Source organism: Cygnus atratus, chromosome 10 (genome assembly GCF_013377495.2).
Source record: "Cygnus atratus isolate AKBS03 ecotype Queensland, Australia chromosome 10, CAtr_DNAZoo_HiC_assembly, whole genome shotgun sequence".
Lineage (NCBI taxonomy): Eukaryota > Metazoa > Chordata > Aves > Anseriformes > Anatidae > Cygnus > Cygnus atratus.
Genome location: NC_066371.1, coordinates 12864587 through 13008765, shown reverse-complemented (window position 1 = coordinate 13008765; position 144179 = coordinate 12864587). Strand labels below are relative to the sequence as shown.

At 38.7% G+C, this 144179-nt stretch overlaps 5 protein-coding genes across 6 annotated transcripts; 2 read left to right on the top strand and 3 right to left on the bottom strand.

The window, feature by feature from the left end:
• Nucleotides 1-4692: 4692 nt before the first annotated feature.
• ALAS1 (5'-aminolevulinate synthase 1) lies at nucleotides 4693-12015 on the bottom strand. 2 transcript variants are annotated; one of them, XM_035547006.2, is made up of 10 exons: nucleotides 11699-12015; nucleotides 10869-11075; nucleotides 9769-9924; nucleotides 9462-9684; nucleotides 8815-8999; nucleotides 8023-8202; nucleotides 7685-7849; nucleotides 6316-6584; nucleotides 5648-5810; nucleotides 4693-5081 (listed from the first exon to the last, which is right to left on the bottom strand). In XM_035547006.2, exons 1-10 carry the CDS (start codon nucleotides 11895-11897, stop codon nucleotides 4921-4923), a joined length of 1908 nt encoding a protein of 635 aa, XP_035402899.1. In that variant the 5' UTR covers nucleotides 11898-12015; the 3' UTR covers nucleotides 4693-4920. The 2 variants fall into 2 exon arrangements, with proteins under 2 accessions (XP_035402899.1, XP_035402900.1); XM_035547007.2 differs by lacking the exon at nucleotides 9769-9924 and having other exon boundaries at nucleotides 9462-9699; nucleotides 11699-11969.
• A 31715-nt stretch (nucleotides 12016-43730) lies between these two features.
• On the top strand, nucleotides 43731-51627 carry LOC118248220 (DCC-interacting protein 13-alpha-like). Its single transcript, XM_050712806.1, has 6 exons — nucleotides 43731-43764; nucleotides 45558-45607; nucleotides 47781-47927; nucleotides 48163-48213; nucleotides 48563-48652; nucleotides 49306-51627. The coding sequence occupies exons 1-6, from the start codon at nucleotides 43731-43733 to the stop codon at nucleotides 49453-49455; spliced, it is 522 nt and encodes a 173-aa protein (XP_050568763.1). The 3' UTR covers nucleotides 49456-51627.
• Nucleotides 51628-55536: 3909 nt separating this feature from the next.
• On the bottom strand, nucleotides 55537-64307 carry LOC118248259 (dynein axonemal heavy chain 12-like). The gene is made up of 9 exons (XM_035547008.1): nucleotides 64180-64307; nucleotides 63689-63739; nucleotides 63289-63425; nucleotides 63034-63192; nucleotides 60857-61102; nucleotides 59221-59392; nucleotides 57816-58359; nucleotides 56487-56640; nucleotides 55537-55731 (listed from the first exon to the last, which is right to left on the bottom strand). The coding sequence occupies exons 1-9, from the start codon at nucleotides 64305-64307 to the stop codon at nucleotides 55538-55540; spliced, it is 1785 nt and encodes a 594-aa protein (XP_035402901.1). The 3' UTR covers nucleotide 55537.
• A 3114-nt stretch (nucleotides 64308-67421) lies between these two features.
• Nucleotides 67422-136231, bottom strand: DNAH12 (dynein axonemal heavy chain 12). The gene is made up of 74 exons (XM_035546969.2): nucleotides 135953-136231; nucleotides 133649-133812; nucleotides 132117-132207; nucleotides 131801-131827; nucleotides 130638-130827; nucleotides 129428-129503; nucleotides 128486-128644; nucleotides 127635-127830; nucleotides 126816-127004; nucleotides 125569-125719; nucleotides 125377-125468; nucleotides 124937-125115; nucleotides 123919-124054; nucleotides 122885-123010; nucleotides 120782-120916; nucleotides 120039-120232; nucleotides 119009-119249; nucleotides 117830-118015; nucleotides 117272-117472; nucleotides 115901-116095; nucleotides 115572-115693; nucleotides 115122-115404; nucleotides 113704-113823; nucleotides 113132-113288; nucleotides 112709-112881; nucleotides 111617-111769; nucleotides 110975-111214; nucleotides 109662-109907; nucleotides 109207-109326; nucleotides 108207-108316; nucleotides 107189-107372; nucleotides 105947-106087; nucleotides 104989-105072; nucleotides 104717-104905; nucleotides 103865-103984; nucleotides 102947-103135; nucleotides 102294-102445; nucleotides 101416-101554; nucleotides 101162-101328; nucleotides 99865-100120; nucleotides 97734-98033; nucleotides 96819-96997; nucleotides 95539-95731; nucleotides 95287-95448; nucleotides 93391-93585; nucleotides 92488-92621; nucleotides 91994-92156; nucleotides 91179-91259; nucleotides 89765-89941; nucleotides 88795-88926; nucleotides 88257-88346; nucleotides 86591-86731; nucleotides 86220-86461; nucleotides 85688-85835; nucleotides 85064-85209; nucleotides 83771-83985; nucleotides 83002-83194; nucleotides 81573-81765; nucleotides 80437-80609; nucleotides 79811-79951; nucleotides 78727-78885; nucleotides 78229-78373; nucleotides 77213-77363; nucleotides 76638-76891; nucleotides 75923-76063; nucleotides 73879-74016; nucleotides 72700-72933; nucleotides 72093-72281; nucleotides 71487-71590; nucleotides 70257-70461; nucleotides 69923-70060; nucleotides 69371-69462; nucleotides 68759-68826; nucleotides 67422-67660 (listed from the first exon to the last, which is right to left on the bottom strand). The coding sequence occupies exons 1-74, from the start codon at nucleotides 136229-136231 to the stop codon at nucleotides 67470-67472; spliced, it is 12159 nt and encodes a 4052-aa protein (XP_035402862.2). The 3' UTR covers nucleotides 67422-67469.
• PDE12 (phosphodiesterase 12) lies at nucleotides 136220-140847 on the top strand. Its single transcript, XM_035546958.2, has 3 exons — nucleotides 136220-137501; nucleotides 138548-138626; nucleotides 139325-140847. The coding sequence occupies exons 1-3, from the start codon at nucleotides 136230-136232 to the stop codon at nucleotides 139765-139767; spliced, it is 1794 nt and encodes a 597-aa protein (XP_035402851.1). The 5' UTR covers nucleotides 136220-136229; the 3' UTR covers nucleotides 139768-140847.
• The last annotated feature ends 3332 nt before the right edge of the window (nucleotides 140848-144179 follow it).

Below are 144179 nucleotides of genomic sequence, written 5' to 3'. Positions count from 1 at the left end.
AGTGAAAATTTCCTCCAAACCTCCTGTCACTATCTGAGGAAGCAAAAAGTCACACTCCATCTCTTTTATAAGAAGCCCCCTTGAATTATTTGAAAGCTGCAATGAGGTTTCCACGGAGCCTTCTCTTCTCCAGGCTGAACATCCCCAGCTCTCTCAGCCTTTCTTCATAGGAGAAGTGCTCCAGCCCTCTGAGCATCTTAGTGGCCCTCCTCTGGACCTGTTCCAAGAGCCCCACATCCTTCTAGTGCTGGGGGCCCCAGACCTGGATGCAGCACTCCAGGTGGGGCCTCCCAAGGGCAGAGCAGAGGGGGACAATCACCTCCCTCCCCTGCTGGCCACTCCTTTTGACACAGCCCAGGACGCAGTTGCCCTTCTGGGCTGCAGGCGCGCACTGCTGGCTCATGTCGAGCTTCTCATCCACCAGAACCCCAAGTCCTTCTCTGCAGGGCTGCTCTCAATGAGCTCTTCTCCCAGTCTGGCCTCCTGTCTGGGATTACCCCAGCCCAGGTGCAGCACCTTGCACTTGGACTTGTTGAACCTCATTAGGTTCACATGGGCCTTCACTTCGCCAGCATACCCAGGTCCCTTTGGATGGCATCCCCTCCTTCTGGCGTATCAGCTGTACCGCTCAGCTTGGTGTCATCTGCAAACTTGCTGAGGGTGCACTCAATCCCACTGTCTATGTGACTGATGAAGATATTAAACAGCACTGGACCCAGGACCGACCCCTTACCAACATGTAGCTGAGCGCTGCCCATGTGAATACAGGAGAAGTGGGCTGGTCAGGCCCTCAGGAGCACCCGCTCAGTTCTTTGTGGGCCCGTCTGTGCCGGGAGAGAAGCCTTCTTCATCACCTTGTTCACCACAGCAAGAGATGTGCCCCAAAATATGTGTCTGCAGGGCAGCAGGGATATGAGAGAGGTGTGGATCTGGCGGCATTAATAATGCTATATTATTATTATTGTTGTTGTTATTATTATTATTATTCCTGTCTAGGATGCCTCAATGCCCAGGCAAGGGCTGCTCCTGCTCAGGTGGCCCCAAGCAGCAGCCAGCAGCACAAATGACCACCAGCAGTGACACAAGGACAATGACATGGCTGGAAATCCCTGTGGGGACTCTGCCCCGTGGTGCTTGTGCCTTGTGACAGCAGCTTAGGACCAGCTGTGCTGGCCAGGCAGACTGGTGGCTTGCCTTGCAGGGGGCTGCGGCATTAGGTCTGCACCGAGTATCTCCTCCTCCCCACCAGAAGGACTACCTCCAGGCCTAGAAAGTGCTTTGGGTTTTCATCACGTGGGATTTGAGGGGCTGTTTTTAGTCCAGTTTCCTGAAGGCGTGAGGTTTGTGAGCTTGTGAGGCTGGTTCCCTCCTTCAACGCTGAACTTGCTGGTTATCGTCACCCACAGCGCGCAGCTGGAGGCTGGGCAGGCAGCCAAGGCCCCCGGAGCTTTATGAGCAACGAGAGCTCCATGCTGCATGCTCAGCGAGGGGCTTTGGGGCCAGCCAGAGCAGGGCACAGCAGAGGCTGGGGTGTGGTGGAAGTGCTAGGACTGTGCAGCAGCTCTGGTGGAGGTGGCAGAGGATGTCAGGGCCTGCTGGCCTGACCACTGCCCCAGTGGTGGGTGCGTTTGTTTGCATTCAGGATGCTTTTATGGCATTGCACTGCCTGGAGTTTCTCTGTTATGTAAATAGGTTGAGAAATAGAGGATATGAGATTAAGGCTATGCAACACTCAACTGGATGAATTATTTGCCCCTGTGGGTCCCCAGACAAATCTTAACAGTCTGTACAGCTCCGTTCTTGCTTGCTTACTCTGTCAGTGCTATGGACTATTTGTCCCCAACTTTAAACATCTTTTACCAGTTATTTTCCAGAAGCCAAACTAGTGCTTACGTAACCATCAGTAGTTATGCAACCCCCCATTCAAGCTTTGTTTGCTGGGAAACAATGTGTGTTTGTTTATTCATTCTTTGTCCTTCTCAATGGAGGAAATACACCCTGTGTGCCATTGGCTCTGTCACTTTTTGCAGTTGTGATGAACATCTCTGCCAGTCTCTTACTGCGCTCTGCTTCTACCTTCACACCCTTGCTTACCAGCACTGGAAGATAAGTTATCACATGGGATGTGAATGGGTACAGAGGGACTGACTACCACGTGCTGATGCTCATTGTGCTCCTGCCACTGCAAACAATACTAGTTTTGAACCTTCGGATTCCGCTCTCACCTGCAACTAATTTGGAATTGTTTGAGATTTCTGATAGCTGGAGCCCTCTCTGTCTTATTTCTTCTCCCCTGCACCATGGAGGAGTGCGGAGAACCTGCTATGAGAACTAGAAGAAAAAAAATCGGCTCTATTAGCTGGTATACAAAATGCGTTGGTCCAAGTTTGAATGCTATCAGTGAAGAAACTAGAAATGCAAGTAACCTTATACTTTCGGCTTGTGGCTATAGATTAGTCAACATGTCCCCATCCACATGCACGCATGGATTGCTTACACTCCAAACGTCACCAAAGGTGCATTATGGCATTAGGACACTCATCGAGGAAAGGATGATGAAGGATCTTGAAGGATCTGCAGCTTTATAGCTATGTCTCAAGTTACTAATACAACTTAGTATCTAATGAGAAGAGATGTGCAATGGAGCTGAACATTCATGAAGCCTTAGCCACAAGCTGCTTGTTGCAGTGCAAGGAAACCAGGGTGGGGCATTACATGCTCTGGAACATGCCTTAGTAAGATCAGGTTAATGTCACAGCAAGTGAAAGCTAATCCCTTCGGAGTAGCAAAGAAACTGCTTGCATACACCATAATCTGGGGGTGGGTTTTAGCAAGCTACTTTATCAACTGCCTTGTTTAGCAATAGACCTAAATTGCCATAGTAATCCTAGTGCCTGAGGTCAGGTAGTTCCTGCCCTTCTGCGCAACACTGCGCCAGGCAGAGGCAGTAGGCACTTGCCTGGCTTGCAAATGACTTTTTAAATGGAACTCATTGACTTAGGAAGCTGAGTCTTTTGAAAGGAATTCTTTCAGGAAAAGCAGTGTCCTTCAGTACATACTGAAAGTACTGGTGATTGCCAATGGGTGGAGGTGATGTCTGCAGATTGACTACAGTCTAACTCCCAAAAGTGGCTTTGTAATATTACAGTAATATTACTGCAATATTAACAGCAATAACAACAGCAATAGCCAGTGCCAGGGAAGCTTGTTACCTCCTGAAAGCAAGAGTTGTGCAGTAACTTGTGAAAACTTGGCCTGTAACAGTTAAAGGACATACCGCTCTGCATGAAAAAAGTAGTGTCGTGCTCTGCTCTAGACCTCATGACAACAGTGTCCTCTCAATACATATATTCACCCATACTGCTACATACATACTTGGAACTACTCCCTGATTAAAGTATGCACTTGCTATTCATGAACGCGTTACGTAGGCCTGTTGCCTAATTGACATGCAAATTATCAGAGGTTGCAAAAACTACATTGATACTTTATTACAAGCTACTTCTCTCAAAGACCTGACTTATTAGGAATTGTTCACTGATAAGCAGTTTTTCCACTGAAGGTTAGCGTGGAGCACACATGAAAGTAGAACATGCAACTGGAGTGAACTTGGGCAAGAACTTGGGCAACCACAAGCAACCTTGCACCTCCCATCCATATCATGGTATATAGGCCCTCCCTTCCTAGGACATTACACCCTGACTTCTTTTTTTTTAAAGAAAAAAACAACTGTGTCAAGCAGTCACAAAGTACCACTTATTAAATCCCATGGGCAATTTTCCTCTTGAAACAACAGAATGCTTCTCAGGTACAAAAAAAGGACCCTGTTGAGCACTCAAGTGGAAGCACCTGCGTGAGACTACCGTGCACACAGCTAACCAAGAGTAAAGCAGCAGAGGGCAGCTAGCAGAACCCCTTCTAAATGCTCTCCTGCTCATACTGCAGCGTATCTCAAGTGTAAGAATATACTAAGTTTCTGTGCATGCCTAGTACTACATCAACACATGTGCTAGCTTTAAATTTCTGACTGGAGCTCGGGGGCAACCTCTAGAGACTTGGCTGACTGCAAAACCTAAGCACCTAAAACCTAAACTGCATTAGTTCTTGGGCTATCAACACCTGACAGCTGATTTCTGCTTGCTGGCCGTAGCTGCCTTGGCGAACACTAGACCTGCTTCCATGCCCACATTGCATAGGCTGTTCGGCTCCCTCTGGGCCCTGGGAGAGGCAAGGCCAGTAGCACCCATGTGGTGCCAAAACTGTTGTGAATGTTGCACCCTTCTGTAGCTCATGAGTGGTTAAGAACATTCCCATCTCAGCTTCAGTGTAGCACTATCCTAACCGTTGTTTGTACTGATATGGGTTAGCACCTCCCAACATGTAAGATGCCCTGGGACTGACTAAAAAAATAACAGCCCAGGGATAAGGCATAGTGTTTTACACCCACTCCCAGGTAGAATTAGGATGTACATGGAGTGTACCACAGAGCTAGATGCCCACAAAACCCATGTGAAAGAATGGAGAAGCAGAGGGGAGCCTAGACATAGCCTCAACAAATTTAAGGTAAAGCTCCTCAGGAACTTCTAAGTACCTATAAGCCTTCTTTTAATAGATAAACTCATCCCTCACACTACACAAGGAAATGGTACTGAAAGTTCTGGTTTACACTCATTGAGAAGGCAGTACTTCAGATGAAGGTCAGCAGAGATCACTTTTTATTCCAGGGATGCCCTTTTAACCACTGACAATTCATCTTATGGAAGCTGAATATGAAAAATAAAAATACAACTAAACAGTGGCTCTAGAAATTTATTTTCAGAGCTTAGTGCTTTAACTATGATTAAAATGCTTATAAGCAATTTAAAAATGCTACTGACTGGGTACTAGAACTAGATGAGAGTAAGATTAACACCATTACTTTCATGCACTGACAGATACTAATTTGCTCATTCCACTGAAGTAAGATCTTTCCCGTTCACTCATCGCTTCAAAATGTAGAGGTCTTCTACAGAAGTTACATTCAGCTGATGAGTGTGGTTTCAGCTCCAGACCAACATCCTTCCATGTAGCCAGCAGTTTTTCTGTTATAAACAGAAAAGTTCAAGTCATATAACATCAAATCACTTTAGAGAAGCAGCACAACAGAAGCATCAGCATACCTATTCTCCTAGCAAAGAAAACTATAAGAATTGTCTGACACAATGTGACTGGACTGCAGTAAAGCCTTAACCTTAAAAAGGTATGCTCATACTACCTCTTCTGACAGGATACAAGAGTAACTGCTTCCCCCATAAAGATCAGTGTTTAAGACAGATTAAAAGCTCAGCTGAGCACAGCAGATTTCTCTGGACACCCCTCCCCCTTCTAACAAGTAAAGATTGGTTTGGACAATGCAAACAGATCCCCAGAAATGGCTGGGATAGAACCAGCTGTATGCAGGACTGCACTGGGCTCGCACACTATTCTAGGTCACAGCATGCTGGCTTTCACAGGTCATGCTCAAAGCCAGTTAAGTACAGAAGTGTGCTATGTATGCTGCAGCAGTGGAAAGACATTGCCCAGCTAATACAATTTAAATTTGAACTATTTCCTAGTCTTTAATATTGAGAGTGTATAAACAGCCCAGAGTTTCCACTGCACCACTCACCAAGAAAATAACTCATCATCTGAGGGGTATGGTGAGGTGTAGGGGCAATACGTAGCAGCTCTTCTCCACGGGGGACTGTGGGGTAGTTGATTGCTTGGACATAGATGCTGTGTTGGCTCATTAGCCTGTCACAGATCTCTGTATTTTTAGCAGCATCTGCAACCTGAAATTCAAAATCATAAAGTTTTAAGATTAACAAAAACATGTAAGGTAGCAGAGTTGTCGGCCCAACTTTGCCAGCCACAAGTCAAGCATGACTAGGCTTCCTTGTGCCCACTAAACAGAACATGCATCAGACAAAGACTAAAAGCTTTTACTCTAGTGCCCTCTGGGCCTAAGCAGGTAACTGTTAATACCTGAACTCCTCTTCTTTTTACTGGCTTATTACCACTATCTTTGATTTCTCTATACTGTTAGATGGTAGGTTTTGTACACTACCATTGTGCTTTACAACATTTTTATCAGGCAGAAGTCCGCTTAATCACAGCCTTATTCAGACAAGGAAGGTAAGCCAGACTCCTAGCACATCACTGCTGAACACTATGGCAGGTTTCAACTTTGCGAATGTTTATTAATACCTGAAAACTTCATTAATACCTGGAAACAATGTGATCACAGCCATGAAAACAGGCACCGTGGTCCTGTGTCATAGACATCCTAGTACTCACCCTTACTGGAATGATGTGACTTGGGCAGTGCACCACAGGAAGCCCTGCATCCATCAACATTTGTCTCATAAGCTTCACATTGCGTTGGTGCTGGCGCCTCAGCACTTGCCCCTCCGCACTCTTCAGAGTTCGGACAGATTCTAGGGCACCAGCTAAGAGCATGGGTGGCAGGGATGTTGTGAAGATAAAGCCAGCAGCATATGAACGAACAGTGTCTATCAGGGAACTTGTACTGGAGATGTATCCTCCTACACAACCAAATGCTTTGCCTAAAAAAATAGAAAAGTAAATCATCCCAACTTATTCCTTCCACCCATTAGAACAGCTTGAAGTATCAGGGCCTTACTTCATTTTCACTTATAAGGAGTGAGTTATTTTGACATTAAGTACACAGCAGGCAACAGTTCCAGCCCCCCCCCCACCTTGTATTTACTCAGCACATGTTGCAGTTTTGTTTTTAAAAACTGTCCCAGTAACAATTGAACTAGTTATTACACAGCAAGCACAGCTCAAGATCATCTCAAACATTCAAATTCTGATCTGGGGGAAGAACTTTTAAGTACAATCATCAAGCACAGACTTCTGTCGTGACCCTAGAAGATCAACACTAAGTCTCTCAGATTTAAATTAATCTGTTCCAGAGATGCTAGAAATAGCCTACACTCCTAAGGAACACACATTATTGTTACTGTGGTGAATACAAGTCCCCCTTTTCCAAACAAGGCGGGAACGCTCAGGTACCAGAACAGAGCAACAAATAAAAACATGGTGTCTGGTGAGGAATTCTATTTTTATTAGGCTGTAACAAGTCAGTAAGAGTTTGAGACATTAGCTTTCCTGGTAAGTTGTATGTTTGGGAAGCTGTTTAGAAAAACCTTTCCAATTTGCAGCAGTAAACTTACACCCAAGCCTGCATTCTACTTTGATAATAGCAGTTGCTTCAGTTCTTGCCAAGTCTTTTTATGTAACTCCCCATCTCAGGTTTCTGGATTAGGAGCACTCCATTTCATATAAATGGACCAAGTACTACTAAGTATAGAGTACTACCTTACTATCTTTCTCACCTGAATTTCCTCAGGACTTGTACAATATGTTACAAAAAGGATTTTTTTGCTAGCTTGTTAAAGTAAAAATGCTGCCTTTGCTGATTAGTAAGGCAAGGTAAGTAGCTTAAATACTTTCCAAAATGCAGGACATACTTAAATCCTTTGGGCTTTCTGAAAAACACTAACCTCCCCCCCCCCCCATAAATCCTTAGCAAGTTCATTTCAATAGACTGATTTTGAGTTAACCCACTTAATTTGGCTGCTCAGAAGCTTTACTGCCTTAGAATACATAAGCTGCTGTGAAACCACCAGGCCATGCATACCAAGCGTTCCAGAGATGATGTCCATCTTGTGCATGATTCCATCCCGGTCTCCGATACCGCCACCTCGAGCTCCATACAGCCCCACAGCATGCACTTCATCCACAAAAGTGATTGCTCCATGTTCGTGGGCCACATCACACAGCTCTTCCAGAGGACAGACAGCACCTACAGACCAAAGCACCAATAGGCAGCTTAGGATTCCCTGTATTCAACTTGGATAAACATTGGGCTAAAATGCTGTAAGGGTTTAGATAAAAGAAATCTACTTTTAGACCCAAAACACGGATGATTTGAGCGCTGACTGCACTGGAAGGAGAGAGGAGTTTATGCCACCTTACCATCCATTGAGTGCACAGTTTCAAATGCAACAATTTTAGGGGTAGATGGATCAGACTTCTTCAATAGTTCTCGAAGATGGCTGACATCATTATGGCGAAATATGTGTTTCGGTACCCTGCTGTTCCGAATCCCCTGGATCATGGAGGCATGGTTTCCAGAATCAGAGTAGATCTCACAGCCTGAGGGAGCAACCCAGTTACAAGTCAAGTACAGAAAGCACCAGCTAATTCCCAGCATCATTTCACACATGGTAAGTGCTCAAGCAGCAAGAGAAAGTTCTAGAAAGTTCTCTTGGCCAGAGGAAAAAGAGAAAAATCATAAGGCAAAAATAGTGTTTGAGGCTTATTTTGTGCCTAAACCAATAGAAATTTGAGCCTAAAGAAATGCAGAAGGGTTCTTCCAAGTCCTGAACACTTTATGTAAAAACTTCTGGAGTTAAAGCAAACCTGTCCTGAACTACATCAGAGGGAGACAAATTCACACCCCCAGGTATAAGGACACTACATCCCTGCTGCCTCATTTTCAGGTAGAATTTAAGTAAAAGACCCAGGGCTTTTTGCTCAATTCCTTCTGCAGTTCATAGCAGCGAATTCAGTCTCAGTATGCTACAACTATGACTAGCACGAGCTGCACACAATTTATAGCATTTAAACAAAATATACTCTTCTGGTTGAGTAGGATGAACCCCCCCCCACACACACACTTTGGGTGGACATTTGCAAAACATACTCCCAACTGCTCAGTGCGAGTTTGTTTTTGTGGTAAATACAAGATGCACTTTGAGATCTCACCTGGCAGCATTTTAGCTAGAGTGAAGAGGGTGGAATCATTGGCTACAAAACAGGAGGAGAACAGCAGTGCTGCATCTTTCCCATGAAGATCAGCTAGTTCTTTCTCCAAATCAACATGAAATTTGCTTGTTCCCGAAATATTTCTTGTGCCTCCTGCTCCAGCACCATGCTGTTTCAGTGTATCCCTGCAAAGGGCCCAACGAAAGACAGTGTTACTGAGCACCACAGACAGATAGCAGGATCATTGCTCAAGACATTCTAGTACCTAATCAATATTGTCTTAAAATGGAACTGGCTGTCAAAAGCTGCTGTTAGTTTTAAGGTCTTGAGCAACCAGCACAACTCAGGGGTTCAATAAGCTAAGGAATCAGTACAGCTACAATATACGATCCAGTTTGTCCAGTAGTATTTAGAAGTTTGAGGAAAAAAATCAAATGAGGTCATGGACTGGCGAGTAAATAGTATTTGGTTCTACAGCAGTAATAATTTATCTACTCTAGCTCAAGAGGAGCTTGATTATAACAAGAACAACACTAGAAGCAGGTTATGTAGCATAGTGCAGAGGTCAGTTCTTCAGATGTCTTCCTACAAAAGCTTCTGCAGAGCACCCTAGGCTTGTAAATGACCCTTAATACGGCACTACTCACATAACTGCTCCACACACACGGGGATGACGACTCATGCCCAGGTAATCGTTGCTGCACCAGACAGACACCTCCTTCTTGGTGATCAGAGAATCAGAGTAGTCATCTGCCATGGGAAAGATCTGTGCCTTTCGGTTCACTGTTTTGAATACTCGATAGGTGTGATCTTTCTTCTTTTCATCTATCTTTCTCTCAAAGAACTGATCGTACTGGAAGGTGGATACGGCTGAAATGAGACAGACTTCAGCACACAGGAAAAAAAAAAATCACAAGGGATCAGGTCTGTGAGGGTTTTGCTATATTATCTTACATTTTGGCAAGTTATCCTGAAGCAGATGAGACACGCTCTCAGGTCTTTGCTTCAGCATAATATCGTTAAACCTCTTGAGCAAGCCACTCTGCTCTTCTCCCTCTGTCTCAGTGTTCCTCACTGGGGAAGTAGTTGTTACATTGGCAAATTCTTTACCTACAGACATCAATGAATTATGTCAAGCTGATCAGTTTAAAATAGAGGTTGTTGAGTTGATTGAGTTGAGTTCAGCACTGCAACATTTTAAGTAGCTTAACTCTTCATTCTTTAGAAAGCACATACCTGAATCTAAAGACTCCTGCTGGGATCAGCTACTGCATCTGCTTCTAACTTTGCATTGTATGAGACAAAAGGAAAATCCTTCTAATCAATGACAACATTTGATGTAGTTACCTTATAGCACAATTGATTCATCATGACTCAAAAACCCACCCTATAGAGCTACAGCACTCATCTGAAAGTCAGTACATAGGTAACTGAAGGCAGAATTAAGGTTGGCAGCTTCCTTTCCATTCTAGTACTTTGTTCTGCTAGAAAATAAAAAGAAGACAGGCTTCCTTTCTGAGACAGCCAGCAAGGTTTTACAAATATTGGTGAAAAGTTCCTTCCTTTGAAGGACAGCCCTTCTACATCAGATTGCAAGCCAGCCTGTAACACCCTGTAGTTCTATAAACCAAAAACCAGTTAGTTGCTAACTTGCTTTCCAGCCTGGATTCATTCTGCTATTTGTGTAATACCCTGACAGCGTTTCTTCTGTCTCTGGATATACCACCCTCATTTATACCAGCACCCTGGTAAGGCTCTCTTCAATCCCAAGCACCTGCTTTGGGTGCACAAACAGCTTGATTCACACGTTTAGAACCAGGGCATCAAAATATAGTCTAAAGAATTCCTGCATCAAGATTACCGAGGGCAATCACCGCACAACCCTGCAGGTATGCCATTAACACGTGCATTCCTCAACAAGTTTTTACTGCAATTTACCATAACCCTACCCACACAGGGTAAGCAGCAACTGTCAGACTTGGCACACAACAGAGGAAAGTCAAGCACCAAAGGTTCTAGGAAGGAGCCAACACTTTGGCACACACAATACATACCTTTCCTGTCCGCCTGCATTTCCTTCACATCCTCTTGAAGTTCAATGCTGGCTTTGCAGAAGACGTTGCTGTTCTTGTGGCTCATCTGAGCTGCCAGGAACGGGCATTTCATAGCAGAGCTATGGCCAGCAGCAGCAGGCGGGTGGCCAGCAGGTGGCTGGGATCCATCTGTACTCTGCCGGGCCACATCTTTGGCATTTTTGCCCTCTGAGGAAGGCACAGAAATGAAAGCACTTCAGTTTCATCATTTTAATAGTGACTTGAGCTTTCCTATCCACTATTCTAGCAAATAATTTAGCACAAGCCACTAAGAATTATTTAACTAAGTGCTCACATCTTATTTATACAAGTATGAACACCCAGTGGGCACCTGATTTAAGATCCCTGATGCAGCAACGTACCCTTCTCAGGATAAAAACCTCTCCTTCATCCCAAAAGGGCAGATTTTTATTTCGAAGGCTTCAGTTGTTTCCTGCCACCCCTTCGCTGCCTCAGCTCTTTGTCCTCAGTGCCAGGGCAGGAGCGCCCCAAGGCGCGGTACCAAGTCCAAGGAAAAGCCGCTCGAGCGTGAAGGAGGCCGACGGCCTCGCCGCCACCACGCCAGAGCTGCCCGTCCCTGATCTCCGAGACGGGCTGACAGCACCCGCGTTTAATCACCGCGGGCGCCCGGGGCATTAAGCAGCCCTTATCGAGAAAGCCGGCCCTTCCAGAAGCTTCTCCCGCGACGTGCCACAGCTGCCGTTCAAGGGCAGCTCGGCCTCTCCGCGGCCGCAGGGCCCGATCGCGGCCCCCGGAGGCGCCGCCTGCCCCGGGCGCGGGCCCTTACTCACCCGGCTGGGCCGCGGGGGTCTCCCCCGCCTGCTGCCCCCGGGCGGCGGAGCCGGTTAGGCCTCGGGCGGCGGTCGGGGGTGCCGCCTCCATCATCTTGGGGCAGTGCTGGGCGTAGAGCAGCAGGGAGGGCCCGGCCTTCTGCAGGAAGGCCTGCGAGACGCGGGCCAGGAACGGGCAGCGCCGCACCACCGCCTCCATCGCCTCAGCTTCCTCGTCGCCTACAGCTGACAGCCCGGAAGTGACGCCGCCGCCGCCTACCCGGCACACCGCCCGCTCAAGGGCCGCGCCGCTGCCCCTTATATAGCCCCGCCCGGCGCCACGCAGGCGCGCTGCGGCCAACCCGCCGCCAAGCCCCCAGGGCGCAGGCGCGGGAGCGCGTGGGGCGGGGCGTCCTGAGGGGGGTGGGGGCGGGGCCTGGGGGAGCTCGGCGGGAGGGGGCCGTGAGGGGGCCGTGAGCGGGAAGCGCCCCCGCTTCAGAGAATCGCAGAATCACGGAGTGACAGATTCGCAGAATCACAGAATCATCTAGGTTGGAACAAGACCACCGAGTCCAACCTCTGACCTAACACTAACGAGTCCTCCACTGAACCATATCACTGAGCTCTACATCTAAACGTCTTTTAAAAACCTCCAGGGACGGTGACTGACCCACGTCCCTGGGCAGCCCATTCCAATGCCTCACAACCCTTTCCGTAAAGAAAAAAGCCCAACTTCTGGGCTTGTGCCTGGTGCTCGGGCGCCCTTGGTGGAAACCCAGCGCCTCCGGTGTCCCCTGGTGCCTGTCCCCCCTGCCCCGCAGAGCCCTCGAGCAGGCGGGGGTCTCGCTGGTGGCGGCAGGACCCCGGCCCTCGCCGTTCTGCTGGCAGAGATGCTCAGGCTGCCTCGTTTTTGAGGCACGGTGCCAACGGTCAGGGTTTGGAGGTTAATAATACCCTCGTGAAAATGGCAGTGGCAAAGCGAAGTCGAATCTTGCATCCTCCGATTTGCAGTGAACGTTGAAGTTTATCTTTTTTTTTTTAGAATATTTACAAGCGGGTAGTAATAAAAGGACTTCTCCTGATAAATCTGGCTATCCAAGCTGCCATAGTGCTAATTCCCGTAAGGGATATGCTAACTTCTGAAGTGTGGAAAGAACAGAGAAGGAAGATGATGCATTTCCCTCGCCCCCATCTTGCGAAATAATGATTTTACAGAAGACACGATTTGGGCAGAGTGCTGCCAGGCCCAGCCTCACATACCTCTTACCCAGGCAGGAGCCAGCTCTAGGGCCCTTTGAGGCAATGTACTTTTCGGAACAGGTACAAAGGTTTGAGGAGGGCTCCTAAAGATCACTTTTCCTCACAAGTCACATAGCTGCTAGAAGGCACTCATAGTAGGGTGGTGGGGGAAATACAAAACTGACATAAAACTCACTACTGAACTGAAGTTTGGGTACAAAAGGCACACAGGAAGCACTGGTCAGTATTTACATGCTGCAGATTAATCTTTAGACAGCTCCTGTGTAGGAAGGCAGGGGGAAGACTAGCAGGATATTTGCCTGGCCCTCTTCCCTTTGTTACTGACTTGCTTGAAGGGTGCTGGTCACAATATGTAAACATGATCTAAGTAAGTAGATCCAGAGGAAGGCAAGCGTCACAAATGCTGTTCAATAACAGGCTTGCTGTCAACTTCAGCACGTTGCTAAACTCTGGAAAGAGGACGGAATTCTGCCCTCTTCATGCAGCCCTAAGGAAGTAGACGACTTTACAAGGCAGAGGCATGGGATTTGGGCTTTAATAGGGCTAAATGATTTTTTAAGCACAGTTTGCTTGTTGCTTATTAGGAATCTATGGCATTGTTTAATAAGTCTTGATGAAGACTTAAGAAGTCAAGAAGTCTTGATCTTAAACAACTCATTATTCCAACAACGTAATGCAGAAGTTACTATTAAGCAATAAGCTTTCTTTCATCAGTGACCATCATTAAACTAAACTAAATAAATAAATAAAACAATGTAAAACAGTTTTATTTTGCTCTGTAAATACATGATTGAACTAAAGCTATGGCATTTGACCTCAGCCTGTATAGTAGTTGTGTTAACAGGAGTCTTGGTCACCTGGTAACACAAGGACTAGGCTTCAATTTATTAGTCTAGCCTGCTCATGGAGAGTGCTCTCTTTTTGTCACTGGCTTTCAGTTAGTGTTACGTCCCTTAGCTGTTTGCATTTTGCAAAATACAATAGTTAAGCACTTCAAATTTAAAGATACCTAATCTGTGTTTCAGATTACCACTCTTCAATGTTCAACCATCAACATCTGTCTCCCTACCCCAAATCTTTGAATCACATCGGTTATTTTTAAAAATGAGGAAACATCACAAAATTCTACTGTGCAGATATCTGGTGAGTGTTCCTAGAGCAGAGTTAATGTCTCTGAACCTAAGGGATTATTTCTGTGCAATGGATTAATTTTGGTTTTAACAATGGAAATCAAGTCACATAAGCTTAATTTACAGAATGTTGATGGTATTTTTCTTTCTCCTCCCACTCCTCCCATACTCAGTGACTATGATGCTTGACTTAGGAGGGGCAGAGGGAATACTTGTTTCATTGTAAGATGCACCAGAGAGGTGTTGTGCAAGTACGCTGGCAGAGGACTGCAGCAGAGCACAGAGCTCATTGCTTGTGGACACCTGCCACAGCAGGTTCAATCCCACAAAAATCTGATAATGCTTCTTTATCCTGATTATCTTAACAGCAGCACCTTAGCATGTTGCAAGGTTGAGAGATGAAGTAAATTAGTCTGTTCTGTTGCTGGAATTCAGAAACTTCTGGTTTTGTATTCAGAAGTGTACACGTCAAGTAGGAAGCCTGAAGAACATCTGCTTTTTACTCAAACTTGATTCAAGGTTGGAAGCTGAGACAGTGACCTTGGCTACAATACAGAGATCTCCAAGTGAAACAGAGCTCTCAGCTTTCCTATCAGACTTCCCTGCAATCTGTACTATTAATCAGATGCCATAATAACACTTATTTAGAGCTTGGTTTGGTGAATTTATTTAACCTTGTACGTGACAGGAGTTGCGCTGAGCTAAACAGCAATGGAATGCCATTAACTTGACCCTGATCTTGGAGAGTTGCCGAAGGAACATGTCGTTGTCAGTGCACAGAGAAGATTGTGAGCTCTGCGACCAACAAAACGGGGGAAAATCAGGGGAAAAGGGTGTCTTCTCAACAATCCCCGAGTATTGCCAGAGTTTATATGTTGGAAGTAAAGGAAATACTAACAAAGCTGCCATTAACTAGAATTTCTTAGGGTTTCAGTGGAATAGTTAAATGGTATTTTATTGCTGCAACATATTACTGTCATCCCACAGGGCTAAGGAGAAACTAGCTTGGACTGCCACACAAACACCCTTTGCCATACTCCAATAAAGAGGAGCCACAAAATGGGCAACACCATTTTGGCTGACTGGAGAACAGGGAGCCCATCCTGTGAGAGAGTGGGCCTATGTAGCCTGCTCAGGGGGAGCTAGCAGGTATGGCAGACAGGGGAGATGGAACGGCTGCCTCTGAAGGGGTGGAGCAGCATGTCATAGAGCAGGAAAATTATTTAAGCTGAAGGGATAGCACTGGTGTGAGAACAAACTTAGTCAACTGACCTTCAAAAAGTTTGGGTTGGAAGCTGGGTAGTTCCTAGCCATAAGCATGTTTCAGAGCAGCCTTCTGGGAAGAGTCCCTGAGATGCTGCGTACCAGCTGGCTTCAGCAGAGGAAGATGGATCTGCGGTGTAGGTCAGGGGAAGGGCTCAGCCACCCCGAGAGTCTCTGCTGATTTTATCTTTTTTAAGCCCATTCCATTCTGATGATTTGTCCATTTCTTTGCTAAATAAGTTGCAAAAGGGGAAAAAAAAGGTTAAATTCCAGCAATTTGGGAGATGGATGAGAAGCCATAGAATGTGTTTCCCATATTGAAATTTAAATGGAAAAAAAAATCCCCTACTGCAGGGGTTTTCTGCAGTTGTCCATGAATAGTTGCTGTGGAAGATGGTCTCTTTTCATGCTACTGGTTTATCAGGGAGGCTCAGGTGAAAGGTACGTTCAGTACTTCCTTCCCATTCCTCATCTCTTGGGTAAGTTTTCCAAGTATTCCTGGAAGCAAAATGTGATGCACAGGTGTGTAACCTTCACCCAGTCTCACATCTGTCAGCAGCTAGCTCCTTTCTTGGAATTTTAATGGATTTTATGCTTTTAAGGGAGCATTTAGGTACTTCATGAGAAAAGCAAGAGTCAAAGCCCCTCTATACCCAGCTTGTCCAAATGAAAGCATGTAACATTAGCAACATTTTGCCCACTTCTCAACTCAGATGCACACATTCCTTATTTTTTCCCACCCAGTCAGTGTCATGAGAGGGCAAGACAGAAAAACAATTCTCCCTCCCCACGCACAAGCCACTGTCTATATTGAGAGCTGAATCTTCTAAGGGAGTGGATATGAACTTGACATCTGGATTTAATCCAGACTCAAATTCCAGGCTTAGATCTGAGAATTTTCATCTCCAGTGCTGAGACCAGCATTTCTTAGAACTTACTTTACCTTTTAAGGCAAAACTTTAGAGTTGCAAGAGTAGCATAGTAACAATTCCTCCCATGCTGAATTTCTTTAGCAGATTTTCCTCATTTGAATCCAGTGCCCTCCATGTCTTTTTCACATTACGGAAGAGGAAATCTCATTTCTCTCTAGGACCCTGTGATCACCAGAGAATTCAATCTGTCTGGAGGAGCTATTAAATGCTGAGGCAACCATGATCTGTCGAGTGACTGAGCAGCACCCCTGATTTTTAGGCACAGGTGAGACAAGCTTCTTACCCCATCTCATGCAAACAAGCACCAAGTTGTTTTTCTCCCCAGTGTGCTGGATGTCTTCTAAAATTGATGATCGGCCTGTGAGTCCTCACAGGGTGTTGGGTCAGGGCATTTTTGCCCGTTTGCCAGGCCCCAGGTAGTTCCCGTGAATGTGGAGGGGTTCATTTACTTGGCAAAGTCCCATTACAGGGGCATGACTCACACACACTCAGCTGGGACAGCAGAAGCTGATGCCTCCCTCTTACAGGTACCCTGCCCTTCTGCTGCAGGGCACCACTCCCTCGTGGGGGCTGCTGCAATTTAGAGCCCAGCTGATTTATCTTGATTCCAGAATATCTCCTTGACTTCCCTCAAGTTGCTTCAGATTTGGAAATCTGAGAGTCTTGTTTTTATCTTGCATCCTCAACTTTGTCTAGCTTTGTGCAGTACGCAGCAGGAACTCGTATACAGCTCTTTCCATCTGCTGTGAGCTTTGCCTTACATTTGCCCTCACTCTCGTTTGCTCCTCTCTCACCTACCAGCAAGGTTAGTTATTGAGGTTTCTTTCAGCAAAAGTCTAATCTTTTCTTATGCATCTGGTATTTTAATTTCTTCTGCAAGGATCAACATTTCAGTGAAGTAAAGAGTAGAAGCATAGCAGAACAGGACACCTGCTGATGACATGAGAAAGTGAGGGAAACCCCCTCCTGACTAGACCCAACCCTTGAGTTCCTGAGTGTGGGTTGTCCCATGAACGAGCACACACTGAGGCAACAGGACTCTTCTGTTATCTGCATGGCTTTTCCTCTTATCCAGTGTCGGATATTGCTTGTCTTGAAATTGTCTGAAGAACTGTCTTGGAGAAAGCAAGCAATAAACAAAGGGAAGTGTAAAGCAGTTTCGATCTTTTATTGTTTCCATCTATGGCCAGCAAAACTTTATAATTACAAAATTAGTTGTTATATTTAATTGTTAGTAATATAAGTTGTTATAGTTGTATAATTAATTTGAATTAGCTTCTTGAAAGAAAGAATCCAAAGGGTGATAGAAAGTGGCGAAACAGGAGAGCGGAAGGATGCCTCACTAAGTGGAGATGTTCCAGAGATCAAAAAATAGGGGAGCACAAAACATCACAGGGCCAAACCCACTCCTATGAGTGGGAGAAAAGTCTGTGTAATGCCCTAGCCTGCAGAAATCTGGAAGGATGAGCTTGGTGTCCAGCCCCTTCCTCTGCAAATCTTTTCATCTCCCAGTGTGTTGGTTCCTGCTGCCCATGAGGCTTCTCTGCTGTTTTGCAGTAGCTCTTGTTGCTTAACCTTTGAGGTGCAAGACATATTTTTCCTCCCCATGTTCTAAAGATTACAGATAAGGTTAGAGGACATCAATAAGTTATTAAAATGATAAGAGTGTCAGCAATAGATGAGAAGGAGCCAGTGCTGAATATCAAGGAAGGAAATTAGTATATTATAATTCCAAATTGTGAGCTGCAGACCAGAAAAACTCTACAACGTATTCGGGTTACTGGAGTACAGCCGGCTTCCATTCCTCATTTGGCTTTGTACTGAACTCTTCAAAAAGCTGGCAAACGCTCTGTTTGCACTGTCTCACAAACAACCTAAGTCACGCAAAGCTCTGGGCTCTACTTTCAAGGCTCCTGGGCCAATCTGCCTGCCAAACAGCAGAGGCAGTACCAGGAGGAATACAAGTGAAGATCAGCCAGGAGAGCTGGGGATGGGAGTTTCCTGGGGTACTGTGACCCAGCTGGCAGCCTCTTCTGCATGTGGGTTATTTGACTTGATGTTTTTGCAGCAGATTTGAACACCATTTCAGCTTAGATCTATGACATTAGGTGGCTTAGAGGAACAAACTTTTGAAGTCTCTGACTTGGTGTGCTGAGTCTTGTCAGGTATTGGCCTGGGGTGGTGGTAATGGTTGGAAAAGGTTTAATGTGTTGTTCTTGTATCTCCAGGGGACATGGTAAATAACCTGGAGCCTCCAATGTCTTTCAGGAATTTCTCCACCTAATGGGGTGAGGTTCACCTGGTTTCTCTTATAACTGTGCATTGCCCCAGCCCTTGTCAAGGAAGATAAAAGCTGATTCTAGGAAATGTCCTAGAAAAAGATGGAAATGCAAAAACTGTAAAACAAAGAAGTTAAAAGGGATCAGATATGCAATTAAGACTGAAATGTTGAAAATCAAAACACAGGGTTAAGTAATTTTCTTCACTTCCATGCCCAGTTTCTCATGTTGAATTGAATGCAGGATCAAACCAAGGGAGGGTGGAGAGTTGCTGTGTGTTGCTGGCTTAGCATTAGTGACGGATCATTTGATCGACCTTTGTGCTGTGGTTATATATAGAGCTCTGTTTACCCTAGGGAACTTTAATATACGTTAGAAAATCAGTTCTCTTCAGAGAGAAGAGCCTCTTGCAGGTTACAGCACTTTGCCCAAAGATTCCTGCAGCCATCCCATGAGCTTCTAGGTGAACTGGAGTGTAGCTGTGATGGTTTTTTTTTGTAGTATTTCCAAACTTGACCTCTAGTCTTGGCAAGTCTGTGCTTCAAAGTTGAACTTAAAAAAGCAATTCAGAGTTTACATTCTTAAAATGCAGCATCTTGTTTCCAGTGCGATATTTTATAATGTGTTTGTTTAATTAATTAATTAATTAATTAATGTGTTTTATTTTTAAGATCAATGTTAGTACAGGATATCTCTCCTGAGACACCCCCCTCAGCACTGATAAAGGCTGATTGATCAGTCCAAGTTTATCTCCTGGCTCAAACAGGGAGAAAGTAGCAAGACATGAGAGAATGTGGTGGGGAGGGCTGATGCCTCTACCCAGAGAAGAAATCTGGGGCGAGGGGTAACTGGCTCTCTCCAGCCAACAGCACCACCAGCAAGTTTTCAGACTAAGTTTTCAGACACAATGATAGTGCTGGGATGCTAGTGCTTAAGCGGTGTCTGAACGCTTTCCCCAAAAGCCCCGATGACAATTTTGCATTTCTTTTGCAGCCTCACTTGAAATATTGTGTGCAGTTCCGGGCCCCACAGTTTAAAGGATGGTAAGATACTTGAATGCATCCAGAGGAGGGCAACAAAGCTATTTAGAGGGCTGGTAGGCCTTGGACACCAGGTTCGTTGAGCTTGGAGACAAGGAGGTTGAGGGGTGACCCCACTGCTCTCTACAGCTTCCTGAGGAGGGGAAGTGGAGACAAAGGTGATGGTCTCTTCTCCCTGGTATCTAGTGACAGGATGCACAGGAATGGCTCACAGCTGTGCCAGGGAGGTTCAGCCTGGACTTTAGAAAAAAATTCTTTACCATGAAAGTGGTCAGACACTGGAGCAGGCTTCCTAGAGAGGTGGTTGGTGCCCCATGCCTGTCAGTGCTTAAGAGGCATTTGGATAATGTTCTTAATGATATGTTTTAACTTCAGATCAGCCTCAAAGCAGTCTGACAGTTGGACTCAATGATCTTCGTGGGACCCTACCAACTGAAATCTGTTCTATTCTCTTCTATTGATTCACATTTTGAAGTCTACAAATGCAGCACAGCTGAAGTTCATTGTTTAACAAGTAGGGAGGTGATTACCAAGTTTTTCCCAGGCCACTCACTATTTAGTTCTTACTGGGGTGGTATGAGATAGGGATTCTCCTTGTAAGCTGCATTTTGTGTGGTGATGACACCTTGGTGGAGGCAGTTGTGTTCCCTACCCACCGAGTCAGCAGCTGCCTGACCTCCTGCTGCAGCAGATCTCAGGTGAAGAACTAGGGTGTCTGGTGGGGATGGTGGGGAGAGGAGTCGCTTGGGGCAGCTTAGGCAGTTGTCAACACACCTTTACCAGGCCAGGCTGTAAGATATGAAGCCGGTGTTCATCCTGTCTGACCTGCAGCAGGAATGAGAACCTGTGGTGAAAAGTGGGGTATTTGGGAGGGAAGCAGCCATGGCTTCAGTCATGAAACAGGAGCCCACAGTTCTAACATGCAAAGATGTGCCAGCCCTCCGGATCCTTGTGTGTTGGTATCCAGAAGGTCCTCAGGGCTGGCCTAATGCTTGGAGTTGCACTTTGACTGGAGGTTGGTGCTGGGCACACCAAAGGAGTGTGCTGCTCACCTGCAGGTGAGCAAAGGGGGTGAGCTCTCAGTTTCCTTGTGAGCCTTTGGGATTGCAGCTTGCTCCACACTACCTGGGCTCTCTGTATGACTGCCTCAGAAAGGTGATAACCTTTCATATGTTTGCTTTGGTGTGGTTCCCAAAACTGTGTGTCTCCTTTGTAGCAACCTCCCTGTTAAGATATATTTGCCATGAAGGATGATGAGACCTAAAACTCCAATTACAAGAGGAAATAACTTAGAACTGCTTTCTAAGTGTGCTTTATAATTGGAAGAAGTGATTTCAGTACAACCTTCCTAAGGTCCTTGCACTAGCTCTTGGTCTAGTGTCCCAATGTGACAGTGACCTTGTTTTCATGGATCGACCCCTTAGCAGCGTGGTCCCTCACCAAGCTGCACTTGGATCAGAGGGAACAATGCGCATGTACAGGGATGGTACATATGGCTGGAGCTCAGTTGCTCTGCTATGCAAAGTTTCTTTGGGTAGAAATACAGTTTTATGTTTACGTGGCAACTTTTCTACCTGCTACGTGTTTTGGTTTAATCATATGCAGTTACATCTGATCCCTGGTGTGCTGTCAGATGTGCACGTTGCTGCATGCAGTGCCTTTGAGGGTGGTAGTGAGCACAAGTGACACCTTAATAAGGGTCTCTGGAGACATGGCTTCAGTACTAAGCTGCCCCATCTAACACCTTTTGCTAGTTTACGGCTTATTAGTCACCCATTGCTTCTTTGAAAACATTGTTTTTAATACTCCTGCTCTGGGCTGAGTCCTCAGAAGCCCTGTTGTGTTTTGCTGATGGTGGCTGCTTTTTCATTGCCCAGGTGGGAGAAATGGGATTTGAAAAGCTCAGATAATGCTGATTGAGTTATCTGCTTGTGAAGGGGGGATTTAAGCAGATCAAGACATTAATATTAATCATGTGTAGATGCAAAACACAGGCTCTGGAGGCAGAACAGATCACAGGCACCTGGGCAGTTCTGCCAGGTATCAGCCACCTGTACCTATGTGCACAGCCACCCCACAGGCAGATGGGCTCCGGGAGATGCACAGCACCCAGAGGTGTGGGGTGAGGAGTGGGGTGATGGAGTAAGCGCAGCACAGGGAGCTGGGGCTCGGGACTTGGTAAGGCTCCTTTGTTGGAGCCAACCTCTGCCTGCCCCCGGGCTGGTTTTGATCCAAGCTCTCTCCCTGTTTCATGGCTTATATCAGTGTGGTTTGTGTGGTGGTTGGTGAAGAGGCTGCCTCCCTTTCCTCAGGGGGAATAGGGAGAGCCTGGTGCGTCTGCTGGCTGAGTGCAGGCTGGGCAAAGCAGTCACTGCTGCCAAACGGGATTTTGTCCCCATGCCTCCGGGGGTTAGGCTAGGGTATGACGTTCCCTCTGGCCTGTTTGTGGGCTTAATGAGCTAACTTATCTGTCATCTTCCCCATGGCAGATGGGGGCTCTTCAGGATTAATTAAGGATCATAACTGTGACCTAGTTACCAAGCTGGTGTTACTGTTACCGAAGCTCCAGGAGCCGTCAGGCTGAGAGAGCTTCTAACCCTTCTCTGCTCTGGTTACCCGCTTGCTCTGTCCTTCTGGGACTGTTGCTGAGCCCCAGGTGGGATCGCGTTGCACCCATTTCTGTAACAGATAATCTCCCCCTGACTGGTGGGTAGGGAGCTGCAAGCTTCCTGCCAGCAGTGCACCAGCTCGGAGGGGAGATTAGGGATGCTGGCCTACATCTTGCAGTGTTGTCTCCTGTTTGGGGGGGCTGAAAGTGGGGAGAGATCAGCTCCAAGATTAGGGAGAGCAGTGCTGAAGACAGTGGCTTGGGATGGTCTGGTTCTGTGCTACCAAGCCTTAAACCCTGCTGAAGGGATATTCTAAGGTCTTCCTTCCTCAAGGCTACTCAATTCCTTCTCATTTCCAGTTTACACTTTACTGCAGCAAACCTTTAGGAATACTTTCTGCAAAGGAGCAGAAATGACTAGAGAATGAGAAGCAAATTAAGTTCAGGCTCTTCTAATACTGTTTGTTGCCTGCCAGAATTTCAGCCAAGGCACTGTTCCATCTGGGAATGACTCAGTCCTGTATTCCTGTGGTTTACTGCGATGAGACCCTTCCTCCAGCTGGGGATGGGTTGCACCACGAGGACCACTATGGCGACCTGTCCCCTCCACATCTTCCTGCTCTCTTCTTCCCTCCCTTTGCTGCTTGTTCAATGAGTTTGCCTTGCACAGCGGGTTGAATCTCGAGCAGTAAGGCCGCTGCATAGGCTCGCAGCCATGTGCACAGGGGCTGCACGTGGCGCATTTGCTGCCCACGTGAGGATGGCTAATGTTCCCAAGACTCTTGTCGTCCCCCCCCATGGAGATGGTCCTTCACTAGCCTGTTGTTTTGAGCAGGGTCTGGTGGTCTCCCCAGTGGGATCCCAGCAGCTCCCACTGATTTCGGATGGGAAGAGCTGGCTCTTGAGCTGAATGGGACCCCTGGGAAGCAGCATTTTGCTTTGTCCTTGGAGGCGCACACAGTGGGGGAATTGTGTTTGGCTTTTCTCCTCTGCCTCGGAAAAAATCTTTTATGTTCCAGTGACCTGCTTATTATGTAGGTCATCATCAGCTGAAAGGAAAAAACAATCTCAGAAGTAGGAGAAATCCAGCAGGGCTCCTCCGCTGAGCAGTTCTTTCTGCAAAAGCACGGAGAGTTGTGGTGGCAGGCAGCCTGGCCTCTCCCCTCTCCACCTGCTCTGCTCAGGATGATGGAGGAGGAAAACTGCAGCTGGAGGGATGTGTGATACCCTGAAAGCAGGCAGACTCCCCAGGATCCAGTGTCCCCTGAGACGAATGAACAGTGCATTAAGGCAGACAACAGGGACTTGAGTCCAGCGGTCTGGGATTTTTGTCCTTTAATGTCTTCCTTGGGCTTGGTTTCAGTAATTAGGAGGCCCGTCCTGCCAGTCGTGTGTCTGCACAGCAGAGACTTCTGCCATGTGTGCTGGGGGAGCAGTCCCTGCTGGGAGACAGGACAGTCCCACTATAAAAAGGGGACATGGAATAAGCAGATGCCTCTGGATGCCAATAGTAAAACTGGGACCTGGACCAAAATTCCTCTCTGCGTTGTGCCAGTGCTTTTAGTCTGGGGCTGCTCCGCTTTGCCTGCAGCAGAGCTGACGCTTTGCGATGCTCACTGAGAAGAGAGAAAGCCCTTAGAGGGAACTGGAACCTAGGCAAGGGACAGATTGCTGTGTGGCTGGGAGGAGGTTTGGTGAAGTCCAACTTCACTCATGCTTACCTGTGATGCAATAACTCTTACTACCCCTCACTATCGTCTTTTCCTTCACAAATCCCCCAAATATCAGCTGGAGACACCCTGCGCCCTGGCTACTTCTTCCTTGGGGAAGTGTGTTTGTGTGTTTGCTGGTCAGGCAGGTAGGCAGGCAGCTGCAGCCCTTTCCTGTGCAGGAGCATCGATGTGCCTCCGCATTCTACTTGCTGACCGAGGGATTTCTTCTTTCCTTCAAAATGTGTAGGAATGTGATGTGTTTGAGACAGACTTGATAGGAGAGCCTGAAACCACTAAAAGGCCTCACTAGTAATCAGAAAGGAGGTGAAGAGGAGCATGGGTGTGTGGTGAGTGTGCAGTGAGCAGAAGGCTCTGCCCCCTCTGCCTTGGTGTTGGCCAGGTCCCTTCACTGCGTCTCCATCACAGCCATATCTCACCGTGTCCACCCCTGCAAAGCCTGAGTGTTTGAAGCCTCTCCAGCTGCAGGAGGCTCCTGGCACAGACTTTGAAGGTCCAGCTGATCTTTTCCCAGAACATGGTTTCTTGTGAAGCTGCTTTCTTTCACATGTGCTATCTCCTGCAGCCGTTACACCTCATTTTGTACTGGCATCCGCTGTGATGTCTAGATAAAATGCACTTGTTTGTCTGACTGGACTGTCCTTCCTCTTCAGCATCTTGATTTTTGTGGTCTCTAGCTCATGAAGATCTCTCCCCAGAACTCAGTTCCTCTGCCTTGTTGATCCTTACCCAGGCCGTGGAGGGTTGTCTCTGACTCCTGAGACACCAACCTGGCAATGCGAAGCAGTGAAGAAACCTCCTCCTCCTATTTTCAACTCCTCTAAGGACGGCACCAATGTACTTGTTCATCTGCCAGGTGAATCACACTTTCTCCCGCTATCTGAGCAGGCTCAACTAACATGCAGCATGCTTCCCCTTGGCTCAGGCAGGCAGCTGTGGCTCTAGGAGAAAGTCTTGAGGACTGCTCCTGTTGCTTGTAGCTGTCTCACCCAAGGGTAGGCAGTCCTTGTCTCATCACACCACGGTAGTGTAGAGAAGTCAATGTAGGAAGCAGTAATAGTCTTTCACCCACAGTAAGAAGACATTTCCTGCGCTTTGCATGCCCTCGTGGAGCAGAACATCAGGAAAGCAGAAAGCAAGTGCATGTCCCAGCTCAGGGCACTGACGTGTGATCTGCTGGTGGACCAAAGACGGCTGGGACGTCTTACTCGAGAAGCAGAATTAGGATAAGTTCCTAGCACAAGATCTTCGCAGTTAGGCAGTGATCAGTGCCCTGGAGCTGGGATTGTCACGTCAGCCTGGTGGATCCTTGCGCAATGCAGTGGCTGCGCACAATGCAGACAGCTGGAGCTGTCATGTACTCACAGTGAAAACATGGAGGATAGCTCTTATCTTTGCTTGGAGGAAGGATTTGATTAGAAACTGTCTCATAAATGTGTGGTTATTGAATGCGTTGCTCACTTACTATGTATGAGCCATCTCCATAAATGTGCCAAGAGCATCTGTCCTTGGCTGCCAGGCAGCTGCTCTGAAGGAAGGCAGATGAGCCTCCCTCGTCACAAGCTTTTCCTCATTGAGCTTTTTCTGAATCACTCCCTGCATGGAGCAATTCTGCAACAACATTAAATACCACAGCCAGGGTGAGTCAAGCAGATCTTGTCAAGGCTGCCTTATTTTTTTTCCTCCTTTTGTTTTTATTTTAAAACAAGCTTCAAATCCTCTGTGTCAGTGGGTTCAGTGACGTTTCTAGCACAATTGATGGCAACAAGTAACTACTCAGGAATGGTATGTATTGTATGGCAGCTGGGGAGAACCTCCTGTTCCAACATCTTCAGCCTGTTTGGGGCTCGTTTCCACAAAATTGGATGGTTGGGCTGTGAAATAAATCATTTTAACCATTGATTAACTGAGCTTACTTATGTCTGTCACATTGTGTGCACAAGTTGGTGAGGCCATAAATGCAATGAGATGGAGTGTCTTAACTCAGGTTCGTGAGTGCGAAGTGAGGCAACCTGGTGCTGTAATGAATGGTGATGCTTTCCCAAGGGGTTAACGGGTTCTATGGTCCAGACGTAAACCAGTCCCAAGGTGTTGGAGGGCAGGTTGAGATCTGTGCAAGCAGGCTGGGGTTCTTGCACGTCCTTGGGAAGCATCTGGTGCTGCTCAGGATAAGGGACAAGGCTAGGTGGCCCTTGGACTCAGCTTCTTGTGACGGAGGAGCTGGCAATACTCTGCGTAGCCTGGGGCTCTGTGCAGCTCTCTGTTGCAAGAGCATATCACTTATTTGCTCATCTTCAGTTAGTTCATCTCAAGATAAGCTGTGATGTTTTTTAATGCAGGTTTTCACCCAAACCACAGGATAACAGTTTAACGGTTACCATAGCCCCAAGTGTTGCCAAACTGTAGTGACCGTGCACTGCTCGTTTGTTCACAAAATATTTTCAGATACCTTCAAAGAAAGCAAGCAGGCCACGTTCCCCACCAGGCCTACCTCAAGAAGAATGACATGGCTTAACTAAAACCAGACAAAGCCATAAGGATGGCAGCCCCTCGTTGGCCACTGACTTCTCTGTGAGCTCAGCCCAATGCAGCCACAGCAGCTTGGAGTGGGACCATGCAGGGAAAGTGAAATATGTGTGTGCCTGTGCAGGAGACCCACTTGCAGGCTGTTATCAGAGGCTTTGGTACTTGGTGCTGCTGCTTTCTTTAGGGATGTAAATAAATGCTTGTTAGTCTGCTTAGTCCAGAACTGGCTGTACTGTGGGGAATAATTAACTAAAATAACTGGGAGTAGGTAAGGATGAAATCTGAGGACAAATCTGTGCAAGTTTTGTTTGTTTGTTTGGAACACTGCATCTTAAAGCAGGGAGGGGCTCGTACACAGCTTGCAGCTACACCTCCTTTGTCACCACCTAAAAATCACCACTTTTACTTTGATCTATGCTAGATGAAAACAGTTCAGCAGGGACTGAAAACCTTGATTTATATCAGCCAGTTACCCAAATGTGCCCTCAGATGGCTCTAGGTGAATCCCAGGCTCAAATTCTTCACTGTCCTTTGTGGCATGGCTTGTGTGGGCCTGGGACTCATGGATTTGGTCCCCTGTTATACCACTTCTTGCCTGGGTGGTGTTCTGTGCTGATTTCTGTGCCCCTGTTCCCTCTGACATCCTGACACTGACCTCTGATGTATATGGAAGGGTGCTGTGTGCTATTGCGTGGAGGCTTCTTGTACTCTCCATGTGGTATTAAAAATAGAGGTGGTGGTAATGCCATAACACCAGGTCCAGCATTGGACATGTCCCAAAACCCCAATGGATAGGCTCAAGTTGGCTGATGATGTGGTTTCTCTGCCTGAAATGATAATTTTGGGGTGGCCCAGCTTTAAAAGCATCATAAAAAGCATGTTTCATAAAAACATCTTTCAGCCCACCACCTTCATAGAGGAACAGCCCAGGGCAGAAGAGTCCTGAGGGTGCAGAGAGGATAACGCAGCTCCACAGCTCTTTGTGCTGGGTGACATTATGTATGGGGACAGGAAAATAGACCAGTGTCCCAGCGTGAATCAGCCATCCATTTACATACAACTTGCTCCTCCGGTGGTGCCAGTTAGTCCTGCAGGGTGACGGGCTGAAAGCATAAAGGACCAACTCTCCTCTTGTGACAGGACGTTTCATGCTAGGCAGTTGTGACTGGCTGGTGTTCACAAGAGAAGAACAAGACTCCGGATTTGGACTGAAGAGCTTTGCTACTGTCTAGATTTTCAGAGCTAAAGATCTGGTAGCTAGATCAAGACTGCTCAAGCTGTTTGGTTTGGAGATTCAGGCTGCATCTCTGGAAATTGAGGAGGTGAGATACAAGCAAGGATTTGCTGATGTGATGCCTTTTCAGCTTTGGCCTTGCAATTCTATTGCATGTGAAAGGATTTTTGCTGGCTACTGTATGATTCTCTACTGGCTTCTTTTGGCAGCTGTTTTATGCTGAAATTCATGATGGCATGGTTGTGCTGTGGCTGTGCTGATTGCCTGCAAGCAGCTTTGAATGCAGTGGCAATGTTGCAGTTTGAAAAGCTCAAAGAGCAGTGAAGCTTTTAAAGGTCTCTAAGAGATCTCCAAAACTGCATAGCTAGAGGATAGAGTCCTTACGGTACCCTGACCATGAAAGAGGCTGTAGCAGATTTGAACCATCACAGCCATGAGGAAAAACAAACAACCAACAACAACAACACAAAAACATACAAAAACTAGTTATCCAAATAGCAAATCCATCAGGGACTAGGATTCTTTACTCTTGCTGTTGATGGAGCTCCTTGCATGGCAGAGGAGCCACCATCCTCCAGATTAGAAACCAAGTGAGCTGAAAAGTTTCTGGATTGACTGCAACTATCTGCCAGTAACATTAGGGCAGGGAAAGGTTAAACGTTAATTTCTACATAGTATTTTCTACACTAAGAGATGCAGCTTTCTTTTTTGATTTTTGTTTTTCTTTTTCATTTGCTCCATGCTGATTCAGCATGGCTGTCTGTCTGGAGGGTGGGATGGCATACACAGGGGTCAGGGAAGAAGAGGTGTTTTGGGTGAGGATACAATGTGGATGTCCACCTCTGCAGGATGTCCTGCAGGGCATGCAATTCTGCAGCTGGCCATACCAAACACAACCGAGCTGGGACTCTGTCCCAGGCAAGGCACTCCTTGTGGCAAGCATGGGCCAGGAGGATTTGCTCTTGGTACCCAGGGCTGCTTCTTCTCTGGAGTTACCCTGCTGCAGTCAGTCCCATTACACATGATGGTATTGTCAGACAAATGAGGAGGTGATGACTTCACCTGTGTTATAACCTCTGCCCGGGGTTTCTCTTAGCCCCATCAGTTGTGAGTCACTCTTTATAGACAAATGCATGCAAAAGAGAGGAATACAGGGTAATGCCAGTACTTATATGGGTGTTTGGATAGCAGGCTATGTTTGCAGAGCAGGGACAGAGCAGTTGCACAGTCTGTGTGACTAGTTACTCACTCCTAAGAAAACCAGTCCAATATCTGTTTAGCCACGTGACGTACAGCTGTAGTCCAATGACCTCACTCTCCATAGTTGCTTTTGCTATGTAAATCTTTTGATTTTCTTCTTGTATTTGAACACACATCTTTCCACCTCCTCTACTGCATAAAAAGATTAAATCAAAAGCTGTAAGAGCATCAAAGCTGTACAGCTGTATTTTCTTGGGAAGGGGAGGGATGAATAAAAGATATGTTTAACTTGAAAGAATTTAATGAGGTTACCAGTGAATTTTGTTTAAGACTTCTCCATGCTGTAAACCCAGAGCAAGCAGTGAGTGGTAATATTACTGGCATAGCAGCAACCATGACTCTGCTCGAGGTCCATGTTGGTGCCACACCACCCTGAACAAAGATCTTCACCCATGTAAGATCTTACAGTGTGGTTGGCACCAGGAATTCTACATTATAATTACCTCAACTGAAGGTGAGATGAGGGTATATCTTTACGATAACAAAGAATTGTACCTATAACTGTTGAATAAACATATATAAAGCAGTAAAATCATGCTTTTGCTGTTTGGTTGCAATTGCGATAGTAAGGCAGCCCACTCCAGAGGTGGGGCAGAGATTCTGCCCCAGTGCAGTCCTGAGCTAAGATGGCAGACAAAAGGTAGGTACAGCTGCTTGTTGGGCTAGCACAGGACAGTTGGAAATCTTTGTTTGTAATTCAAGTAATCAGTGATGGAAGTTTTTCAAACTCCTCTTCCTTGGGTTGTTTTTACCCATGATATCAATGATTGCAACATTAGCATGACTAATCCCATGCATGGGATTTATATAAGATGTCTGTTTCGTCCGAGGTTGGACTGTTTGTTTGCACAGTGTGTTGTAATACTTCACAAACAAGAAGCAGAGCAGGCCCAGTGCAGAGGTGTCTGCTCTTGTTGGAGACAGTGGCTTTTCTTCTGCTCAGGCTCACAAGAGACAGAAGGAAGAACTAAATGCATGAGACACCTTGAGAAACAAGTGTGCAAAATCCCACTGCTCCAGGTGAGGACGCTTTACTTTGTGCAAACAAAATTGAGCTTCAAACACTTGGTAAGAAGCGCAGTGTTACATCTTGATTCTCAGCTCACTGTATGCAACAAATGAGTCAGACCAAAGGTTCATCCGTCAGATGCTAAAAGATGTCCTGCTGGTGTGCATTATACTCGTGGCAATCCCCTGATACAGCCCAGGACCTGAGAGTGCTGGTGAGCCAGTTCCCTGTTGATCTGCCTAACCCTTTTATGAACTTGCTTGGGTTGGCTCTAGAACTTGGCATGAAGTTAGTTCTGTATCATCTGAAAAAGTACTTCCTTCAGTAAATTAGTATTGTGTGCTAAATGTCAGCTGCATTTTCCTGCCCTCTAAACTCTAGGCTAGTGTATCACGCTGTGATAAAGCTTGCTGGTCTTTACAGCTCACAGTTTGAAAGGTATAAGGTTTCCTTTTGGCTAAGTATCCAGTCAATAGCTTGCATTTCAGACGTCTTTTGTCATAGCGTAAGTATTTATGGCAACTATGCTTTGCTGGAGAGTTTTTTCCCTGAAGGTCAGGACAGTTGACGATAAAATTGTGTAACCCTCCTTGTGCTTACTGTACATCTGCACTTTCTAATAAATGTTTGCTTACTAGAAAAATACCCTTGGAGTAATTTGACAGAACTAAATGCTGCCAAGCCTAATTGTTCAAGAAGTTGACTTAATCTTTCTGATTATTTGAAGGGTGGTTCAAGTTGGGTCCTTTCCCTCTGCCTTCTGGTTGTGATCCTTTATGGTGTACTCGGGTTTATGACAAGGATCACTCTGCATAACTATGAAAGCAAAAGGCTGGATGTTCTTAGCACAAAGTTCTCCTACACCCTGAAATCAGACACTGGTGATCTTCAGGAGAGTGTAAAATACAGAAGGGTGTGTAATAAAAACAGCAGGAATTGGAAACAACTCCCTGGCACCTTATCTATAATTATTTATAATGGTATTCAGACACTGTCCACACTTGGCATACGTACAGTCTTCTGTGAATGAAGCACCCAATTTGAACCAGTACCCAGGGCAGGCAGCACCGTTCCTGCGTTGATTCTCCATGGAAATACCTCGTATGGGACAAGTTTCTGTGGGTCACTTCCTCATTTTGCTCTTCTGCTTATACTTGCGCAGGTTCAAAGTTACTTTGAGCGTGAAAAACAGGCAGCGGCCACGTAGCTCTTGAACTGGTGTAAATAGGAATGCAGTCATGTTGGAGGCTGTGAAGCCTGATCAGGTTAGCTGAGGTCTGGTCCTTCTGTGCTGGGGTGCTCATTAAAGAAACCAAGCAAACCTGAGGAGCAGTTGAGTTGAACTCTGTGTTCTTCTGGCTGCTTGGAGCATCCCAAAGCCCAGCACATATTTTCCATTTGGAAAAAATCCACAGGCTGTGGTAGCAGGCTGTGTAGATAAATATCTACTTATTTAGCAGGCTAAGCAAGAGTGTTTGTACTTGTCTGCCTTTAGGCTGGCCTGGATTTTGTCACTGTGATCTGCCTTTCCTTCCCAGCTACTTCCTTCTGCACTTCAGTAATGCGGGATATGGCGTCACACTTGTGTTTGTCTTTGGAGGAGTAAACAAAACAAAAGGCCAAGAGGCAGCTACTTAAAACATATTCCTCTGCTGTGACTGGGGAAAAAATTCTCTTCTTTAGATATAGGCATCCACTGTTTGCATTGCTTGCCCTACTGGCAGGGGTTATGGGCTTTGTCTGGTTCACTTAGTTTGAGCCCAGCCTGTCTAATCTTTCTGCTCTCTCTATTTTTGAGATGCTTGATGTGCTGCCCCTTCCTCCCACAGATCATGAGTTCCAGCTGCTTCCCACAGCTCCAGGAGCTGATAAAAAAAAAAAAAAAAAAAAATCTGGTACAATGGATCAAGGTACAGTGATAGACAAGAACGCACTTGGTCTTGATAGGGCTTGCTTTATCTACCAGGTGCATTGCAGACCTGACACTGAGCTGAGAGGCAGTGGCAAAGGAATGTGTCTGCCCTCCAAGAGGGAGGGAACCTGACCAAGAGATGCAGGGCTGCTTGACTTATAGTGGAAAGGAAATTGCTCTGAGGTGCTGCAGGGGATGGTGACTTCTCCTGCACCTTAGGGTGACAAAGCATCACGTCTCAAACTGAAGACAGTCACAGCACTTCTCTTTGTTTGACTTCTCCATCTTCCTGTGACAACCAGCTCCTGTTTTCCTATCTCTGTTTTCCCAGGAGAAAAAGGAACGAGTCAGTTCCTGAAGGCAGAGTTAGGAGAGGTGGCTGCAATCTCTGGGTCCTGGTGCTCCACCCTGAAGGCTTTGTCCTGCTGGCAGCTACTGCACGTTGCTTACTGTTCCTTGGCTTGTGTAAACACTCGGGGAACTTCAACCTTGCAGCAAACTTAGATTGCTGAGGAGTTTCTGGATGTGTAGTGAAAGCCAAAAGTTCAACATAGACCCTTTTCAAGGGTTTGAACATGTAAGAAATGGGCTTGTTGGTTGAATCATTGTTGTGCATTGGAGATTGAAATCAATTGAAGCTCTGCTCCTCTAATTTCCCAGTACTCATCACATTATTAAAGCTCTATTGCAGTGCAGTCCAGTGAGTTTTGAAGGACTCAGGTGTAGAAATAAAGCATTCTGTATGGGGAATATTTGTGCTGCTGCTGGTGAATCTCCCTCTGTTGCCAAGCTCTTCATTTTCTGCCATGATAGTGACAAGTCTGATTTTAGCACTGTTTCCAAGCTGGTGCTTAGGACAGGCTGCTTCTCTGCATCACTCCTGCTGACATGGAGGGTTTATGGTACATAAATGCTTGCTGTGATGTGTTTCAACATGGGAACCTTGCTCATTAGAAGGGATTGCAGCCCTTTTGCAAGGTTAGTTTGTTACTGGGGAGCTTTTTCAGCTGCAGATCTTGGGGCATGTGGAGAGTCCTTGTTCACAGGTCTTTAGATTCTGGCCTGAAAGAATTTTATCAGCATTGTGCCAGTGTCCAGAGCATTGGGTCAATATAGCCTGTGTCAAAGACACAAAGCTGGCTCAGCAAGAGCTGCTGCCAGCTCTTCAAACCCAGGGAGGGTATTCTGGGGCAAGCTTCCTTATGCACCCCCTTTCCCTTCTTGTCCAATATAAGGCCAAACATATTCTTCCTGGTTAAACTCCTCTGAGGCTGGAGAAGTCAAAGCGTGAAGGTCACAACACAGCCAGTCCCCAGGAGAAAGTGCTCTGAAAGGTGGGAGCGCTCCAAAAGGTCGGAGCTTCATCCTGGTGCCGCGTGCCTGCAGCATGCGGGGAACTGCCAGGGTTGGACAGTGCCTGGTGGCTGTGACGACGGTCACTACATGCCATGTCAGTCACAGCTTGCCCCCCCTGGGGTGCTGGGCCATGCTGAGCTGTATGCGGGGCTCCTCTAAAAGACGATCTGCAGCTCAGAGGGGAAGATGTTGATCTTCCACTAGCTCTTAGGCTTCTCCGGCAGCACAAATATAATCAGTGATGGGGAGACTAGAAATTACTGTGCAGTCCTGCAGTGTTCAGAGGTGGGAGAATTTTGCTTGGTTTAAGAAAAAAAAAATGCAGCCGAGGCTTTTAAGATGTTTCTCCAGTGGATCACAAGCTGGCCAACAACTATATGAAAATAATGCTTTCTGTTGCTTGTGCCACCTTCTTGTTGCTGTAGCTTGGTTGTCAGGGAAGGGGGTCCACTGTGCAAATACAACACGAACGTCAAAGGAAGGGAAAACACTGTTCTTATATTGCTGTGACTTTAATGTTCCTACTTTCCCTTTAGTGGTGATAGCAACACATCCCAGCACAAGCATGTGTTGTTATGGTAGTGCTAAGAGAGGGGAAAGAAGCTGCAGGGGAGATGGTTAGGAGGATGCTACAGAGTTAATGCTCATTTGAGACAGGGCTGTCATGACCTCCTGCTAATAGATGTTCTGTTGAATCTTTCCTTTCGGTATGTAAAGGCAGCAAACGCAACAGATGCTTTGTTTTGTTCTGTGGTCTCCCCTGGTTGTGTTGAACTGTTGTTTCCCTCTATGGTGTGCAGAAATGGTGCAGAAAGGAGAGCAAACAGCACCCCTGGGTCCTCTGGAGGTGCAAGACCACTGGTGCATAAAGGTTTACAGCAAGGAGCAGGCTTGTGCTCATCTGTGCTCACCTGATCAAACTCAGTGCTCCCAACAGGAGCTTCTCTGGAAAGCTCAACTCCTCCTACCCTCTGTTAATCTGCATGCTGAGGACTCAGGTGGTGCTGGATGGTGCAGCATTACCCACTCTGACCAGTCCTGTTCCACCATCAGGGTCTCTTCAGTGATGGCCCTGTGAACAGGGAACTCTTTGCCCCAGAGGTCTCTGCTACATTCCTGTGCACATTCAGCACACGTTTGCCTGGTACTGATCTCCGTGCTGTCTGGGTTCATGCATTCGGGAGTCCAGTCAAGTCTGAACTCTGTTCACCCCTTGTGGGAAACAACAAAGTTCAGGGACTGAAAGCAGCTGCATGTCAGTGACATCAGCAGAGAGACTCCGTTTGCTTAGCAAGCACCTAAATTTAAATAAAACAAATGCCTCTGGAGCCAAAGTGTTTGGGGCTAGCCTGTAATGTAGAGAAGAAAGTTCTTATTCATGCTACAGAAGGGGGAAACCTATGGACAAAAGAGGTGTATGTATTCAGAAGGAGCAGCTCCATATCTGGGGTCACCTATATTAGGAAATATTTTTAAGGTGGTTTTGATCTACATTCATGCAACAGATTTGAAGGTCTTACAGTGCCTTAAGATGCTAGAAACAGTGCAAGTGGTCAGGGACAACTTCACAGGTGACCAGAAAGATGCCGATGAGATTCTGCCCAGATTCAGCTTGCCAGGCTTTCTCACTCCTGAATCTTTCTGCCCCTTTAGACCAGTTCTGGAAACAGGTATGTCTGAACTCCCTTCCCTCTACATCTCTTGAACAACTGACTGAAAGCACCGAGACCTTCACAGAAAAAGTGACAGTGTATTCCCCTGGCATTCCAGGGTTAGCTGTACCCCTGTGTCAGTATGTCTCTGTCCCCTTGTCACCCTTCCCTCGCCATTTGAGCTAGATGAATAAGCATGATAAGCTCCCCCAACTCTGTCAACCTTTTCTGGTTATTGCTACGGTCAACTCATATGACCTTCCTCCCTGTTTTCAAGGTTCTGATAACAAGCTTCTAAGGACAGCCTAGTGACCTTTGGCTGAGCTTCCTCTTCTAACTCTGCTGGCTTTTGCTTCATTGCCTAGTTGTAACCCAGCAGCAAAGATCAGTTCTGATACAGACAGAGCCTGTTCCCCTCTCCTTCCCCCATTTAACCTTCACAGGCCAAATCTCTCCCAGTTTGCTTGAGCAAATTTGCATGTGGGACAGTGAGAGACTTACTTGAGGTAAAGGTTTTGTCCCACTGCCATTTTTCTTAATTCCCTAAGAAAGGAAGGTAATCAGAAAGGCAGGTGGGAGGGGAAAAAAACAAACAACAAAAAACCACAACTATGGGCTATGAACAAATGGGTTTGGCACAGATGTGAGGATGAAGTCATAAGGAGGAGAGAAAATCACAAGCAATATCTACCCATGGAAGCAATGGGACCATCACTGTCATCAGATGAGCTTCCCACCTTGGTAGACATAATCTCTTTTGGGGTGTCAAAGCTGTCCGGAGCTGCCTCCTTTCACAACAGCAATGAGGGAAGTATGGACAGCAAGTCTCAACTACATTGATGTTTACCTGTGATTTTTGGTTCCTTGTAGCTGCCTGCTTAGGCTGCTTAAATCTCTGCTGTGGTCTCTGGATGGAAAGTGGCAATAACTGCATCTGTCCCATCCCAGCTGGTTGGGCTGACACCCTCCAAAGTATTGCAGAGTTGGTTGCTTGAGCCCCTGTGTCCATCTTCAAGGTGTATTGGGACGGGACACAAAACAGCCATGGGAGACACATACTGTGGTCAGGAAGACAGGATGACCTTGCTCTGAGAGTGCTGCTAGTGACTGGGTGACCTGGGAGCAGTTGCTGGTTCCACCTTAGATAGTATGCGTTGCCTTGACCAACTCCATTTCTCTTTGTGCCTCTTCTTTACGCTGCAAATATTTCTCCCCATCACTGGTCTCACTGAGAACCTCAGCTTTTGCATTTAAAAAAATGGTTTCACCATAGCTGTCTAAAGGCTAGCACTATCCCCCAGTTGGCATATTCTTAATGATGCAAAAGGATGAACAGAGACTGGCGTGTTCAGTATTTTAAGTATTAATAGGACATGTGAAAAGTGGGGTTTGCAATACTGAAGGTAGACTTTCAGCTTAGTTGCTAAACTTAGACCTACTCTAGGAAGAAGTTCAGTGCTTTCTGAACTGGGCTCGAAGTCAAAGGTTAGCTGTAATTTCAACCCAACGTGGTTGCCTGTTGCCTTGTACACAGCCACTCATAAACTGTGCTGCCAGCATAGGGCTCTTGGTCGTTATGATAGAGGTAGCAGATCCTGGGGCTTCTGGTCTCATCCTGATTCATGGTCACACAAACCACCCCCAGGGAATTACCATATAACGGTGAGAAAGGAAAGTGGAATTGGAAAGGGTCTGTAACTTGTTTCTATCCCTTGTATTTACACCCCTGGCTTCCTCATGTAACCAACAAGCCCAAAAGCTGTTCCTTTCATGAGCAGCTGCAGCTCTGTCCTGATTCTGTCTACCACATGTGGACTGTGAACTGCCAGAGCCTTGTCTCAGGTACATGTTAGAGGTGGAGAGGCTGCAGAAGAGTCAGAAATTGGGTATGTGGGAGTAGGCTTCAGTGCTTCTCTGAGCCACTGTATACTGCAACAAAGACCATGCTTGATTTTTAACACATGCCAAATGGGAAGTCAGCTCAGGAAGAAAATCTTATGCCCACTTTCCTTTGCAACCTCGTGCTTCGGTTTCTTAGCACATCTTAGATTGCCACCCAAGGAAAAGAGGCCTTAAAAGGGGTTTGGGCCTACTTATTGGAGGCAATGATCTGAAAATGGCATTGCTTCCATTTATCTGTTCATACAGCACCTGCATGTCTCTGCCCACAGGAGGACTTTGCTTACTGTAGGCTTCCATTGGCATTACTGCTAATCATCCAAGCACATTTCCCTAGAAAATGCTTCCAGTTTTTTTATATATATATATATATATATATATATATATATATATACACACATATATATATATATATATATAAAACATAAAAAACATAATGTAATATATATATATATGTGATATAATAGTGGGGGAGAAAGGCTCTTTAGCTTCAAGAAAAGCAGAAGGATTTGATTTCTATGGAAGTTGTATTCCTAAATTTCTCCAATGATGGGTTTTGAGTGGCCTTGATGGATTACATGTTCAGCTGTTCCACCTCCATTGCACTACAGACACCATGGGACATGTCCTCATTACAGCATTTGTAGGATTAACGGCCTCGTGGACAGCCCCCTTCAGACAGAAGATCACTGAGGGAGGACAATGCAATCGGGTAATGTGAGATCTTTGTCTGAAACTCAAGACCCAGTCTCGGTCTGATGCCTTCCATGGTAAATATCCACGCCTGCTATCCCAGAAGAGGAGGAAATTACAAGCGGGAAGGCTGAGTTTGTGGGATGTGGTGGTAAGGCAGAGGATGAAGACGTGGACCGCAGTCGCCACCTTGTGACTGCTCGGGCCAGTTCCCAATTGCTGGAGATAACGGGAACGACACTGAGTCTTATTTTTAGAGTTAAAAGCCTCATTTTAGGTTCCAAAGCCCCCAGTTTGAGGGCCTCGATGAGGGACTCATATTTAGGGCCAAAAGCCTTAAACCCTCCTTTTTACTGACCTAAGCCTCATTCTACAGGCCAAGGCCTGAATTTTAGTGTGCAAAGACTGATTTTAGAGTCCAAACACCCATTTTTAGGACTCAAAGCATCATTTTAGGTTCCAACCCCAAAGTCTCCTTATAAAATCCAAACACCCCTTTTTAGTATCCAAAACCTCATTTTTAGGGCTGAAAACCTCAATTTCATGTTCAAAGAATGATTCTTAGAGCTCCAACACCCCATTTTTAGGGCCCAAAGCTTTACTTCAAGTGTCCAGCCCCCTTTTTGACAGTCCAAACCCTCATTTTCAGGGACCAGAACCTCCATTTGGGATACAAAGCCTTCTTTTTATCACCTAAACCCCCGTGTTTTTGGGCCCATGGTCTCATTTTGGGGGCCCAAAGCCTTATTTTTAGGGTCCACAGACTTATCTTAAGGTGCAAATCCTCCTTTTTGGAGTTCAAACCTTATTTGAAAGTACAAACCCTCATTTTTTAGAGCCCCTAGGCGCTCTTTCCCTAGAAGTGACTTCGGGGAGTTGGGCATGTATAGGAACTTGTGAATACCCCACTGTTTCCCATATTTATATTTCAATGATTTGCAGAAATGTGCTATTTCAGATTGGCCATTTGCCCCTTTCACTACAACGTAGTCATTCCCCACTGGTACTAATGCTTTATTTAAAACTGAATATGTTGCACCCGTATCCACCATAAGTTCCACCTCTTTTCCCTCCTTCCCCAGCTTCATTTTTATAACCAGCAGTTGAGGCAGAACTACTAACATTCCTACATCCTCTTTCCCTGCTCATTCAACTTCAAACAGCTCTGTCAAATACTACATGCCACACCTTTAATACCTTCAACAACCCTTTTAACACTTCTTTTATCTTTCTCTAGCCTGTACTTTTCTAATGCCAACACCGAAGGCTCAGTCAGGGGCCAACTTAATTCCATACCTTTTCTCTCTAAGATGCTGAAACAGCATATCAGTATACAACATTTCATCCTATTTTTCTTCTCTCCTCAAAAACAACATTAATTGCAAGATAGTGTTATAGTCGATTGATCCATAAAGTGATCCATAAAGATCCATTGCAGCAATTAATATTGAAGGAGTATCTGACCAAAAAGGAAGGCTAAACCACAAGTGTTAGTGACTTTTTGTTTTGGGTTCCTTTCCTTCCTTCTGGAAGAAAAATTAATTTTTTTTTTTTTTTTAAATGCTCAAAGCAAAACTTTGGGAATCTTACTGAATGATACAAAATACTTGGAAAATTGAGGTATCTTGCATTACATGTCTTATCTAGTGCTTAACACAAAGTTCTCCAACACTTAGTCTTTTTAACAATGTAAGGCTGCGTAGAGTTCAGAGGTCTTAGAAATGATGTTGATAATGTGTATCAGTTGAATATGCATATTTCATTAAGCAACACTGTAAGAACTGATAATGAAAACTAAATAATTTATGCCTTTTTATTCTGAATTAAGTTTCACATAATCTAAGAAAGCAAATCTATGTATACTTTGCCCAGCAGTGGATACAGAATAAAAAAAAAAAGCAACTGATGGAAACAGAATAATTTAGCTGTAAAGTTAACTTAAAGCATGAGGAATATTTTTTTTCTTAAGTGCCCAGATGGCTTGCTCATGAAATTTTTATTTATTTTTTTCTAATTTATATAGCTCAGCTGAACTCCTAACCTACTAAGTAAGGATTTCTTTTCGTGTTTTAGTAAGAAAGGGCTGGTATCTTCCATTTGGGAGAGACAGTTTTCCTTCATTCAAGGTGGAAATTTGATGAGCCAAGCAAGAGGTGATGTAGCTGGAGGACTTGTCATGGATATAGACAATTGCTCAGTAATGGCTGTGGACTGCGCAGACAGACATTATTGTTTTCAGATAACATCTTTTGATGGTAAAAAGTAAGTATTCTTACATTACTGTTATCTATCCGCTAAGTAATAGCGTACTCACAATTGCTGTAGCTGTGTGAATGTGGTAGAAAATACATAAAAAGGTTTGACTACGTTATGTGAGTGCTTATTATATGGGAACAGAATTTTGTTCATTTTCAATTGAATTGAAAACATAAGACTTTTTACCCATTAAATGTTGACTGTGCTCAGCATGTATGCAGAATCTTCAGACTTTATTAATTTGTTGTGCAATGTACGAACATGAAAATGGGGTTTCCTGTCTAAATGGAATTGAGGCATTTTAAGTAGACAAAACTTTCTCTTTCATTCTCCTCTTCCGGGTCTTCAATCTTACAGGCAGAGAGTAAAAAAGACTATGAAGAGGTAAGCTTACAGGAGGTTTGCATGGAGTCCAGTGATTTTCTGTGGCACAGAGGGGAATAAATTAGTAAGAAAAATTGGAGAGCACATTTTGTATGTTTTAGGTAATAAATAGTGAACTTGCTATCCATAATAATAATAGGTTTCAGGGAGTCTGACAAAATATTACTGTATTTAAATACTGGAGGAAAAAAAATCTTGTTCTGATCCTTGTCAATTTGTTTTCAGTATTATGGAATATTAATAAAAAAAAAAGCCCACAAAAAAAAGCCCACGTTAAAAAAAAACCCTGCTTGTCAGGAATGGAAAAATAAAGGAGACCTTAGGTTAGGACACAGGTAATAAATGATACAGGCAGCTGAAAAGTGAGGAAAAACTGTTTTGTGGCCCCCGACGCATAGTCAGGGAAACATACTTAATGAACGATAGTTGAATCAAGAAATGGGGCATAATTTGCTTTTGGGTTGCTTTCAAGACTGCTTGCGAATACAGAATAAGGAAATACAGAAAATATAGTACTTTCAGCCTCGATTTATGTTCCTCTGAGATCTTTAATGGTACATTGATGTAAACCTTTGATGCTATTTCTAAGGTATTTAACTGGGCTGTGTCAGGTTGGCCTTGGTCCATTTGTTCTCTTGAAATTGTATAGCCTAACTGAAACATTTACCCTCAGAAGGCCCACCATACGAAGGGAGCTTGTAGTCAGCCTCAGTGGCTCAGAATTGTGATTTCCTGGGTTGAAGCTGCTGTGCTTTTAGATAGCTCAGGTGACAAGCCTGAAAACAAGCTGCTCTGGTTCAGTGGAACAGCGCTGCTAGCATGCATATATATAATCCAGTTAGTTGAAAATTTGGAGTTATAATCCAAAAATTGAAAAGCAAGAAGCAGGAACAAAGGGGTTTTCATAGTACAGTGAGAAAAGAGGTTTTAGCTTAGAGGTGCAAGAGATGGGCAAATCCCACAGAAGGCAGATGGAATTTTTATAATATTTGGAGGAAACAATGTAATTTGCAGTCAGTAAATACACTGTTCAGAGTTCAGAGAATACACACACAGACACAGAATTACACAGAAAGCTAGGGATTGGAAGGGACCTTGAAAGATCACCTTGTCCAATCCCCCTGCTGGAGCAGGAACAATACTTTTTTTTTTTTTTTTTTTTAAAAATTACATTCTATAGAATCATGATTTAAGCTTGTTTTTGTTTTGGTCTTCAGTGTGACTGAAACAATTCTTTAAGTAAAATCTGATATTGTAAGGTGCAGTATGCAGATAGCAGTGAATTTAATGGCAAACTGTGTGTGCAGAATACTGGTTTGGCTTCCTGAAATTACAAAGGAAGTGAAAGATGAAACTAGTCAACTCAGGTATTTAATCAAGTTTCTTGAAAAGGTTATGAAAAAAATAATGTTTTCTCTCTCTTTTTTTTTTTTCTTTTCCCTCTCTTTTTCAGTGGATATGCACAATAAACAACATATCTAAACAGATATATCTAAGCGAAAACCCTGAGGCAACTTCACTAAAATTGATAGTATCAGTAATCTCTTCAGATATAGATGTACAGAAAATTAAAAAGGGATCAACTGGACCTAATTGGGTAGCATGGGATTAAGTTGAGTACTTCCTACATGTCTAATCTGAAGCTTGTCATTGTATGGGTTGATGGTGCTTCATGAATTAATGAAAGCATACATTCCGTTGTTTCATTCATCTAAATGCTTATGTTGAAAGCATGAAAATGATATGGCTTTTGTTTGGTATAACATTTTGACAGCTGCAAGACCTTTTAGTTGTATTGTGTATATGATACTTTGTCGCAAATTAACATGACAAATATCTGGACAGATACAGATATTTTCCTTCTCTAAAATCCTCTTTACCCAGTGATTTCTTCCACTGGCTTTACCCCATGAAGTGAAGCCATCAATATTAAATACTGATACTTCAGAATTAGTGATTTAATGAAAGATTAAAGTGGAATTCTTCAGCTGTACAAGGTCCATTATTTGCTGAAATAACATTGTTACGTAGTGGTTACTTCATAGTCATTCATGTCTTGGTTTTTCAGAAACCTATAAATGTTCCCTAATTTCAAGCGCAGACTTTTGAATCTCCATGTTTTGTTAGTTAGTAGTTAAAGACAACGTGTCTCAAGTGAGATTTTTATTTTTTCTGCATGGCTACGTTTGCTTATTTTGTCAGACTTACCATTGCAATTTTACTGCTGGCTTTTACTAACATATGTAGTATTATAAAGCACATACAATAGCAGGAAATGTTACAAGTTAAAGAAAATACTACAACTATACTACTGAAAGGGGACAGTTTATAACTTCTGTCAATTGCATGTAAAACTAAAATCTGAAAATGTGCTTTGAGGGCAATGTTTTCAGTTAGTTTTTCCCATCTCTCTATTGCAGGAAATTGCTGCACGTGTAAATCAGTCAGCTTTAGAAGCTATTACTCCATCCCATTCCTTTCAGCAGAGGCACGAGAGCATGCGTCCAATTTTGTAAGTTGTTGAACTATGGGTCATTTGAAGAACACTTATATAAGAAGAATCCTGGATAAAGCTCCAGTAAAATAAATAAATAAAATTGCAAAAATGTTCAGAACTAATGCTTTGATAGGCTAGAGGAACGTGTCCTGAATTCATCTTTTTATCATTGTTTAGCATCCAATAACGTTACAAATGATCCAGATTTCCAGCTAAGCATGGACAGTTTTGTTAGTTTTATCACATCTGGCTTGTTTGTTTTATGTATTGAAGAGATTTTTCTTAATGTGTACAACTCCTGGAAGCAGACCTCAGATTGTAGTATATTTCATATGCGTTAAGACCATCTGATGGCATTATTAATGCAAGTAGTAATTATAAAGTTTTCAGATTTGTTTGGAAGGTAGACTCCGTTGTATTTACTATATCCTAATTCTGTTCAGTTTCTTAGGTTTTGTTTCGGAATACTGTATTGGTCCTCCATACAGTTGAATTTATTATCAACCAACCTGAAATTAACACATCTTCATGTTCATTTTTTGTTTTGTTTCAGGCAATCTCATCCTACTGCAGCTTGTACTAGCAGCACAGGGTCACTGGGATCCGAATCAGCAACTTTATCTGCACTTTCCTTGGATTCACTTGTTGCCCCTGACACTCCTATGCAATTTGACATAACATCTCCAGTTAGTGAAGATCTGCCTGGTCAAGCAAAATCTTCAGGGCAGGCAGGCAGGTAGAAAATGTAGAGAGAAGGAAAAAAAATCCCCAAATAAATATTAATTTAAAAATATAAATATATTATATGTTTAGGCAGCAGCTCCAACACACACATTGCCTCTGTCCCTACTCTCTTTCTTGTCAAAAAATTTACAGTGACCAGCAAAGCAAAACAAGTATTTTTTGGTTAAATTCAGTTGTAAAACATGGCTTATTTACATACATCAGATTCAGAATGTTATTTTCTATTTTGCAGCAGCTCTTCATAACAGCTAATGATTTATTTATTGATTTATTTTAATCATTTGGTTTAACAAAGTATTTTCCTTTCCTATTGCTTGCTTACCCAGCAGCTTGGGTTATTTCCTCTTGGAAATTCAAGAGAAATTTGGTAGCCCTGCTTCCAGGTGATGATGGCATACGATGACACTCTTCTGAACCTGAAAGGTGAGTGAAAACGATCTAGGCTTCTAGAGTAATCTGACATACAGACAAGTTAAAATTGTCTAAGAGCTCATCCCAAAACATAAAAACCCTTTTTCCTGTTTTTATTATTTTTTTAAACCTTCCCATTCAAAAATAATAATAAAACCCTGTAAATCTGCACTGCATTTCTGGAACTGTACATACAGAATTCAGACATTGAGAAAACTTTTGCATATTCAGCTGCTCTTGTAGAAAAAGAAAAATGGCTGAAAACTAATTGATGTGACTCTAGCCACAGTAATGTGTGTTGTATTCCCCTGTCCTCTAGATAAATAACTTTCAGTTGTACCACAGATACATAAGAGTTAAAATGATTTACATTTAACATTTTTTTGACATTTTTGTTGTTGTTGTTTGGTATTACAGGGGATAATCAGTTGGCTAACTAGACCCGTGGGAACATACTGATTTAAAATCAATCTTGAACTGTATTTCAGGAATTGGAAAGCTTAATATTTGAGCTAAATTAAAGTCATCAGTTATTTTAAAAAAATCATATTTTTCATAGCAAAAATGATTCAGAGTTGTGCTCAGTATTTTCAATTAACCATACACGATCAGTAAAGAATAGTGTTGTCATCTGTACCAAACACTGCAACTTTATAACTAATTTTTTTTAAAAAAAGGCTTTCCTTACTTTCTGATACTGATGACATATATTTAATCTTTTTTTTTTAATTTTTTGTGAGATCCTGTGAGGTTTTGCATTTACTGTTCCCATCTAGTCTTAAATGTCCAGAAGAATCTAAGTGATAAAAGATGCTAATAGAAAGAATTTGTCTGTAGTATATTTACAGAGGTCAACATCCACTGGGAGGATTCTTGATTGAGTCCATGTTATTTAAGCGTTGTAGCAATGCAATCTTGACTTCAGAGTTCAATCTAGAACAATTTTATTAAACTGGACATCTCTTAGTTAAGATTTCTGTCATGTAGACATAATTTTTCTCTTTGTTCCGAAATTTGCTTTTAGAATGTTAACCATTGAGAGGTGATAGCTTCATTACTCCCATATTAAAATCTAATTCAAAGTTTACAAACCCTTGACAAGAGTTTTTGAGCTGCCAGTTAGCCAAGGAGAAAGGGTTAAGAAGTTTTAACTAATTTCCCATTCCCTGTATTCTTTTCAGCATTGCTATAGTGTTATTGAAAAATGTAGACTTGGAAGCCTAGCGTATTTTCACTTTTTGTTGTTACTGATAGCACTTCTGTCTTTGAGAGCCAGAAACAGACACATTTCTCTTGACTCTCTAGGAGCAAAACCCCATTGATGTTTTCAGAAAGCTGCATTTGAAATAAAACCAGTGACTTTTTTCAGTAAGTAATTCAACAGCTTGAGACAGTGATAAGAGATGTGGTGCTCCTATGGAATAATGAAAGTACTAGCTTTAGGCTGTAATTCCTGAATTCTATATTTCATTGCCTAAAACTGTACCTTTTCAAATATTAACAAAGCTTTGACTTGGGCTTAATTCGAGTATAAGAAATACCATGTGAGTCAAATTCTCTGTGGTAGCAATAAGACAGTAATACCTGGTACTTTGCCCATAATTTGAGCCCTCAAATATAGCAATTTATGTCTTTCTTCTAATTAAATTGCTTGCTCTTATGATTTATAATACATTATTCCTCCAGAGTATAAATTGTGAAATCATTACATCTTGATCTTATTTGACGCAACATGAGACTGCAACATTATTCATTAGTGGTTCTTGTAATCTGACTCCTGGTTTAATGTTTTCATTTTTTAATAGATGCACAAATTCTTTTGGTGAATCTGGAGGCTCAAAATCTGAAACAGAAGGTAAAAAACAACAACAACAACAACAACAACAAAACTTAAATATAGAGTGAATAATAGAATTTACAAATTAATTTTGTGCTTTCATCTGTACCTTCTTATTTAACACCAGTTTTAGAGTGCTTAGTTATATTACACTAGCAATGTATTATTAGACAAGTTAAATCAGACTGTCTGAAAGTCCTGTTTTGTTTTTTTTTTTTAATCATTGTATTGCGTCTTTTGTATTCATGAAACCAAATGAAAAGATATGTGACTTGCTGTTTAGTAATTGTACCTGTAATTCATAAGTACAAGCAAACTCTTCTCAAGTTATTGGAAGCCTGGAGTTTTCCTGACTGCAGTCCATCTTTGGTCTTGGAAGAAGTAGTTTTGAATGGAAGACCCAAAGTGGAGATCACTTACTCATTACTTCTGTTTCTCTTAGATTCAACTCTTCATCAGTTGTTTATTGTAAGATTTCTTGGCTCTATGGTGGTGAAGTCTGATGAAAGTCCAGACGTTGTTTATGAATGAATGCGTTAAATACTAGCAGCCTGAGCTATCCATAACATTTTCCGGATGACAGAATCACATTTATTAGTCACTTGTGACTGTTTAAAGTAAGTTTGCTTCTGACTTCTACTGATGTTTACTTATAGAGTAATCTTCATTCACTTTGATAAAATTTACTTTCTGATTTGTTCTTAAAAACAATTTTTAGGTTAATCAATCCACAGACACAAGTTACAAGACTATGAGTACGTAACTTTACATTTTGAGATAAATACCCAGTGACATATTTCTCTTACTTTGAAAATATTATGAAATGTTAGCAAAAATCACTGACAGCATGAAATTTCCACAAAAATTTCCATGAAAACTGGGAGACAGATGCAAACATCTAAACATAAACAGAAAAACACTAGAAAATCAGGTTTAAGGGGAATGATCTTAATAGGAGAAATAGGTTTTTGAAACATTTTTTCCATGATTTGATAGGGTAAAATCTTAAGAAAATAAGATTATTTTATTTTAATAATGTGTTTGTTTTGAAATATATATGTGGTAGAGAAGTATCATTAAGATTGGAGCTAAGTAAGTTCAGAAGTCCAATAGGTTTTGGTTGGTGTTTGGTTTTGTGTGTTGTTTTTAATCCATAATTATGTTTAGTGTTGTATATTTTTTGACTGTTTATTTAATTTTTTGCAATAAATATACATGGAAAAAAAGGTGGAATTCTTCATAGCATATGAAATGTGGCAAGCTTAATTCTTCAGTATTAGCAATCTTTATTTTTCGTATTTCGAAACTCTTCCTCCCCTCTCTGCCCTTTGTTTCGGCACAGTTTCAGGTCTGTCATTTAACTTCTTTGGGTCTTTTAAAGATGCTCAACTTGTCAGGAACTCTAAATTATCATTTCCATAAAAAGAAATCCTAAGCATATGAAACCTTTCTAATATTTCAAGCTGTGGTTTTTTTTTCCCTTTTCTTTCTTTACCTTTGTGACACTAAGTTCAAAAGTGCCCCAAAGCTGGGAGCTATTAAAGGTGGGATAAAGCAACGGGGCGAATGTCTAGTATTCTAAATGTGTGCAGTTAAGTCTAGGAAGAACTCTTATCCTGTCAGTTTATAACACTTGCAATAGGGACCTTCAGAATTTAAAAACTTATCCTTTGCTAAGTTTTAAAAAAATTATTTGAACTGTCTAGTCTGACTTCTTTTAGGAATTGAGAAGGCAAAGTATTTTTATTGTGACAAAATAATAAGGCTATATGGATTTTTATATATTTTTTTTTTTGCTTCTTTGTTTTCTTGCTTATATAGTTCAGGTGAGCCGAACTATTTGCAGTTAAAGTTTTAGAGAAGTGCACCAAATACTGAAAGCTTAGTCAAAAATGCAATTTGTATATGTGTCTATTTTTTAAAAATAAAAATAAATAAAATGCTTGTTCGCATTTAGAAAGATGACTGAATCTCATGGCAAATGTAATTCCCTCCTCTCTCGTTTGAATCTTTCAATCTTTCCCTTCTAACTTATTTTTTTGTTTGGCAGTTGCACGTCCAGTCAGATTGTAAATTTCTCTGGTGTGGTTGCATGTTTTTGATAACAAAGTAATGTGCAGTACAGTGAAACTTCATATAGAAAATATCTGAAACCGGTTTTAATATCTCCATATTTGATCCTTTCTGGCAGTTTCCTTTGCCCAACGTAGTCTTGTATGCTACGCACCAGGAGACTAAGCGCCTCTTTGGATTTGTGCTTAAAACTTCAGGAGGGAGAGTTGACAACCGCCAAACTTCCATCTGCTATATATTTGAATCAAATAACGAACGGGAAAAGGTATTGGTGACAGTTATATTTGTATCGGTTTGGAACCTGACATGGATTCCAAGATGTTAGATCCAATCCATTCAAGCTGGCTAAGTATTTTGTTTATGTACTGAAAAAGAGTTAACCTGATATTAAAACATTTTGTGGTACTATACTGTCATATCTGATATGACAATACGGCGTATTTTTAAAGGCATTTTTAATTAGATTTTTACAGATTATTTCAAATCTGATTTGTATTTAGATTTGTGACTCCGTTGGACTGGCAAAACAGATAGCTTTTCATGCAGAACTGGTAAGAATCTTTTTTAGGGGAAGGTACCGTCATGAATGGAATGGAGATGGTATATTTAGTATGTGTAATAGAATATATTCTGCAAGATGCTTCTAGATGCACTGAATGCTGCTGTAGAGTACTCTAAGGGATTTGTTTTATTGAACTTAAACCCGAGATAAAAAGACTTTGAGCCATGTTTCTTTGGAACAATATTCAAGATGACTTAATACCTTTACCAAGCATACCTGTCCATTAAGAGAAGACTAAGTAAGTGTTTAATGGTTTTGAACAAACTTATATAAATCAGTACTGTATCAAACGTGTCAGACTGTTGTCCATTACTTTTGTTTACATTTTTACCCTTCAGGATCAAAAAGCATCAGAAAAGGCAGAAGAAATAGAGAGAGTCAAAGATAAACAACAAAAAGAATTAAGTAAACAAAAACAAATCAAAAAGGTACGTTATTTCTTAATGCTTTTTTTTTTTCCTACTTACTATCTTTATTTTCTAGTTTTTTACTTCCAGCTACTGTCTCACAGTCTTTAGTACAAATTCACAGAACATTGTGGAATGAAGTTAATTGTTGAAAGTATTTCCTGTGCGGATTTTGTATAATTTCACAGTCGTTTTTAAAAAGAGCTCTTCTGAGGAGATAAACCACAGAACACCTTTATAGGTGCACTCAGGAGCAGTGCTTGAAGGACTATCACAGGCCCAAAATAAAAACGCTGTTGTCACATGCATGAACTGCCCCTTTTGTGGCAAGTAACCATCTGCCATGTACCGAGTCGGTTCATTTGCTACATAGTGAGGAAGGGGCTGCAGGCCGTAGGCCAAGCTCTTTGTTCTGATCTGCTTTTTTTTATGGGTTGCTGGTACAGATGCGTTAAATGCATTAGCTGTTCTAATAATGCCAGCTACTGAAACCAAAATATTTTCGTTTCCTGCTTGTTCTTTTAACTCCGTCTCTACAAAACTTGTCCGTTGAAAATATTAAAAGACAGTTTACAAATCAGAATAATGGTATCCTGTTTCCACTTTAGACAACTTTAAAATGAGTATTATTTTGCTGATTTCTTCCCCTTTGCTCCCCCTTCTTCTCAAATTAGGACTTACAGGAGCAAAGCCGATTGATAGCTGCTTCCAGCAGATCAAACCCAAGTGGGGGAGAAGGACAGTTTGTAGTCCTTAGAAGTAGCCAGTCAGAAGACAGCAATTTAGGAGAAGATAGAAAGAAGAAGAGAGAATCTGAAACCTAAGGTTGCCTACGTAATCAAAATTGGAATCATGGATTTAAGTTCTACAAGTAGTGAAATGTAAGTGGAGGGTCTGTTGTATTGTATAAAAGACTTCATGATGCATAGACCCTTATATGCCTTGATTTTTCTTTATCGATTGATTTCCACTTTCATGTCAGTATAATTTCTCTTTTGCATGCCAGATAAAGCATGGTGATGCTACCATGTTTATTACAAAATTGTTTTCTCAAAAAATTCTCTGCAGTATGGAAAAACTCTTATATTTTTTTTCCCTTTTACCTGCCTGTGTAATTGACTGCTTTTGAAACAAGACTTAAACTCTCACTAATCTTAAACAGTACGGTGAAATTTGTTCTTTACACAAGTATGCAGAACACATTGTTGGAAAGAAAAGTGGATGTCCAAATAAGGCAGTGCTAAGCTTTACATAACTTGTTGCACATAACTGTTTTTAGAAAGAAAAATCCCTATTAATATCAATGAGATGTGCAATAGTTCTAAACAGAAAGATCATACTTTTTGTTTCATATTGCATGTCTTGATTTTTTTTCTTTTTTTTTTGTTGAATATAATGCTGGAAGGCTTCTTTGAACAGGAGAGAAAAAAAATACTTTGTCAGACCTATATAAGAGCTGAAAAGATGCAGTTGCACTTCGCTGCGTGAGGAATGTATAAAACATTCCTTATCAAACAGTAAGAATAATGTATATATTCTTGTAGCATAAGTGCCATTTTCTTGGTTTTCCCCACTATATGTGATAAAAAACTGTAAGCCTTTGAGTTCACTTTCTTATTAAAAAAAAAACAACATGCTTAGCGTTGCAGGAACATCTTGAATTTTATCATTTGAAAAAATCTGAATCTATAAATGCCTTGCTACCAGTACACTACGTTTACTGAAAATGAGCTAAGGCTTTTAAAGTCTTTTTATGGAGCTGTATTTTGCAAACAGAAGTAAAAGCCTATGCTAGTCTACATCCTAGAGTCAAATCCCATAACGCGTTTTTCAAAGTAATGTCTCTTTACACCTTGTAAGCCTGAACTCCATGGTCCATACCCTGTGTAATATTTATTTTGTATAATACTAAATGTGTATTCATCTTTTGATCCAGAAGAGAAAACTTGTTTGAAGTAAGAAGAAATATTTATTTTTTGCACTAATTACTGTAAGTACTAAACTCCAATGAAACAGTTGCCTCTCTAATAGGGGCCTGAAAGTAACAGGAAATGTAAAAAGAAAAGAAAATACTTATATTCCAAGTTGTACAAGTTATGACTGTTTTACAGTTTATTGCAGGGTGTTTCTGGTGTTCAGGAATGGAAGCAATTTTCAGAATATTTCCCATCAGCTGGTGATGGCCCAGTCCTTCAGAGCTAGAGTCGGTTGGCACTGATAAAGTAAGTAAGGGAGGAAGCTCAGGACCTCTCTGCTAGACATCTGTAGGTGCACGGAGGGAACGCTATCCTTAACTCTCCTCGCACACAGGAGTTGTGGCTAGTAATGGCAATCGCCTCCTGCTCTTTCTGCTGGAGATGAAAAGTTCTATGCAGAAACTTAACTGCATCTGACTCCTGTTGCGGAAGAGAGAAAGGAGCAGTGCCTGCTGCAGGAATAAGTCTGCTGCGCTGGGGCTGCTACTGCAACAGGAGCTAGAGCAGCTCCTGTGATGCCACAGGCCCCAGAGCATATAGAAGGGACTGAGCAGCCATGGAAGTGGTCACAATATTCCTGCCTTGAAAGAGGAGGTGGCGTGGGAGGCTGAGCAACAAAGAGACTTGAGGCTCTCTTACTGAGGTAGTTAGCAGCTCCAGTTCCAGCATGTTTCATCCCCACTGTAGCCAGTTGCAGAAGTACCTGCTTTTGGTGTTGCCCAGTCAGGCCCAATGGCATCAGTCTGTGGCCAGATTTGGCCAGCACACTGTCACATGGACCATACAAATCGGAGGCTTTAAAAAAAAAAAAAAAACACAACAACAACAACAAACTTAAATGTCATTTTAATTTTATTTATAGTCTTGTATTCTCATCTCATCTGTAAGAGACTGTTTTTATTCTTTCGAAAAAAAAGTACAGAAAGGCAGCAAATGCATCTTTTTTCTCCTTTTTGTGCCTAAATATGGGCTTATAGATAGTTGCATGGCAGTCAGTTTCTCTCTGTAAACTGATCTAGTTTGTGTTTCTTTCTCTTATGGTCTTTGTTTTTTGCACTATTTCTGCTTTCTGTCAATCAAATAACATGCTTACCCAGCTCAAGGTTATTGTGTCTTCCTTAAGTACATGCTGAAGACAAAGTAAGTGTGAAACTGTGAAACAGCTCAGGAAGAATGTGATTAGTGGTATCCAGTTTCTAGAAGCTAGTCACCGAGCTGTCAGAGTAAGATTAGCTGCAATAGCCACCACTCCACAGGGAAGACAGATAATAGATGAGCAATCTCACCAGAAAGCACTGCTGACAGAGAATGGATATATTTTTTCTTGACCCCTACCATTTATGTCTTAGACTTAAGCATGTAACTATGAGGAGGAAATCAGGAATAAAAGATGAGACATGAAATAACTGTTAAGGAATTTTTCAGATTCCATTATGTTTGGAATTACTTCATTTTTAGCTCAGGCTTTCCCATCTATTGCCATTAAATCTAGTTTTCTAAAACAGTGTAGGAGTGAATTGCATTTCACTTGCAGTGGATGATTCTTCTCTCATAACCACTGAAAAGAAGAGAAATTAATGAGGAGAGCAGTGCTTAACAAAAACAACGAGATAACGTGAATGAAATCAGGGTTTTTTTGCTTGTTTAGGAGACTTTTGCTGGTATAAAATGAGTAAAAAGATAGAAATACACCCAGGAGAGTGACACAAGCTGCAGGAGCAAATGGCAAGTCAAGGAAGATCAGGACATTAAAGTAGAACAGAATTCATTAAAAATATTTTTAATTAAAAAACATAAAATGTTTAATATTTACCTTGAGAGTACGATTTTCAACATAAACACCTCAAGTTCTCCTGGAAGCTACTGGGGTAGAATTTCACCGCCTATTATTGTAAGTAAATTACCGATCGGTTTCTGTTCCCATAATTTATTTCTCCTGATTAATATTTCCTGTTACTTTTTAATTAGGGACTGAACTTCCAGGCACTTTCAGCTGAAGCTGTAGTTTGCTTCATGTGAACCTGGTATTATTTCAGAAACTATTTTTTCAAGCACACAACTTTGAAAGGATATTGCATAGGTCAGCAGTGTTTTTTTAGGACTAAGTTATGTTGCTAATTCCAGCCTAATGGTTACTGACTTTTTTTCCTCTTGGGTAAGGGATATTAAGTTTATTACACTATGTAGACCATGCAAGTCTTGCTGTCAGTTGTTTCAAGCTACATACGTTCTTTATGTATACAACGTCATGAATATCAAAACACATAAGAAGCATGGGCAAACTATGGAAATGCATTTTATTGCATTACAGATAATACCTAGCACTCCCTCTATGGCCAGGGATATATTTCTTGAAGTCTAAACTAGAGGACAAGTTAACGGTCATATGCAACTTAGCCACACAGACCTGGTAACAAGTGTGTTGTATTAGCTAACGTGGATTTGATAGTCTATTATTTCCTTAATCTTTTTAGGTTTCAAACTATATCAAGACAACTTACTTACTATCTAACAGTCAGTAATGTTTAAGAGTTCAGAAATATTTCCCTTCTACAATCCAATCAAATTTCATCTTTATATGGATGTGAACCCACAGCTAAAAAACCTAATACTGCTAAACCATTTATAAAGATGTAATTGATGTACATTGATATAAAGAAACAAAACTGACTGTGCATATGTTTAAGGTGAATTCCGATGAATTACAGTTGCACAGAATGTAGGAGAAGCCATTGGAGGAAGTTTTGTTATATAGTCTTTTATTATTTCAGAATTCACAAAGAGAATGAAAATCTGCCTCTGCTTACTGAGTTTAACTGAGATAACATCTAGTCTAACAGCAAGAGCTGATATTTTATATTCTTTCCTTTGCTCTATTTTATAAAATTTCTTGCAAGTCAGTCAGTCTCCAAGGCTTTTTTTTTTTTTTTCACCCAGGCACTAAGTTGTTTTTTGTTGTCCTGCCACAGTGGTATCTAAGTTATTATGACAAGAATAAGTTGTTGTGTCATTGTGAATGCACTTGTATCCCTAATGAAGTCTATATTGCAAGCCAAGGATTTTGTACAATCTTTCAGGTCAATTTTTATAATACAGCGGAGTGGTCAAATTCTTATGATGATGTTCTGGATTGGTCCTGTTCTAGTGAAGTGTAAGTGATTTTTGCAATGTTTGAGACTTACACGTTTTTTCCCTGAATAGCTGTATTAAAACCTCCACTAGTATACTTAATTCAGCTTTGATTGTTGTGTCTTAATCTTGGAAGCATGAATAGTAAATTATATATTTTGCCAGAGCTTCAGTCAGCATTTTGTAGGTTAAATAAAAGCTTAAGTATAGTAACTTCCAGGGGGAAATATGTACTGATGCAAAAGCTACCTACTTCTTAATAATACATAATACTGACTTTGAGGAAGCACCATTATTGGTGATGGGATGCATTTCCTCCCACTAAACGAAGTTTTAATGTGCAGTTGAATCCCTCTGTTGTCAAACTATATCTCAATTCCCTTAAGTTTAATCACATTAGCCAGATATACTCAGAGGAAGTTGCTGTACTTGGGAATGCTATTAACTTCTGCAACAATCAAAGACTGAACATTAGAAGAAAATCCTTACTCTCTTAGCTGGCTGTTTTAGTGCATATGTTGCTCTAGTTACCTGATGATGTGTAGCACTTTGTACAGAGCTGTCATTATGGTAATGATCAGAATTCATGTGTACAGAAGCTAAACCAGCACAACTATTAACATGGGTACTTACATATTTCCACTGGCTTCATTAGTTTTCTTAATTACATGACAGACACCATGTAAAAAGCAAGGGGTCATAACTACATTATGGTTAAATTTGTATTTTAAAAAATTTGTAGATTTTTCTGGATAAAAGCAGACTTTTGAATTCTGTAACTTTAAGTGAATACAGATGCATGTATAATGAGAAAATCTATGCTTACCTGATAATGAAGGAATAAATAAATACTATTAATACCACGTGTTGATTTTTTTTTTTTTAAATACACAGACTGGCAGCAGTACTATTTTTAGAAGGAATAAGCGTGCTGTGGGTCTGTGTGCATCATGTAAGACTTTCTTAAGACAACAGTGGTGATTGCTCTTAGGTAAATGCTTCCTAACTTTAAGCTGCAACTGTTTCAGGAGCAACTCCAAAAAAATGCAAGCATGGCTTGGGACAGTACTGTGAAAGGAAGCTAGTTCTAGAGAGACCAATGCAATACATAGTGGATGAGACATGTCAATACCTGAGACTGAGATGCAGAACTAACCTGTTTCAGAAGTACTGTTGCCTTGTTGAAACACTAGTGTTTCACACTAGCTGCTGTAATAAGCACGCATCTGTAGCTGTTAATCCCAGTTTAATGCTTAGGAAGTGGGATCATCTAACTGGGTGAAAAAAAAAAGAAATCTACTTATGCTGCTTTCTAGAACTTTGCTGTAGGTCTTCATAAATAAAACCTCTACTTCGTGGCAAGAGAAGGGAAGGTACAAGATTTAAAAACAATTGTGTCCTGTCCTGGTTTTAGTTAACTTCATGGCCTTCAACCAAACCCTGAGTTTAACCTTGCAGTTGGAGGTAGCATTATATGTTATGACAGCCTTTAACCTAGCAATAATGCAAGGTTTACAGCCCTACCTGTGATTTTAACAGTTCTTTAAATTTTCACACTAAGCATTTAAAGCAGTATGGCCATAACTTTCAGATATTTTATATTCCACCATATTCATATAGAATGGGATCACCAATACTTACAGTTTGAGATTGTCTCCATTTTCTTCAGGGGTAAGGGGGGGAAATGGTGAAGCTTCATATTCCTTAATATACAAATGAGATAAAAATCCCCAAAGAAAAAAGAGATGCATAAGGTAGTCTTATCCACTTCAACATTCCCTTCAAATTATAGAGCTAATAATTAAGCGCAGTTGAGGTTGGAGGTTCCTAGGAAGCTTTTCTGTCCATAAAGATCATACTCCTTGTATAGTATGTAGTCTTTCAGGCAGTTTGGCAGTGGAAGGAAGGTCATGAAGACAGGACAACGGAGACGCAACCGACCCATGCATTCCCGTATCTTCAGACGACAAAGGTGCTTTAGAGAGCGAGGATTTGCTAGAAATAGGAAGGTGAGATTGATAAGTTATTTATTCATTTCTGTGCAATTATTTGCCTACACCTTTCAAAAACTTTGCTCCAGATTTTGCCATATGTTCTTTCTGTGAATTGATGGATAAAATCAACGTGACTGTCCCTGGATGACCAGACCTGTCAGGATCGAGCATTTTTACCACAGCCCATGCCTCTCTGTTATATTTACAACCATCGTCAGCTAAAGCAACAGACTGTGTTTCTGTCAAGTTAGCTAAATGTATGGTAATGGAGTACAAGTAGTCTAAGTCAAGCAAATGTACTTTAACCCCAAATAGTTGTTCAATTTTCTCTGCCAACCTGAAGAAGCTACTAAAAGTAGAATTTTTACTTACTGCTTTTTAATCTGTGTACAAATGAAAAGGACAGAGTTAGTCTAGACTGGAATTCCAATCACTTAGTTAAAGACAGTAATTTATTAGTTATTCCATCACCTTGAGATGGGGGAAGAACTTTTCTCCCCTTGAAGAGGACTGTGTTGTCTACCTTGTAATTGAAGTTCCCCAGTACTCCACATGAACTGGGCAGTCTGTCAGACTTCTGAAAGAGACTTAGTTTAAACGCTACACAGACTGAGTTTTGTTGCAGAGATACCTTATTGTCAAAACATAACTTTGGCCTTACAAGGGTCAAGAATAAATAAAAATAACGCCAACAATGAAGGTCCTAATCCCAGAACAACTTGCGTGTCATTTCACATCTAAATATCAGATACTTACTTAAAATTGAATTGATGTCTGCCCAGAGTTCCTGTTCTTTGAGAACTGCTTCTAGCTTCCAGCAGATGTTAACGTGATCGACATAATCTAACATTACTCTCACCACTTTCCCAGAAAGATGCTTCAGCCATGACAAGGTTATCACTTCACAGAACTGAGGGAAAAAAAAACGTTTAATAAGAAAACATTCAATACTGTAAATGACTTCCCCCTCTGCAGGACAAGAACAATTATTTAACTTAAGCAGAACGCTAGGAAGAGCAAGTGTTCAGTCTGTTAGAGGAGCTTTAGAGGTCGTCACAGCTTGTGTTAAGCCTCACTAGTACAGTCTGAAAATCTGAGAGACTTATTCTGTACTATATCCAAAAATGAACTTAAACAGCTGCATCACTAAGTGATTAAACAGAAGTACTGCCATTCCCTAAGAGAAATGTCAAACCCTCAGTTGGGAATTTAAACTTATGGACAGTGCTGGTGCTGGAGAACACCTATGTCCCAACATGCTGAAGAGGGAACCTGCCAGCCTGGTGCATGCTGCACCTCTTTATTTTGGGAGCGGAGGGGCAGGCACTGATCTCTTCTCCCTGGTGACCAGAGATAGGACCTGAGGAAAGAGTTTGAGGCACAACAGGGGATGGATTCAGGAAAAGGGTGGTCTGGCACTGGAACAAGCTCCCCAGGGCATGGCCCCAAGCCTGCCAGAGTTCAAGTGACAATGCTCTCAGACACATGGCCTGATTTTTGGTGGTGCTTTAGGGACCCAGGAGCTGGACTCGATGACCCTTGTGGGTCCCTTTCAGCTCGGGGTATTCTATGATTTTATGATCTTCAGGTTAAATAAAGATTTATTACATTCAAATGGACTTTACAAAAAAATACAGTAACTCTGATGGGTGTCTCTAGGAACCTGTTTAGGTCAATCCAGGTTTGTTAATTTTTACTCAGTGTTTATCATGCCAGACTAAGGGGGCTCCTACAACAGGCTTCCACTATTAGTGACGTGATACAAGACAACCCAGCGAGCCAGCCTGCAAGTCCCTGCTTTCACAGCATGGACAAGACTGCCCTGGAGAGCAAATTCTGTACTTATCAACAGCATATCATTAGCTGTATTTTCACAGTTCTATAACATTGTTTATGATAGATGTTGCCATAAGGCCTCATTCATGACAGCAAACTATCTAATTTTAAAACCTTTATGTGTAAACTGTTTTACTGTTCCAACATTTCCTTTTCAGACAGATCACATTTGTAAGTACGTTTTCACACAGTTATATGAAGGGTACTGGCAGTAAAACACCAACATACGAAGCCACCTTATACACTTACCGTTGTATCTTTGATAACAGTAGAAGTCCATCCATCAGTCACGTACTGCGAATGGGAAGTGTTTCCCCAAGGGCAATCAAAGCAGCTGTGCACATCATAGCCATAGTTCATCAGCATTCTCAACATGACTTCATCTTTCAAAGCATACTGTAGAGCTGATGGGAAATGCGTTGTATTCACTCTGCAGAAGTAATTGACATTAGCCCCATGTCGGAGCAGTAGATTCATCAACTCATAGTTGCCCATTCTCAAGGCTATTTGCAGACAGTTGATAGGATCTTGGTTTGGCAAGGCTCCAGCATTCAGCAGCAGCTGTGTTGAACAGATATCCCCATTTGAAACAGCAAAGTATAACGCTGATTTCCGGCGGTCATCGTACCCTTTGCGAATTCTTTGATCCAACATAAAATTGGCATCAAACCCAGATTTCAGAAGAAACTCAAGGCACTGAGGATGAGCTCCTGCTGCTGCTGAGTGAATCGGACTTATTCCACTTTCTTTAATGGCATCAAAATTAGTAACTGGAACTAAATTCTTTAAGGCACTGAAGAAGATAAAAAAAAAGAGAATCTTGGAATCTGAAGCACACTGGCTCACCTACCTCAATCTTTGAATTTCTGTGTTGCTGGGCTTCAAAATTTATCCTGATGGTATTCAATGTCTTAATTAAGAAATCAGTACCATGGCATGCTATACCTCTGCATTAACTTTAATTGCTAAGAATTAAATAGTTAACCAGAAATGGATACTATGACTTTACACCAGCTTCTCATAAAATTGTATACTATTATTCATGGACAGCCCCAGTCCTTGCCAGAGGAATAGTTGTTCCATCTCAAATAAAAACTTTCCGTGAATGTTGAGAGCAACGTGTTGTTGTTTAATCTATGGGAATCAAAGAATTAATACAATATATTCTAATATTAATACCTACATAGTACAACATAATGTTTAAATTAATACATGATATTTAAAAATAGTTTAAATATATGTATTAACAGAGGAATTAAAAATCCTTAGATTCTTAAGCACCATGGAACATTCCCAGTATCGAAGAGTTGTTTTTTACTTATTGGTTGCGATTTTAACATCACTATCTTCCACTAACTTTCATGTCTTTAAAATAGGGATAATCCATATCTCCTAAACCTATTAAAGTATTTAGTATGTTTCTGTTCCTATGATAGGATGGAGATGAGATTTATCCAAAGAGAGTATGTTCATCCTAAAATGGTGAAGCTTTTATCCTGATTGGTCTCTCACGTTCAGACACAGAAAACTATTTACTTGGCTAGAATTTTTTCTACAAAACTACAGATTCACCACCTGCTTCGAATATGGCAGAATTCGCAAAAGTGATATTTTTGATGTCATTTTTAGTTGGTTTTTAAGTATATTAACTTACAGAAAGTGTCCTCTATATGCAGCTCTGTGGATTGGCAAATGACCTGAGTGCTTTGGTACATTGGCATCAGCCCCGTATTGTAGCAAAAGGCTCAGGGAATCGGGATTTCCTCCTCCTGCTGCTTCAAATAATACAGAAGAACAGTCCATTGCCTGTGAAAGAACATCAGCACCTGAAAAGAAGCATCAAGGATGTTCACCGTATTCACTGTAAATTTTCAGCAATTAGTATCTCCAACCCTTCTCCTCCAGTGACAAGATATTGTGAATTCTATTCTTCACCACATAAAACCATTATGTCATAAGCTTTTATGTTGGATCCTTGATTTTAAAAGTGATTACGTAATCTGGAAACAGGAAGGTCCAAATTACTTTGAACTCTATAACACAATAAGACCTGATAGGAGAGCATTAGGCAAGCAAGAGGTTTAGTTCTTATTCATAAAAATAATTGGTTTTTGGCTTACACACAATAAATTTCAGCTCTCCTTTACAAAGGCCTAACAGATACAACAGGAAATGTCAGAGAATCCAGTATCAAAACAGGTCATACAATCTAGTCCAGTGCTGCTGAGCATCACATATAACTTCCCACCTCAGAAGTCTGTCAGGCCTTCCCTCAGGTTAGCTGTCTACCTGAGAAAACAATATTGCATATTAAATAAAAATTACAACTACTCACTAAAACATTAACGTATGGCTTGAATATTACAAAAAGTGTAGCCTTTTTCAGACCTTAACTAAATCACAACAATCCCTGGGGCACAATTAGCATTTTGCTTGCTTTAGTAATGAAAGGTACTTCTGCTGTTAACTCTAAAGGCATGTCTTACAACAACTGGTTATGATCCAATCACAGAGCTTTGCAAAGACCAATAAAATGTGTGTAACTAGGATAACTATTTTAGAGGTAATATATATAGATGTCTTATAACATGAAATTTAGATACTAAGAATTCTTCAGGCATACCTCAATCCATGTGATTTGGGATTTAAAAGTTTCAAATAATGTACGACATAATTTAGTAACCACCCAAAAATGCAAACAAAACTCTCCTGCAATGTATCAGTTTTGCAAAGCACTCACTGCCGACTATAGTTGGCTGTAGAAAAGTAATCTCTCAAAATATATACTGTATGTTTGTTTCTGTTATCATCACAGACTGTGTAATCAATAACATAACAATCCTTTTATTTCCTTTCACTTCTGTAACTGAAAGAGGATTCACTTTGTTCCATTTGGACTTTAAACATTTCATATAACATGTGTAGCTTACAATTTCTACTCACTGGAACAACAGTGAACCTATATGTTACTAAATGAATCTACTGCATTTTAAAACAGGTTCACTGTTCAGCTGAGGTTGGAAAAGACCTCTGGAGGCTGTCCAGTCCAACTCTGCGCTCAAGCCATGTCAGCTACAGCAGACGGTCCAGTTCCATGCTTGGCTTTAAGGATTTCCAAGCACTTCCTAGGTTTCAATTTGTGTCCATTGCCTCCTGCCCTTAATAGGCACCACAGAGAAGAAGCTGGGTCTGTCTTCTTTACAACCTCCCCTCAGATATTTATGACATTGGCAAGATTCCTCTGCCCTGAGCCTTCATTTCCCGTAACATCCTGTATAATCAAGTCTCACCTTTTTGCAATAAGAGTTCTATGATTTCTGTGTGTCCAGCTTGTGCAGCCAGTGCAAGAGGTGTGAGCCCATATCCACTGCGAGGGTCAGGATCTGCTCCAGAACGAAGCAGAAGCTTCACCAGATCCTTTCTGCCTAGTCTGGCTGCTTCATGCAAAGCAGTCCTCTTGTGGACACACTGCAAATTCACTTTTGCACCAGAATTTATCAACAAGGTGGCAATCTCATATGAATTGTATTTAATTGCTGTAAGATAATAATAAAATAAAATAAAAACAAAAAAAATATTAGCCAGACTGTTAGCCCACACTGTTCCGTGCAGCATGGCTTCTGTTAGGTGGCAGCCCAGGAATGCTCAAACTGTTCCCACACTGCTATTTATACAAGAAGCAATGTCACTATTTATACTGCAAGAAATGCCAAGCTACACTGAAAGGTTTAACTTTTCACCACGTTTGTTCTTCGTTTTCAGGATAAAAAACTATACAAAGGAATAATTTTACGGTAACCCTCTTTTCCTCTCTCTACTCATCTGTTGTGTTTGCTCTTGTAACAGAATGCAAGGTTTCCTGCCACTAGATGGAGTTCATATACGTGGGCTTACTCTAGTCAGAAGCCGGCCTGCTATAGTTAAATTTCATAGGCAGTTACCATAATACAAAAAAGTTTACAATGACTGTGCCATATACCTTCTCATCTTAATAAGCCTCAGCTGTCAAGACAGTAAGGATCTTTTAAGAGTGATTTGCGTTGGCTCCAGAAAATGGAATTAATAGGCAACACCTTCCTCTCCTCTCTTTGATCTTCCTGGCTGTGCAGGACTGAATAGTGTGCCACAGCTACCTGAAATAGCATTGACAGCACACTGTAACCCGTGACGTTCCATTATCTGTAACCTGTGTGGCTGCTTTAGGTAAATCTCATACATCCCCTTCTTGGGGGATGATGCACTTTAATATAGCGCACTTAAAAGTATCTAGGAATATTCTGCATCTTTTCTAAATGGGTAGCCCTGAACAGAAACTTTAATCATTTCAAAAGAACAAACAGAGTCCTACAGATGGTTCATAGGATTTTTTCCTCTTTCTTTGACTATTGTTTTGAAAAAAGCCACCCTTCTAATAAGGAAAAACTTACAGGTTTGTTCTGTAAACTTACAGAGCTCCTTCAGAACTCAGATAATGAGAACAGACCTTCCTTTTATTGGCTAGAACTCAGCAATAACAATAGCATAGTAGTCCAAATCAGAGGAGACAATGTACATAGAAGTGTTCTGAAAATCATCTTGGCAAAATACTAGGACTGGTTCTTTACAAATCAAGGCTTATAGTACTTGTACCTGACTAAATTAAAATGGCGTCCACATGCAGAGTGGTATGAGCTATAGGAGTTTCTCCTTAGATTTAAAAAATTCAAACAGAAGTGAATCAAGAATTTAGGCCTGGCTCACCTCATCACTTATATGTGGATTAATTCCAGCAGTGCCTGAACTGCTTTATGGTCGATGTAGTGCTGGTAAATCAGGCTGCTTTGCTACTACTTTTGAAAATCAAAACCAATTACTCTGGTGATTTGTTTGTTTGAGAAAGAGGAATTGATGCAACAAAAGTGGTACCAGGAAGTAGAGAATATGAATGTTTTATGCCCGCAGACATGAAGAATAGTGATAGTATGAAGAAGCAGGAGGACTTGGTTATCTGGCACAACTACGTAAGTGATGCCAAGGAAAGCAGAGGAAGACACTCTAGTACTTTATGAAGAAAGTTATTTGATTCTTTAAGGAAAAAGATGTGTGTTCAACCTGAACCTCAAATTCGTTCCAACTGAGAGATAGAAAATAGGTCACCTGGAGCTCCTTGCACTAGATCAGTTTCTCCTAGCTCTGTGCTTCCCACGCTTCAATAGACCAATAAGGACAATACTTTAATTAATAAATAATGCTAAGAACCTTGTAGTGACAGTTCCTAACTTGGAATGTAAGCTCTGTAAGCTCATTTAAAGCCTTAGATCTTCTAAGAAAAACAAACACATTAAATACTGAGATTAACATTTTTTGCTCCTTCCAGCAAAATATTTTAGATACTGCACAAGTCAAAGAAGTCAAATTGCAACCTAAAACATTTAACTATAATCTCACTTCATTCCCTCATCTCTCCACCCCCAAACAAGATATTCACCTACAACTAAAGGAGAATCTCCCTCTTCATTCTTAACATTGGGATTGCAGCCATTGAACAGGAGAAAGCGGACATGGTCTACAAAGCAATTTCTTACTGCCACCAAGAGAGGTGTTTCCCCTTTAAGTGTGGTCTGTTCCCACGTAATGGCACGGGAGGCTGAAATACAGAAAAGCAGAACACATCTGAAGCCGAATTCTTCAACAGACCTGGCTTTGTAATACTTTTTAGTGGAAAACCAGGAGGACCCCATACCTTTGAACGTTATTTCAAGGATGTTCATATTAAGCTGTGATGCAGCTTCATGCACGGGAAGCCAGCCTTGCTGATCTGCCTCCTCAAAAGCAGAACTGTGCCTCACCAGCTTCTTCAGGACCTCTTCTTGGCCTGTGATATTTTGAGACAGACACATATTTGATTACTCATCATAAAACAAAATTAACACAACTAATATATTGAGTGCTATTTATCCCAGTGTATCAAGAATAAAAAAATTATTTTGAGAAAGCAATTTTTAATCTAGGGGTTGTTTACATGAAAAACTGCACTTAAATCAGCTGATCAAACACACAAAATGTAGGCATTGCTCAACAATGCAGTACCAAAGTGATTCCTAGGGTATAGGTTTAGTGCAGTGTATTTGTACTTAACTGTCCGAATTGCTGCAATTATCATTCCATGTTCTTTACTGGCAACAAACTGGAAACTGCATAAACACAATAAAAATAAAGTGCTATAATTAATGAGAAGTTCAGGATATAATTATACCTTAACTTACATACTCAAGACTAGACCACGTTACATTTCTTTGAGTTATGTAGGTTTTGTCAGACTTTAACACATTAAAATGCATTTTTGTTGGTCTGCCTGTGCCACTAAAATATTGGGTTTCCACCCAAAGACCACACCAACCTATGTCTTATATCACATCCTAATCTACCTCAGTGAAGCCTTGTACTCATCTAGATATTAGATAAAACGTCACCTGACAGCTTCATACATTCCGTATTTTTGAGGAAACACGCATACTTTTCCAGGGAGAACTCAGAACAAGCAAGCTACAAGTGGTTTCTAGTATCCATGACACAAGACCAGACATATAATAACGCCAATAAAACACCCAAAACAGAACTAATAACACCTTACCTTTCATCCTCTGTTGCATTGGCACTTGTTTCATTTTTATGCATATCTTGTAAGCTTTCCTGAATAGCTTGCTGGGTAGGGATTTCATCATCAGAATTATCATCAGATATATATATAGCATTATACATGGCCAATCAGCACAACTTGGATCACCTTTTTGTAGGAAAACACTACTTTTTAATTGGACACAGATGTTAAGTCTTCAGGTTATGTCTGCAGTAATAGAAACAGCAATTGTTTTTTTTAACTATCAAGAGAAACAAAGCATAGCCTAAAATAAATGAACCAGAACTTCTCCTTCTCAAGCTACCATCTTCTCCCAGGTATTTAGTCTGGAACACTGCAAAGAGAGCAGTTCTACTCTAGACCAGAATAAAGGTCTTCTAGTCCAATAGCATGTGCCAGCTTTTATCTCTATTCCACAGACTGAACATACAGAATAGGTACTTCATCTGGCATTACTACTAGAAAGAATAAAAATAAGTAAAATACAATTTTCAGATAGTTTAAATAGTCCTCCCCCCTTAAATCTTTCAGACACTCAAATACCACAATCATGCTCTGATGCTTCCTTAGTAGGAAAGCAGATCTGCAACAAAATTTGGGATGTTTTTTCATTTTGTTCACAGAGGGCCTGGTAGTGAAAAGTAGCTGAAAGATATGAGATTTGTTACTAATACCTTTTGCTCAACGTGTTTCAACAAAGATATCATTGGAGCCCTATCTTGTAGTCAGAAAAAATATTGCAAATTTGTGCTAACATCATGTACTTCAGTCTTTCAACTGAAACAACATCATACTCCATGGCTGAAAAAAGACCAAACCTGCCACCTTATGTACATCATCTGCAGCCATTTGGCAGAGAGAAACCTACAAGTGTGCATTCTTTGTTAATGCATACCTGTACTTGCCTAACAGTTGTAAGGGATATATATAAAAATATTGCAACAATATAAATTCAAATATATGTAGAAATCAAAAAACACTGGTGTAATCACAATGGAGTTAATAATAATAATAAAAAGCTTGAAAAGGTGAAAAGAAAAGAAAAAGAAAATGTTTACCAAATTGAAAGGATTCAATTAAGAATGTTTTTGGAATCTTTTAAGATTATAATACAAGCAATGTAGCACAAAAATCCCATTTATAGTATTCAAGTCTAAATGTTCAAATAAAAAAAGATTAGAAAATCTTTACACTCAAATCGATCATTAAATATTATGCGTGTAGATGTACACTTTTTATATGCATAATCTGTAGCACTATTCCTTTGTATATTTGGCTATGTTACTATAGATTAAAATCAAGTATGTTCTGTTAGACTCAAACCTTTCATCCATTTTACCTCATCAAAACTTGCACTTCTGTCTTTCAAGAGAGTTGACCTGAAAACAAAACAAAACACTAAAAATACAGGGCAAAATGAAATAACATGAACAAATAAAACTGAAGACAAATAAATAAATGAGAAAATGAATAAGCACAGCAAAATGAAGAAATGTCAATACAACACTTGGAATAATCCTAGAAATGTCTTAAAGTTGAGCAGCAGTAATTCATAGCAATCCTGCATCGTTTCATTTGTTATGTGATCCACCTAATGTGTGATTGCAAGGCCTTGCTCTGTAATTGCATATGTATCAAGAAAGAGAAATTTAGTAAGAAAACATACATACAAGTATCTATTAGCATTCAATTATACCTACAGTAGTGCAATGTGTACATAAACACTTTTTTAAAAACTACTAATTTTCCTAGGAATTGAGAAAAAGCAGTTTTTCCTCACCTTGTGGAAGACTTCACACTTTGAAGAAGTGATCATTAAGTTGAAGCAATATTTGCAGGATAGAAAATGATCTCAGTAGAGTTTGTGTCCGTTAATAGCTCACTATAAATAACCTATCATAAGATACTCTGGGACCTTCTCCATGTTTCTTTCATACAGGTTAGCTACATTTCATAATCTGATCTGACAAATGGTACAGCAAAAGAAGGAATGTGAAGTTCTGTTTATTTACCAAATACTCCTGTTTAAGTTTTTGGAATGAGAAGCTGAGAACTGCAAGTGGTACGTATTACCTTACGGAGAAAAAAAATATATTAGTACTTCACAAGAGTTAACTACAGATACTGGCAGGAGCTTGTTTAAAAATGGATAAGGCGACACATAAAGAAAACAATACAACCAATAAAAGTAAGTATAAACTATCAGATAAAATAGAGAGATGACCCTATTAAAATTACTATGCACCTCTGATTGCCTAATCACAATTTACATATAAATATTAGTAGAAATAGAAAAGCAAACAAAAGATAATATAGAGTCTGTAGAGGGAAAAGGAGTTTTTCAAAAAGAAATATCCCAAACCTCTTTATGTGTAACACACAGTAAGCAATGAAATGAAAAACAAAGTTGTCTAATTATAACAGTGAAGGTAGGCTGGAGTGAGACTTTTCTGTGCTTAATTCACTCACTGTATTTTGTGGAGGGATCCTTACAAAGAAATGATGATAGCTGTGTCTGCATGCAAGGTGGAAATAGTTCTTTAGTAGAGGAGAGCTAAGGTAGAATGCTTGACTAATTATTATTATTTTTTTTTTAAGAAAACAAAAGGAATCGAAGGAATTGAAACTGGACTGCCCCTCTGGAGCAACAAAGAAGCAGAAATAACATTTTATGGCAGGCAGTCATAAGGGAGGTTCTGATAATTTCTGCTTAATGGAAACTGTTTAGAAAAGTAAAAAAAAAAATCCAAATTAAATCCTGAAAAGATGAATTTGCTGAGCAAGGAAGAGACTTGGTAGTGCCTAGTACAGATAGTTTAAAAATTTCTCGTACTGCAGTCTTCATTATTGCAGAACAGAACATAGGCTATACATAACACAAGACTGAAATCCCCAAACTTACTATCTATTGGGTTTCCACTCACACAATTAAGCACTCTTAATGCTTCAAGTTCATTAACTGTAATGTTTCTCACAGAAAGTGCAGACGCTTTGCTTTCAGTTAAGATGTATTTAGTGATATTTTAGTAATGCATAAAATTTATGTTTACACATTAATAATGTTTCCAAAGGCTAAAAGCATAACCATACCTTTTACAGATTGTAAAGGTGCTAATAATAACACATACTTTTTTAAGGCAAAATACTGAGGATCAGAAAACACATGCCCTCTTTTAAGATTAAAAAAAAAAACTCTCTAGGTTTCTGTTATACAGCATGCTCCACCTCTGTAAGCAAACAAAAAGAAAGGTATCTTTTGACATTTGTATCTGAACTGTTCAAAGTTAGTCATCCAGCTGGCAGAGCAACGCAACACCTCGCTTGATCCAGTGTTGGACTGGTTTATCCGTGTTAAGCGTCAGAGCAATGACAAAGTTAGTGGAGTGTCCAGTAGTAGATAAGACTCCTTTACGCTCACTTGTCTTGTAGAGAGGGCAAACATACGCGTTAGATTTCTTTATATCCGATTTTGCAGCTTTAAAAAACAAAAGAAACCAAGGTACTACGTATAGCAGATTTATTGATAGGAATATAACCTCCACATGAAGTATTAATCTAAACATTAAATACTTACAGTAACATCTTTAAAGCTAAATAAAAATAGCAATATTGCTTTGCAAGCAACACAATATCTTTTTTTTTTTCCTTTAAAAAAGCCAGAAAACTAGTTTAATTACAATTTGTTTTCAGGAATTTATGCTTTTCTGCAATTCTACAAACTTTGTAATAATTCAAAAACACATTAAAATCTGAATAGTTGCATAATTAAAGCATTTTGCATTCTGCTTTCATGTTAGGATTAACATTTAGACGCAAGCTTTTAGAATCTCCCTAAGAGTTATAGTCCAGCAGCCACAGAGCCTAACTGCAATTCAAATCACTGGAGATTCAACAATCCTCTTATAACCAGACTGTTCACATGCAACTTCCACAGTGTTTAAAATCGTGCAGTTCTGAGAACAGATTCACCCAATGCCAAAAGAAGGCACAGACAGAAAAAGTGGAAACTTTGTGTGACTGCATATTAGATAATTGCATCTAAGTTGCAACAACTGCAATATAAAGTCTTGCTTAAGCAAATAAATGAAAATCAGCTATTTACTGTTCCTAATCAAGGAAAAGTCTCATAGAAAATATTTTATTGGCATCACAGAAAACTAGGAGCAGATAAAAATAATCTGAGCAAACCTTGTTAAATCATGCGAAGTAAAACAGTAAGTCTCTGTAAGTCAATTCTAAGTTCTCCTCAACTTGAGTAAGCCAGGAATTCAAACACCGTGGACTTTTCCTACCAAAATTATCTTTTGATTGAGAAACAGATCAGGTTAATCTAAATAATCCATTTGTCAAATTAATAATTACAAACACCTGTGGAGAGGGGGACAGGCCTATTGCTCAGATGAGATGAGACTGGTTGCCAACTTGACTCATTCAATCCTTTATGTAAAAGTCAAAGGTCAGGTGCACATTTGGGTGCTTTGGTGAGGGTATGAGCATTGGTCTTCTGTAACAAAGGAACTCATTGTTCAAATATCTTGTCAAATAGCACATACTTCAAGGTAATTATACTCACTTGGCTTTATCCAGATGATTGGCATTATATCAAAGAGCAATTTGGGATACTGCTCAGCTAACATTCCCCTGGTGAGAGAAAGCAACAAAGTCATTATTTGCGGCTTGGTATTAAACCAAGAAAAAACAACATTTTAGTGCTCTTTTTTGATATTTGTTTTCCATTTTCCGTGCATGAAAAAGTATTTTTATATATAAAATACTTCTCTCTGGCAATATAACATTTACTTGAAGAACTTGTGAGAAAAGCAAAGAAAGTGCTACAGTCACAACAGTCTTACAGTCTTAAGATGACTCAGGCTAGATACCAATTATTGGTTATTTTAAAAAAAATTTGGAGCATCTGCTTGAAATCCTTCTGCAGCTCATGCTGCCAGACGATTTTTTGAAGGATTTGTATTTTAATGCAGATTAGCACATCCCAACGCTTCCAGCACAATAATATTTAAAAGAGTCACTGTTTTATTTTCTTATCTTGAGACCATGAGAAGAATGAATATATTTTCAAGTGTGTTATTGTAGTAGTATGAAAAGTAACACTTAAAATACGTAAATCTTGTTTGAGGACTTAAGAAAGCTTTCTAAAACTGTACTAAAATAATTTGTTACTGACTTTGTCCTGTCCCAGCGAGCTCCATCTAAAAATAATCCGTGTATATAAACACCATCTGCTGGTGCAGTATCAGCAGTATCCTGAGGAATAACCTACAAGAAATAAGTGATCCGTGTTAATAAACTTTCATAGGTGTTTGCTTTTTCAGGTATTATACCTACTGCCAATTTTCAGAAAATCAATTCAAAATTCAGAATAATGTAGTACCTTCTTTTGGGTACTACTTTTATACAAAACCATAAAGACAGAAGCTTTCTGTGGTTTGTTAGTTGCCCTTACTGTAGGTTATAAAATAAGGCTTTAATCACACAGACAAATACACACTGTGTAGGCTGTTTTTTTCCTCTGAGTGAAGGCCCAGGTCCAATGAGAGAACTACTTTCAAAATTTATTTTACAGAAATGTGCCTACCTTATCACAGAATTAAATGTATGTCTTCAATTGCAGCATGACAATTGCAAAATGAACATTTCAGTCAGGATTTACTTAGTGCATCTCACTGTAACATCAGGACCCAGATTAATAAAATACACACTTATAATTTATCTGTACCTGAAATTCATATCCCAGAAGGTCAATAGGGATTCTGTGCTTCCTAGCATAGTTTTGCATAGCTCCAGTTAAAAATGCTTGAGTAAAATAGAATCCTGACAGCCAAAAAACTGTGGGCTTCCCTAATTCATACCAATCCTGGAAAGAGGAAAATGATACATTCAATAATCAGAAAGAGACAAATCCTATGTTCTTTGATCACTTTCTACATAATTGGATTTAGAAAATCTAGCAAACTCTATCACTTCTTTCCCAATATTCCTTTAACATAAATGGCAAGTTATATGAAAAAAAGTAGATTAAATAATTAGTAGTGCTGCCTCTTGTACATTACCTGTAAAAATTTCAGCCTTTCCAGAAAATCTAGAATATAGCTCCCTAATGGTTTTAGACTAGGATACGAATGCTTAGCCCAATTCTCAGGAACTTTTCCAATAAGTAGACTGCCACACAGAGCCTCCAATTCTGCATCCATAACAACCAATCCTTTAATGGCTTTCTTCAGGTTAATTAGCGTAATACGAATAGTTCGTATTAAACTAGAATTAAAAAATAAGACAGAATTATGATTTGTAAGATACAGAATTATGATTTGCAAGATACTAAATCCTCACTGAAAAAAAAAAGACGACTATGGAATGATCTATGAAACTTGTATAACTGATATATAACTGTAATTGCTTCTTTAAAGACACGCATTTAAAGTTACAAAGTTATGTAAGACTACGAAGAGTTTAATACATTCTTTTTTAATCTTTAATATAATCTATACTGTATGGTGAGAAGACAAATTTGGAACTCCAAATGTATATACACTGTATACTAGATGAAGGAAAAAGTTTTAGATTATAAAATAAGGGGTGGGTAAGGTCTGAAACAAAGGAAAACTCGGAGAATTAAGGCCACAGAGTATTATTAAAATTTTGGGAGAAACTGAAGTAGAAGAGGTGAACAGAGAAATAAAGAAAAAGGAGAACAGAGAAAAATAAGGAAGAAAGAATGGAGGAGCAGGTCTCTCTCTCGCTTTGTTTTCCTAGTTTTCTAAGGACCCTAAGACAAAAATAAAAATGGATAGAGATATGTAATCCCAGAAAAAAAAAATGTTAAAGAGAATTATAGCAAGAAAGGCATCAGGAAAGGGGAAAAAAAGTAAGAATTTAAAAACAAAAACATATGAGATAATATAGAAATAAGCAGACATACTTCCAGCTACAAAGGAAATAAACTGTGTGTATATTACAGTTTCTTACCCGTTTGCCCTGCAGGCCAGAAATGTGAAGGAAGAAAGTAAAATATAATGAAATACATTGAAAAAGTAGTTTTTAAAAAAATAAAAAACATAACAATATTGTTCACATTATTTTAAAATGCTACTTAGACTCTTAAGACTCCCGTCTTCTATCGTGCGTTTTTTCTCTTTCAGTTCATTTTGCCACCAGATCATTTTTCCCAAAATCTATCCTACACTCTGAATTTCCAGTGTTTACAGTATATGAGTGGCAGAAAAACATCCTCTGTTAATGGAGTGGTTTGGGTTACACTTAACAAAATAGAACTCTCTTACTTGTTAAATCTTTCCATTTCTTGCACCAACACAGTGTTCATACTTTCTTCATATCTCACAGGATATTTAGTCAGGCAACTTTCAATGTCAAAATCATTTGGAAGCTGTAAATGTCAACATATTTAGAAATCATTCCACATATTGTTATAAATTGGAGTTATATTAAAAGCATGCAGATATGAAAAACTGCAGAGTAATTAGACACCGTTAAACTTGCTCATGAGTATCTAATCGATACTGTAGTACCATAATCCAAATAAAAGCAATTAAGTTATATTTATCTTTTAAAAACCTTACCATGGTTTTTCCTTACCATGAAAAGTTATAAATACATTTCCATTTTCTTTAATTTTAAACTTGTTCACATAAATGAAACAAGTATTTTTTCAAACTTCATTTGCTGTTTTCTCTGTCCTATCTCCTGTCTACTTTGTAAAAATAGTTTCAAATGAAATACAGCCACACAATTTCCTACTTTCATATTGCACTTAATTCCTTTCAGTAGATTTTTCCTCCAATATGAAATCAATTTTACACTGAAAATTCTGTCTAAAGAATTTCTGCTTTGTAAAAAGATAAATTGGAGTCATTGGTATACTACAATACCTTGCTGAGAATATCATCTGCAATTTCATAAAGAGTGCTGTCACCACCTCCAGAAGAAGTTCCCTGAATGTCTCCTCCTTGTGTTAAAAGCAGAGATTCAAAGAGGATCTTAATTTGCTGAAGATCTTTTGAAATATCCACATTTTCATGCAAACCAAATACCTCTGGTTCCTGACTAAAGGGAAGACTCTAGGACAAAATACAGTAAACATTTGCATGAGATAAAGCAATGGACTGAGAATTAAATCCAAGACTTGTTTAAGAAGCTGAGTGAAAAACTACTACTGACTTCAACAGAAAGTGGATAAGGACCTCAATGATGGGTATTTATAGACAATATTACTGGTGATAGAGCCATCAACTCACACACAGACAGCCATTTCTAAGGAATTCTTGATTATCTGTGCTACATCCTCCTATCTACCTTACTGAGTCCCTCACCCTCGCAGAAACACATACTAGACCATAGCAAGGATCTTACAAGGATGTTAGGCAAGAAGCCAAGCACCCGGTAAAACGTGCTGCAAACCTATTTTTTTTTAATGCAGTGAAGCTTTTAAGGGATGTGTTCTTAGCCCATCTTCATTATGACAGTGTTACTTTTTACCTTAATAAATTCAATGTAGTCCTCATAGGTGCCTTTTGGTGGAGCATAATAGATTCCACTGGGAGAAAAAGTGTAACGAGGATTTTCAATTATTTCAGGATTATAAAAGTCATCCAGCATCGTCAGCAGTAAGCGTCTGTCCCAGTCATCTGTCACACGACCTCCATAATTGCACTCACCAGTTAGGTAAGATACAGCTTCAAACGGAACATGGCTATATTCATTTATGAATAACTGAAACACAAGAGAGACTTGAAATATCTGCAGAGCAACAGTCTGACCTACAAAGTGAAGGCCTGGAAGCTGTAGTGCATGCAAAACTGCCACTTACAGTTTTCTCCCCACTTAAGTGTTAGAATTTCCAAAGTTCTGACACCCCCACCCCCTACCCCCCAACACCCCTCCCGGGTAAAATTACTGTTTAAAATTAACAGGACTTAGTAGTAAAAGCCTCTAATGAACACCAAAATTAATAAATAATTCTTGAATTATTTACAAATGGATAGTTTCTTCAACCTAAACTTTCTAGAAGGACACTTCTCTTTCTTGTGCATGTAGAAATGTGTGTTTCACAGAATTTTTCTTCCAACCTCCAGAACCTTCTGATCTCTTTAATTAACTGCTTGATAACTTAAACAGCTCAACCTTGACTTCTGTAAATCAGTTTTAGCTGTCCTGATTTTGATTTATTAAAGGGCCTGCAGAAGACTCAAGGCCAAGAAGTGTAGAGTACTTTGTTTTAGGGGACAAGAACAGTCTGGGACTCTGTTTAATTAACGTTATATATATAGAAACAAAATTCCTTTTGCTAATCACAAAAGCATGTGAATCACAAAATCACAAATAGGTGACTGTTACTAACATGGTGTTACTTATAGGACAGCGAGCTCTTACATATGACAATTAAAAATTTATTGTACTCATATATACTCATTATATGCCATAAGTCCGTATGCACCAAAATCTCATGCAGAACAATTTTATTTCATTTGTCATTCTGAAAATATTTATATGATTGACGTTCCTTGCCTTTGTGGCTGAAGCGAAGTCATGGAAGTTTGATTAAAACTCTGTGAACATTTGATATAACTGAAGTGGATGCTCCTTTCCGACTATCAGGCTCTTTCCTATGGTTCATAAGATCAGAGATTAAATAAAAGCAGTGATAGATGATTTTACCTGCAGCTGTCTAATACTAATCCTCAAGTCTGATTCATTAAACCCATAGGGTATATTCCAACCAAGAGGCCCAAATTTTCTTCTTTCCTGAACCAGAGCATGGAAAAAACAGACTCCAAAGAGCAGTTTCTCCCATACCTTCAAGAAAAACAAAACAAAACAAAATGAAAAAGTATCATTAACTGACTTACATGTTCATGCTATTCTGGAATTTATACCAAGAACACACCATTTGATTACCACTCTCTGTCTAGTGTACAAATACAGGCAACTATGAAATACGTCGTGATTATTTGACTTGGGAATAGATATGCACACATTTGCCACGTATGCAAACACACTTAGGTGTGCTGTTATCATAAATATCACAGAATGGTTTGAGCTGGAAGGGACTTTTAAATATCCTCTAGTTCCAATACCCATGCCATGGGCAGGGACACATTCCACTAGACCGGTTGCTCCAGGTCCCATCCAACCTGTCCATGAACACCTCCAGGGAGGGGGTCATCCAGAGACTCTCTGGGCAACCTGTTGCAGCATCTAACCATCCTCATAGTAAATAATTTCTTCCTTATATCTAAGTTAAATCTACTCGCTTTTATTTTAAAACCATTTCCCCTTGTCCTGTCACTACACACCCTGATAAAGAGTATCCCCATCTTCCCTGTAGTCCCCTTTTATGTACTTGAAGGTCTCCACAAAACTTCTTTAGGCTAAACAACTCCCAGCTCTCTCAGCCTCTCTTCACAGGAGAATTGTCCCAGCTCTCTGGATCATTTTTGTGTCCTTCCTCTGGACCCACTTTAATAGGTCCACATCTCTCTTGTGCTGGAGGCCCCAGATCTGGATGCAGTACTCCAGGTGATGTCTCATGAGGGGGCAAAGTAGAGGAGAATCACCTCCCTTCACCTGCTTGCCATGCTTCTTTTGACGCAGCCCAGGACACAGTTGGCTTTCTGGGCTGATAATACACATTGCTGGCTCATATTGAGCTTCTCAACCATGAGAACCCCATGTCTTTATCTACAAGGCCGCTCTCAATCTATCCATCACCCAGTCTGGTGATGTTGGGGATTGCTGACCCTGGTGCAGCACCTTGCACTTGGCTTTGTTGAACTGCATGAGCTTTGCTTGTGTCCATCTCTCAAACCTGTCAAGGTCCCTCTGGATGGTATCCCTTCCCTCTAAAGTGTCATCTGCACCACCCAGCTAGATGTCATCTGGAGACTTGCAGAGAGGACATTCAAACCCACTGTCCATGTGACCAATGAAAACGTTAAAGTTTTATACAAGATTTTTCTCTTTTTCCATGTAGAGGGGTGCTGACTTCGTAAGAATTCAAATATCAGATATTTAATTCAAGCCTCAACAGACAAACATATAAAATATAGTTGTACTGTTAAATGTAAATCCTTAGTTGCAACCACTCACAGCTGTATATAATGATTACAATATTCTTTGCTGACTAATCCCACTATTTTTTCACTTCCCTCACAGGTGATGATTACCTAAGGGGCTCCTTACTTATCAGGAAGAGATATGAGCACTACAGTACTAGTCCCTGTGAGCAAGAAAAGGATTTGAGTGCTTACCCTTACCATCTCAATAGTGATAATGCTTATATTATCCTAATTTTATACTTTCAAAAGGAAGTTTGGCTTTGCATGTGCTTCTGTTTGGAATGGCATTACAGCTGAGTTCTGCCCCTCAGTTACACAACTTGGACAGGTATCATCTACTAATGAATGTTCAAAATTTATGCAAACTGTGTAATATGTACATGTAACATTTTAGTTTTGTGTAATTTAATAAAGCCAAAGAAAACATTCTAGCTATTGGCACATGAAATTACCCAGTATAGCAATTCTCAGCTCATCATTTTAATCATTCTAAAACCTAAACTCACAATCACTTCAGTTTATGATATTCATTGGACAGAAATCAGTGTATTTGTGGATCAAAAACAAAGACAGCCAACAACAAAAACACCACCACCACACACAAATAAACAAACTGTCAAGAGACAAAGAGATGAGAAAATTACCAGCTCCTTTTCAGGGCATCCGGAGAAGAATGCAGGATCAGAAAGAGGATCAGAAAGAAATGACTGAAGTAGGTTTAACCGGAGACCAGTAGGAGGTTCATTTGTCATCTTTACTCCGTTTTGCAGAATAGTTACTGGGAACTAGAAATTAAAAAAATAGCAAAACTGCACTCAGAAAGTATGGAATATAAGTTATATTATTAGAACAATATATTATATTGTGTTTGTTATATTATCAGTTATCTGTAAGAAATCACATTTTAAACATCAACAGCTTAAAAAAGTACTCAAAGATAAAGAAAGCTAAGACCATGCTGTAAACTACAAACCTGTATTTTAAAGAGTTTTGTTGGTATTCAATACCTTACAGGTAAAATGTATGCTGCGAAATTAATTTTTTCAATTTATGTGAAAGAAAACCTCACAGAGAACAAAAAAACTCCTTAATTACACATGCTGGCAATATGCAGTTCCATTCACTACTATACAAAATATCACACATCACAATATCAAAGTATTAAAAAAGAAGATTGCTATTGTTATTTTTAGAATTAATTTTCAAATGACCTTTCTTGATTAAATTATCTCTTCAACAGCCTCTAATCATTTTAGAGAAGTTCCACATTATTAGTTCCTTCAGGGATATGAAAATTTTGGTTAAAATTTCACCAGCTTTACCCTTCTATGAATAAATACTGTTTGTCAATACATGTACCTTTGGGGACGGGTAACTAGTAAGCCAAAGTCTGAAGGCTGGATGACATTTTTCACTGCTAAACTCTTCACATATTTTCTCCAGTACCGGCATCCAGGAGACAGCTAAATGACAATTTTGTAAACAAACCCAGGTTCCTTCTTCCATTCCTTCTTGAATCATTTTCGTAGCAATAGGTCCTTGTCCTTGTCCTAATGAGATGGACTGAAACTTATTTCCAACCATTTCTTTGTCATTTGCAAATTTCAGAAGGCCTTGAACAGAAAGCATATGATTTTAGCATTTCTTCATTAAAAAGAAGTTACGTCATAAAAAAATGAAAAAACGTTAATTACTATTTTTTAAAAATGTACATACAACAAGAAGGTATAGCTTTGGTGTAGAGTGTAATTATTCAGTATTAAATACCATTGTCCTTTTTAGGGAGCACATGATTGTATCAGTCTGACATAATGCACTCAAATCTACTTGTGCTAAGGGCAAAATAATCCCCACTGTGTATTGAAGAGGAAGCACAGGTCTCTAATCTGAAAAATTGTTCTTGGCTTTCATTTTCTCTTTGTGTATATACTTACTGGACATGGGATCTGCTCCTGGAGATAGCACAAATATTAGAGGGATTGTAGAATTTGAATCTATGTAACTTTTTGTTATATCAAAAGGTGGTGGCTCTACAAATTTCTTCCCCAGTTTATCTGTTACAAACATTGTTATAGCTGGACCAATCTGGTGAAGTAAATACAGACTATTAACTGAAATCAAACATAAATGATTATTTCACAGCATCTTCAAAGTACACTGTACCCTAACTCAGTTAAATTCCTCAGCAAAACACCTAGACAGAGACCTCTCTAGTTCGCACAGATGTGAGACTAGTTTTGCTGAATGCTTCAGAAGCATAGGTTTCAGCTCATGTTGTCACCCCCTCCCTTTCTTTTCTTTTTTTTTCTTTTCCCCCACAGGTGATAAAAATGTTTTTAGTAAATAGAAGGTAATATGAGCAATACTGAATCACATTAAAACTTTAATTGAGGCCTAGTGTGAAGGACCAGCACGTTTCCCCCTTAGAATTAATTACAAATAATTACACTAATGTTCACTAATAAGCAGTTGCAACACGTACTTTAAATCCTAACATTGGTTGTTACTAAACAGCACACAATACAATTTGCTAAGTGAAATAAGGAAGAATGTGTTAAAAGTTCTATTTGGCTGTTCAACACATTTAATTTCTCTATTGACATTTAACCCTTAGTATGAAAGTACATGGTACTGGACACTCTGTGCATTTCTTCTTGTTAACATGTCCTGCTCTTATGTATATGGGGCGCATCAAAGAACAGGCTGAACACAAATGAGCACTTGAAGAAAACTGTAATGATGAGTATACTCTGAAAAATGCATTAAAATCACATCAAACAGAATATCTCAGATGATGCTTCTGGTGTTTTAACTGCTTAATTGAAAAATAAGAATAGCATTTATTTTCTTAATAACCAATCTGTTCTTCATATTTTCTTTTAACAACTATTGCAAACTATGGTACAAGACCTGCAACAGTCTACAAACACATGATAATGCATCATTTTACCTTGTCTGGCCTTAAGCACCGAAGAATTATCATCTTTTGTAATTCATTTAATGTATTATTCCATTGTTCTGGTAATGGAAAGCTTTGTGGCTCTTTGCTGTCATAAATTTTTTGCCATTCGCCTATATTTTCAGTGACGTTATTCCTAGAGGAAAAAGTGCTTACAATTACTGCAAATACCTGGAGTGTATTTTGATGTTTATCAAAAATACATCTATATCAGAAAATAATCCAACAGCTGAATGAAGCTCTTTTCCCAGCATGCTGTTGCAGAAATACAAGACTTCACCTGAAAGGTTCTGAGTTGACAGTAAGCTCTGCTTCCTCTTCTATCCAGCATTGTGTGGTACTTGAAAGAATCATAGGTGTTGGATGATGGCATGAATTTTTGGCTTCTTGTATTTCAGGAAAAACTCCACTTTAGAACATTTCTTTTCAGCATGTTATGCGTAATTTGGTCAAGAACAATTATGGATAATTCATATCATTTTACTATACCTCAGTCCTTTCAAAGCTGGGATTTCACTTGCACGACATAATTCATCCCAGCTCTTATCTGGTAGCCAAGACGGATCTGGATTCTTGTTTTTATTCTTGAGACCCACACCACCAGTCAGTAAGAACATAAACTCTTGACGTTCAATTTCATTTTTAGCCCTATATTCCAAGCAGGGAAAAAAAAAAAAAAAGAACTGGATAATATTCTGTTATTGAGATATAATTTTGTATAACAAAGAGTTGTTTTAATGAATTATACTTCACTACCATTTAGCAATACTTCTACTGCAGTAAAAGCTGAGATCAGATCACAGTATTCTAGACAATCAAATTGTATGGTAAACAATGACTGATAACAACTACAGTAACGGTTTCAAGATTTAAAAGTATATATCTACATATTTGTTTTTAAAAAGTGCTATTATTCCTAATTTTTAAAGGCTTAATAGAAAAAATAGATTCTGGGAACACAATAAAGCAACAAATTGGGCCAGGAAGAATGGTCCATATACAGGTGTGTACACACTGTTATTAAATAGATATGCACATTATAGTCATGACCATGCAATTTTGAATTTATCTTTCCCTTCAGAATGTATTAGCACAAAATTACAAAAAAAAAAAAAAGCACAGGAAGACAAATAAAAAGACAGTAGAAGAGAGACTACAATTGAGATCTCATGATGGATGCAAAAGGGTATAAGAGGAAGACGAGGGAAAATGGAAAAAAAATAAAAAGACAAAAGCCTAGAAGTTGCTAGAATGGCACAATAGTGGTCAGACTTCTATTTATAAACTTAGTCTTAAGTAATAGCAATAGCTTTTGATACGACGTAGCACTATCCATTTTCTTTAAAGGGATGTATTTTCTTTAAAAGATGTATCAGTGACAAAGCCATTGGTTTAAAGATGAACACAAACATTTTTTCCATAACGTGCCCAAAGGCTATAGTAGTGGTACATGTACCTACATCTTCCACGTATACATATTATGAGTATTAAAACCCCCAAATATTCTTGACTTTTTCCCCAATGAGAAAATCATTGGTTTCTATTATTAAAAACTTCAGAAAAATGAGCTTACATGAGAAGATTACAGCAGAGTAAAAAGGAAAATAGTAGTTTGTCCTTTTCAAACAGTGACCGACATACATTGCAGTACAAATTGTATGTAAAGTGATCAGTTAGGTATCGAAGTCGCTTCTCCAAAATTTTGGATTTGTTACTAAAAAGAAACAAATGATAAGGTGACACTTCAGATTTAATAACTTAAGCAAATCAGTTAAGAATCTAAATCTAACTTTGTGGATGAATCGTATTAAGCCTGCATGCTCCACAAGGGACTTAGATGCCCATTTCCCCCCAAATTCAATTATACTCAATGCTTTACAGCTCTGTTGAGAGTTCCAAGCAAAATAATGAACTGATTTGCTGGAGTTAGGTGGCAGCACTCTTGTAGTGTTCATAGTGAACACCCTTTCTATAAGCAACATTCTTAAAAATACTTAAGTATTAGTCTCCAGTGCATGCTTACAGTTCATGATTTGCTCAAACAGTGACTAAAAAGAACATTTATTTTACTAACAAATTATATTTTGTTTCAAAAGCCTACATTTAAAGAGGGCTGAGAGGTAAATGGTTTAAAAACAGAGGGAACTGTTCAGAAGAGAATGAAAACATCTTATTTTACACCACAAATACTGTATTTACCTATCATGAATAGAGTTGATGAAGAGATTAACAAACCAGCTAAGGGAGTATTGATACATGGGATCTATGTTTGCCAGGTCTGCAATACTGAAGAACAGCACCGATGAATGCTTTGCAATTGGTCGATAGCCTTCTCGAGATTCAGCTATTTTAAGTTCCGTTTTCTCTGCAACCTACATATCAATAGTAATTTCAAGTTTTTTTCCCAAAGACAATCTTTCAATATTCTCTTTGGAACAAAAATGTTCCTATCTAATAACATCATTAAAATATTTCTACACAGCACTTTCTAACACCACAGTAAGACAACTTTAATGTTCCAAAACGCACAATCACAATAGGTGATGCCTACACTAGTAAAATGAGAACTTTAATGCAGTAGTGCCTAATCTATTTATCTATACTGCAGGATGCGGTAGTCAAAACAAAGGACAAACACAGCACAACAGTTCTGATGCATCATTTAGCAGCAACTGTATCAATCTTTATCTCTGCAATATTAAAAAACATGGGCAATTTCAGACTGCTCATGTATTTAAGCTCTATTTATTCTACTATAAATCAGCTTTATACAAAATAATACTTTGAATATAAAAAGGTTTTTCAGAATTAAACTGTTAGATATGTTCTAAGATTACCCTTAATAGGCATTAACAAAAGGACAACATCAGTTTAAAGAAATTCTGATTTCTGTTAAGTCTATAGTAATTTTAAAAACATCTTTATTCTCTTATTATTTGGCTCTCATTGACTTTAGATGGTATTTTATGCATTAAATATAACAAAAGAATCTAGGCTTGCATACCTATATTAATCACCCAGATTATTAATGTGTCTGAATTTTCTATTTGTTTTTAAAATTAGGCCCTTTCTTTAGCTTAACATATTACCTTAACTTCAGGATTTGCCACTTTTTATTCAGTCCTTCAGATAGATATGTATTCTTCAAAACATTTGTAAATTGGAGACTGAATAAACAACCTGTGGAGATTCTAGAATAGTCCAAACTTTATTTCTTCATATTTCACAAGCACAGAATTTCTTCCTTGCATCTAATCCACAGTTCTTTTGCTAGTTGCAAATTTTACATTTAATTTCTACATATTATTAAGGAAAAAAACATTATCATTCCTTACCTGCTGTTTTTTTGTGATTTCGTTAGCCATTATTTTAGCAGAATCCAAGATCTCAATAGCACTCTCATCTTCCAGAATATTCCCTTCAGATGACTGTAAGGTTTCTAAAATTTTCCTCTCGATTTCTTTTAGATTCTTTTTATTGGCTGCAGACTGAAGGATGAGAATATTTCTTTCCTCTTCTAATTCTGGTCTGATGAAGAAACATACGTATAGCAAACATAGTCAATTCTCATCTTCCACTAACTATAAAGGAAGCCCATGAAGACAACTCTCTGTTCCCACCATAAATATTTGTGAGTATTCTCATCAGTTTAAATGGGTTGCTACTGTTGAGCATATATTTATAACAGAGTACAGATTTCTTTGCATAACTTCAGTTCAGTATTTGGAAATGAATTACTGAGTTTTAACATCTTAGCACTTTACAAATGTCGGCACATCCAAGTTTTACTTTATTATATCTCTGGTGTCTGAAAAAAAAGTGTGATATGCGGAGTAAGTTTACTCCTGGAAGCACTTTTTTAGCAAATAGAATTTAGCCCAATTGCATAGACAATTCTGTATGACCCAGAAACTACTTTATGTCTCTGTGAAGGTTCAGATAAGACCTGTATTAAGTTTCAGAGGTACTCTGTGTTTATTTCGTAAGAAATTAAAACTAAATCCTAATAATTCAGCACCTATGTCTGGCAGCTTAATCGACTTGCAAAAACACAGTAATGATTTAAACACAGAAAACTATGTTAATATTATTTAAACAATCAAGGAATATTACAGGAGAAAACTGCCATTAAAAAAAAAACACAATGATTTTACATCTGCTATTTTGATTATCCTGTTGACACTTACCTCACAGTAAACGTGACATAATCTACTTGCATTTCAGTGAAGTCCTAGTAAACTTTGTATAGGACAACTTAGAAAACCAAAAATTTTTTTTAAGCTGTTACTGAGCAACACTTACAACACGTAACATTCATTATGCTTTACAACAAATTCACCTCGTTTCCATTTTGATCTCATCAATGTGTATAAATACCTGAGGTGTGGGAGGCAGAGGGATTTGGCCAACCTCTTTTCAGTGGTTTGTGGGGACAGGACAAGAGGTAATGGCCACAAGATGGAGCACAGGAAGTTCCGCACGAACATGAGAAAGAACTTCTTCACGGTGAGGGTGACAGAGCACTTGAACAGGCTGCCCAGGGAGGTTGTGGAGTCTCCTTCCCTGGAGATATTCAAGGCCCGTCTGTACACCTACCTGGGCAGCCTGCTCTAAAGAACCTGCTTTGCCAGGGGGGTTGGACCCGATGATCTTTCGAGGTCCCTTCCAACCCCTTCAATTCTGTGATTCTGTGTGATTTTGTGATTCCTTGGAATTATGCCATAAAATATTTTAAATGGCCGTTTGCCATACAGAGACACTTACCTCTCTTTCGCTACAACAATACCTAGCAATTGGTCTTCAAGTCCCTCTGGTGTTATCATAAAATTGAGTAAAGAAACTTTTGTAGCAAGTTCAGGCAAATAATGTGGATTTCTCAGTTTTGTGGTAATAAAAAACTTGAAATCACTGGAATACTCAATAATGATCTCACCAAGCCTGATACAATCCATGCCTCCTAAAGTTAAGATCAGAAACATTAAGAAAAACTTTATGTCAATTGCTTATAGAAAAAACATTATTTCTATGATGAATTAAAAGCAAATTTCTTTTCAATGACAATTTTCTGAAAAGTAAAAACAAATAAATAAATCTGATACTCTGCAAAATTTTCACATTGAGTGAAATTTTCAAACTGATTCAATCCAATTTCTACTGTACTTTCAATGTACATATACAATACCAGAGATGGTAATTGAGAACAGTGAAATTACTCTCAAATACTGAATTGTTAGGGACTACCCTTTCCTTCAATTCTCTCTCTGAAATAAACTCCAGTGAACAGTGTTTCAATGTTTCCCCTTTTTATTTCAGAAGGGCTGAACACATACTTGCATTTGTCTGCATTTTCCGTCTTTTTCCAGATAAAAGAGAAAGAAAAGTTGAAAACCAAAGTCACAGCTACTCAACAAGTTTCAGAGAAGCACAAGAAAACTGTGGAGGTAGCAGTAAACCAGGAAGTAAACCAGACAATATCATAGACTAAAAGATGAACAGTAATGTAATCCATGGTTCAAAATTAATTTTGATGTACCTTGCTTAAAAGTCTGTTTAAGTAGCAGAGGTTCAAGTGATGGGTCTAGTTCTTCCCCAACATTTTCCAGCAGAAGTGGAGTTCCAAACTGAATGCAGTTCTCCAGGGTTCTCATATAATCTGCGTCACTGACCTTGATAACATTCAGGCGGTTTTCTTTCTCAAGATTCTTGATCCATTTATTTGCTTGACCTTGAGGATCAATCATTAATGGCCTAGAATATATAAGACAGTTTTCTCAGTTCTTGCAGAAATTTCAAGCTATCTTAAAATGCTTCTGTGTCAGGTTGTCAAGGGAAAAGTGATAAAATCTTGATTTCAGTTATTTTAGAACTTCATTGACAAATGGAGGTACAAGTGTTTTATCACAACTTGAAAAGTAATAACAAAAATAGTTTTAAGGGGTTCAAAAAACGTTCATAACTTTTTTCATAAAATACACCTGAATGCAGAATTCTATGAAAATCTTGTTCTGTCCCTCCACTAGAATTACCACCATTTATTACCGTTTATTTATCTATATTTTTAAATTAAATTTATTTTTACAAATTCTGATAGTTTTGAGTTCTCTCTCACATATCTTTGCACCTAAAAAAAAAATCAACAATCAGTTGCAATTTGAATCTGAGACGTTAGTGTGTTAGTTGGTGTAAGGCTGGAATTGTAAGAAGGGCAGGGCAAGATGACTATTTTAATTTTGTTGAACAAAATTTGTTCCCCTTTACTCTTGCTGATTTTATCCATATTTCTGTATTTTAATAGAAGTCAAGAATGAACAACATAAAACATCTCCTCTTACTGCACCCTTCAGAGAATTTAAGTAACATTCAAAGAATGGAATTACACACTGTAATCCAAATGCAATCTGAATCTATAGTTAAGACTCTTAAGATAACACAGATCACAGGAACATTACTAGGAAGTTTTATAATCTTATGTTCCAGCTGAGTGCAGACAATTTGTAGATAGCTAATGGGAGCTTTCACATCACTGCACCTCCTGAAAGCTTCCAGTAACTTCCAGTAACACACCCCTGCAGGAGCACTGCACCTCCAGAAAGCTTCCAGTAACTACATATTCAAATTCCTCTAGTCTAATACCTCTCAAATTTATTAAATTCACAGGACCAGGATAAAAGGTTTCCAGTTCTGCTTTCTGGTACATTGTATTTACAGAGGCTAAAGTGTCTCTAGATGTTTAAGGTTTTTGTTTGTTTGTTTTGTTTGTTTGCGTGTGTTTAAGTGAAATCTTGTTTTTGTTTGGATTAGAAAATTAAACCTTTTTGTCACCTACCAACGTCTTGACTTCTCAACAATGACCCCATTGTCTACAGAAAAGACATCAGTTGGTAAACCAGCAATATTCCAGGCTCTTATTTTTATTGGGTCACCAAGAGTATTGATCAAAGAGAAATTATCAGAACAAGGGATATTTTTCTCCTGCAAGAAAAGAAAAATAGAAAGAAACAAAGAAAGAAAGAAAAAAAGTGAACTTTTATTACATGTTTCTTTACATCTTTTATTAAATGCCTTCAATTCAGACGGGCAAAGTGCATTTCATTTTAAGAGTTTTTTAAAGAGATTTTAAAGTTAATCCTTCCATTTAAAGGCAAAAGAGAGAAAATTCTGAGATTATATTTAAATAATAATCAAGCCTCACAAAGTCAATGATGTGCTCTCAATTTCAGATATGCTACTTTAAGCCTGAAGTAAATTCACTGATTCAGGGAAGCCTAAATTTACAGAATACTGGATTATCAGAATTTATCTCACTTATTTTAATGAGTTTTATTAGGCTAGTAATAAACAAATTAAAAGGGATTTTAGGTTTAGGCCCACATTATGAAGCCTTTTGCAGTAGTCTAAAAACAACAACAACAAAAAAAAACACTATTAAAAAATAAGATAATGTTCTAACCTTGCACAGCTTGCTCCAATCTTTCGTACATTCTTGTCGAAATCCAGCAGTAAATGCTCCCAGATAAGCTATCACACCAGCTGATATCAGAACATCTCCTGTCAAATTATCATATGCGTCTTGAAGATCGTTTGCAGCGTTATTCCATCTATGACAAGCAGACGTTAAAGAATAAAATGGTGCTGAAACCTCCACATTTATGGCATTGATGACAAACATCAACCTTTTTGTTGTTCTTATATCATATATGTATGTACATGTTATATCTGTATCTCTATATAGAGAGATGTTGTTCTATATATTACATTGTTGTTTCTTCACATTTTGAAGACTTTCTCTACAATTCTCCCAATGTTGCTGCCTGCATTTTTATATTACAAATAATTAAGGATCTTTCAAGGGCCCAAACAGTTACAGTCCCAAACTATACAGCCTTCAGATAGAGATACAGCATTAAAGGCTCAGAGAACTGATGTAGAAACTAACGTTTCTACAATAGATACTATATCTGACATTTGAACTTTAACCTGACCTTGATTTCTCTCCACCAAGGCCTCCAATCAACTTCTCTGCTCGTTCTAGTTTTTTAGCACACAGATCAACCTGGAATTCTAAACGAGCCTTTTCTTCAGTTTTCTCAGTAAAGGTTCGTTCCAAAGCAGCCAAACGATTTTCGACTGCTGCAAGTTCATCCCTCTTCTTATTCAAAAGTTCCAGTGTCTCTGCTAAGGATTGCTGTGCCTCTCTCAAACGATCTTTCTTGGGTGCAACCACCTATTCAATTGCAAACAATACACAAATGCACATTTTGTATATTTATTATTTAATAACAATGCTTAAGGTGAAGATACCAAGCAAAGGAAAAATTTCATAATCACCGTGGGATCAGGATCAAAAACTTACCTTTGCAACCCTGTCATACACCTCCATTGCCATTATCCACTTACACAAACCCTCTGCTGCTGAGGAAGCTTTAGCCACCTTTGGTGGATCAAACTCTGGATTAGTCAGGTATTCAGCCCGAATCTTCTGCATGACAGCTGCCTGGATAATGAATGCATTACAGGTCATTAAAGTTTTCATATGGCAAAGGCTTAATGCTGACACTGATTGCCATTTCTCTATACACCAAAATAGTAAAGAACTGCTCAGCATTTATTAATTGTTGTAGAAACCACTTCTCATTTGTTTCCTCAAATTTCCCTGTCACTCTTTGCAGTCCTTCATGTTTTCATCCTAATCCTATCATTATCCTTCATAATCACACAATTAGTATATCTTCCATGTGGCAGTTACTTAAACGTTAAGAGCATTACAGTCTTATAGAAGCCATAATTTACACTGTCCCTTGATGCAAAACATGCTAATTTCATTATTTGCTATCATTTCTTGACACAGCTATTGGGATTGACTATAAGAATGTGTATCTACTAACATAAGACAAGATCTGAATGAATTACATTGCTTGTGCCTACTTTTTGGGACCAGCTTTCTAAAGGGCAAAGCAAGTTCAATCTCTACTGAACTTGGAAAACTGCAAGAATCACACTCTTGAACAATATGATCTTTGGGGGAGAAGGTCATAATTTAAAGTTATGTAGCTAGTACACTTCCTGGTTTATTGTGTATCTTCTAGTATATGTAAAAAAATATTGCCCATTTTTTCAGCATGCATTCAATCAAAATTACACAATTAGAAACAACCATTATAAAAAGAACCAATGTAGACAGTTATTTTAAAAAATGAAAACATTATAATTCTGGAATAATTGACTGAGAAAAACTATCTTAAAAAAAAAAGGCATGGAAAGGTTGGACAGGGATCAAATGTTCACTGTCATTACAAAATAAATAATAAATAAATAAATAAATATAAAACCAAAACAAAATACATGAAATGAGGCTAAGAGGACCAAGCTTCAGAAGAAACAACACAGCTTTTCATATCACTTAAAATAGACTTCTGGAGTGCTTTATGAAAAGATCTTGTGGCTATTGAAAGCGTATATGATCTTAAGGGGACTAGAGAAGTTAAAGAAGAGTGATCCACCAAAAGCTACTAAACACAGAAACTACCTAACTTAGGGCATCCTTCATTTAAATTGTGGGAGGGTGGAAAAATATTTGGTGAAAGTATCATACACACTATTCTTTTCAAGGCACCTAATTATGGCCATTTTTGGGTAAGACAGATGACAGTTTGTGTTATTTTTATGTCTTTTTTATGAGATAGTACTTATAAATTGCAAAGCTAGAAAAATTTGTGCACAGAAGGACATTTCATTCAAATAGAAAATAGGCAAAATAGAAGCCTTAGAAACTCCCAAAGGGAATTTTAAATCCTTCTGAAATGCCACTTACAAGGGTCACCCTGAGAAAATTTAACTCATTTGCCATTACAATATTCATCCTATAAAGTTGCCTTGTAATCTTGTAAACATTGTTGGTCATAATAAGTTGACAAATTCAGGCCAAATGTGACCACTAATATAATATTTTCTAATTTTTTCCCCCTGGAAGAAAACATATACATGGCAAAAACTACTGAAAATTTAAACAAAAACCATACCGGAATATTGTCCTTGTCATACTCTTTCAAATCCTTTAAGAAATTCATGTCACCAAGCAGCTTCTTGCTTGGACCCCAGTAATCTAAAATCTACAAAAGAAAGCAGGAAATAACTTTTCAAACTTTAAAACAAACACACACAAAAAAGAGAAACCTTTTCTAATTAGCTCATGTATATTTAATACGGATGATCTTGTATCTCATTGACACAGGAATGAAGTCTATCATATCAAATATTTTCCCCCAACCATATCTAAAAACCAGGCAGTGACTCAAGGAAGAATTATTATCTCTTTACCTATATATGAGTTAAGCAAATTACATGAGTTCTCTCTGCATGTTTCAGAATTCCAAATTATGTAAGTTGGACACTGAAGATGTCTGAAGCATAGTTTTCAGCAAAATAATGAATGGAGGCTGTAAATACTTCCTTACTTTACTGGATCTCAGGTTATTTTACTTATTGAACAAGTGTCCTGTGCTGTGACAAAGAACATGAATTACACTTTTATTTGAAACTCGAAGTCTGTCATATTACCTTGCCTCCAGTCCCCGAAGGATCTGGAATTCTTTCAGGTTTTATGTCATTCATAACACAGACAGCAGCCATGACAAGTTTGACACCAGACGGAGGATTTTTCATTGATTTGACAATTGATATATCAGAAGGCTAAAATAAAAATCACATTAAAAAAAAATGATGTTATGCTTTTCTCACCACTAAGATAAATGAACAGAAAAAAAAAAAAAAAAGGAAATTACAGCACCATTGCCAATGAACATAATTATAAAGGACTTTAAGGACTTTTAGAAGGGATGATACAGCATTAGCAAGGCAATTAAAAAAAAACATTAATTTATCCTATGCAGAGGTATAAAAATGAAAGCAATACTGGTAACTGTAAACTAATGATTAACTAAAATTATATTTTTAAAAGTCTAGGTCAGAATTCTTTTACATGCTTTCATAAGCATCATCTAATATACATCTCATATACTTCATAACTCCTACAAAGCAAGTCCTGCAGGACTTTGTAAAATATACTGCTTTCAGATCATGCCTAAGTCATGACAAAGTCATGACAAAGAGGAAACCTTTCACTTAAAGATCCAGATAATTCTTAGCCACAAACATAGGCCTTCTTACACATTGGTGGTCAACTTTAACTTAGCTGAAAGAGAAAATTCAGCTGATACCACTGTTGATAACTTCAGGTTTTGGGTATTTTCCCCAGAGGTGGACTTTCTTGCAAAGGAACAAAAAAAATTTTTAATGCACAACCCCTCTCTCCCCTCCCCTCCCCACCCCCCTCTTGTAATCTGAGTACATTGGAATGAACATCTACTGAACCATAACTGTTAACAGGTATTATATCTCTTTTGCCAAAGCCCAGGAAATTTAGTACTTTTTAATATCCTTTCATCTCAGTGCATGCTTTCCCGAATAAATGGAAGAGTATCATCATATTAAGTAACTCTTCTGACTGTTGAAGTTTAGATTAGCTTGCCTTTAAAATGTCAAGAGCATTAAGTGCAGCCTCCAGTGCTGGGATCGCCTCTGCCAGATCACTTTCACACTCATTTTTCAAAGCCTGAGCTTCTTCAGCTTTTTCTGTCGCAATTTCTTCATCTACTTTTACAATTTTTCTTTTTTGTTCTACTTCTGCAGATTCTATCTCTATAGTCTAAAGAAAAAGATATGGGTGAGCTTCCTATTGAATGATGAAACAAATTGAGATTACCTAGGTTAGCAGTTATGGAATAATTTGATATTCTCTTTTTATTTTTCAGTATTTCAATATTTTCATGTATTTTCAATTTACGTTAATGGAATAATTTATTTCTTAGCATTGTTATGGATCTTGCAGCATTGTTATGGATCTTTAACAGTAGGTACACTGCATGAAATCAGATTACCATCAATAAAAGCTAAAGTATGTTCAAAGTTCATGAAAGAAAACAAGTTTGTGCATAAGGCTGTAATTCAAAAATGACTAGCTTTTACAGTGAGTTTTCATAGCTTCAGTTTGTAATACTGACTACAGAAATTTATTTTATGTTCAGGGACAAGTCAACCCTTCAACCAAGTACTCCCTCTTCAGTTCTGCAGAAGTGGTATTTATTTTTCTTAGATGCTGTTCGCTGGTAGTGGTGGAGCTGAAATCTCAGTTTCTTATAGTAGGTAGAAGACATACCACTGTATCTGTAAAAACACTTACAAGCACCAGAAGCAGGTGCACAGAAATGTTACTCAAATTTCGCTTTTTTGTGATGCAGCAGTAACATACCAGATAAGTGTCTTTTCTCAAGTCAGAGTTTTCAAATACACTTAAGAGACTGTTCCCAAATCCCAATAAATTTTTATGAAGTTACTCCTTTTTAGGATCCTTTTAAATATCAACTGTATAATCCCTGTGCACACAAAGACAAACCATGCAATACTTACCTTGTTTATTTTGTATGCTGAAAAACTACGATGTTTGTGAATAATTGTGAGAAACCCAGTCTAACCCCTATTAGCGTGAATGTTTCTCTAACATCCTTTAGCACGTAGCTTAGGCAAGGACTGTATATTCATTTGACTGTATATGTATTTTAGATAAAAAGTAAAATTTTCTTCCAGTTCAAAGGATATAAGCACAAACAGCTGCAAATTTTACAGTACTGCTAACCGCAGTAAACAAGAAGCTCAAAAACACGAACTCAGCTCTTATTTTCTAAAAGATACATATCGGTAACCATATGTAGGCATATTCTTTAGAATCTGTCAACAGTCAGCTGAGACACAGAACTGCATTGTATGATTAGATTCCTCATTCAAAACTAATTACTATGAAGGTGAAATTATATATATATATATATATATGTGGTATCCATATGCACATGCCTGTGTTAAAAATAAAATGTTTTATGCAACTCTACCTTCATCATGTTTGCATTATCCAATTTAGCCTCTTCCAGTTTGGGCTGCAGCTGAACTAGCTCTTGTTTCATCTCACCAACCTATACATATGCAAAAGAATTAACCAGGATTCTGAATTGCAAAATATAATTTCCAACAATTTATTTAGAACCCAGATTTTATCCAATGACTAATTTACTGGTGGAAGGAAAAAAAAAAACATTTGTTTTCAAATCAAAACACTTCAGAGACTTATTTTTATCTCGTGTACAATCACTAATTTTAAGAAGTACATTTATTTTTAGTACATTCACATAACTATTTAGGAAGGGAAGCTCTGTTCACATACTGCTTAGAAATGCATGCTTAGAGGCCTTTGGACTCTAACATGACAGCTATGAATGCAAGAAAAAAAGGCAAAACAAATTTATTGTATTTTTACTGTTTAAGATTGACCAGAATCTTGAGATAATTTGTTTGAAATTAATCACACAAATTATTAGGTATAACAGAAAAATAATATATCATAAAAAAACAGTATGGGTCACTTTTATATTTGCTGAAATGTACCGCCCCTCATTGTTAGAAAATATATTTTTTAAACAATAAATATTTTGTTCACACAGACCCAAGCTAGAATGCAAATCATTTCTTAATTTTAACCAGATTTGGAACCAGAAAATTAAGGTTGCTCCCCATTTTAAGGATTTTAATCCATTTCTAAACCTCCACATACTTAAAGATCTGAAGTAGTGCTTTTGACTTATCTCTCTAGCAAAAGACCTGCTTCTGCCAACCACTCTGTATTTTCAGTTCCACTTCCGTCCCAAATCACCTGTGATTCAGCAAAAGCTAGTTTATCTAGTCCATTCACGTATTTCGTCTTGGCTGTCATTACAGAGTCTCGTTTCTCAGTCAGAAGTTTCCGAAAGGCAGCAATAAGTTCAAGGTAAGAAGTGGGAGTAACATAATTATGGCGTTTGAGACTTTGAAAAAACCTATTAGAAATAAAGAATACCTTTAATTGTTGTTATTATTATTATTATTGGCTTAACTATTGGTAGAAAAGGTATGCAATGAACTATTTGTCAATTAACAGAAGTAAATGGTTTCCAAAATTTTATATATTTTAGGCAGACAAAGATTATACATTAATTTATAAGACAGAAATGAGTAGTAATGAAACTCAGCCACCTATCTTGTTTCTTGCCCCTTATAAATCAATTTTTGAGTTCTCTGATGTTCATTTTACTCCTTTCATTAGCATAATCTTTTTCTTCTTAATATTTCTAGAAATTAATGTGTTGTTTTTAAAAGAAACAGACTGACCTTGAGGAAAGTGATAGAACTGAAGTATGAAAGTATTGACAGATGGGCACAACCTCCTGACGCTCACTGTCTGTGAGCTCAAGTGTTTCTAAGAACTTATTTGCCACACGCTCAAGGGCCTCTTCGGGCCATGGCTGATGGAGAAATGAGGAGAGAAGAATGTGTAAAATTTAGCTGTTAGCGGTCTTCATAGTTTAAAGAGATTTTTCACCATTTGAAATACCAGTATGAGACACGCTAGTCCCAACTAGGACTCAAGAACGATGAACTGATATGAGAGTTACATCAGGCAGCAAGGTCGCTACCCATGCAATCTGTTCTGGTGACTCCTGGATGATCTTCTAGTTAAAAGCTGAATATTGTCACGCTATCCAAACATTTCTGCATCTATGTTATCCTTTGGTAGATGAATCAATTGACTTCAGCACCAAGCCAACCTATAAAGTTAACTGTACTTTAACTGCAAATAACTTTGCTTTTTAGCAAGGATCAGTAGCTTTCCAAGTTTTATTCTGATATAAAAGATTTACTTACAGTATTCCAACAGGACTTGCATTTGCTTAACAGACAGCAGAAATTATGACCATTGTGCAATCACACTGAAATGTTTTCTCTAGTCCTTTAAAACATATATATTATGAAAAAAATGACAAATTACCATCACCAAACTGAGACTACTCACTACTGTAGAAGTGTAAAATTTGTAGCAACAAAACGTGAATTTCTTTAGTTCAAGAAATACTGAGACTACACACCAAAGAGCTCCCGAAATATTACCAAAACTGTCTATGCTATTTCAAAATTTTGAAAAACAGAGTAATTCTATACCATGAAAACACAGACATGGTTAAAAAACTGATATAGTTCATTGACAAAAAAAAAAACAAAAATATTTCCACATACCTGGAACCAATCAATAGTACAGCAGTTGATGAGTGAGGGAAACTGTCTCAGACGATTGCGGAAAGCATCTCCAATTGGGCTGAATGCTACCACAATATGGAGATTTTCTTTGCAGCAGTTCACAAAAAATGCAAATAAGGCCAAGGGACTGAGTTCTTCATGTTTATTGCCAGCCTGAGCTAGTGTACGAACACCCTTGGGAATGATACATAGGGTAAAAGCTGTTATATAATTTCTCATTAAGTACTTCTGAAGTCCTTTAACAATCCTGTTAATGATAGTAACACCATGAAATATTTTTTTTAATTAATAAATGAAATAAGTAGAATAAACTAGAAAGAAAGAATGAATACTAAGTACTAGTTGAGAATAAGTAAATGAATAAATATTGTAAATATTTATGAGTATGTAAATATGAGTAAATAGTACATTTACTGTAAATCTGTGACACTAACAAATAATTCTAGAAAAGATCACCTGTTGCGCTGAACAACTGAGAATACATCAGAACAAAAATTGGAAAAAAAAATAGATTCCAAGTGCCAGATAGACAAGACACATTAGGATAAGACAGATGGCTAAGACACATTTGGAAAATCAAAAATTTAAATTAGCTCCCTCATGAAATAAAGGACCAAAGTCTTCAGGTGATGAACAAATAAAATTAGACTTAATTACAACCCATCTTCAGTCACTCAAACAGATTTAGGATATATGAACAGATGAGGCAAATTACTACTCCCATTACACAAAAACACATGTTGTTCTCATCTACATTTAAGTGCTATATAAGTTCCCTAAACAACACTTCAAGACATGAACTTACTGAGAACATTTTCAGTATTAATATTACACTAAAATATGCTGTATTTACCTAATTGGAGAGGAATATTCAAGTTTCAAACATATTCTATTGATTTATTTCAAAAAAACCCTCTCTCTCTCAAAAAAAAAAAAAAAAAAAAGACTACTTCATGAAAGTATTATCCTCAGTTAACAATCCATGAAACACTTAGGCCTTACTGTAACTCCCTACAACTCAACTTATTCCACCACAAGAGCATGTATGCTTTACATAACCCTGCAATTAAAATAAATGACAAAAATCAGATTAGTAGCAATAAAGTGGAAATATTTTGATGAAGCAGATTTAAATGAGTAACAAGTAACTTTGTCCCAGCTGGCATATTATAGGTAGCTACCAAGTGCTAGCATACACCAATTGGGTATGTTTGTACAAACTGTAAAATTGTAAAAGGGACACATCATGTATGCAACTTGAGATATACAGAGATTGATGCCCCTACCTCCCCCAACCAGTGATTGCTATTTTGAAAATTCCAAGCATGATTTAAGTTATATTTATTTATTTATTTATTGCCCAAGTACACTGCATCTTTACTTCTAAGCCTGATTTCATGGAGCACCCTCCCCCAGCTTCTCTCTGATCAGACGTGTCAAGACTATGAAATGCTGTCAAACAGTGCCCTAGACCACAAGAGTCTACTGACAAAGACAGGCTGTCTTTTTCTCAAAATACATCTTTGTCCTGAATGGATCAATGAAAACATTATGAGGTACATTCTTCTTCTGCACAATATAATGCAAAAAATAACTATGGCTCCAGCATATTAACATATTTGTGAACAACGTTCCCTATGTGGACATCTTAATGGGTTTGTGAACAGAGTATGAGGTCAGAATTAAAGCTTGTAGTAGGCATAAGCTATTCCAGCTTACTAATAACTAGCTGATTTATCTAAAAATCTCAAAAAAAACTCACAAAATTGAATGCATATATCCAAAAGCCACTTTGAATTAAGGCATACTTCATACTGAACTGATAAAATAGCTTAAATGGGAAATGACAGAGAATAAGAGAATTTATAAAGATACCTCTATAATTTCTTGTTTTTCATCTGCTGCAAAAAGATTGGGTACCTCCCCAGTGTTGAGGACACTGTCAATGTCTTCTAAAAAACTTTCTTCTTTAATTTGTGCGTCTGTGATTATGAATACAGTTTTCAAGCCCTTTACACCTGTGTTCTTCAGCAGCCTCTAAAAATGCAAGACAGTTAAAATATTGTATAGTCTGAAACATCCTTTATCAAAATCAAGTCAAAATGCAAACAGGTTATTAATACTCACTTTCAGGTCTTCTCTCCACTCATTTGTGCCATAGGTTTTTGAAATCTCTGGTTGAAAAACGCACATTTTTGACATAAATGCTGCTAGACGAGTCAAAGACTGACGTCCACTTCCTCCCATTCCAACCAACAAAGCATTACCTCCTGACTGCTTCAGTATACGGCTTATACGAGACAAATGTTCCAACACATACCTAAATTTGAAATGTGTTAATTACCAGAATGGCAGAAATATATATACATCTGTGCACCAATAAACCCATTAAAAATGTACAGAAGTACCATCTCCAAAACAAATTTCTGAAGGCACATGGAGGGTGAGAAAGGGAGTTATATACACCACGATAAAATAAAATCAAAAACAAATGTTTTATAATTTATATGTGAAATAGAGAAGGGAACAACATTTTCAGAAAGCAGTACCTGCACATCACTGAGAGCCCTGCCTACTGTGGAAACACAACCATGGTTTATTTTGGAATTTGCAGCAAGATCTACAGCAGACCTTGTTTAAGCACAGGGTGTAAGCTGAGTAGTTCCAAGCAGTCTTAAAAATAGTTAAAGCATTTCAAAGAAGTCTTGTTCATTTTGATTGATTAGAAATTGTAGATTGTAGTCAAATGAGGATGTTATCCATGAGAGGGGTCTCTAAGGCTAAAGTCATACATGTTTCTCCTTCCTCCTGGCTGCCCTTCTGTGAGGTAACTGGGTTATTGCTTCTATGCTCAGGAAGAGGCCTTCAATCTGAGGCTGTCAGCTCTTCACACTCCCAGTACAGTTGTATATAATAGAGGTACTTACAAACCCAGATTGTCAAAATGACTTAGACTAAATAAACTGTGTGTAAACGAACTAGTCATCTTCACAGATCATCTACATGTCAAATTACACTGGCAATTATGACGGGACAGTAACCTCTACCAACAGGGAGGTGGCTGCAGGCTAAACTGACATCAGTCTTCACTGGTAACAGAAGCCCAGCAGAAGTCAAGCACCCACCAGATTTGGCGCACAAGGCTTCTGTAACAGCTGAAGAATACATTCAAAGAGTCTCTCAGGAAAAAACAAAAAAAAACAAAAAAAACCTTCTCATTATTTACTCTCTCATAGAAAAATGCAGAGCCATAACAGAAAAATTAGTTCATTTCCATCCAAAAAAGTGGAATACCAGGAACACATAAAAGGGACAAAACAAAAAACACAGCCTGCAAAATTGGATACGCTGAATTAGCAACTACTGCTCAGAGCTCTTTGTATTACTATAATACAGAGTGTACACACCTGAAAACCACAAGGTTCATTCCTGTTTTGTGCGTTTGATTATATTCATCCAGACACTGCTCTACAACATCACCAAACAGCTGAATGCTTGGAATTTCAACATAAAGTCTTTCATCTCCCTCAAGTTCTGGATTCATGTAGTCACCAAAAAACAAACTTCTCATGTTTTCTTCTGTCACCTATTGTATATATACAACAAATTATGAAGTAGTGTTTAATAATAATATTTCTCAGTAGGAATTTTAGGAAAGAAAGGAGAATTTAGACAAATACTCAAGAGAGCAGAACAAGCACTCTGAAATATTTTAACTCACAAACAACACCCACCTCAAAATTCTGTATTTCCCAGATTAAACAATATTCTTTCAAAAAAAATTTGTTCTTGAACATAATTGTCTTGATTAGCCATTTATAGTCTCATGATAGTAACTGCCAGCTTATACCAAATTTGTAAGACGTATGTTTCACAAATTTCAACATATGAAATGGGCAACTATGACCACAAAGTTATTTCTTCTATACAGCAAAGAATGGGGGGGGGGGGGGGTCAAGGAATATGACATGACTTATACAACATTCAAAATATTAAAATGTCGTTACCATTACAGAACGCAGCTTACCACATGATAATTCAAACATGGGCTAGATTTAAAAAGGGAATGTCTTTTTTCTCAGTAAATCAGGTCTCTGGAAGTTACATTTTAAATTAAATGTTATTTTGAAAAGGAAGTTTATATATGACAGTCAAACACCTTCCAAACATTTTCACTCGTTTTTTCCAAAGTCATTTTGCCAAATTCAACTCTAATTTTCAAGCATACTTAATCCAAAATCTCACTTGTGATAGAGAAATTTTCTAGTCCTAAATTTTTAACAAAAACAATGATTTTGCAACCGCTTAAATGAGATACTCACAGGTGTGTTTTCCTGCCTCAGATGTGCAAAAACTGAATCAAATGCTTCTTTGAAATGTTCTTTCACAATATCTTTAATTAAATTGAACAACCATGCTCTATCATTGTCTTCCACTAGACGGTCATAGAAGACACGAAATACCTCATGTACAAACAAACGAATCATTATGTGTTTGCTTTCAACTGAATTTCTCTTAATGAGCAAACAGCCGTGGATAACACGTGAAAAGTCACGCAAGTTGAATGTATAATGAGATTTGGCTGGTGTGGGCAAAAGATTTTTGATAGCTTTCTTATACACCTAAAGGCAATAAAAACAAAAAAATGATCAAAAATTGACAAGACATTAACACTGACTGTATTATTATAATAAATCTTTTAAAATATCTTTCTTCCAAAATTGTATTTTTCTAAGGAAAACATTTCACGCATTTCAGAAATCCTAATAATGTCTAAAGATCTCAAAGTCCTGTGAATATATTGGATTCTTCTCATGAAGTTCTGGAACATATATGCAATATTAATCTAAATTTCCAAATGGGATAAGTAATCAGTTATTTAATGCTAATTTCCTAGTTTTCAGGTGTTTGAATCTATTTGTTTGTATACCTACAAATTACTCAAAAATAAAAAGAAAACCCACAAAAATGATGAATGGTCAGATTAAGAAAAGTATTTTTGATGATGTTTTACTGTAATTTTGAATGCATCAGTTGTCAATAGCTTATGTTGTATGATGGAAATAATGTCATTTGACATTACATTTAACATACGTAACATGTTAAGGGAATGCCAGCAGAGTACACTTTTGATCTGTCTCTGTGTACTCATATGTGAAGAAAATTATCAAACATTAAACTTGCAAAACAAAACAAAACGCTAAAACAAAAGTTTAACAGTCATACTATATCCATGGTACTGTCTACACACTTATTTCACCTGTTATCTCATATCCAAAGCCTAGTTCTTCCATTACACTTTAATCCTAGGAGTCAGAAGATACTACTTACTTGGATGTAAATCCATGCTAGAATAGATTCTCTATCCTGACAGCAGTGAACAGTTTAAATAGCATATATAGTCAAATGCACTCAAACAGCTGTATGTAATAACTGTACTGGGCTGCTACTATTATTTTCTGCCTAAAGAAGCAAAACTTTCTTGCAAATTTCTTCCTTTTTTTTAGAAGGATAAACTGAAAGCACAAAGAGATTTCCAGTGGCAATATTCAGTCAGCCTCATCATTCACACTTTGAATGTCTTATCTGACAGGAGTTCCAAAATATCAGCTCTATAAGGCCTTGGAACAAGGTGGATTCAGTCTTGAATACAGCCTTGGGTATAAGCAGAACTAGTGTGTACATGTAAGAAAGGCCTCAGTTCTGCAGCAGAAGAGAAAGTCACTCGCTAATAATTCCAAACTCACGTCCCCTGTGAAACCTGAGCCACTTGATTTTGCCTTTGGAGCTAATCGGATTTTTTGTCAGAATTCCTCACCAGTCAAATTAGCTACCTGATGCATTTCAATTTTGAATACTTAATGGTAGGCATTAGATTTGTTAACATTGCTACTAGTTTGGGCTACATAAGCTGTTAAAGCTATATGTGTGTGTAAGATGATGTCTTCAACTTGATGCTTCTTTGCAAAGATGTCACAAATTGCCATTTCTTTTTTGCACGTGATACCTTGCAAATATGATACTTGCCAAAATCTGCAACATGGAAGTTGGAAGAGTCTCCACAGAAGTGGAGAGGATGATTTCTTCAATCTTAGTCTCTCAAAGAAGGATTTGGGGAGTGTTGTAACTGCTATTTTCATTTTGCCTTTGCATGAAATAGCTTCTTGTGCCTGTCTAACACCAACGAGACTGCAGTCTGACCTACTTGATGTATGTGGATAGGTACCATGAAGCCCTTATTAATATACATTCAAAAAGACTTTTCCTAGAATAAGAAAGTTACTGCAGCCATAAAGCTAAGACAATTTTATCACAGCATATGAGACTGTATGTTAAAAATAACAAGGAACAAAATATCTAAAATCTCTATTTCACCAATTAAATTATTATAGACCTAGTGGAATTTTACTAAACAAACTAAAGGAAACTTCCATTAAGGTACTCTCCTCTTACCTCTAAAGTGGCAGTGACAATTTGATTTCCAATTGAGAAGAACTCAGGAGGAAATTCCTGAGCCCGTAGGTAGAAAACTACTACACTAGAGAAGATGCGGACCATTGTTTCATCACTAAAAGAATTAATAGTGCAAATGTTGAAGTGTCGCAAAAATCGAGGAGTAACAGGATTCCTCCCACCGCCTGGAGGCCCCATAGCAGCAAGTAACTGTATATCAACGAGTGTAATTTTAGATGTATCCTTTAAATCATACCTTCAAAATAAATTGTAATGTGACATTTAGCTAGAGAAAGACATAACACGTTTGTTAAAGGTTAAATGCACCCATACTACAGAATGCTCTATGTGCATAACATATGTACATACATATGAAAATATAACAATTAAAACTAAAAAACAATAAAACCCCAGACTAGTCTTGTAACTAACTATTCCCCAGCTCATCTTAACACATCAAGCTGGCCTGAAAGAAAGATTATTTGTTTAATAAGGGTTAAATAAAACCTGATCTGAAATTTTGAAACAAATATTTAAACAAATATTTAAAACTGTAGTGTGGCAAAATATATATTCTCTCTATTCAAGAGTATCAGACATTTGAGCAGTGCCTGGAATCACAAACGTAACAGTATTCAAGAAATGCCTGGAATCACAGAGTAATTCAGGCTGGAAGCGACCCCAGGAGACCACCTGGTTCAATCTTCCAATCAAAGCTGAGCCAAAAAATCAAAAGCTAGGAAGAGATACAGCTTGTTTCTCTTCATGCCTACTACCAGATCTGATTTCAATGTTATTAAAAAAAAAGAAAAGTTAATTAAAAATATTCTAATGACCAAGAGAATCTTGGATATCAGTAAAAAACAATGTATTGAGTAAAATCAAAAGTTACATATAATTGCATTCTAAAAAATAGGTCTGCCAATTCACTGTGAGGAGGAGGAAGAGAATGGCAAGTAACAAAGAACACTGAAAAAAATAAAAACAAAGATAAATGCTGACACAGAAAAATTAAAGTGTTAAAGAATGATTTTATTTAAACGTAAAAATACTGAATTTCAGCAATAGCCAATGCACAAAAAAAACCCAAACTGATTATCAATTTCCTAAATTGAAAAATCACTTAAAGAGCAACATAAAGTTGCTTCAACTTTAAATAATATGTTTTTCATATAAACCAAAGCTATCATAAAATTTACAAAGTATTTTAAGAAAGTTTTGAAAAGAAAATTCAAGAGAATAATAATATCACCAAATGCAGCAACTTGAACTTTTCACTTTTATTTCAAATAATTACCAAATTCCATGGTCAAAGAACTGTCTTAAAAGTTCTATAGGAGGCTGTGCACCATACTTCTCCAAAGCAGGCATATTCATATCATCTACAAAAATAATGCACTTTTTTCCCATTGGAGGGCCAAAGACTCCTTTACGCCTCTTGTCCAGCCTGGCCATAATAATGTTCTACAATGCAGACAGGAATATTCAGAACACTGATTAAATATTCATATAGATCATCTTTTTGAAGCACAAATTGTCTGTTCTACCAACCTGAGTCTGATTGGCACTGGTTCGAGCTGAAAAATTAATGAAGAAGGGAAAATAGCGCTCCTTTTCCAAGTTGTTCATTAACTTGTCCTTGACATATACAGATTTCCCAGTACCTGTTGGTCCCACTAAAAGCAGTGGTCTTCACCAAGAAAGAAAGAAAGAAAAGAAAGCATGGACCACAGAAATCTAAACAACTACAAATTAATTGCAACTAGAAGACAAAGGCTCTAAGTTCTCCTATCTCTAAAAATATTAAATGCCTTAAAAAAAGAAGCTATAATGTTTTAAAATACTCATTCACACAATCTCTTTGTAATTGACAAAGGGATCAGAGGTGGAGAAAGAGACATTTCTCATTCTCTCATTCTACTGGCTTTGGAGTATATATGGACGTACGTGGAACTTAAATTTCTCCTGATAGGTCTTTCAGTAATTTAAACTTCATAAAACTTTCAGCCTTGAAATTCAACCTGAAATTGTTAAACTTTGTTCTTTTGTATAATAATATATAATAATATATTTATACACACACATATATATAATGTAATTGATTTTAACTTAGGACAAATCAAAGAAAAAATACATATTTCAGTACTAAAGAAGAAAGAGTAAAAAAATTCCTCAAGCTGTTGTAACTGAATCATCAGAAAGACACAGAATGAACACACTAAAGCAGAATTATAACAGGACTTCACTGAAACAAAACAAAACAAACCTAGACTTTAAGGCAACAAATTGTATTCTTCATAATAAATGCCTATTTTTAACAGGCCAAACAAACCTTGAGGGCTGGATAAAAAACATGAAGTCAATGGAAAGAGTAAAAGATGTTTCTACATATGGCAAATTGTTCTGAGATTTGTATTGAAGTTACTTACTTTCCATGGGCAATGAATAGTTCCATCAAATAGTTATATCTGACTGTATCCATAGTTGGGACTATGATATCTTGAATCTTCAAGTTTTTATCACTGTAATTAATATTTTTAATAAATCCATTCCAATGAACCCAACATCCTCTGCCTTTCAGCTAGGAAAAAATACAGAGGTAAAATTAAGGCTTTTGGTTTGGAAAAGAAAAAACAAAACAAAACAAAAAGCAACCAGACCACAAAAAAAAAAAAAAAAACATATGCCTAACTTTAAAACAGTAAGTAGAAGCTAACATTTCCAATGGATACGATAAACACAACTGTAACATAAACAAGTTGCCCACAGACACAGTCTGTATAGAAAGTAGCCATCTTTCCTTCTATGCAAAACCAGACTTGACCCTGTCAGCTTAGCTTTATCTAAAAAGGGACCATAACTGATGTGCACAGCTAGGTATTGTCTAAAAAAAAACCTGGTCAGCATATTACTATTTTAAAAATAATAATAAATGAAATATGCACTATAGGATTTGATTCAACACCAACACTTTACAACATCCAACAATCTTTGTAAAGTTAAAATATACATCTACCTCTATTTTCCTTCCTTTCAGACTGTAAAAATTTACTTCAATCAAGACAGAAGCAAGCAATCTTACCTCAAACATGTAGTCATAGACCAAGCCTTTCTCTTCAAAGGGACATTCCCATTTTGCCACTACCTTTGGTACAGGATTTCTTCCAGATTTTCCAGCCAAAATTTCCCTCAAGAAACTATCAAAAATAATTCTGCTATCACCATCACAAGTTCCACCAATGGACCAGACTGTGGCAAAAGCAAAGCAACCCTGCAAAGGCAAAAAGATCAGCAACTGTCTAAAAAGATGACATAATCTGAACACTGTATAATCTCATTAACAAACATAATTCTGAAAAGTATTTAAGCATAAAGGTGTTACAGGTTGCCCTTGAATAAACTTGGTCTAAAGAAATCTAGAAATCTGAGTAATGACAGAACAAACTAAAACCAACTTGGGAAAAAAAAAAAGAGGCCATGGAGTAAATTATTATGTCACAAGACAGAGCCTGAGAATAGCTCAGTTGTGGTCTCATGGATTCTCTAACTGCAAACCAGGATCTAGGAATTTTCAAATTCAATTTTAAATACAGGCTCCTACATTCTGGTGTTTGTTTTTTTCCCCATCTATCTTAAGAACCACCAAACAAGGTTAGACAGAGGGTCCACCTACTATAACTTCTAGAGAAAACTTGTCCCAAGGAAATTTTGCTCAAACAAGTCAATTGGTAACAGTAGTTATCCCAGATAGCTGGAAAAACAGTAAAATATCTAATCTCATTTGTTACTTGTAATGCTGCTGTCACATCTGGGTACTTCCAAAGTTTGTGGGAAGGGAACAACAAAGAAGCAAAGTTGTTTCTCATATCTTTTACTCCTAAACTAAATTGTTTTTGTTAGTCCAATTAGTTTTGAAAACAGGCATATGCAGAAACAGATACATACACATTTTACAGCATGTTTAAAAAACAAACAAAAAAAAAAAACACACAAAACCAACCATAATCCACACATGGATGTTTTTGTTGGTGGGATCTTCTTGTACAGGTTGACAAATCAACATTTCAAAAAGCCGTGTAAGAGCTACTACAATATTGCTATTGCTTGTAGGTACCAGTTCCTAAGAGATACAAAAGGAGAGGTATTATACTTTATGAGTTAAGTTAGCTTACATTTTGGAGTCAAAATACTAAAGTAATTAAACGATTAGCTAATTCAGAACAAATACTCGAAGGCAAGATTTTCACTGATTTTCATTCAAAAGATCATTTACTTCTCTCTACCCTTGAAATGTCACAACATATAGGTTGTTAACCATGTTCATGGCTACCATGGGCCATCCTATTCTTACATCTTAAAATAAAAGAAAACACACAGAAAAAACTACAACAATGAACAAGCAAAAGCCCATGCACTAAAAAGCATGCACTAAAAAATGCATAGTTTGCAAAAAAACTACATGTACATTTCCCTAAAATTTAAAAAAGTGCTTTCTCTATTCAAAACAACATCTTTAAAGGAAAAAAAGGAGAAAAAAAACCAAACACAACACACACAGAAAACCATCACCAAAAATGCAAAAAAAGGGTGACTTTCCATTCAATACTTTGAATGATTAATTTATTTTTGAAAAGAACAAGGTGGAAACTATGATGAACTTACAACACATCTTACCTAATGTTCTCTTTCCAACTTTTCACACCGGACACAAAAGTTGCACTTCCCAAAATAATGGGTGGCTGCTGCATAGACACTGTAATTATCCTCGTCAAGAGAGAACAGTTCTCACTACCCAAGTAACAAGAATGCAAGTGGATACCTAACTACTGCAGGAAAAAATTACAAACAATACCTTGCACTGTTTCTGACGGAGTTGTAATGCTGGTGGTATTAACCAATCAAAAAGTCCCTGCAGAAGATCTTGATGTACCTTTAGATTAAGAGGTTCAGGCAGTTTACTTAACCAAGAGGTAACAAGTGGTGTCCAGCCCAGTTGTGAAGGCTCCAAATAAATCATGCCACAGCGACTGACTGTAGCAGGCTAGGGAAGAACAGTAAACTCGCTTTATTATATATTTAATTTATTGAACTTAGTTTTATATTTCCATTAAATACAGAACTTACAGATGCCTGGGAAAGGTCCATTGTTTCAAAAATTAGACTCATCTGAAGGGACATTTGGATGATTTCTCCACTCATCAAACAAAGCTTCAATTAAGAAAAAAATCACAAGGAAGATTACAAAAAAAGAAAACATGCAGTTGTCAATTACCCCTCCTATCACACTGGAGGTATACATGAAAATTAGCAAATCCAAGTTTAATCAGAAGCAATGCCAACCACATAAAATGTTTAATAATTTGGAGCAAAAACCAGTAGTTTACAAGCATTACCTAAATTCTTCACTTACACCATAGTACTCCACATTATCCTACCAGTAGGTTCATTACCAATAACTATCAACCCTATATATGACAGGCAGCAAGCAGAAAGGATATCTGCTACTCTTGTTGCTAATAACGAAGCATTCCAGTTGGCGATTCACCTTTCCTGCTTATAAGAACAATAGTTCAAATTGAGTATTGTCACAAATTATCCAAAATTTAAATGCAAAATGTTGTCTGTAATTTTTATATACACTTGCAAATTCCTAAGGCCCATTTTCAGGAGTTGTATGGTTACAACTTTAACTTCAGAATTTAATATTGAAAATGAAACCTTTTTTGTCTTCAGTTGGGATTGCAGAAACTTAAGCACTTACAATTAGTGACAACTTTTGAAACTGTGGACTTTACATTAATTGTTTTTTTTTTAATTTAAAATTGAATTATTCATTTTCATTACAAACATCTGATATTAAGGGAATACTATACATTAAACATCTTACAGGTTGATACTATGATTATGATTCCAATAAAGAAAAAAGAAAACAACAAAAAACAAACACAAAATGTAATGACTTATTCCCAAAGCCACCTTGCATTTGAAATGCCAAGTTTTTCTGCTTGCTTTTGTGTTTTTATATGTAGAAGAATACTTTCAAAATGTCATATATCATTTAGGCATTTATTTACACTGATACCTTTTTGTTGTCATCCAGAACCGTGTTCATGCTTTCTATCCACAGAGTATCAATTGGGCCATCAAAGATAACCCATTTGCGTTCAGGAGTCTCAGATAATGCAAATTCTCTGAAAGTATTAGCAACTATACCATCTGTCCACTAGAAGGGGAGAATGTAGGAAGGAAAGGTAAAAAGACATAGTATACATATTTCAATTTAAACTACCAGTAATCCTATTAGTATTTGTCAAAGGCTTTTTTAATTGAACTGAAAAAGTTAAACTATTCCTTTTCATTTTTCTTCTCTTTACCTACTCTCTTGCTCTGCAGAGAGCAGAGTACAGCTTTGCAGTTTCACAAAGGGCCACGCAACATCAGCAAATTTAAAAACAGACAGTGATCTTTCGCCTTTAAAAATACGTTTTGTTAAAATAAACAGAAGACAGGGAATTCACTTCACAGAAAATTAGAAGTGTTTTTTTTTCTGGCTTGCATTGGATTCTTCCCAGACTCATCCTAAGTTTCAGTATTTCATATTCACTTTTCTATATTCTTTTTTCTCCAAACCTAAGTTTTACAGTGGGGAACTGATGAGTATGTAAGTTTTTCCAGATAGTTTTGGCACTACTTTGATTACACTAGTTCAGAACTGACAGAGAAATGAATCCAGTTAAGTTTGGTATGTCTCCCTAGCATGGATAGAGCTGTATTAGGACAATGCCTCTCAGAATAGCATTGCTTCTTTTGCATATTGAAACCTACATAACTTCATACACACTTACTGCTGCATTATTTTCAACACTAATTTGAAACCAGCCATCTGAGTTAGAACAACACTAATTAAAATTGTGTTCTCATGTGCGTTTAAAGTGATAAAACCACAAATTCCACTGTTTACTATCAAGAATCAAGGAGGTCTCACATATATGGGAAAAGTTTAAAAAAAAAAAGAAAGAACCCATACTGTTATGTTTGCTTATTGATTCTTAAAACCAACGAACCAGTAATGTTATTAACAATACAGCCCTACAAACACTGGATTCCAGAGAATGAAGAAACACTGTCTGGAAGTGGGACTTTAAAAAGCAGAAGCCTTTCCTGGCCTGAAAACAGCTGTGCAATAACACCATGAGTTAACCTAAAGTTAAAATGCAGTTAAAAAAGTACATTCATACAAGCCCCATGAAAGCCACAGCATGTGACAGGAAGAAACAGATAAAGACAGGCAATTGCTACACTCTATTTTAAAAACATGCGTTACCTCATGAGATACCAAATCAAAATGCCCAAAAAGCTGACCCATAGTGATCGATTTTGGATTCACAGTCCTAAAAATTACTCTTTCTTCTTCACCATAACTACGCTCTTTCATAAGAGACAGCGTGTCCGCCAACACGTGTAGAACTTTGGTCTTCCCAGAAAACGGTTCCCCTACCAGCATAAAGCTGTTAGATGGAAGAAAAAAAAAAAAAGGAGGAAAGAAAAAAAATTAAAAGCTATTAATAGATGTCTTGCAATTTTTACTTTTACAGACCACGTGAAGACCAACATCATCATCCATATGCTTAAATATTTTGGTAGATCTGGCCCACGTATCTAGAAAATAACTTTTTAAAGGTGTTGCATTCAAAATCATACATGAACTTGCAAGCCTATATTGTGTATCTGCCTGATTTTTACAACACGCACACACACACACACCACCCCCACCCACCCCCTAGGAACAGAACAGCAGAGATCTGATAACTAACACACAACACCATTGCTCACTACAGCTGACTGATGGCCAGTCAATCTCCGAGCAATGGCAGCCCCCCTGGCCAAGTCCCCCCAGTTCCATTGCTCAGCACAATGCCACATGGCACGGAATATCCCTTTGGCCAGGCTGGGCCAGCTGTCCTGGTTGTCCCCTTCCAGCTCCTTGTGCACCCCCAGCCTGCCCACTAGCAGGTGGTATGAGAAGCTGCAAAGTCCTTGACTCAGTATACGTACTGCTCTGCAATGACTGTAACATCGGTGTGTTACCAGCATTATTCTTATGCTAAATCCAAAACACAGCACCATGCCAGCCACTATGATGAAAATTAGCTCTATCCAGGCCAAAATCTGGACGCTAGATTCACGAGAATTTTGGTACATGTTAAAGTAGTATTGGTAACCAACTGTTTCAACACAAACATTTTGCCACCATTAAAACCTTTTATATGTGATATAGATAACCATGGTATAAACCCAAATGACAACAAATACAGCTTGTGAAACAGTAATGGGAATCTTACCCATGTCTAACAATCATCATTTCATACGTCTGTATCATTTTCTCTATGAAAGCTTTTACAGGTTGGACATTATGTCGAATACAACATTCACTCGCACATTCCAGAAAATCCTAAAATCAAAACAAATCAGTCTTATCATTTGCTACAAGTTTTTCTTTTCTTCTCCTCCCCTCCCACTTTTAAAACCCTGTTCTCGTGTTTACAAATTACAAATGTATAATTCCAGATTAAGTATATTTATTAATTTTATTCATTAGTAAAATTACAAGTAAATATTCATTGCACCATATCAATTAAATTCATCTCTTGGACTACAGTAGAACAGTTTATGATCATTGTCAAGGGTTTCACATTAATTAATAACTGAAACACTACTAATCAGAATAGAGCAAACATCCCTGAAAAAAAAATCACTTCTGTACTTCCTATGCTAGAACAGGAGTTAACTACAAATTTTATCCTGCGGGAAAGGCATATCATCAGCAGCAAACCAACACTGTGCATCAGTATACTACACTTTTGACAGGAGTCTAGTATTTACTGGAAAATTTTTAAAAGTGAATCCATTCTGTTTTTTCCACCATCTTTATCTTTTTCCCAATGATCCTCCTACAAAGGAACTGTGCTTTATTTGTTGTTATAAGCGAAAGAAAATGCAAGCGCCAAGCTTAATCTCACTGAAATATATCCAACAATTAGGATCAATTACATCCAAAATTAGGATGGAAATCAGCCAGACTCTGAAATCCGGTAAATTTGCAGATCAGTTTCTGATTTGTAAGATGCCTTACACAGCCCTTCTGGACATAAGGGAACTCAGATGTGAATTAAACTCACAACAGATCCAAGAATTTTCTGTGGTACAAAGTTTCATTGCAAACATTCACAATTTTCCATATCTCACAACAACTCACAAATTACTGTATTAATTACACTTGGTTACAAGATAAACAAGCAAAACTGATAATTTTTACCAACAAAAGGTTACAAGTATACTTACATTGTACTCTGCATCAGGAAGTTTGATTCCAGGAAATAGATCACTAGTTATACCCATGAACAGAGGTATATCACATGACAAAAATTTGGGCTGGTTCACGTCCTTAATTGATCTAAGAAGCTAGAGAAAACAATTACACAGTTTATTGTTCTCATTAGAAACAAAGAATAAACTGTTCAGAAATTAAAACAATATGTAATAAAGATTATTAATTATATGGTGCCTTTGATAAGCAGTTAAACACAACTATGCAATCAGCAGAAGAGCACTGGAAAGTGCAGCATGTACTTAACAGATGTTAATAAAAAATAAAAAAAGACAATCTTTGTTTCACAAATAGGGAACCTAAATAAAGTGGAGCAGTGACGTGACAGTGAAGATGTGGTGGAAATACCCTCAGAACTCAGAACCGCATGCACCAGTAAAATTCCTTACGAATTATTCCTTGAACTCACCAATACATCTTCATCTTGCTTTGGAAATTTCAATTTTAGATTCCCAGCAGCCACCAAAACAGCTTTAACTGCTCGCATACCATAGTCATAGTGATACTGAGAGGAAAGCTGTTCTGAGCAAAGCCTGTAGGTCATTACTATCTTCACTGACAGTGACTTTGCATTCAGAAATCCATATGAATAGAGAGAAATTTCTGCTATCAGAGCATAGTTAGGAACCATCATGGCTACTGTTCGGAAAAGAACCTGAAACACATACCCAAAGAAATATCTTTAGATAATTTTTGTGGGTAATGGATCATCCCACCACAGCATTTCTACTTTCTACTGAAGTACTGCTTAATATGATTATGTAGATAAGCTGTGGATCATTTACACAGTCACACTGGAAAGCAGTAGTGTGCAGAACACTGGGAGCCAATCAAATAGAAAAACTGCTAATTTATGCAGAGACAGTTTATGACTTGCTAGGAAGCTAATGGAAACACAACACCATCAAGATCCATCTCCATGTACACGTCAATGCAGGAAAGACACTCTGCAGCTATTTCCCCTCAACACTGCCTCAGAAGTGCAGTTTGCCACTTACACTGATGCATCCAACACAGCAGTAAGTGATGTAGGTAGCATGAGAGAATGCACTTCCTTTCCTGAGGTAATCAGTGCTTGACATATTTTCATACCATATTAAGTCTGCTTTAAATTGACATGTATAGTACAGCACCTACTCTGCCCTACCCTGAGTGTTAAGGAACAGTACGCTGTAGCACTGCTTCCAAAAGGCTCCAAATCACTTTGTTAAAGCCAAACCTCCTCAATGAAACAGCTAATCTAGTCACAAAAATAATCCCTTAGTTTTTATTTAACCATGTAATCTAAGCAAACTCATTATATGTATGAAGTGTAGTTCACCAGAACTTCTTTTAAGTAAGCCTACAATAAATGCTATGTAAAAATACTTTCTTAAAGCATTCTTCCAACGTATCCTTCCATCTTAAAAAAGTTATCATCCAAATCATACAATCTAATAACAGTCTGACACTTGCCAGTTTACTTGTTACGGTATTGAAATTTTTGGTCTGGAAAAATAAGCATGAAAAACAGAAATAGACACAAGAGGGAAAAAAAAAAAAGTTTAATTTCTTTCAGAAATAACAAAAGTAGTTAGGAAAAAAGAGATTTGGTATGTGTAAATCACAAAAAAAGTATGTGGTAAAATATGAAGTAAACCTGAAATAATACCAGAAATATATATTTTTTATTACTATTTCTAATTTTTTTTTTAAGCAAAGGCATGTATTTTACAATTTTACCTTCAGATTATCTGGAAGTTCAGAACGTCCTGCATAACCTGGGTTCATAGTGATAGCTACAAAACAGTTGGGGTTAAGCTTCAGTTCAGTTCCTTCAAAAACAAACTTTTCTAGCTTTATCTGTATGGCTCTCTGGATGCAAAGGATCTGCTGTGCCACAACAGACAATACTTCCAGTTCAATGCGATTGAATTCATCAAAACATGCCCATGCACCTGACGAAGCCAATCCCTTGAAAAACTGTAAAATTAAGAAAGACAGCAATAATATCTCTAACACAATTTTCAAGGATTCAAAAGAAACCAAGAGTATCATGTTGGAAGTTTAATTATATGAAAGGTACAATTTTGATAATATCTAGGCCTGTTTAGAGCAAAAGTCAGTGATATAATGACAAAGTCTTTGTTTTAAAGAAAGCTAAATCACAAGATTCTGTTCTGTCAAACTCTTGTTTCTTTTTGTGTTTTAATTAGTGACTTACAGGATTTCATGATACATAGAAAATTTAACATATGTAGGGACCATTATATTGTGTCCAAGGGTAGCAAACCTCATTTATTCAAGTGTCCCTGCAAAGTGGGCACCCTACAGTTTTTCATCCTAATAAATAAAATACAAAGCCTAACATTTAATTCTATTTACCTTTCCCATTGCCAGGTAATCGAGGCCATCAGAACAGTTGAAGACAACACACTGCACAGCCAAAGCTTTAGCTAAATCTTTGGTGGTCTCTGTTTTACCTGTTCCTGCTGGACCCTCTGGGGCCCCACCAAGGTTTAAATAAAAAGCTCCAATCTAAGGAACAGAAATAGTTTATGGAAATTATTAGTATTTCATTCATATGAAATTATTCTGAATGAAACTGTTACTTTAAATTGCATTAGATAAATAAAATGACTGTATGAAACCAAAAGAAGAAGTACATTTATATATTATGCAAATTTAAAAATAATCTGAAATTTACTTATGGCTTAGAAATAGAGACAAGAGAAATGAATTTTCGCTAAAAGAGAATTTAGTTTTATACATTATGATCACGACCATGATTAGTTACTCGAACTTTATTGAATCCAGTCTTTCAGGTCTTGTTTAGATACATCTTTCACACCAGACTTCAAGCAATTAGTTTACTCTTTTCTACCTCCACTTCTACTTTCATATACTTTTTCCTTTTTTCTTTTTCTTTCCTACCCTGTCCCCCTTTGTTGCATTTGTACTCCTCACAGTATATCATTTTGTTACGCATGGTAATTTTCCATTGTCAGGTTAGTTGATGATAGAACAGTACAACGATAAACACCTCTAACAGGAGCAGGGAGACTAAAAAGTTGCTAAACTTCTACTAGCCTTAGGAAAGCTATGATCACAAGTGGTTCCTTCTCCATTTCATTTAACAACTACAGGGCATCAGAAATGGATTTCGTGTTCTCGTAACCTAGAAAGTGACAAAACCTAAACAGGGACGTTTTTCTATACATATTTTAAAAATCATATTCACAACAAAACAATCCACTAAAATTTAAGTCATGTTGATGGGCTGTCCAGATTTGCTACTGTAGCTCAATTTCATTTTCAATAATCTATAGAAATTACGATCTTTGAAAATTGCCTTTTACAGAAATAGCAGTCTCACAACAACTGAAAGCCCTAAAAGTATGGCTATAATGAACAATGCAAAAAATAACATACTACAGTAAATATGGTATTTAGTACCACTTATTGTTGAGATCATACCAAGGTGCGATAACACCTGTCTGTTAGAGGAGTAATGACAAGGCGTGGTGAGTTTCCAAGGTATTCATAAGCATATTTTACATTGCAATTAATGATGCAGACACGAACGTTCTCAGATTCCCAGTAATACCGTAGTTGTGCAAGCCACTGAAAGTCTGTTTCACTCTGTACACCTGATAAATACATAATTAAAAGTAAAGGAAGTTTTAGATAACTGGATTTTCTATTAGATTTAAATTTAAAACAACTTTGAAATTATTACTGTTTATGTTCGCGTCCAAATACTCACATACATTTGATGCTCACGTCTTAAAACTGTTGTGTTTCATGCAGCAAAATCAGATTGGTTAGCTATTTTTGATTAATTCAGCATTATGGAATTAAAGACACACAGAAAGAAAAATATTTTTAAAAGAGAAGTACCACTTTGAATCATTTCCATGACGACATCTCTAGCATGAACATCAATAGTAACCAAGGCACCCAGTGTAGTCCTTGTTTGCTTTGAAAGTTTTCCTCTTACCAGCTCTACGATATCATTAAGTTGAAGCTGAAGTGTATTATAGTAATCCTTTAACCCCTGGGAAAAACAAAGGTAATTATGAAACTGAGTATATGACAGCTTCAAGTGTTCCAGACTTCTTCACAGTAACTAAATACCTTAATGGAGATTGCTTATTAAACCTATATATTCATACATCATCTTTTTTTTTTTTTTTTGCATCAACTTTTCTCTCAATCACAGTTTTTCATGTATGTTCCAAAACTACATTTTAATCCAGGGTTGCTCTAAACAAGAGTATTCAAGTACCTGAATCAAAGGTATAAATCACTTTACAGATATTCATGCATATCAAACTCATATGCTGATGTTTTATCAAATTTTATTTTGATTGCAGAAAGAGAAGATTTGACTAGGCAAAATACACCAGCTGAAATGAAAAATGAATAAAAATTTAAAAATAAAATAAAATAAAATATGCGTTACATAGTACCTCTGGTCCATTGCAAAGAACTTCATGTACCTCACTTGTCCAGAACATTTGAGACACACACAAAACTACTTGTCCAGGCCACTCCAGAACCCAACTTTTTCTCTCAGTCTTTAGATATGCCTGAAAGAGATAAATACAGTGTACAAATACAGTGTCAGTGCATACTTAAATAATGGGGTATTGCTGGATGAAATGCTCAACAAGAGCTGGCAATGTGCACCTGCAGCCCAGAAAGCCAGCTGTATCCTGGCCTGCATCAAAAGAAGTGCAGCTAGCGGGTTGAAGGAGGTCATTCTCCCCCTCTGCTCCACTCTCATGAGACCCCACCTGGAGCCCTGCATTCAGCTCTGCAGCCCCCAGCACAGGAAGGATGTGGACCTGTTAGGGTGAGTCCAGAGGAGTGCCACGAGGATGATCAGATGGCTGGAGCTCCTCTCCTATGAAGAAGGCTGATGGAGTTGGTGTTGTTCACCTCGGAGAAATGAAGGCTCCTGGGAGACCTTAGTGGCCTACCAGTACTTAAAGGTGGGCCTACAAGAAAGCTAAGAGGGACTCTTCAGCGGGGAGTGTAACAACAGACAAGGGGTAATGGCTTTAAAGTAAAAAACTGTAGATTTAGATTAAATATAAGGAAAAAATGCTTTACTATGGGGGTCGTGAGGTGCAGGAACAGACTGCCCAGGAAAGTTGTGGATGCCCCATCTCTGGAATTGTTCAAGGCCAGGTTAGATGGGACTTTGGGCAACCTGGTTTGGTGGGAGGTGTCCCTGCTGACATCAGGGGGCTTGGGACTAGATGATCTTTAAGGTCTCATCCAAATCAAACCATTCTATGTTTTTGTGATATAATACAGAAGCATATATTGTGATCCTATTAACATTCTTTGCTGAAAACACTCTATTCTTTTTTTCCAAGTCCAAATTATCTTTTAAATGCCTTCTTCCCTTTAGATTTGCAATTTGTTATCAAATAATTTTTAAGATTCATGTACTTATCTTTCCATATTATATAAATACTCTGGTAAATGATTTTCTTTTAGGAGGGAGCAAGCATATTGTAAATGTTTTATTTATTTCTAACTTCTAGTTAAATAAAAAATGCTAAATAATTCATTAACTTCAAATTGTATATCCTAGAAACACTGTATTGCTGTGAATCTTAAAAAAAAAAAAAAAAAAAAAAGATTAAATCACTGTTACAGGAAAACAACTTAATTCTTATTCAAAGTAAACTCTTACTTAACTCACTATAAATGCAAGTCATGTTAACTTGTTCCTGGTGCCATAACTTCATCTATATGAACACTTGTAATCAGTAAGAATTTTAGGAAGCCAAGAGACATCCTTAAAATAAAGGTCTATTTCTCTTTGTGCCATTGTTATTAAATTATTACAAAAAACATACTACAAAATCCATACCATTCTTGACTTAGCAATAACATCATGTACACTCTTCAGCATAATATCTTCTACTTGAATTAACCACTTCTCCACTGCACCTCGAGCTTCAGTAGTAGAAATCTTTGAAATCAGTTCAACACATTCTCCTTCGGAACTATACATTGCTTTAATATCCAGATTGGGAAGGAAATGTAGCTTAGCAATGCCTTCAAAACACTTCTTCAAGTGAGGCTGAACTCGGAGAGGATCTTTAGTCTCTGATAGGATCTCCAACATTTCATCATTAGACAAGAAAAAGAAGCTAGAAAAAGATTGAGAACATTAAAAAAAAAAGAGTAAAAAAAAAAAAAAGGTAAAAAAAGAAAGGAAGCTAACTGAATTATCAAGCTACTTTAAAGGCTGACCTTACTGAACAACAATATAAATGTTCAAGACTTTTGTTTTTGAAATAGCCTAAGCACATCATACCGGGGAAAGAAGAGACGCTTTTTCTCAAGATAAGCATTAAGCCTTTTCATGATTTTGTCAAGAAGCTCATTACAGTTCTGAAGCTTCCCCAACAACCCTAGCAAGGAAGTAGCAACAAGAACCTGTAATAACAAACACATGCAAACTGTAAGTTATAAATAAGATACTTTGCACAGCAAAAGTTGCTCAACTAAGGTACAACATTGTTTTATTCCTAGAAAGCCTAGGCAGGTAACGTAGCTGATCATTGTATATTCTATAAACAAAAATAATGCCAAAAAGAAACAGAGAAACTATTGTTTCTTTTTAATACAGTCTTTCTTCCTTACCTTTGGGTCTTTGGCACAATATTTCATAATATCCTTCCAGTGTTTATCAACAGTCTGAAAGAGATGCCCCTCTTCTGGCATCTGTTGCATGATATCCTCAGAAGAAAAAATGGGTTCCAAATAAAGCCACTGTGCTTGCACTTTCAGCCATTCATCAATTATCTCCTGAATTTGAATTAGGCGATTTTCCCATTCCTTAATAAATATTTAAAGAATGTTACATGGATATTTCCACACAAATAGTATTAAAGAGAATAATTAGAGGAAAAGAGGACACTGTAATGCTCTAGTTCCCAAGAAGAAAATTAGACAAAAGTGTCTAGCAGTCTGCAAAATAATGGAAGAATATTTAGGAGTATTTAGGTTCTTTCACTTATACAGATGGCCAAAGGAGTTCAGAAATTTAATGTATCTGGAAATGAATTTCCCAAAATGCAGTTATCACTTCAGTGTTACGATCTTTTAATAACTTAATGGTTCAGTAACACCCTGCAGGTTACCAGTGACAAATTATGTTCCATCTCCCACAGCAAGGAGCTCTTGGTTTGCAGCTGAATTATAGCAGGGACACAAGAATACCAGAAAGACCACGAGATCAGAGGACCGATCCAGCCAGACCAGTATGCTGTCTCAAAAGCAGACAATAACAGATGACTCTGGAAGAGGCTGTCTGTAAAGGATAAGTACCCTTTACAGGATTATTACATGTTAACTGGGCCTGCCTGAATCACCTGTTTCTAAAAAAATAGAAGGAATTAGAGAGGGTAACTGCATAGCAAATTGACCACCTTCTCTACTGACAGCAGACACAGCATTAGCACCACAAAGACTACTCTATTTCTGCAAATAGACAAGCAGCTGTAAATTGATTCCATCATTGTTCTGAGGCCTGATTAAAAAAAAAAAAAAAAAAAAAAAAAGAAAGAAAAATTTTCCCAGCCCTCCAAAAGTTTCCCTGCCCAAAAGTAAACACTATAGTTCAAAATTTGATTCCAAAACTCAAGGACTACATCACTAAATGTCGATTATTTGAACAATAATGAAATCTTACTTTGAAGATATTAAGAAGCAAAGTTAAAGACCATAAATGAAACAGCAATTTTCAAAGTATGTGAACCAAAAGTTTTTTTGGTTGCACTTGTATCTGAATGGCAAAAGAGAGAGGAACCAAAACTTGAGATGTAGAGGGAACTGCAACACTGAGAAATAATGTATGAAGGACTTAAATGAACTCCAGAGAATCTTGCTGAAGAAACAATAATGCATTTCACTAACATCAAATAATAATGTTGTAACACTGTTGGCTTACTCTTGCATTACAGTTATTATGCAAATCAAAATGGAAAAAAAAGTATGTTTTTCTCATCATACTCTGATTTCTTTGTCAAATGGTTTAATGAAAGGCGATCCCCTCATTGTCTGAGTTTTCACAATCTGATCATCGAGAATGGCTTGAATCTCATCCACTGCAGACAGAATGTGAACACCAGTTTCACGATACACAGTCATATTGAAGGAAATTGAATCCCAGGTTTCCATCATGGCATGCATTGCTTTTTCTAAGGAAAATTCCTACCATATGAAAAGAAAATAATTTATTCTACTTACTTTATTATTTTTTTCAGGTTGATTAATTCAGTACATAATCTTACTGAGCTGAATAAACTATTTTGATCTAACAGCATAAGTTATTTTTAATGTTTTTCTTAGTAATTCATTTTCTAGTGCATAGAAAGCAGTACCCTCAGGAAATACAAAGGACATAACATGAAAGACAAATGTTTACACACTCACAGTTATCTTTTAATGGGCCAAAGTCTCACCAAATCTCTTTAGTATAAGGGCAAAGGCAAAAAGTCTAGCAGGTCATAAAAGCCAGCACAAAGTGACCTGACATTATATTTGTCACTATCAAATCTCCATGCTTACCTTACTCGCACCCACACTTATAGCTTCAAATTCTTCCAAATAAGGGGCTAGATTCTGCTTTAAAACTTTTCTCAGGGTAGTTCCAGAGTCTGGTGTTAAATCATATCCTACTATATTTGACATTTGCTGCCAATGCCGAGCTCGCATGCCAGGGTTACAAAAGACATTCACAGTGGGAATATTCTCCTAGTTGAGGAAAAAACATTTATAACATAAAAATTGCAATGTGCATTATTTCTCAACTTTTTTTCTCATCCTTGTTTTGCATTTAAAATTCTGTTCCAGTAGCTGATGACATGAGAAGTCTTTTCTGAAAAGTGCAGACAGATCCATTCCATTCCTAAATAATTGCAGTAAATTACTGAAGAAGAAATATAATACTATGAAGCAAAGGTCTTGGCAAGAAAGTGAAAAGGAACAAAATTTCAACTATGTTATGTTAAATCAGACTTCTACTTAATATAATACATGGTCCCAGGTCAAAATTCTTAACTACATTCTTAAATGTTTCCCTGAATCCCCAAAGCACTTTTTTCCCCTGTATGCATTCACTCTTTAACTGTCCACATCCCTAAAACTGCTAAAAAATCTATAATCCTATTAAAATAAATGGGACAGTACAATGTAGGCATGGTGATTCGGAGCTCTGGCTCTCTCTATCACAATAGGAAGAAGAAATAACTTACAGAGGATACTTCATGGTGCTTAGGTTCAAGCATTTTTCTTTAGTTTCCCGTGACTAGATTTAGATGTCCACAAACACAGAGTAGCAAAAGCGTAAATCCTTGTACACTAGTTCATATGTAAGGTCTAATCAATGCAAGTTTAACAGACATTCTTAAAAAAATTGCATAGCCATAACTATTACTCAAACAAGCAGTAGCTTTCTGCTATCTGGCCTTCCTTTTGAGGCCCTGCTGGACAGAATGGAAGAGGAAAGGTTTTGCCCTCCTGCGTCTCTGAACATTTGCGTGAGATCAGAAGAAATTTGGCCCTGGTGCACCATTCAACTTACTAGAAAAGTTAGTAGTTCTAAATGAGTTTTACTTGTATGAAACATCAATATCCTAACTTAAAGAGGAAAACTCTGACACTGCAGCATTTACCCATACTGAGTAATTAATTTAGGATTTGTCCCTTAGCATTAAATATTAATAACCCTCGCCATTTTATTTTTACCTTAAAGTCTTTAATCTGCTCAAGAACTGAAGAACACATTGTAAGAGTTGGATTTGCCTTTATTTCTTCTCCTTTCTTCTCTTCTACAGTTCTGTGTTGTGATGTCTTTTTCAACTCCTGCTGAATTTTCTTCTGTTTTTGTTGGAAGAGTTTTGACATTTTGTATATCTCTTGAGAAAAATCATCAACCTCAGCCTCCATGCTTTCCCCATTTAGTTCCAAAAAGGCACCATCCATCCATCTGAGAAAAAAACAAAGTTAAAAAACAGAATAGCAAACGTACTACACAAACATTTAACACTTTGTTTTGCAACACAAATGAGTCAGATTAATTTAACAGTTATTTACATGAGAGTAAAGCTCTTGTTTCCAGTTACCATCATTTTACACAAAATTCTAACGCATTAGAAAAGGGTGGCTTGATCATGCTCTTCTGTGTATTTCTGTCCTGCTCTCAAAAAAGATTAATACTTTCTAGTCTTATTGAAAGAACGCAAGAACTGGTAAGAAATCTCACTTAATTTAGAGTCATATTACAATTTTTGTGGTAATATCTAACCACTGGAGAGCAACATAATCATTTGAGCACATCTACATGGCACTTTGGACGGACATTAGATAAAGTATGGTTTTCATTACATGCAGACTGTGACCTTCCTAATTAAACTTCTTCCTCTTTTGGCATACAAAATGGCTCATACCTAACCATTCTTTTTTGTCCCAATACATTTCTTTCGCAGAACTTTTCTTATTTATAGACTTACCAGTGTGACCAATACAGTTAGAATCCAATATGAAATATACTTATTTGTATTGCATTTAAAAAAAAAAACAACAGATGTTTTCTAGCTGAATTAAAAACAACAACCCTAATATATAAACTATAGTACCATTAAACTTGGATTTCTAGCAACTGATAAAAGCTTACAAGAAAACAAATGGCATGTTCTATATCTGACATGAACAAAAATAGCATGAGTATTTTGTCCACTCTCCCTCATTTACCCTCAAGTATATAATATTGAAATACCTCTTCTGTGTTTGCTGCCATTTCAGTATAAGTTGGAAGAGTTTCTGATATGGTTCAATATCAACTTTTAAGTTGCTGAGGAGTGGGAAGGCACTCAATTTCCACTTGAACAGAGTCTCTTCTTTATTAATATGAGCTACTGTTTCATCTGCCTCTTGTATGCGTTTCTGTAATGCTCTCAGGTCAGCTACATACTGAAATCAAATAATTGAATGTCTTGAGAAATAACTAAGCTATACTCTGGACAGCTATCAAAATAAAGCATCGAAACGTAGTAAGTCTTCGTATTTTTGTCTGTTGACTCCCCCAGGGGTAGAGAGGCCTTGCAGAGAGACCTTGATAGAGTGCTGGGCAATCACCAGATATATGAAATTTAAGAACAAATGCTGGATTCTGCCCCTGGCATATTTGGTTTGTTCAGCCCAGAGCAGAGCAGGCTGAGGGGAGGCCTCCTGGCAGCCTGCAGCTTCCTCCCAAGGGGAAGGAACCTATCAGCTAATTTAAGCACAATTTTATAGTAAACTTTCATTTGAGTCAGATGTTATTACCAGTATAGCCCAAGAAACCAGACAGGTGGGGGTAGAGCTTTTAATGAGTTTTGACATTGTGGCAAGAGGGTAATACATTTTGTAGTTCACATTTGCTAACAGAATTGATTACTTAATTCTAAATTCCTTCCAGGATCCCTGTGTTTTAAACATACAGAACATTTCTATCCATTTCACACTAAATGTTAGTCATACCTGTTGCATGCAGTCCAGTTCTGAGTATTCTTCAAATTCTGTTACAGAATGTACCAGCTTTTCTAATTCCACCATCAGTTTCTCAGACTTCTGTATTAATTCTTGTTCTCCTTTACATTTGGACTCTTCAATCATCTACAAAACAGACGATTGTTTTTATAGTAAAAAGCAATGCAGAAGTGGTTGTAAATCCCCACAATAATTAACATACACAGTGCTGTCTAAATTAAATATTTAGCACAGGCAGAAAATAAATGATACAGGTAAGTTATTATCCTTAAAATAAATACATTTCTTGATGAGTTGCTTCCTGTATGTCCCATTTAAGTGTGTGCAGCCTCTGTATGTTAATGTGGAACCCGTACCTCAACAATCATAGCAGTTAGAATTGCATGAAGGACTCCTTCAGAAAAAGATAGGGAAGCTCCAATTGCTACAGCACAGGGTAAATGTTGACACCATAAAGACATGTATTACAGCAAAGAATAAAGAGATTCTCATCTTTAGGATTCAACGCTTTATTGCCAAAAAAGGAGACATCTACAGTTGTTGAAGGCCAATGCTACCCCACATGTATCTACTCCTATAAAAGGCAGAAATTATAGAACACAAGAAAACTCTAAAGCACAGGATCTGCACAAAAGTGGGTTACTTTTAAGGTATCAACTAAGAAATCAATCTCTGCAAAGGAGATCTCCTAAGACAAGAATACTACTGCCACACAAAAATTGTGAAGGACAAACAGAACTTCTCCAGAGGAACCAGTCCTTTTCAACTGCATTACAGTATGATTGGCAGCAGTTTTAAACTGAAAGAGGGTAGATTTAGATTGGATATAAGTAAAAAATTTTCCACAATGAGGGTGGTGAGACACTGCAACAGGTTGCACAGAAAAGTTGTGGGTACCCAATGACTGGAAATGTTCACAGTTGGTTTGGACAAGATTTTTCGGCAACCTGATCTAGTGAAAGATCCCATTCAGCAGGGAGGTTGGGCTAGATGAATTTTAAGGGTCCGTTCCATGATACTGAGATTCTGTGAGGAATGGACTTATATCTAACAGTATAAAATTCAAACTTGCAGACTCGTGAAGATCTGATGTAAAAATATTCTTTTCCTTAAGTTCTAGCACAATGCAAGTTGCCAGATAGTCAGCTACTGAGAGATACACTTCTGAGGGACTCCCATTAATAAGTCAGATACACTCTGTAGCAACATTTTCATTAAAATAATTTGAACAAGCATCATGAATTCTCTGTGTACAAGTATAAAATTAATTCCACTCATTTGGGGGGGGTGGTGTTACATTAATGTAAAATATTTTGTTTGCATGTTATCAGACAATCTCACCGTCTGGATATATTTTAAGTTAGAGATTTATTCAATATCCTTGGACATATTCTGTAGTATGGAAATCAAACATAGCGGAAGAGAAATCCTCAATTGTGATATTTAAAAGGTATCACTATTTTTATAAAAAATGTTAAATGCCATTTCTAAAAGTCATTAATAAATCCAAGGACAAATTCTACACAATTACTACAAAGAGAAAAAAGAACACCAAAAGGCTTGACTTACTATATCTTAGCCAGAGAGAAAGAATGCTTGCAAGACAAATGTAGACCAGAGGAAGAAAAAAAAAAAAAGGAAAAAAAAAGTAATCTAATAATCTAATGTTCTCTTTGTAACTGTAGATGTCATGTATTTTCTATTAGTGATGGCTACCTAAGTAACACAATTCCTACCATTCATTACTAACAAATGTTATTAAGGGCTGGCAGTTATATTTTCAGTAACAGTCAATTGCATTGTAGTAATTTTTTACATTCCTATGAATTACCTAGTATTGAGCACAAACAAATTAAGATATTAGGACTTGTTGAATGTTTTAAGCTGCAATGACAATTTTCTGCATTTTTAAGTTACTCCAAAAAGCCCTCTTTTGATATAAAAACCTGGAAATGCATTATTTAAGCTCTTCAAAATGAGTAAGGTTCATGTTATATGTATAGATATATCTAGCTGCTGAAAAAATGAACAGCTCAAGAAAAGTGAAAAATCTAACAAGTCAAAATATACCATAAACAAAGAAAATACCCTTACATTATCATGTTCATCAAAAATAGGGTCAATCTTCTTTGGCCATAGAAGAACTGTTGCATTCAGTGCAATGTCTTCAGGAGCAAATAAAAAAACATCTAAGAAGTAATTCATTTGCCAACAGCACTCCTATAACAGACATATCACAAAACTTAATGTATCATAGGCCTGTTTAAGACACAAGGTAGGAAAAAAATGATCTACAATGATGCAATAGGAATCTACATTTCATGGACTTTTCAGAATTTAGAGCTATGTCAGGCAATTGAATATTAACATTCAAAATATGTAAAAAGTTACTCAAATCCCTGCCCCCTTCATGAACTTCTTTCTCTAAATATGACTTCTGTGGCCAGTTAATCTAAGTGTGAAATCTTCAGATATCATTTTATAACATTATGCAACATAAATATGTTATCCTTAAAGCCGTATTACCAAACCAGAAAATCTGATGCACATCATCTTAATGTATAACAAAGCACAGAGGTTCTTATCCAATAATGTTTTTGGTTGACACACACCTTACACAATTTTCCAGGTTTGTTCTCCAAGCACACACGTGGTACTAGTGCTAACGTATCATCATCTATGTTCTGCTCAAACAGCAAATTGCTTCTTGTGTGTTCAAAGCCATGATTTATTATACATAAAATTATCTTTACTTTTAAAGTAATAATTTTAAAATTATCTTTGCTTTTACAGAAATAGATTTTTTAAGCAGCCCTGAAATAAGTTTCTAGGCACAACCAATAACCTGAATACCTTTCAGTCTGCTTTATTTTATCAAAAGCTGCATTTCCTCACTGATGTGCAGAACACATGGGAATGGGGAATCACAAGCCTAGGTTGTTTCTCAAAGAAAGGCATATGACAAAGAATGAGCAGAACTTTCCACTTTAGTATGAAGCAACACTGAGGGTACAGTTTATTAATACACGCAATAAGACGACTAAATTCTCTGCACTCCAGAATGAATTCTGTATTTGTATACACCAGCACGTTTGGTAAAAAATAAGAATGAAAGAATAGTCATTTACCTTGATCCTTAGCAAGAGATCCTGAACACCTTTGGTTTTGACCTCCTTTATGTAAGCTATTGTTTCCATCATTTCCTCTGTGGTCTCAGGAACTTTTAATGCACGTTCTTTAATTGTTTCAAATTCTCTACATATCCTATAAATTAATTTTTACATAAAATATCAATTTTTTAATATTTTAGTTTGGCTTTTTAAAGATTTTTAAAGATTTTAAAGATTTAAAGATTTTAAAAAAACTTTTTAAGATTTTAGTTCAGCTTGAATAGAACTAAAGTTCAAATCACTGTCTTTTAAGTATTACCCCTGTACAGCTCCATTACTTTATGAAATTAAATATATGAAATTAAATAGAGAATATGAACAAGTAAGCCTAGCAAAATACTATTTATTAACTTACAATAATAATAGGTTTGTTTGAATTTGGGGGTATTCTTTTGCAACAAATGCTTCAATTATTTTTAATAAGTACATAAAGTACTAAAGTAACTTAAGCACAGTATCATTAGCACACACTCAAACACATCCCTAGTACATATTCTTTCATTCTGCTAATACGGAATCACTGTAAAACAGGACTATAATTTGTCCATTTTAACTGAACAATTTAATATGACTTCACTAATGATCTAATCTATACCTGCAAGTTAACTATTAGAATGCATTAGTATTACTATCTGGCATTATCTATGAAAGCCTAGAGGTATCTATCATGTAATACAAGAATCCATCCAGTCTTTGACAGTGCTGTACTACTGTATTTCACACTTAAAAAGCCGTAGTAGTAATGAAGCCCTTTGATCTTTTAGCTCTCCCATTATCCAAGCTTAATAATAATTTCCTCCACTAGTTTTTAAGCCTAGAGCAGAGGAAAAAATGCATCAGCTGGAGCAACTTCCATGAAATTTTTACTTAGCCAAGAGCCTTCATTAAAAAGAGTATTGTATTTTTGCATTTCTTCTAAATATTTCCACTACGGATTTAGCACACATAACGTTCACAAACAGAAAATTCTACTTACTTTTCATTTTCCTCTCTGTAATTTGCAACTATTCTGTCCATCAACATTTTTGCAAAGGTGTTTGCACTACTAGCCAAACCTTGCTTTAAATCCTCACAATTCAAACAGATCATTGGAAAATAAGCCATCTCTGGTAAACTCAAGATTTCCTTCTCGAGGGTGAAGAATTCATCTATGAACTGCAAAAGAACATTAGATTTACATTGCAGGGCTGTTACTTAAATAGTTGGCTAAATGAAAAAGTATTACACATCCGAGAAAATAAATACTCATTTTTTCTATTTACCACATACACTTCTACGGAAAGAAAAAGCTTATTTTGTACATTTGGCAGTCAACATGACTTTTAGCTAAAGGCTGAATACCTGTTATTCTCTGATCCCTTTTTATCACTGCTATACATACAGTAAATATTACAAAATGTAGAAATAAAAACTTACAGCAGTGTATTCACCAAAACTGTGTTGTTCTGCTTCAAATCTTTCTACACGTGCCTGTGCAGTTCCATCCACAAGCCAGCCATACTTCTCAACTGCAATTTGAGAAATACACATTTTATAACACACTGTACAGTAAGTTACTTATTTCAAAGTAACACAGCCATTATTTAAACATACTCTTTTATCACTCACCATAGTTTTCAAAATATTCCTTTGGACCTTCTAAGTTGTCTTTGATAGAGCTTTCCAGTCTAGATGTGGCCCATGATATGACGTGAGTAGGAAGCTCAGTGTCCAGACAAGTAGTGTCTCCCGCTAGCCAAGAATGTACTGTTTGGACATTCTAATAGAAGTGCAACTTCTGATTATTTAATTTAAATATAAAAGCAATACAGGGATACATTTATTTTAAAAGTAAATTGCAATCTCCAGAAGACACTATATCAGAAAAGTATGAGACCCTAATCACAATTAAGGCCAGGCACGTGACACGGACCTAGAACAACTCCTCCAGATTCAAGAAGCTTATCAAGAAACATGTAAGATGGACAAAAATTAACTACATTATCCAATCTTACATAAATTGGAATTCTATCCTACATGCAAAATAACACAACTAAATCCAAAACACTTTTCTGAAAGTGCTATCACATATGATTAAAGGCCAATACTCAGTTTGCAGGGATACACTTAAAAGCCACTAGAAAAGGCTTGCCTTCCCTGCGTCATAGATTGGTTCCTATAATATAAATCCTTAGGTATTGTATATAGTAGTTGTTTGGTGCCTTTTTTTTTTTTTTTTAAGCAAGGCATATCAATTCTGATTTTCTTTGTTTTTCTTTGTGGATCTTAATTATTAATGCAAGTTTATGGTAAATCATCACACATAAATAAGGTGTTAGAGATATTTCTACGCAAAACATTAGTTCACAGTATACACTGCAAAACTACTTGATTTTCAGTGTTAAAAAGACATGCCTTAAAAAATACATAAATAAATTGTTAAGTGTGTCTATTTGTATTTAAAGCACCTCCAGGTTTTCTAAACATACAAAAGAAAAAAAATATATATAAAAGGTTATCTTCTAGCTAGCTTTCTTTCCTGGTTAAGTTTTCAGACTGATCTCTATTCAATGAACAGACCGACTATTCATTTGTGGACATACACACAGTTTTGCAGTTCAGAACAGCAGACTAAAACAACCAGTAGCAAATGTGCCAATTTTTCATGAACAAGGAATAGCAAAATGAGTTTCAGAGCCTAGAGTTCTGCTGAGCATCACGATTTATTATAAGACCTGCAGGATCCTCAGGGAAAATAATTATCAGGAGATGCATTCTGCTTCTCATTACCATCATAGTCGGCATCCTAAATTACTAATATCTACACATGGTGAGCTGCTTAGCACTTATATATTTAAATAAAGATAAAAGCATACCTGGAGAGTCTGTCCTATACGATCCACTATAAACAGAATTGCTTCTTCCAGGTCTTGGAAGCTTGGATAAAATTCCATTTTTTTTTCATCAAGAATCAGTTCCATCTTAAATAAAGGTAGACGACTTCTGTCTTCAGGATCAAAAAGTTTCACAAATGCTTCAACATTTCTTCTCAAGAATTCTTTCAGCTAGATCATAAAATATATCTCCTATTATTAGTTGAAAGAACAGGGAGCCCCATCCCACCTTCCCTTCATTCAGTAAATCAGGTTTTCCATTCACTGTAGTACTTTTGGCCTGATTCATAGATAGCTGAAGCAGTATGAATCTTTCTGATGACTTCAGTGGGTATTAGTCTCAACCCTTTAAGAGCGCAAACTAATAAACATGTACACAAACACTTCAGTAAAGTCCATGCATCTATTCTTGCTACAAAAATAAGTCTATGAGTAATATGTGCCTTAAATATAAATGAAATAAATGGAATGCATTTTCCTCTAAATGCGGTGGTGGTTTTTTTGGTGTTTGTTTTTTGTTTGGTTTTTGATGCGCTGTGTTTTTTTTAATATGACAATAATTTGATTAGAATATCTTCCATTATTTTTCTACAGACTAAATAAAGGTTTGATCCTAAAAATGTCTGCCTTCTTGAAATGCTGAACTTAGATATTCCCACTGATTATTATATTCATAAACAGAACAATGTAAACAACAGATGCTTCAAGTTAACTTGATGTTAAAGGATTGTTAATTTTCGGTAAACTCAAAAAACCCCTACCTTTCACATGAAGTTAATCACAAGGAGGAAGCATATTTACCTGATTAATCATGAGCGTAGCCACACAGTTGTAAAAAGAGTCAACCTGATCTAAGTTTATACTATTCAATGCCTCCTTCTGAGTGAAGAGGCTGATAACTCTTTGATACCATGTATTCAGTATCTTCTCTTCTGCTTTTGAACAGCATAAAGAGACATCGGTCTTTAAAGATTCACAGTCAATTGGCCCCTTCAATCTGCAAAAGAAAATTACAGCCTACTGTATACAGAAAATAGCAAAAAAAAAAAAGGAGTGAAGCGATACTAATGTTATACTGTATTAGAAACACATTCTTTCTTAGCAGTAAGCAGAGTGGGCACCTAAGTACCGCTTCTGCAGTCTTAAAAGAAAAAAAAACAATACCTCAAACCTTAGAAAATGAAGAACAGTTACCAGAAAAAAAATAAGGTAAAGACAATGAAGCTCCAAGATTAAAAATAAAATTCAATAACTGATGAAAAATAGTAAGAATAAGAAATATGATCCACTTCAACCAGAATTTCATGGAGATCATGGCATTGACATTAACTAAATAATGAGTAGACCTTAACAGAATTACAGACAAAACATCAACTGAAACAGCTGATATTACCAGAAATTTAAGGGCAAGTAAAATATTTATGCTTAGAAGAAAAGTTAAATTAAATGTGTGACAACACAAAGTTGTGACAACACAACACTATGATTCTATGAGCACAAAGTAACCTGCTCAAAGAACTTTAAATGACAGATTGAACAAATTTATTATAGAAAAAAGCCCCAAAACACAGTAAGTAATAGAAATGCACAAACTCTTTTGTTTACCAGCTTCAAAAATCTATCGGTTAATAATTCACCAAAACAGACTTTACCTGAAACTTGAAAAATCCACTATAAGAAAGGTAGAAAATGCTGAATAACCAAAATCCAGTAAAGTTTTCATTGTGGGGTGAAGAATATGCAAGTTAGAAAGGATCCGATTTTTTGCGTGGATAAAACTGTTATGCCATGGTCTAGAAAAATCTAGGCCTCTGAATAAACAAACAAACAAACAAGTGGAGTTCAAGTAATATTTGAGTAAAACATTCTTACAGATAAACAAAAGTATCAAAAACCTTATTCATGAAAACAAACATTTACTTAAGTGCCATACATACATCCTCAGTATAATGCCGTGGAAGCCATAATCTGTCTAATCATCCATGATTTTATACTCCAGAGTATTTTCAAATCACCTGCTCCTCCAGAAGCTCTATCAATGTAAACTTCAAACTTCAATAAACTGCTAACAGGAAGTATTTATCATCAATGTTTAGGTGGCAGATGTTCTAATGTTCCAGAAATTGTACAATTCAGATAATTATATTCTGTCTACCTCAATTCCTCTTCTACTTTGCAGAATATAATACTCAAGGTTTCACCGCATAGCACCAAGGCCAAATGAAACCTTGGCATTAGATGCAGTTTCAGCACGTTAAACTACTGCATGATGTTGCTGTCTGTGGGTGAAGTGTCCTGCATGGACACACTTCATTCCAGAGGCAACTTTAGTATCTAGGCTCTCAGGGCTGGAAGTCTCATTTGCACTCATTGGTTCTACTCAGTGTAACTGTAGCAAAAGCATTAAAACATTGTCAGCTTTGTAATTCTGAACTTCAGATATATAAAATCCACTATGAACAGAAAAAAACACCTCATTAAGGGTCTCCAGAATTAATATTATGCCATAACTCTGTTCATGCAGCTCAATTAGAATTTCTCACATGCAACTGAGTGTTTTGCCTATGGGTAATTTGCTAATTTAATCCACTCACAAAGGTGATAAAGGCAAAGGTGCCTCCTCTTCGTATTCAAGCCCTTTTACATTTGGCTTAATAAGAACACTTCGCACTAGGAAGAAAAAAAGTAAAAATCAATAAATGTATGAGCATGTTCAATAGGCACTGTACTTCCTCTGTCATTCTCCACGTTGGCCTACACACATAGTGGGATGGAAAGGTAACTGTACATCCAAGTCTCCAAAAAATCATTCTCCCAAAGGTAGCTCAAAATCACAGCTTTTGAAAATACCTGTACAGAATCAGGTGGCTAACTTCCAGCCACTTTGTCCCTTATTCACTAGATAAACTAGTATTTAAATAATTCGGTATTAATGGCATTTTTTTTCATATAAATATAGTGGGATACTATAATTATCCCACTGATGACATTATAAAGTTGGTCACAGTTTAAATTGTTGATCTTTTTAATTGGTGTTTTAAAAAAGATCAACCTTTCACTAAAATATTGACAAAAAAAGGCTAAATTTTAGTTTTCAGATATTAAAGATGTAAATAAAGATGTTAAGACATGAATTCAAGGGAATCCACTTTCAAAATTCAAGTTTATGAATCTCTTTTAAAAGTTTAAAATTTTAGATGAGTTGTGAGTGATTTCTAAAATAGTTAATTATCTTTGCAAGTTTTCATTGGGATCTTATTCATGAGAGAAAGCAGCATCAGAAAAATTATGCATGTGCTTGTGGACGAACGGCTTAGAAAAGCTGCTATTCCTGAAGCTGCAAAAAAAATAAAGGATGACTAGTACATAGAAAGGTTCTACTGTCTTTAGTAGAAAACAGACATACATTCATGCACCAAATTATATAAAAAGGTTAAAGGCTTAATGAAATACGGACGTCAGTGTGAAGTCTACAGCTGCCTTTGCCGGAGCTATAGCTTGAGACTGGTTAAGATAGGATTACATAACTTTTTACTAGTCCAAAAAGAAATGAATGGCTAATTGCAGAAGTCATGCCTCACTGAAAGAACAATCTAGAAAAATATTTTCTGTGGGAGAATATGTAACAGCTTATAATATCTATATAATATATATGCGTGTGTATATATAATACATATGTGCTATATATATTATTATCATAGATAACATATCACATTATAAGCTGTTACATATTATATACACACACATATATACACATACGCACACATACAGTAATATTAATACTGTGTAGCTTGTGGTACTTACCCACACATCTTTTCATGCTCTTTTCGAAGTCCTTTATTATCTGCCCTAAAAGCTTTTCAACTAACAGCTCTCTGTCTTTGCCTTCCATGAGTGACTGTGGCACCAACGCAAGCACAGACTTTAGACATTGCTGCTGAATGGGAACCACCGGGTTACTTTGCACACACTTCTTCATAAAGAGATAGTTGGTCTGAAAGGACAGTATTATCAGAGGTCTAATAACGGGCTGTGTAAATATTTTTTTACATTAGGTTTCACAATGAAGTCCCTTTTTATTTGTCATTTTTTATACCTATGGGTGGGAGACATAATCAAGTCTTTTAAGTATTCACTCAGTAGTGCACTAAAAGCTACTCACAAGCTGATAAAATGGCCTCCCTGTCTTTGTGCTCAAATATGAAGTATTGCACCTTTTTAGTATTTTCCTTGTTTCTCTGATGAAGTTCCTGACTGATAATAAAAGAGTTCCAAGTTCATACTACTGTTCTTTGGACAAACATTCATCTAGCAAAGAGTATGCACAAATAGGTGTGTTTTTTTGGTTTTGTTTTGCCAAACAAATAGTTATCTATGCTTTTGAGTGATGCATTTGTTATAAAACAGTATATATATTGTCTTCAAAATGAGTTTATCTAACATCAACCAAGAAAAACAGAAGCTCCCTTAGGTTACTTAACACAAGTATTTCAATATTAATTTAAGTTGAAAGTGGCTTTCAGAGAGAAATTATTTTTAAAACTATACACAATTCAATTCAAAAAATTTTATCAATATTTGCACATCTTTATTCCTTGTTGAAATCAAATGAACAATGTCAAAGACTACTTTTTGTAAAGGCTAAAGTATGATCTATGACCTCAACTGAAAAAAACTCTGAAGCCTCATAGGATATTTTCTATGTAATGATCTTTAAGTAAAATTTAGATCAAAACTTTAATTACTGCTGGACATACACATGCTTTCTATAACGGAAAATGCTTTCCTTCTGGATCACAAGGAAGGATTCCCATTTTTGCCTTCGATTGCATTTTTCCCCCTACAAGACTATTGCAAAGTTTTTTTCTGTTTAACAGATACAAATTCCACATAACATACTCAACTCTTCTGAACAGAGATAATTTATTATTCCACTTTAAAAAAGCAGAAGAAAGAATTTAACTCACTCGTCGTTGTTTTTGCTCACTGTTCATCTGTATAAAAAAGAACAAAAAATCCTAATGTATTAAGAACATAAACAAAAAAAAGTCAGAAATATAAATGTTGATTTTTAAATTTAACAGGTATGATTCCTAAGTAAAGACTTAACTGTATATATACAGGTATCAATTTCAATAGGACTACTTGTGCATATAAATCCATTTATGAATTACTAATAACTGAGATAAGAAGTATCTTCAAGTAAATACTGAGAAGTAAGAGCATAAATGCCCAATAACAAAGCATAAAATTGGCAATAATGCTGAAGAAATACACACTCACAGTGGCAGGTAGTTCTGGGATAGGGGGTGCAGGAACTCTGTGATATTTTTCTTCCATGGATTCAGAATACACTTTTAAAGCTCGATCAATTCTAAAGTAAAATGTACAGTCAGAAGTTCAGAAAAAATACAAATACTATATTAAAAATAATGCAGTTATTTTAATTGATCTAACCTGTTTTTTCATGTTTGCCAACTGTTTGATCACTAAAAAGTGAGGCTCTTTTTGCATATTCTGTCTTCTCTTACAGAAAGAGACACAATTATTTTAATCACAATCAATATACACATACGTATGTATTTCTATATATACATCTTGATCAGTCTCACCAATTGCCCAGTGCTCCTGCTGGGACTGTACTTTTCCTCAACAAACTACAACAGATCTTGCCCAACTGTATTATGAAACAAGAAATAATGTACAGAATAGAACTCCTAGTTTTTTTTTACTGCCTCTGGTTATAAATTGCTAAATAACTATCAGAAAACTTTAAAGGTTAACGTTGGCATGACCTTATGCATTAAAATATTTTAATCCATCCTTCTGGGATATAGCCTGTGCATATCTTACAAAGAGTATTCCAGCTTCACCTCAATATGACTCAGCTAAAAACTCCCAAATGGAAGTAAGACCACCAGTTCCAAGTATATGCGTGTATTAACACTTCATGAAAAAGCCAAAAAGATGCAAAGTCCTACTGATCTATTATACTTACGAGAAACCCCTGCTGGAAACAGAGCAACAGTACAGTTAACTTACTGAGCAGATACACATGCAAAAATATACTTCTTATTCACTTTCAGCAAGGTGGATCCTTCTTGCAGGCTCTTTAATTTATCAGACCAGGGAAATTAAGATTGCAACTCCTCTATCCATGCAAATGGACTGAACTGGGCACAATGAATTCAGGAGTACATACAGTATGGAAATACTCTCCAGGAACACTTTTGGCTCTTTAATCACACTACTAAAAGATTTCACATAATAATATTTGCGTATTTCTATTTAAAATACTATTTGGTTTCACATTGTACATGTATATTTAAAAAGGTACACTTTTAAATCTTGAGTATACACTAGTCAGAAAATTATATGAAATAATCAGTCCTCTAAAAAAAATTTACCTATCATCCTGGCAGCTGTGCTCCTCCGCAAGTAACACAGATCGCTAACTTCAGGAGCAAATCCACTAAGGTTAGTGACAAAGAAGCTTTTTAGAAGGAGACCCACATTTGGATCACTCATACAAAAAAAAAACAAGTGATCCAGATTTTGATTCTCTTTGAATTGTTTTTCGCAGCCTGTCATAAACAATGTTCAAAACCGGAAGGTTATTTTTTTCCTCACGACTAGCCCCAACAAACACACCTCAATTGGATTTTAGGTGCTGTAAAATAAAAACAATCAGAGATTCCAACAAACAAATGCTCTTCTACTAAAATTAACAAACACCATTATTATTTCCCTGATGTCTAGAGTGTGATGTTTCTTTCATTTGAACTTCAACATTTCTTGAATTGCATGAAACTCACAGTAATTGATTAAGCATCTCTTGCTGTTCTTTGCTTCTTCGGTATGTCAGTAGCTTATTCTGGAATGGTGACATATCTGATGTGACTGTTGAAGGTAAAACCGTGGGAAGAAACAAAGTTCTCAAAGTCTTTTTATTGGAAGGTGCTCCACCTGAGTGTAGCATCTAAAACCATAACAAACAGGCAATATGAGAATACAATTATTCATGTCCAGAAAGCAACTTAACAGGTGCATATATTAAATTGAATTTACATAAGACATAAAATGTGGTAGCCACAAGGATATCTACAGTTTAGATATGAAAATTTATGTTTCAGAAAACAGAAAAATACGGTACATGCTAAAATGGCGAAGTTCAACAGAAGGTACATACAAAGTCTGCAATCGTAGAAAACGATGGTACCTTTCATTAACTCAAGATTTGTACATTGCATAACAGTTAAGTTCTGTTACAAAATTCTTCAGGTGCTAACCCACCACCTGTACAAAGCACAGAAGATACCAGCAAAGGAGTCTATCAACCCCCAGCCCTGGCCAGACTGCACGAAAACGGCTCAGTCTCACAGTTCCTGTTCTGATAGGGCCTCAAACGATGTTACTGAATATGGGGTCCAAACGGGTAAGAAGCAACTTGAGCATGAGTTAGCAAAGACTAAAGTGAGATTACTAAAACAAGAGAAAAGTGAGGTGTTAACGTGGTTGAAGGAATGTGGCTAAGTCCTGGCTTGTGTGTGCAGAGTGAATTACCATTCAAATTACGGTTGGTTTCACAGGGGGCTGTAATTTGGTTGGGTGGATATGGGATTCAAACTAAGTGGTGTGTCTGAGAGACAGACAGGAGTTTTGGTTTGCGATCACAGTTTTGGGAAGTAGTTGGGCTGCGCAACAAGACAGTGGAGACATAAGGATTTGAAGTAGGAATCTTGGTCAGGGGTCGGATGAAGATGTGTAGCAAGGAAAAGGAGGTGAGGAAAGAATAGTAACCACCACGGTTACAGACCTTTGGCAAACAAAATTTGTTAATCTCCTCGTATAAGGACTGGAAAATAGAAAAAACACTGATGTATGACTGGATTCAGGTGCACTAAAAGACTATCTTTCTGCAGGGGCTTCAGTGTTGCGTGCAGCCAAGCATGACAATCCCCACAGCCTCACGGCAGGGTTCCCCTGGAAACACGATACCCAAACTCGCGAGTGCGTTTCCTCAGGTTCCCGCCGGGGAACAGAAAGCCAGAGCCGCCTCCTACATTAGTGCTACGTCCTAAAAGTGAATTAAAACGGGGACGGGGAGAGGGACGGGGAGGGGCCCGGCAAAAGAAACACAGCTGGGCTGGGGAGAGCCGAGGGGCTCCTCCTATCAGCTCCCCCGGCCCAGCAGGACCGGATACAGCTCTGTTGAGAAAGAGGGGGAACAGCAGCCCCAGCCCAGCCCAGCCCCAGCCTCCCCGTAGGACCCCCGGTCCCCGCCGCCCTCACCTCCCCGGGGCTGCCGGGCACAACGGCGGCCGGTCGGGATAGCAGCACGGTTGCCGGGAGCCGAGCGGGCGGCGCTGCCGGGCGGGGCGAGGCGGGGCCCGGGGCCGCCACCGTTGGTCACCGCCCCGCGGGGGCCGCCCGGCCGCCTTCCCTCAGCGGCGCCATCTCGGCTCGGCGCTTCCACAGCGAGCCGCGCCCGGCGGGGGCTGTGTGTGGTGCGGGGGCTGAGGCTGTGGGGGCAGCAGCTCGAGAACGATTTTTTGACAGAGCTGAGCGCCTTTATAACGAACGTTGGCAGCCCAGGACTGTGGGAATAGAAATGTTTTTGCGCAGTTACGCTGTGTAGAGGGAAGGAATGTGGTATTGAGATATGTCTGTAGCGATAAGAAAGTTTAACAGACGACCTTGTAAAATGTAGACAACCACGATCCTTAGGGCAATTAGGCGGAAATCACGGTGTAAGAAACATTACCACCTCAAAGAGTAAAAAAGTCAAAAAAAATTTGACTTATAACAGGCCGGCAACTGAAAGCCATGTATTGTCTGTGAAGCACCGGATAGATTGTGAACCTGGATTACCCAGTCAATGGGGAAACAGGGGAGGGTCCCGGTCGTCGAGAAAAAAAAATACATATACATAAACTGTGTTATGGAACTAGTAGGCGCGCTCCTGCTTGTGGGACGCCCGCCGTTGCAATCGCGAATAAAATTGCTACTTCACTGAGATCCTCGCCTGAGCCTATGTTATTGGCTACAGAGTGTTTCTCACAAGGACGATTTCATTTCAGCTTCCATAACCGTTTCCGAGCGGCACACAAGCCCCAAACCCGTAGCACAGGGGCAGGGGACGCCCTCGAGGGGCCCCGCGGGGCCGGTGGGACCGCACGCCGCAGCCCCCTGAGGGGGGGAGGCAGGCGTCGGAGGGGCCGTGACGTCACCGCCCCGCCCCAGCCGCCCGCCTCAGCGCAGCCCCGCCTGCCTCCCCCAGGCCCCGCCCCCCCGCTCGGGCACTGAGCCGCGACCGTTGGGCGCCCCGCCCCGCCGCCACGAGGCTGTGCGTGTGCCGTCACTTCCGGCCGGAAGCGGGCGGGCGGCGCCGTCTCCATGTGGCAGCGGCTGCGCGCCGCTCTCGGCCGGCTCCGCGCGGGCGGCCCGGCCCCGGGCCCCGTCCCCGCGGGCATGGAGCGGGCCGGCATGGAGCGGGCCGTGGTGCGCTGCGTGCCGGCAGAGCCCAAGCTGAGCCTGCGGCTCGTGCTGCCCGACGGCAGCACCAGGCACATGCAGCGCGACCAGGCGGAGCCGCTGGGCCGGGCGCTGGCCCGCCTCGCCGCCACCGCCGCCAAGGGCCGAGCCAAGGCGGCCAAGAAGAGCAGGAAGGCGCGGGCCGAGTCCGGGGAGGAGGCGGCGGCGGCGGCGGCGGCTGGGGGGGAGGCGGCGGCGGTGCCGGCCGTGCGGCTGTTCTCCCGCGACGGGCTGGCGGTGGCCGAGGAGGTGCCGAACGCGGCGGCGTGGCAGGACGGCGCCGTGCTGCAGGTGGGCGAGGCGCGGTACCGCGTGGAGCGCAACCCGCCCGCCGTCACCGAGCTGCGGCTGCCCCGCTCGCTGCTGGCCGGCTTCCCCGTGTGCCCCAAGGTGAGCGCCGAGTTCGCCGCCCCGAGGCACTGCGTCTTCCGCTGGTACCGCCAGCGGCGGCCCGCGGACGGGGAAGGCGGTGGAGGAGACGCGGCCTGGGTGGAGGAGGCGGCGGGCACCGAGCGGGTCTTCACGCCCTGCAACGCGCTCGTGGGGCTGCGGCTGAAGCTGCGCTGCACGCCCGGCGACGGGGAGCAGCGCTACGGGCAGCCCTGCGAGGTGGAGAGCAGCGGCCCGGTGGAGGCCGGCCCCGGCGCCTGCACCTTCGACTCGCGGCACCTGTACACCAGGAAGGTGTGCGGCCACGGCTCCGTCCGCGCTGTCTCCTACAACATCCTGGCTGACACCTACGCCCAGACGGAGTTTTCCCGCACCGTGCTGTACCCGTACTGCGCCCCGTACGCGCTGGAGATCGACTACCGGCAGAACCTGCTCAAGAAGGAGCTGGCGGGCTACAGCGCCGACCTCATCTGCTTGCAAGAAGTGGACAAGTCCGTCTTCCTGGACAGCCTGGTTCCGGCTCTGGATGCGTTCGGCCTCGAAGGGCTCTTCAAGATTAAGGAGAAACAGCACGAGGGCCTGGCCACTTTCTACCGCAGGGACAAGTTCAGCCTGCTCAGCCAGCACGACATAGCGTTCAGTGAAGCCCTGCTCTCGGACCCGCTGCACAAGGAGCTGTGCGATAAGCTGGCCGAATACCCTGCGGTGCGGGAGAAGGTGCTGCAGAGATCATCCGTGCTGCAGGTACCAGCTTTTATATGCCTGCTCCCTCCTTCCCCTTCCTGCTGTATGCTGGCAGCTGAGCCAGGTGTGTTTGAGTGCCCAGCTGCAGGAGGAAGGGAGACAAAGCACTAGGAATGTGAAACAATGACAGAACAGGGGGATGTTCCCCACCAGCTAGGGTAACAATAACGAGTAGGGCAAATGAGCAACTTAAGGCGAAGGAAATGTTGACAATTGGACTTGATATATGGAACAACATAAAATTTGGAAAAAATGCAAGCTTACTTTGCTTGGAGATGAAATCAGCTGTTTGAGGATCAATCTGGGCTTGGTGTTGATTGCTGGTTTGTGGCATTTGCTGCCTGGTTGTTCACCACTTATTTACTCTCATGTCATAACACATTTCACAAAACTTAATCTTGCCAGTTGTGAGATTAAGTTAATTTAGCTTGCTTTAATGATGCCACTTTACAAAGTGACAGGGGGTAGAGAAATAAAGTTGGACGGATTTGTGAGCTTGTTGATGGCAGAAGGGCTGCCTGCTAGGTCTGTGTCTGGAATTTCAGAAATGCTTATTGCTACAAGTTTTCTATGCCATGGGTAGGAATAACAAACTTTCCTTGATAACTGAAATCATCTCAAATTTAAGTTTAATTTGACAACAGTACAGTGCTGTTGTTTGCTTGCTAAAGCTGTTTTCGGGGGAGGGGAAGAGAAAGTAAAATAACCAAGAATGCTACAGTATTAGCAACATAATATGAAAAAATCTTGGCCATATTTTTTCCTTCAATCCATTCAAACCAGAAACTTAAAAACAAGAGAAAATTTGTCAAATATCTGATGTCAGTGGAATTCTGTAGTGGTAGTACTGACAATATAAGTGGCTGATGTCTACACTTTACACAGAGGATAAACAGACTCAATTTAAGAGCCGTACCATTCATTGGTTTATAAGTCTCAGATTCTGTTGTCTGGAATGGCATCAAGGCATAAGCTAACTAATGCACTTTTTAAAAAATGTATAGTGCCTTTATTTAAAATTTATCAAAGATTTCTTTTTCTTAAAGGTTTCTGTTCTTCAGTCTGCAACTGATCCTTCCAAGAAGATTTGTGTAGCTAACACCCATTTGTACTGGCATCCAAAAGGTAACTTTCCTGCATTCCTGTATATGGGATGACTGCATTCTCCTTCCTGGGGAGAATTGATTTAACCCTAATTTTTTGCAGCTATTACCTTTTCTTGTGGAAAGATCTTGTGACTTCCTGCTCAATTCCTTATATAGATAAAACCAAGCCAGGCTATTAGATTTATTATCTTCCATATAGTGAGATTGTTCTAGCTTACCAGGAAGGTGGTAGAATACAGCTGAAAGTCAGTCATGTTATGCACAATTTGCCTGAAGCACAGACTATAAAATACAGCCCTGTGTGTGTTCATGGCTCCCCAGTCCTTTTGTACCTGAAAGGGAACCAGGTTTGGCTAGAGAAGCTTTCAGAAGAGGCTCTCCCTCTTTAAATTAGTTTTATCTTAGTTCTGTTCCTTTTAGGAGCAGTATTAGGATGGTTTCCAAGTATTGTAAGGCTCCTGTGATATGGATGTCTAAGGTTTGTAGTACTTAGATTTGTGAATTTGAAGTTAAACATTGTCTGCGTCTGCAAAATTTTGTAGTCGCAAATAAAGGCGTCTTTATGTATGAAAACTATTCTAAAATAATGTGCACAGGGAATTTAAAGCAAGATTACCGTTTTAGAGCCATGCGTGACATATGCCTAAATTAACAACTTTTGAAAACTCTTCCAGTGCTACTATGAAGTAATTAAGCAACACGTTCTTATATTCTCAGGTGGGAACATCCGTCTCATCCAGATCGCTGTAGCCCTGTCTCACCTCAAGCATGTAGCATGTGACTTGCATCCCAGTATACCTGTCATATTCTGTGGAGACTTTAACAGCACGCCATCATCTGGAACTTACAGTTTTATCAGCAGCGGTGGCATTGCTGAAGATCATGAAGACTGGGTCTCTAATGGGGAAGAAGAAAGGTGCAATATGCCTCTAACCCATCCTTTCAAACTGCAAAGCGCTTGTGGGGAACCTGCTTACACAAACTATGTTGGTGGGTTTCATGGATGTCTGGACTACATTTTCATTGACAAAACTGCTCTAGAGGTTGAACAGGTCATTCCATTGCCAAGTCATGAAGAAGTAACAACCCATCAGGCTTTGCCAAGTGTTTCACATCCTTCTGATCATATAGCACTAATATGTGACTTAAAGTGGAAATAGATCGTTTCTCCTATGGTGCTTTTTGGGGTTTTCAATCATTCGTTTACCTTTGGGAAACTGAGGTTGTGCCCTGGCTTGTATGCTACTAAAAGGAAAGTTAGAACTACTGAAAAATTTGTGTGTTTAATGGTTCTACCAAACATTAACTCACTGTTCAGAATAATTGCATGATAACTTTTCCCTTTTTTATATGCTAATAGGAAAATATTTAAGATGGGGAGTTTTGAAAAGTGGATTATCATATGCCTTTTTATAGGTTTTTAAAGATTAAAAGCTTTGTTAAAAAAGCTATATGAATTTAGTAAGTGTACAAACTGAACCCTGTTTAATTCAGAACCAAATACAGAACCTGAAAAGAAATTACTTCAGTTAGTTCAATCTTATGGTGATTACTGTTGAAGACCAAACTTTTAAAATAAATTCAGAAATTGTCTTGTGCCTAGTTTTTTAGCAAGCAGCATGATGGATGTATTGGCTACTTTCTGAAAAGAAGGTCTTTATCCGTGAATGGACTTGTTCAGTCAACAACTGTTAAATTGAATATCATAATGCATTTGGAAGCACTTTGCCCACCTAGTCTGGGTAATGAGGGTAACTTCAGCACCTGTTAAAACTGGATTCCATATATAGGCTGCATCCACATGTTTCTTCTGTTGTCTATTGTCATTAGTAATATAAGAAATATTTAAGTTTAAGGCAGCTGACTTGGGGTGGGAGGGAACTTTTTCAGTTTAACAACCTGTCTTCAAGCAGGGGGAGGGGCAGAATAATTAAGGTGGTATGTTATCTATGCCTAAATTAAAAAAAAAGTGACTTGAAAACCTTCATAAGGTTCTATTAAAAATATCTTGAATAGTTTTTTTTCCTGTATTTTTTTCCTGCCTAGACCTGAATTCCCTGTTGTGTAGGAGATAATTTGGATGTTGGGAAATGTATTTTATCCATACCATCACTGAAGGTGTTGGAGGGGTATGAATCATTAACTATTATTTCCTTGCATAATTAGTTTATATGAAACAAAACACCACTTAAAAACACTTTCACTAGATGTTGACTAATAAAGTTCCCTTTTCAATTGTTTGTCACTGTTCTCATTTGACTTCTTTCTAGTTACTGGTATCTCTCATGGCAAAAGAAGTCCTAAAGTGCTACTGAAAATAAAAGTTCTTTATATTCTAAGGGGCAAAAGAAACAAGCAGAACTGTAACTATCTGCAGACTGAACACTTACAATAGCAAGTATGTTAAAAGATTTAACAGAATCTGTGCTTAAACAGAAGAAAAATGCTAAGGAAGAGAATAAAAAAGGTAATTCAGAACTTGGTGGGTTGGTTAACTCTCTAGGAACTAGAGCTAAAATCCAATGCTGTGCTTAGTTCTGTGCTTACTTTAGTTACAATACTTTCAAAACTCTGCCTTCCATGCTAATGGTGAAATTGCTATTCAGTTTTTAAAGTCTCTGGAAAAAGCCAGGAGGTAACTTAGTCCTGCTTGGATAGCTGATAGCCTTGAGAAACATTGTAATCTAACCTTATAAGGGGTCATGAGAGTCTGTGCTTTTGCCTTGTAGGTGTGCTGCAGAACTGGGTGCTTCCTCCTTGTAGAAAGACTGTAGCTCTGCTATTTCTGAGAAGCAGCAGCTGGATAGATGCAGCTGGCTCTGACACTGAGCTGGTGTAAGAGCAAGCATAGTAAGATAACTTGCCTTGACATACATACTATCACTTGAGCGTACCACTTGTCCAGAGCCTTTCCAGATTGAGTTGATGCTATCCCTGATTCTGTAGCTCATAAAGCCACCTTTGATAGCAGGAGACCTTAGTGAAAAACCCTCACAGAGGGCATGAGAAATGCTTTCTTAAGAGAAGCTAGAAAGGGATCTAAAAAGTTAAAAGGAGAGGATTGGAGACAAATTGCAGACAAAGAGGATCTCTGAACCCTTTCCTACTATATAGGAAAAAAAAGTCAAGTAAGGATTACCTTCAAATAAACAGGAGCCGAAACTTGTGCCCCTGTAGTCACAAAGGGTGCTTGTAACTGGCTTCAGTTGCAGGGAGAGGTGACTTTTTCCACAAAGGTAAACAGGAACTGACAAAAGGACTGTTCCAGTAGTATGTGGGGTTTTTTTTTATTCATTTTTCAAGCAACATAAGCAGTCATTTTCTATTTTTCCTCTCATCCCAACCTCTTTTACCTGATCCTACTCAACCACCTCTGAGTTCTGGCTATTTGTTCCCGCTTATGCATACCAGACTAAAATATGGAAATGATCCAGCTAAAATCCAGGTCTTTTCTTAATTGTATTAAGATTTTACTGGGTCATTTTCCTGAGCTGGTTCACCATAAGCATCTTGTGCCCTAAAAATAAGACTCAGGCTTGGAAGTAGGAATAAGTCATCAAGGCAGTACCTGCTTCAGCATCATTTCAACATCATTGAAAGTGCTCTCATTTACAGTAATGAGCTTTGGTAAGCTTATATGTAAAACCTTCAGATGTCAGTTTTTGCTAATTAGCATTTTAACCAAGCCAAATGGTAGCCAAGGGCCTTTGAATGATTAAAGTGGAAGCTGAATGCAAAATGTGGCAACAAATGACATTAGATCATTGCAATACAGAGTGAAGGACAGTACCCAACCTGTAAAATCAGACCCTAAGTACTTTGGATTGGTTCTTGGTCAGTTACTGGTCTCTGCTAATTAATTGAAAAGGGAAGTGAAATTCAGCCTTGCATACTATTTGGTGGTGGTATCTGTCCTCTTGTACACTACAGAGTTGACAGTAAAAAACATCCATGGTTTATAACTGAACTTCAAGATACAGAAATAAGGAGAAAGTTTTGTGCACAGAATGGAGACTGGAAACCTCATACCTGGGCAAAGAATAATTACTGATTTAGTAAATGAGGGAAAGCTTACACCTGAAGACCTAATGTTTGCAAGCATATGGCAAGTTAAAGAGAAACCTCTCAGCCATGTTAAGATCCCTTATCGCAATTGTAAGCTTGGATGTGAAGTTGTATTGCTTACATAGGCTAAGCTCCCCTTAGAAATTGAGAACAAGCATGCTTTTCCTCCTTTTTAATACCTATCCATTACAACTGTGTTACTCTATCTAAAACATTGAAAAAAAAACACTTTAATTTCTCCATAGTACCACAAGATGGAGCTGCACAGAGAACAGACTTGCCTGGTATTGCGTCTCCCTTCCAAGAAGCAGCAGGTCCCTCTTAATCCCCGTATCGGTAATTTGGGTTGCTTCTTTTGCCTCCTTGCAGACTAGGGAGAGGAAGAGCACGGAACAGCTGGCATCTGGAGGAAGCAACTGATAAGGGAAAGCATGGCCCAGTACGGGCCCAGTAGACAGTCCTTGCCCATGGCATTTAATCCCTTAGTATTTTTGGGAAGAAATAGAGCCCCACAAGTTAGCGCTGGCTGTTCTCCAGCACAAGTATCCCTGGTTTAATTAGTAAAATGCAGCAGCCCGGGCTGACTGCCAATAGCAGCAATGTGTCAGGCATAAGGCAGGCATTTCTGGAGTGAGAACACAGCACTGGGGTTTAGGTAAGGAAAAACAAAAGAGTTCTGATTTTCTTCCTGGGAGGTAAGGGACGAGTGGGGTGGTGGAAGGAGCAAGCCTTAGATACACCACTAACCCACACCTCCCATGCTCCCAGCCCGTTTTTACCTCTTGTGAAGTTACACATCATAGTTCCTACTCCACACAACTACACAAGGTGATTTTAGATCTCATTTTAGTTCACCCTATACAGCTACCCATATCTTGCCTAGCAATTAATTCTTCCCTAAGCAGCTCTAGATCCCACATTAATAGGAGCCCTGTAAAGCTTGTTGCCATTTTATTTCGTAACCCTGAACTCAGCTATGGTTCCAGCAATTGGAATTCTCCATATCCTCCACATAAAACATAAAAATAAAGAAATCGGGCAGTATTCTCTTAGCATTTTTCATGTTCATTACTATACCTTTCCTATACCTTTCTAGCCAGTTAAAGGAAAAAGGAACATCTCATTTTGCCTTCTAATCTATTTTCCCTTCTCTGATATAGGATGCAATAAACTCAGGAGAGCACTGCTCCAGCATATGCTGTATCTGTTGTCTCAGGAAGCAGACATTTCTCTTCTCATTGGCTCCTGCCTTCCAGTGTAAGCTGTAGTTTTCACTCACACCTGGTGCAGACCTCCCTGCACTTTTAACTGAGGCTGAAGATCCTTACTACTTTGATTTTGTAAATCACTCCTTTTATAGCAGAATTACAACCTACTGCTATGAATGCCAAACATGGTGACCCTTTGCAATATTAACTGCTACTCACATGCCGTAACTCAGAAGTGTAGTTGCTACCACATTTAATTACTCAAAAGTATTTTAAAGAATTAAAACAATGAAGTCATC

Excerpts from the sequence above, each read along its gene's own strand:
- ALAS1 (XM_035547006.2), bottom strand. The coding sequence starts at position 11,897 with ATGGAGGCGGTGGTGCGGCGCTGCCCGTTCCTGGCCCGCGTCTCGCAG. Across the intron at positions 9,925-10,868 it reads AATGCAGGCGGACAGGAAAG|GTAAAGAATTTGCCAATGTA; the intron begins GTATGTATTGTG and ends TGATGTCTGTAG. Across the intron at positions 5,082-5,647 it reads GATGATGAGTTATTTTCTTG|AAAAACTGCTGGCTACATGG; the intron begins GTGAGTGGTGCA and ends TGTTTATAACAG.
- LOC118248220 (XM_050712806.1), top strand. The coding sequence starts at position 43,731 with ATGGCATACGATGACACTCTTCTGAACCTGAAAG. Across the intron at positions 43,765-45,557 it reads CACTCTTCTGAACCTGAAAG|ATGCACAAATTCTTTTGGTG; the intron begins GTGAGTGAAAAC and ends ATTTTTTAATAG. Across the intron at positions 47,928-48,162 it reads CAAATAACGAACGGGAAAAG|ATTTGTGACTCCGTTGGACT; the intron begins GTATTGGTGACA and ends ATTTGTATTTAG.
- LOC118248259 (XM_035547008.1), bottom strand. The coding sequence starts at position 64,307 with ATGTATAATGCTATATATATATCTGATGATAATTCTGATGATGAAATC. Across the intron at positions 61,103-63,033 it reads AGATTCTCCTTTAGTTGTAG|CAATTAAATACAATTCATAT; the intron begins GTGAATATCTTG and ends ATTATCTTACAG. Across the intron at positions 59,393-60,856 it reads AGAACTCTTATTGCAAAAAG|GTGCTGATGTTCTTTCACAG; the intron begins GTGAGACTTGAT and ends GCTTCTTTTCAG.
- PDE12 (XM_035546958.2), top strand. The coding sequence starts at position 136,230 with ATGTGGCAGCGGCTGCGCGCCGCTCTCGGCCGGCTCCGCGCGGGCGGC. Across the intron at positions 137,502-138,547 it reads AGAGATCATCCGTGCTGCAG|GTTTCTGTTCTTCAGTCTGC; the intron begins GTACCAGCTTTT and ends TTTTTCTTAAAG. Across the intron at positions 138,627-139,324 it reads TTTGTACTGGCATCCAAAAG|GTGGGAACATCCGTCTCATC; the intron begins GTAACTTTCCTG and ends TTATATTCTCAG.
- DNAH12 (XM_035546969.2), bottom strand. The coding sequence starts at position 136,231 with ATGGAGACGGCGCCGCCCGCCCGCTTCCGGCCGGAAGTGACGGCACAC. Across the intron at positions 86,462-86,590 it reads TGTATGACAGGGTTGCAAAG|GTGGTTGCACCCAAGAAAGA; the intron begins GTAAGTTTTTGA and ends GCAATTGAATAG. Across the intron at positions 78,886-79,810 it reads CTCTGCTGTAATCTTCTCAT|GGCTAAAAATGAAATTGAAC; the intron begins GTAAGCTCATTT and ends CTTGGAATATAG.